Genomic DNA, 144,179 nt, shown 5'->3' on the forward strand with positions numbered 1-144,179 from the left:
AGACTATGCATGTGACAATGTGTGAAGAAGCATTCAAAATCTCTAACTTTCATCTAGGATAGTTTAAAAAAAAATATTAGGTGTTTTAATAAGTACTGATTATTAAGAGGTTTGTATTCAAAGAAAATGAGTGGTAGCGAATGAGCTTTTATTGCCTGCGACATGCAGTTACTAGCATTGTAACCCTCTACTGCAAAAAAACATCACGGAGGATCCCCTGCCCCTCCTCACATAGCAACAAATTGATTATACATACTAACATAAGGATTGTTGTGGTATCAAAGTGGCACTACTGATGTAGAACCATTTTGATTTTTTTTTCAAACCAAGAATAAATTCTTATTTTCACATTATTTATTTACAGGTCCACTCTCCATGGTTTGAAAACTGCTCAGCCTGATCTACACTGTGGACCCCATTGTAATAAACTGGTGTACAGCTCAGTGTAAGTGGTGTTGAATGTTCACACACTACAGTCCCTGTCACTTTGGTGCTGGTCAACCACATCTGTTTCCCAGGTGGATGGTAGCAGAGCTCATGCATATGCTGGCACTTATTGACTCATTTCTGATTTGCATTCCTGCTCTCTTTCTGACTTGCACTAACAGCAGCACTGTCAGGAAACGATAGGTTGAGCAGAGATTGTAAGGTTGGCACAGTGGAATGAAGCAGGTGCCCCATAAAGAATTGACCTGGGCTGAAGCCATTCTGAAGAGTATCCCAACAAGGCAATAGATCTGTGGCCTTTTTGTGGAGGTTTTTTCTGTACCTGCTCATTTAAGAGAAGAGAAGAGAAGAGAAGAGAAGAGAAGAGAAGAGAAGAGAAGAGAAGAGAAGAGAACCTTTATTAGTCCCACACGTGGGAGATTTGTTTTGTCACAGCAGAAAGTGGACAGTGCAAAGTTATATAGCAAAAACTGGAGAACACTGGAATACAATAAGAATAATATACTGTACACAGCTGTACAGAATAGAATAGAAAAAATAAAATAAAATACTATATACAATAGAATAAAATAAAATATACAATAGGATAAAAATAGAATACAAATGCTATATACAACTGAGTAAAAATACAACTTTGTCAGAAAAAGAGTATTGCACTTAGTCTTATTCCACATGTGTGGATGTGTGTGTTTGATCAGCTGCAAAAGTCTTTGTTGTGGAGTCTGACAGCAGTGGGGAGGAAAGACCTGCTCCGTCCCACACCGTGGGTGCTGCAGCCTGCCACTGAAGGAACTGCTCAGTGCTGTCAGAGTCTCCTGCATGGGCTGGGAGATGTTGTCCAACAGAGATGACAGCTTAGCCACCATTCTCCTGTCACTCACCACCTCCACTGGGTCCAGAGGGCATCCTAGAACACAGCTGGCCCTGCGGATCAGCCTGCTCAGTCTCCTCTGCCGCCCCAGCAGACCACACTTTAAAAGATGGCTGAGGCCACCACAGAGTCATAGAAGGTCTTCAGGATTGGGCCCTTCACTCCAAAAGACCTGAGTATCCACAGCAGGTACAGCCTGCTCTGCCCTTTCCTGTAGAGGGCATCTGAATTATGAGTCCAGTCCAGTTTATTGTTCAGATGAACACCAAGGTACTTGTAGCTTGTGTTTAGCCTCTTAATTGCCTTGTGTGTCCAGTGGACTGCCTGCTGTATATTTGTTGACAGTGTACCAGAATCGATCCGTTATGACAACAGTGGAAATAAAAGGAAGTTAGCTTGGACAAAAGTGTCTGACAAAGATCTCAGGCAGTACAACTTACTGACGGATAGAAGTCTGAACAGTATTAATGTACAAAGGGATGTTCTTTTGTGTCATAAGGTTAATTGTTATGATATATGGTATGAGTTGTGTAACATGTATCGGAAAATTATGTGCTGGAACGAGCCATACCAAGAGTTGGCATTGAATTTGAACGTAAAAAAACTGCTAATGCTAAATTTAAGAACAGTGTCTGTTTCATTAAAAGGAATGTTTGCATGATGAGGGCAAATTCTATGGCAAAAAAGAGCTTCAGCACAAAAAGGTGTATGCTTTTTGGAAAGAAATAGATTTTACTAACAGTAGTACAGTTGGTTTCAATAATGGCAAAATTATTCGACCTGAAGAAGTACAGCTTGTTATTGAGAGGATGCCTCTAAAAAAAAGCATGTGGTTTAGACCACTGGGAAGATATCTAGTAGTGTCTGAACAAGATGGAATATTGTCTCCTGCTCTATTCAGTCTGTATCTTAATGATCTTTCTGTCAAGTTAAATGCATGTAAGACTGGGTGTATTGTGGGTAACGTTATTGTTATTAATGTATGCTGATGATTTGGTCATTTTGCACGATGTGTGCTTCAGTCGAAGAGAACTGTCCTCTCTGAGATGTTCTCTCTGACTGTCCAGACAGGAAGTCCATTCTTTGCTCCACCTTTGCAGTAGAACTTCACTGAACTATGCAGTTCAGTCTTGTTAGTCGGTCAGGCATTTCTCTGGTTGCTGCTGTCTTGAATGGGTATGGCTTAACCCCAGTTTCTGGGAAAATGTTACAGAGAAATTTAACTTCCTTTGATGATATCTTACATTTTTCTATGCTTGGGAATACTGTATGCAAGTGAGAATCATGTTCTTTCTGTGAGAACCCCCAGATCAACACATTATCAATGTAATAATAATAATAATAATAATGGATTGCATTTATATAGCGCTTTTCAAGACCCTGAAAGTGCTTTACAATTCCACTATTCGTTCACTCTCACATTCACACACTGGTGGAGGCAAGCTACAGTTGTAGCCACAGCTGCCCTGGGGCAGACTGACCCAGAAGCAAGGCTGCCATATCATGCCATCGGCCCCTCTGGCTATCACCAGTAGGTGGTAGGTGAAATGTCTTGTCCAAGGACATAACAACCTAGACTGTCCGAGCCAGGGCTTGAACCAGCAACTTTCCGATTACAAGACGAACTGCCAACACTTGAGCCACGATTGCCCCATCTAGACCTTCAACAACAACTCTCCTTTTATGGAAATGTGATGGAAAGTTGAAAGGTGATGAATTATCCTGAATGTCAGCCTATAAAAATGATGGTGGCAAAATAGTTGTTAGCTTAGCAGACTCTTCTGCTAAATGGACTGATTCTTATATATCGCTTAATACAACGTGCCACATTCACCCATTCACACAAGTACTTTCTTGTATGCTTTAAGTGCTTTCTAGCTAACATTCACACACATTCGTACTGCAATGCAGCTTTGTGGCATGTAGACTGGCATTGGGCAAGATACTAACTTGGGTTAGTATCTTGCCCAATGCCATTTGGCATGTAGACTGGGGGAGCCAGGGATCAGTAGATCTATAGATGACATGTTCTACCTCTCGAGCCACCCTTGTGTCATAACCTTAGTTTAAGTTGGACTCAAGCACAGCGCTCTGAAGAAAAGTTCAAAGTTTTATTTACAATGCAGATTAATACAGAGGCTTAAGGCAAAAAACTTCTGTTTAATAAAAGGACTGATTCTTGTGTCACACTTCTCTACTCAATCTACCCATTCATATAAGCTCTTTTTTCTATGCCTAAGTGCTTTCATATAACATTCATACTCAAACAGATGTCTTATTATGATGCCAAGGAATGTGCAGTCATGTTCTTCTTGCACCTCATGCACAGCGTTTAAGTAATGATGCTACTCCTCACATGAAAAGGAGCCAGTTGAGGTGTTTTGTCTAACCAGAAGGAGACTTGAGGTAGAGTAAGGATACAATTGAGAGGCTGGATTCCTCAACTAGGCATTTGCTGGGAAAAAATAGGTCTGAGGATCTCTGCTTTGCCTCTCCCTCTTCAGTGTGTACTATAGAAGTGAGATTAATCATTGAAGCAGCATTTAGTCATGATAAAGAGCAGATTAATCAAAAATAGGGCTGTTTAGTAATTGACTCAATGAAAGAGTTGCTTCTTCAAAACAATTACTCAAGAGACAAGTCCAGTGTCTTAGGGCGAGCTAAAATATACCAGCATTTCATAGTGGATAATGGGCAAATAATCCCCTTTACTAATGATTGAAACTGTAGTATATAAACTTAAGATTTTGCTGTTTATGCTTTTGAAATAATAATAATTAAGTGACATTGCTGTACAGTTATGAACACTTGAACCTCTGTGTGTTGTAAAGCATAACTAATGCTTTACAACACACAGCATAATTAATAATCATAATATAGCTAAAATCCATCACTGGTGGTGAAGTTGTGTCAGCAGGCCTATAGATGACTTGTGAATGAACAATTAATAGCTTATTGGCTATTAATAGGGTGCGGATTTTGAGCAGTGACGTACAGCAGAAGATAGTGAAGTGCACTGATCAGCATCCACAGGATTAGACACAGAGAGGGAGAGATTAAAGTGGTCAGTGTCACTTTCTCTTTGTGATGGACTGTAGCCGTCATGAGCAGATACGATTTGTAATTTCCACCTGTACAGGCACTTTTTTGTCCATCTGTGCTTTAATAGCTTCAGACTCAACAATTCAGAGCAACTCACAAAATAAATGATTGAATAAACAGCCGATCATGTGGTAGAAACTCAGTGCATTTAGGCACGTAGACATGACTGATACAACCTGCTGAAAGGGGAGGTATTCCTCCTCTGTCCCTTCCTGGCCACCGATGCCTCAGTTTTATTCCTTAACAGGCACTACTACATTATATGGGATCAGAACGATGCCACCTTGAAATGAAACCGAAAAAAATATTGAAACTGAAAAAAAATATTGTAACTGAAATAAATGTACTGAAAAATCTTGTATTGAAACTGAAAAAAATTGATAGTGAAAAGCAATTAATTGAAACTGTAATTTTTTTTGTTTTCGCTTACAACTTTTTTTTTCCAGTTTCAATCTCTTTTTTTCAGCTTCAATCCATTTTTTCAGTTTCAATCCATTTTTCAGTTTAATTAACTTGTAACATCCATTACAAAGTTGCTCAGTTAAGGTGGTTAGCTAATTGTCTGCTGGATGCAAATTATATGCAAATTACCGTAAAGACTCAGCAGAAACCCGCCTTTCGTCCCCTCCCCCACTGGCCAAAACAGCGACACATGATTAAAACAGTCATTGATTAAACTGAAAAACAGATAGAAAAAGGCAAAAAAACAATTGTGAAAGTAAAAAGGAAAAATAACTGCAAATGTAAAACAGCAGAAGTAAAACACAAATTTGTGTTCATTAAATGTCAGCCTTTCCTTTTTCAGTTTAATTTTTCTTCAATCTCAATATTTTTCTATACCAATGTTTTCTTTTTCAGTTTCCTTGCTCTTAATTAATTGGTTACCGTTGCAGTTCCCACCTCCCACCAGTAGTTGGAGATCCAACCCAGTCCGGCTTGGCTGCTGAACTGTCCGCCAGACATTTATGTCTTCATGCTACAATCCCACCCCCCACCCCCTCAAAGACACCAATTCTTAAGTGAGACAAACATAAGATGCCTTTGCCCGTGCAAGTGTTTAACTTTCAGGTGAGTTTAAAATGCTGTTTAAAATGTTTTTTGTTTTTTTATGTAGCAAAGACTGCTGGAAACTCTGCCACCTTAGCTAGCGTTTAGCAGGCTAGGCTAGCTTTGAATTTGTAGTTACGGTTGTCATGGTTAAAAATCACAATTACAGACCACTTACGCAGTAGTTGTTTATTGTGTTTAATAGGCATGTACTAGGCACCATAAGTGTGTGAAACACAATCCATTTATCTCTTTTACATGTTAAAGGACTTACAGCGAAGGAACAGCTAATGTGTAAGACATCTAGAGGTAATTTCTGATTAGTGCAATGCCATATGCCGAAATGAGGAGTGGCCCTTAAAATGTCACGAAGCATCTTAAAATGCACATTCCCTGAAGCCCTTCTACGTAAAACTGATATGAAGCTTTGTGAAGTGGAGCAGAACTCAAGGATTACAATTGACTGAAGGCCTCGGTTAGCTAACAACATTTACAGCGCTGGTGTTAACGCACCTAAATGATAAAACGACGCTCGCGGTTGGCTTTTAAAGTGAGCCACAGACACGGCAAGTTTCAGTCTTTGTATAACACAGCACACTAAAGAACCAGTTGTGTTTATGGTCGTAGCCTTAAGCTAACGGAAGTATACCTAATATCCTGTTGTTGGCAGCTTGTCATGCTCGTTCGCTCCGGATAGCAGTTACTAGCACCATAAGTAGACAACACAATTATTACATATGTAAGAAGTATCCGTTGTCAAGAATAGCTTAATTTCAACGTCAATAAACTCTAGTATATACCATCTTTCAGTGTATCACTTTGCTAGCGCCAAGCTAATGTTAAATGCCTATTGTTTACATCAGGAACCCGTCCATCCTAAGCATGATATTTGTGTCTCGTTCTCTGCCAGGCCCATGTAAGCTTGTTTATGGCAATGGAAAAAACCACAAAACAAATCATTTGCTATTCATAACTCATAATGTTGAACTGGGTATTTCAAAATCTTCCGTTAATAAGTCAGGATTTCTAGAAAATGGCACAATTGTAAGAAAATAGCTTAAAATTTCAATTTGGGTATCTCAAATTTTTCAGTTACTAAGTTGAGGTTTAGAGTTAGCTCTGTCAATCAGGAAGCTATATGAAGGTACATTATTTCTTTGCTTACTGGAAAGAGAATGCATCAGCTGTCCAACAGCTGGACATGAATACATTGTTTCAATAGCTTTTATGCAGTTATCTTTGTGAGAAGGCATTCACAGCTGAAGCTCAATAATAAAAACCTTTTATTGAGCCATAGCCAAACCACTGATGTGCAATGACGTGCTGTAATGTTGTAATGCTCAAAGCTTGTAAAATCAAGTTAAGCTCAGCAAGGGTTTGAGCTGTCACTTGAGAAAGCGTCATGCCAAAAACAAAAGAAAACAGTTTACATTTGAGAAAAATAGTTGTTGGTGCTCACGAAGCAGGAGATGGATATACAACATCATCAGTGTTTTCGAGTGTCAAAAAGTGAGAAATACCATCAAGTAATTCAAAGTTGGCTACAAAGTTCAGAACAAGAATAGTGAGGTAGGAAGCGAAAGATTTAAAAGACTCTGGAAAGAAAATGATTGTCTAACAATACCAGTGAATGATTTAGCCAAGTCCGGAATTGTAGTCTCAAAGAAGACAATCACTAGAACACTCCAAAGAAATGAACTTTAAGGTTGCAGACCAAGAAAAATGTCACTTCTACAGACGAAACATCTTCAAGCCAGATTGAATTTTGCTCAACAAAAACTACGCATACTGGAAGCTAGGGGTTGTTGGGATACTAGGATTTTATACTTGATGTTGATACGCAGGAAAATACTTGATCCTCAGTACCATTTTGACCCCACCCTGCAACAACAAAATGAATCGCGAACAAGTCAAAATCTTGACTTGTTAAATCTCAACTAATTTTCTCTGACTGGCCTGCACAAAATTTTGACTTTAATATCACTGAAAATCTGCTGGAGGCACTTAAGAGAATTGCCATTGAACAATGGTCTGGGATTGCTTGGGAGGTGTGTTGAAAACAAATCACTGCAGGCTGTTATCCAGCAAAAAGGATTCACATTTAGCTGTTAAGATCAGGGAGTTATAAAGTTTGGCCCTACTGTTTTCATATTTCATCATATTTCTGTGTGCAAAGTCAAATACTCTAAGCAGCCAAAGTAAAACTAAGATGTTTGGAAATGTTGCCAACAGCACTTAAGGTTATTTTAAAAAAAAAGAAGAAAGAAACTCATAGGGAGACTAATAATTGTCCTGTTCTGTAATATAATTTGACAAGCATAAAATTGTAGTTTTGCAAAAACAGTGTGTTTCCCAAAGAGTTACTAGCCAAAATTTGGCTTATTTTGGAATGCTGCTTGGACAACAGATGTGGGTGGCATAAAAACTACCTACAGGAGATGAACATTGTGTGAAAGTCATGTCCTCAAGAAATGGGAAAGTCAGATTTTCAACCATGCAAGACCTTTTTAGAAAACATAAGATTGGCGAAAAATGTAGCTGTAACTGAAAAATGTACACTTACAAACTGGACTGGTCATACAACATGCAACACCTGTATAAAAAAGGCCAAAGCAGACTGTATTTCCACAGGAGGCTTTCCTCGGTGGTTGCCGGTGTACTCTTCTATATTGTGGTGTGCTGGGGGAGCAGCACAGCAAAGACGGACTCATCCAGGCTAGACAAACTAATAAGGAAGGCTGGCTCTGTGGTCGGCATGAAGCTGAACACTCTGGTGACAGTGGCAGAGAAGAGGACACTAAAAACACTGCTAGACATTATGGACAGTGTTGGGCATCCTCTGCATGGTCATAAATAACCAAAGGAGTCTGCTCAGCGTCAGCTTGCTTCTCCCCATGTCTAGGACTTAAAAACTCCTTTTTCCCACACGCCATCAAACTGTTTAACTCCTCGTTGGGGGCGGGAAAACAGGAGGACAAAGGAGGGCGGGGACAAATAAGCAGTAGTGTTTGCACAAATAAACACTAAATAACAATAGTCGAAATACTGTGCAATAGACGTTTTGGCTGCTACATTGCTTATGTTCATATATATTTTATTTATGCTTATGTTTATATTCTTTTTTTTTTTCCCTTTAATTTTTATTCTAATTTTTTTTACTATTCAAATTTCTTTCAGTTTAATAATCCGAGTGATTAATGAAGTTCTATTTATCTATCTTACTGCCAATGCAGTAAAATCATACCTTAGTCCAGTGTAGGGCTGGGCGATATATCGAGTTTTTCAAAAATATCGATATATTTTTATACGAGATATAAGATGTGACAATATCCTTTATATCGATATATACGTTATAATTATAGTTGTGGAGCCATAAGTTTGCCTCTCTTTCGTCCACTTTTGTCTCTACGCAACGTTACTCCGCCTCGCCTCTCCTTCACTGAACACAACTCCCCTTCCTCCCCCATAGCTTCACCTGCAGGCAGCGACAAGATGAACACGGCAAATCTCCGTTAACGAGTTACTGCGCATCGCTCCGTGCGTGGGGCTGGACGGCGTCAACGTGCTAACGAGCTAACCACGCTAACGAGCTAACCACGCTAACGCCATGCAGCCCACAGGGGCTGCACAGCCTAAAATCCTTTCATTTTCTCAAAAGTTGACAGCGCGCCTTATGTATGAATTCTGGTTGTGCTTGATGACCGCGAACCGATTTTATGTGGAACACAGCACTCAGCAATCTCTCAAAAAATGTTTTAGTACAACTTTGGTAAGCTACGGAGCTGCACCGCTTGATGGATTGTCGGAGCATTACGGCTACCGAGGAGCCTCGAGGAGTGATACGCACTGTGCTTCAACGTAATATTACCGTATTGTGTGTGTATAAGGACCATAAATGGCACCTGAAGAGGATTTCAAACTCCAGGCTGTCAGTCACGCAGCAGAAGTTGGGAACAGAGCAGCTGTGAAATCTTTGTTATTATGCTCAGTGTCTGTTACTTTACATTTTGACTGCACAATTGTGAGCTTTTTGTTATGGACAAAAACAACATAGTTTTCTTTTATTTATGGAGCATTATTATTTAATAAATGCTCATAATTTATTTTTGAGTAGTTTTTTTCATGTACATCTATGCTGTATGTTAATAAAAGTGCCTGCGTGACATCTGGGACACAGCTTTGACTAAGAACTCTTTTTTGTTCTTACTTTATGGCTTTAAAAAATATCGAGATATATATCTTATATCGCCATCCAGCTAAAAAATATCGAGATATGAATTTTGGGTCATATCGCCCAGCCCTAGTCCAGTGGTTCCCAAACTGTTTTTGCTAGGCCCCCCTTTGTTTTACAAGAACAATGTTGTATGTTATATTATTTGTATCCCACTGTAACTTTACTGTGTAAAGAGCTAACATCTTCAAAATGTCAGGAGTAGTTAGTCATTACAACAAGTGTTTGTGAACTAAAAATCAAGAATGTGGGATACTGTTTGTCCGTGATTTGGAGAGCCCAGCGTGCTCCCCACGAAGGGAAAACCAATTATGCAGGGGAGACATACCTTGGCACTTGTGCAGGTGAAGCCAAAGGGAAGATATGCTTCATCATATTTTCTAATCTTTGGCTTAGAATGAAGTTGGTTTGGAAACATATTCAGCGATGCTTCATCTCCTGCTTTGCGTTTGTGTGGGCGCCCCGTGCTAGCAGTGTCCAAGCGGTTTTTGTTTTTTTTCCCCCTTTCATACTGTGCCCCCCCCCCCCCCCCCCCCCCTGCAATGCCCCACACTTTGGGAAGCTCTGCCTTAGTCACTCCACTGTGTTTTCCTGTCATGTAGGGGTTGTCCTCTCCAAAGCTCAACATTATTAAAGTGTGGTATCATCTTGACAGAGAATGGAACAAAAGATGGCTGCCATCCAAGAAAAGCTTATGTTTGCATATGTTTCAAAAAATCACTGCGCCTGTTTTGCATTTTCAACATAAAGGCATAAAAGCATTAAGGAATGGGGGGGGGGGGCTGTGCCCACTTATTCTACTGAACATATTGCGTATCCATTATAGGACAGTACGAGTTTAAGCACCAGTGAACTACTGATGAAAAGCCCTTTGAAATTACGCATTATCTAGTCCCAAGATCAGGTCTGTTGTTGAACTTAACAAAACTATGTATGTGATCTATTTCTAAGGGGTCTGTGGAGCCCATGCAGATTGATGCAGATCCCCAGGAGGACCAGCAGAATGCTCCAGACACCAACTATATTGTGGAGAACCCCACACTGGTATTGTCTCACAAACTGTTACATATATCCCAATATCTCTTATTTTATTTGTAATGTTTCATGTGACGCAGATTCCTGCTGCTAATTGATTCTTGTTTCTGTTAACTGTTCTGGGTGTGAATGAACGAAAAGTTAGCTAAAATCCTTGTACATGCGGAGCTATATCATCCACTGATGAAAGTGTTACCTGACTGTTTAATCGGAGCAGTTCTGACATGTTTTTGAACAGATGTTTCACTCCTTGTCTGTGCAGGATCTGGAGCAGTATGCGACCAGTTATAGCGGATTAATGCGCATTGAGAGACTGCAGTTCATTGCTGAGCACTGCCCTCAGCTCCGAGTGGAGGCCCTGAAGATGGCGCTCACCTTTGTTCAGAGGACCTTCAATGTTGACACTTACGAAGAGATTCACCGCAAACTCACAGAGGCCACACGGTATTCTTTCTAGTCCTCTCCCAGCAATTGGGTGCTTCCTTTTGGACAGAGCTGCTTTTTTTTAACAAGACATTCCCAAATCCTTAAATCCTGTGTTGTAGCACAGGTTGGTGTAGCAAAGAACAGCATGATTCAAACAGTACAAACAAAAACTTAGGTGTTGTGCTTCATTATGGATAAGCAAAACAGCATTGCTGCATTTAAAATTAGGCTTGGAAAGTCTTAACTCCCAGCCTGCAAATTGTTCAATTTCTAGATTTGTAAATATTTCTGTGTGATTTTTTTTTTTCTTTCTTTCTCCTGGGCTCCACCTATAGGGAAGTGCAGGGTGTGCCAGACACAGTTCCTGAAGGAGGGGTTGTTCCCCCTCCCCTGGACTCAGCTTGGGCTGAATCGACCAGAAAAAAGGCTCTGCTTAAACTGGAGAAACTAGATACGGATCTTAAGAACTACAAGGGCAACTCCATCAAAGAGAGCATCAGGTGTGGTTGCAAAAGCATTACTGTTAATCTAAAGTTTAAGCTTAAGACCAACTGAACATTGAATAAGATCAGTAATCCAGCTAAGAAGCAGAAGGAGAGGTGCTGTCTCAGTCTTTTTTGCTGGAACAATAATAAATATATACAAAACTAGTGAGGGTCAAAGTTTTTTGATGAGCAGATTGGTCATTTTCAGATAACATTGTTTTTGTGGATGTCTGCCGTCTCCTCACCTTCCATCCCTTCTCCCCAGGAGAGGCCATGATGACTTGGGGGACCATTATCTGGACTGTGGTGACCTCAGTAATGCTCTGAAGTGCTACTCTCGAGCCAGAGACTACTGCACCAGTGCTAAGCACGTCATTAACATGTGTCTGAATGTCATCAAGGTACAGCAGGAAGGAAGCACAGTGCTCTGCTGCTGCAGTCACTGTTTCCATTGACACAATTGTCCAGGGATTATTAGCCTTATCACAATTCTTATTACAATTGAGAGATGAAGTTTATATTGAACATAGAAACCTGGTTCTGGCAAAACTCTGCACATCAGAAAAGTATATGAGTATTTGCCCAAGATGTTTCACTTTACTGAAATCTGTGTGCACGTCAGCACTTCCAGACTTTCTCCCAGCTATAGTACCCAGTACACAGACCTATATGTACTGGGAACTATATAACTTAGACTGAATTGTGCCAAGACACTTTCAGTGTCACTGTAGTTTTCTACAGATAGCACTTCAGCCAATTAACAGAATTCGAAAACCTGGAAAAGTTGTTACACACAACAGAATCTTTTGGGTTATTTTTGCTTGTTTGTTTGTTTTTTACAGACATTGAGTTGTCTGATTAAGCACGTGAGTAAACAAAGTCTTTTTGACTTAAATTGTGCGTTCACAGGTTAGTGTTTACCTCCAGAACTGGTCGCACGTGCTGAGCTACGTCAATAAGGCAGAGTCCACACCAGAAATTGCAGAGGTGAGCACAGTTTACATACTTCAGCATCTCTTTTATTTTATATATTGTGTCCAGTCTTTTATGAAGAGTAATAAAATATTTATAGTAAATTTCTTCTTTTTGCTCTCCTCCCCCCTAAAAGCAAAGAGGAGAGCGAGATAGTCAAAATCAAGCTGTCCTCACCAAATTAAAGTGTGCTGCAGGTGAGTGTGTGTGTGTGTGTGTGAGTGATTTTTGAAGAGGTTGCTTTCTGTTAACCAAGATTGGTCTTGTATTTATGAAGTTTGGAAAAATGTGACCTGATTTCCAGTATATTGTTCATCTTGCTTGTTGGTGCATCAGGATTGGCCGAGTTGGCCTCTCGAAAATACAAGCCAGCTGCCAAGTGCTTCCTGCAGGCTTCCTTTGACCACTGTGACTGTCCAGAGGTGAGCTCGTACATGAAAACTGAAGATGTAACATGCAACATTGCATTGGGTGTTGCACTAAAGCATTAGCATCTCAGATTTTAAAAAAAGGAATATCACCCACATGTCTTCTATCCTCTTTCATTTGTAACCATGTATTAGTAACTTACATGGTTACATGTACACCTCAACCAGTGTGTTTGGATCCTAAAAATGTAGGACATAGTATGAGCATCTATGCATGAGTCTAATTGCTGGGAGAAATATCATTATGTGTATTCCCTGCAGCTCCTGTCGCCCAGTAATGTAGCTGTGTATGGGGGCTTGTGTGCTTTGGCCACGTTTGACAGACAGGAGCTTCAGCGCAACGTCATCTCCAGCAGGTAGGCTGGTGTACAAATATTTCTTGGATAGAAATCAGTTCTAGTGATGGACAGCAATCCATGCTAATACTTTGTATCTATGTTTTTTTTTTTTTCTTCCTAGCTCCTTTAAGTTATTTCTAGAGTTGGAACCTCAAATTCGTGACATTATCTTCAAGTTCTACGAGTCTAAATATGCATCCTGTCTCAAGCTACTGGATGAAATGAAGGTTAGCGCATGAAAGGTTTTTAAACTAACAAAAAACTGGCCATTGTTTGGGTCCTGGGCCACATCTGGTCGTTTAGTTGTCCCTTACTGGCCCTTAAGAGGTCAGTGGGTTAGAATTCAAATGTATAAAGGTATACATCATGCAAGTTCTGGTGCACAAATTACTGTGCTTAAGGATTGAATTTTGAGTCTCCATTGCAAGACTAAACATTCAGAGAAATACAAGAACTTCACTCACTAGGAATGGAAAGCTGAACCTTTGCTAGCAGGTAGTGTTGTTATGTCTGACACTGAAGCCCTGAGGCCTGTGTAGAGCCGAGGAAGCCTGTGTCATGACCCGTATCTTTCCTCAGAATATCACTTGACCAAAGATAAACGAGGCCCTGTTTGAGCTGATGAAAAGACATGGGAAGTACATTTTTGTATGAACTGGATCTGAGGTGATTCTGAGGATCATAATGAGCTTGGAAGGAGATTGTAAGGACATTATGGAGCCACCAAAAAGGTGAAAAATATCAGCAGTTTGGGAGCATTTTGATATGCTATCGCTCAATAATAACAGATCTTCTCACAGATGGTTAGAGGTGTATGTGTGTATATTATACAGCACTTCATATAGCTATTCTACAACTGACACATCATTACGTTTGCATATCCACTGGTATGTGGTCCACATCTATTATCACAGCAGGGCTGCTGTACATCGAATGACCAGCAGATGTCAGTACTTCCAAATAAGCAGTTGAATGGTGTGATCTCCCTGTAGGCAAATAACTGTCCAGAAAGGTTCAACAGACTGAAAGGGCTTCATCACACTATCACTACAAACACACAACACTAACTCATTCTCTGAATTTATCAAAGTGTGTTTGGAAGAATATGAGAATGGGCCCCTCTCCAAGATAGACTGAGGACAGTGCAGGAAATCTGGAGCTGCGGTTGAAAAACAAAGCAGACCCTAGTTCTGGACGAGAGCTATGATATTTATGCAACTCAGTTACTCAGTTTTGTTAATTAACTTTAAAATGAACTTGGAGCTGAAAATAATTTGAGTTTTGCACTGTATAAAACAACAGGATGTGTTGTGTATATCAGTGCTAAAAATTAACCATGTTGTTGATGAGGAACTGTAGCTCATGAGGTGAAGCAGGTCATCTAAACGTGCTACTAATCCTGTAATCACTGGTTGCTTCTGTCTGCATACCAGATATCTTTGAACAGGATAGGGCTGTGCGATATGACCAAAATCTTATATCCCGATATAAAACATCTATCGTCCCGATAACAATATAAATCACAAAAAATTTAATATTTTCTGTAAATTCTGTGAATCTGGGGTAGGTGAAGTGTTTCCAGCTGGGCGTCGTGTACCTGGAGTCGAGTGTTTTAACCGATGCATGAAACTACACATTTTTAGACATAGGTTGTAACGGCCGCCGTTTTCTTTGTGAGTATTTATTACACGGCGTGCTGCGGGGAAAAGCCTGTTCTAATGTTTGAGTCTAAGGTTTATTTTTTAGCACCTGACGACTCTTTTTATTTATTTTTTTTGCTTCTCATCCGTCAATACTCTGCATACTTTTTCACATGATTCCGTTTATTTTGAAAATTCTCAACAGGATCTTGAGGTTTATTGTGAAAGGTTTATGTGGCAAATAAACAAGCGGACATGTGGTGGTGTTACCGTCGTTGTTGCTAACGACAACCCATAAAAACAGGCGCTTGTCCGTCCGTAGTGTGGTTATATTAAATATAAGAGAAAGAGAGAACTTTAAGAAATTAATATAGTAACTACTACAGTGACCATCAAAACGATGAAAAAAAATATTGCCGTAAACAGTTTATTTTGCGACACCACGAAACAAACGATAGCGTAAAATGAAACGATAGACGTTTTTATATCGTCATCCAATATATATCATTATATCGAACAGCCCTAGAACAGGATATTAACCCCCAGGTCGCTCTCCGATGCATCTATTGCATGGTGAATGTTAGAAAGCACTTGAGTGGGTGAATGAGGCATGTGTCATAAAGCGCTTTGAGTACTCAGGTAGGGTAGAAAACTGCTAAGAACCAGTCCATTTCAAATAGTTAACTTTATCAGGGTAAGAGCACTGAGTCACAGACATGTAACACATGGTGATGTAGGCTACTACACAGCTATCAGCTGGCTTTGCCTGTTCAAAGTACTAAAGGGTAGGAACCTAAGAACCAAAATTGAGAGTCTTCTGAAGAGAGAGGCGAGTATATTTCAGAGCTCTCAGATGCAGAATGGAAGGCTCAGACATTGTACCTGACTTTAATACATTTGTTCAAGACCAAAAAGAAAAGAGAAACATAAATTAATAGTGACCAGAACTGAGTTCAGCTTGTTGATGTGGCCTCCTCACTTTCTAATGTGGCCAGTAGAGAAAATGAACTGCCCACCCCTGAAGTAACACTACACATGCGTCAAAGGAGAGTGTATGCTCCCGCTGTTGCATAATATGAGCGCGCGCACACACACACACAGAAAGTGCAGTATATGATTGTGCTGTTTCTTGCAGGATAACCTCCTGTTGGACATGTACCTGGCACCACATGTCAAGACACTGTACAGCCAGATCAGGAACAGAGCCCTGATTCAGGTGAGACATACTGCATACACACTGACCGTGCATAGGATAATCAAGTTGCTGCTGATTCTTTGGGGGGGGAACAAAACAGGGTGTATAAATAGTAGCCGTGGCAGGATGAAGCCCCTCCATAAGATAGATCTGCCCCCTGCATTGGTGTAGTGCTGCCACCTTTATCCAATAGTAACACATTACATCCTACCATCACTGGCTTCAAAAAAACAAAGCAAAAACAAGGGAATGTGTATATTTGAGAGAACAAATAGTCACATAAAATATTAGGTATTTGAAAGTTTTACTAGTTTCACTTGTCTGTCATAATGACTGTCACTGTTAATGGATTTACGCAGTTTTTGAATATCTGAGTACTGGATGAATATTAGGGGGAATCTGTTTCATCTGCAGTTATTGTGACTTGATGGTGGCAGTGTTGTCTCACAGTTTGATTGCCTAAATCCAGTCAGCAGTACTGTGCTGTGTGTGTTTGGCTTGTGGTAACACGATGGCACTGCAGCTGCTGACAGGTTTAGTGAAGTGTTGTGATCTGTAAATGAAGATGATAGTGTTGGTTACAAGGAAGCATCTCATATACATGTAATACTGTTTAACATGCACAGGCATTTCTGAGAAAGATGATTGACCAAACTAATGTAATCACTATAAATCTTTGTACTTTGTACTAACTTTTTCAAGTGTCATGTTTTTGAGCACTGATATTTTTCTTGTGTGTGGGTTTTCTGTTTTTTTTCCTCCTCCCAGTATTTCAGCCCCTACGTGTCAGCAGACATGACCAAGATGGCTCAGGCGTTCAACACAACAGTAACAGCTCTGGAGGACGAGCTCACCCAGCTCATACTGGAGGGTCTCATTAATGCACGTATCGACTCCCACAGCAAGGTGAAAATGCTGCACACGTCAAACCGTTGCCACAGGTACTTTGTTGTTTGAACCCTGACAAACTGGGACTCTGACCTGCTCGTAGATTCTGTATGCGAGGGACGTCGACCAAAGGAGCACCACATTTGAGAAGTCTCTTCATATGGGCAAAGAGTTCCAGAGACGAGCCAAAGCCATGATTCTCCGTGCTGCTGTGCTGCGCAACCAGATTCACGTCAAGGTAGAGACATTTTCTTCTCTTCACATTGTAGTGAATAACTTTTTTTTTTTCTTTTTCAGTTGTTCATAATGTTCTTTGTGTTGAGATAGAGGTTATTATCAAGTCTGACTACAGTAAATTTCGTGTGATTTGGTGATGAGCTTCTTTTTAATGGCATATCTAAAATGTATTTGATTGTAAATTAATGAATGGTACAGATTACAGTATTAATATTAACAGAGGGGGGTTTCTAAAATTGGATTGGGTGACTCAGGAGGAGAAACCAGTTATCTACTGGCATGATACATAGTGCGGGTGGAGTGCTACTGACTTTAACTAAGGATAGAGGTGGTTGGTGAATGAATACTTAATCCCACTGACACGCCTTCCACAATGGAATCACTGAGGTAGTTAAACAACTCCTTAATGGCAGGGAACCTGGGGCGGATGGGACTTGCTCTGAGTTCGTCAAGGCCCTTGGAGTATCCTTGTAGTGGGTGCTTCAGGAGTACGGGGTATCTGGCTCATTGCCACCAGCCATTCGGTTCCTCGACCACATTTGGAAGAACTTGGTCAACATTGCTGGCAGTAACTAAGACTAGCTCCTGATGGTTGTTGGACTCGGGGTTTTAATATTCTGTTAAGATTTTTAAAGTCTTCTTTCTTTTTTGAACCTCATCTGTTATTCAATGTTACAGAGTTTATAGCTATGCTGTTGAACAAGAGTAGTACCTTACTTGTTTCCTCCTGTTCTCAGTCTCCACCCAGAGAAGGCAGCCAGGGTGAACTCACACCAGCCAACAGTCAGACCAGGATGAGCACCAACATGTGAGGAAGAAGTGAACAGCTGTAGCGCAAAGGGGAAGGTTCACTGTTCTGCAACACACACCACCCCACCCACCGTCTGTGAGCTGAACGCAGAAACGAGATGCAACATAAAGACAGATAAAAACCACTTCTCTTCTTCTGTCAGGTGACAGGGAGCAAACTTTTTGTTTGTCTGACATGGAGATTCAGACAGAATGAAAATGTGTTTTGAATGAAAGCTCAGCACTTAGGCTGTAAGTTACTGGTAGGAGATGCACTTTGCTCTGCTTACACTTTGAGACCTCATTAATAGAAAGTTTTAAAATAAAAAAAAACACCTATCCAAACCCATCTAATCTCTGTTTATTTGTGCCCCTTTCTGTTTTTATCAAAGAATTATCCAACCAACAGCTGGAGCTAGTATTTGTTTTCCACCAGTACTGTGCTGGTGAGGACACAGTTGTCCCTTGTCTTTTGGGCTTTTTTTTGGGGGGGGGGGTAAACCTGGTACGTGGGAATATATTTATGTTGGTTTTTACTGCTATTTCAATGACAGTATATGAGCTCTGAAATTCAGCTTGAATTAGCTTGAGACAGTCTGCTGAAACGAAGTGAAAAAATAAAACAAAAATACAACTTTGGTTCCTGTTTTTTCTAATATGCACACCAGTTTTATCTGAATTTTGTCAGAATTTTGTCTCTTAAGAACTAATTGCCATATGTCCTTGGGCTTCATTGACAGATGGAGCTGGCGATCGTCTACATAGCAATGAAAATATATGCTATGTTTTCTAATAGTACTGCCTAAGTGAAACCAAATTGGTCCTAGCATAGAACCCTGTGAAGCTCCACAATTAGTTTTGTGTGTGAAGAGGACTCTGTTTACATGAACAAATTATATTCTGTTAGGTATGGTTCAAATGACTGCAGTTCTGTACCTTTAACTCCCATGGCATGCTCTGATCTCTGTAATAAAATAATACTGTCAACAGTATTCAGTGTTGTACTGAGGTCTACAGGACGAGCACTGTCAGAGGCCACATGAAGATCTTTTGTAACTTTCACTAATGACGTTTCTGTTCTGTGATGAGTTCTGAAACCTGACTGAAACTCTTTGAATAAACCATTCCTCTGCAGATGATCAGTTAGCTGTTTTACCACTTCTCTTTCAAGAATTAGAGATAGAAGGAAGGTTGGAGATTGGCCTACAGTTAGCTAAGACTAAGGTTATAGCCATGGTCTTTTAAGCAATGGTCTAAATAATGCCACCTTAAATACCTGTAGCATGCAGCCCATTAATAAGAAATAGACTCTGCAGTGAAGCCACACCAACCCTGACTTCACAATCCAAGTTAATGTAAACATTAGTGAAAGTTGTAACACAGGTCTGCAAAAAACATTTTTCAGCTGCATGGGATAGTTTTTGTAAATTCTGGGGTTTTTTGTGGAGTACTGAATTCAAAAAAGATCTCCATTTCCCTCCATCACGTACACTTTTTTTTTTTTTTTTGCAAAACATGAGTTTACATTAAAAAAAGCACAACAGCAATGAAGCAAGTCAATATTTGATTACAATTAACTATGCATAATTTTTCTGACATTCCTTACCTTTCACTATGAGCAAAATAAGCCTGTTGGCACATGATCATCTGAGCTCCTCACAGCACCAAACCCACTGTGTGCAAATGTACTGTTTATAGGTTGGGGAAACCTGCAGTCAGCTGAGACTGTAGAAGTCACTTGGATGAGTGACGAAAACGCTACGTCCAGATGAACCAACCTTTTGGGATTTACTAACCTGCATGATTGAGCATGCATCCACACATAGAGCACAGGGCACGCATCAGGAATACCTGTTCAGTCAATCAAATTAATTAATCAACTTGATGCTTCGTTCAGTGCGTGGCTCTGTAGCCCGCAGATGTGTTAAATGATGTAAATGCAAGCGTTTCACCCACATTTGCGACAACACTCCTAATACAGCATCAACAGTGATGACTCTGGCACAATTAAACGCACTCGGAGTCTGTTTACACACTGCGAAGAACAAAGAGGCAGCCAATAAAAATGTACATGGGCCATTAAGCTCCTAGCCACAGACCTGAGGGTTGTTAGGTTGGACACCGGATTATTAATATTAATTAATGTCTGCTCCATCATAACATTTGTTTTCAGTAGCACTAAAACTCGGCCCCTATTAACACCAGAAAGCCTTCGAGGGAGACAGAGGAAAGATCATTTTATTATACCATAGATTTCATATATATATCTTATTTTATTTAACTTTGACTGTACTTGAGATTATTTATATATTTTTTGCATTTCAGAAATTATTCAAAAAAGAAATTTCAATATGACATGTAGGGTTTAGTTGGGATTTTTTGACTGCATGTTTAACTGAATGTTGTATGCAGTTAAACAGTTTTTTTTCCCTCTTTTGAATATTTATTATTTCTCATTAATAAGACAAAATTATTTATATTATTTCTTATTCAATGAATTGTTTGATTACTCAGTTACTAAAATAATCGATAGCTGCAGCTCTACTGTTAAACATTGAATCAGTAAATTTACATTTCAAAATGTAACACTTTGATTCGCAGGCACTGATTTTTATAATAAAAGCACAGCTGCTTAAGACTGAATTTCTTTTGTGTTTGAACTTTAATCAATGAGTTCTGTGAATCATTTGTGATTCACTGAACCCGTTTGTAGTTTTTGGGTGCCATAACTGCAACTGACCTCTGGTATGATCTGTCTTTGAGGCTTTGAATCAGGAAGAAGCCTCAAATGCTTCATATGACTTCATCCACTCATCTCTACATGCATGGGTCACCAGGCAAGTTTTAGCAGGTATGCTTGAATCTTTAATTTAGATTTTATTTTATTATTATTTTTATCTATGAATTGAAATGTTTTCATTTTCAATAATTGGGTCCTTTCATTTGAAATCATCAATTTCTTTGATTATTTTCTATTAAACCTGCCCCAATTTGTAAAATAAATAAATAAATAATGTTTCATTGGTTTAAACATGTATAATGATTACCATGAAATTTCAGCTTTGGTTAGCAAATATTTTCTAGATCTATATTTACAAAAGACCACAGTTGACCCACTTTCAGGCCATTTTCTTTCTGCACACATCGTGCCCCACGCATCTATTCTAGTTAGAATAATTTTGTTGAATAGATTTGCTCCTTAATTTAGTTTAACCTGAATTATCAGACTCTTCCAGGGCACTAGGTCTCAGAATGGTAGGCAGAACAGGCCTTAAAGGGGAAAACTAGCACATACAGCAGGTAAAATAAATATAGAAAACATCAGTAACTTTCTAAGTAAATATATTTATATAAGTACTACTGACATGAAATTCTCACCAGACGTCATCCAATCCACACATGCAAAGAAATCCAACCATAGATGTCCATGTGTGTGTAATAATCAGAAATGATACAGGGAAAAAGTATTGAACACACTTACTGAAATATATTTACTACTTTGTACAAATACTTTACTTTGTACTTTGTATAAAAGCCTTTGTTGGTGATGACAGCTTCGAGATGCCTCCTGTATGGATAAACTAGTTGCATGCATTACATGTGATTTTGTCCCATTTTTCCACACAAACAATATTCAAATCCTGAAGATTCCCTTCTATAAATTCAAAGCTTTAGTTCTTTCCACAACAGTTCACTTGCATTTAGGTCACGTGATTGGCTGGGCCAGTTTGAACATTGTCTTCTTCATCAGAATACTTTTTTAATCCCTGAGAAAATTATGTTCTCAATGTTGCTCTAAGGTAGTAAGAACAGTAACTAACTAAAACAAATGAAAAATTGGAATACATTACAAAGTTACAAAATATAATGAAATAGCTCTAATAGCTACAAATAGCTCCAGTTATAAATATCCCAGCAGTACACAACATTGAGGTGGCCCTCTGTATGTGCTCTCCTCGCCCTGAGTTTTCTAGTTTTCACCAGCTAGACAACGAGATAACGATGCTCCAATAAACAGACTTATTTTCCTTTTTCGTGCTGATTTATTGAAGAATGTCCTCGACTGTTGCCTTCTCTTTGACGTCGTAAAACTGAAAACATACAAAATATTGTATTACCTAACTAACATTGCAAACAAGCTTGTTACACAATTACTGGTAGCTGAAAAGATCAAACGTTCATAACTCCCTTAAATGTACAAATCATCATACCATTTTTAAAGAAAACAAAGAGACAATTATTATTTTATCGCCCCAGACTCTGGAACAGTCTTCCTCTTAATCTTAGATCTGCAAAAACACGTGAACTTTTTAAATCGTTACTAAAGACACATTTTGATGGTCTTGCTTTTAACATACATTGACCTAAACCTTAGTTGTTGTTTTAGTTGTTTTATTGATTTATTTTTGTTTTTCTATATTTTACTGCATCATTGTTTTGCATTTTATTTATTTTAGTGGGATTTTACATTGTTAAGCACTTTGTGCAGCATGGACTGTTTGGAAATGTGCTCTGTAAATAAACTTGACCTTGACCTTATTGTCACTCATACTTATGGACAAATCTCGACCAAAGCAACAATATTTTAAGGTCCATATCGGCTTAAAACAGTAATACTTTGGCATTATGTTCAGCCATCTTGGATTTTCCACTTCCTTTATTTGTCTTTTTCCAAAGTAATCAAAACAATATTACAAAGCAGCCACCAGAGGGAACTCTGGCAGTTTATAAAACTGTATAGTCCAGTCTAATTTATAAAAGGCAGAACACTGTACTTTGTTATTTTCTCGGTAGAAGATGTGCAGATAGTAAGGGAGTGACAGTGGAGTACGCGACTCTCAACCTGCTGCCCATGCTTGCACCATCATAGCCACCATCAGCCTCAAATACACACTCATAGTTCTTCATAGTCTACTTTCATAGTGTTTCATTGTTTATGTTCATGTGCCTTTTGTAAATAAACTTTGTTCATGTCACTCAGTGCCTCTGTCTTGAATCTGCTTTTGGGTCCAGATCACGCTTGGCTTCGGCCGTGACACTTCCTGTAGAGTGCAGTGGAGTTTTTAACCCTATAATCTCTATAATCAATTCCTTGGTCTTTGTTATGTTGAGCTGCAGACACCACTTGACAAAGGAGACCATCACAGCCCGAAACTCCATCTCATCACCCATACCGATGCATCTCCTGCCCCTGCCCATGAACGACAGAGAAAATTGGACCAATACCAAAAATGAAATTGGATGGTTGTTACATTTACAAGAATCTAACTTGTAATTTGAACAAAATAATTTTATGTTCTGGTGGTGAACATAATTAAATCATTCATGATGAGCATGAAATTCAACAACTTAAAACATGTTAAATATATTTTTGTTGAGATGACATGATGTAATCTAGCAAGAGTGGTTAGTTGAAACACTCATGATATCAAAAGATCACGTGAGATTTCAAACCACAGGAATATCACTGGGGTTGTAAGACGCAGAAAAGCATACACACACCATGGGTATGCTATTGCTATTTATTGTGGTTTAACCTGTCAAGGGCAAAAATATAAGGAAAATTCTCTAACAAGGCTTGTAGTCGCAGCTTTCCTGCTTTGTGGAGTGACACTGTTGCCTCACAACATAACATTCCTCAGTTCAAATCCACCATAAGGCCCCATGTTTGCATGGGTTCTCTCCAGTTTCTCTGGCCTCCTCCCATGTTCCAAAGACATGCAGTTAGTGGAATTAATTGGTGATTTTAAATTACCCATAAGTGTGACTGTGAGTGCAAATGGTTGTCTGTCTCTCTGTGTTAGCCCTGCGATACACTGGCGACCTGTCCAGATTGTTGGATCAATTCAGTTAAATTCAGTTTGACTTAACTGCAGTAAATAAGTTGATCCATCATTAACTAATTAAGTTTGTCCAATTTTACATTAAGTTCAAATAACAGAACTGCATAATGCTAAAATAAAGCAATTTATTTTTAACCAATAAAAATCCTTTTCATTATTTTTTTTATGTTCATTTAAATTTTTGAGCGTAGTACTTTATATAACCTTATATAATAATAATATACCAATGTTAAATCTGACACTGCACGTGATTTCATTTTGCGCGCTTTGGATCATGGTTTGAGGGAGGCATCCATCTCAGTCAAGTTGAGCAGCCGCCTCTAGTTTTGTTACCGAAAAAAGGAAATTGAATGGTTGTTACGTTTACAAAAGTCTAACTTGTAATTTGTAAAGTGTAACAAAATAATTTCATGTTTCTATGGTGAACATAATTAAATCATGTCTGTGAAGGTTCTCAGTCATCCAGGTCATTGTAGTCAAAGGAGCTTGCAAATTAAAGTGTCTGGACTTCTTTAAGTTACTAGAAGACATTTCACCTCATCCGAGAAGCTTCTTCAGTTCTAAGGTCAAATGGTGGGGAGTCCCAGATTTAAACCTAGTGGGAGTATCCCCCCACAGAGGGACAAAAGGACCCCCTGATGATCCTCTAATCGCCTGAGCCAAGGTGTGAAACTGGGTGTGGGTCCCAATCAGCCAGAGTTTCGGGTGAGCTCATTGTGAAACCTGGCCCCACCTTATCATGCGAATTCCTGAGGTCAGATGGCCCAGGATGTGAGTGGGCGTTAAGGCGTCTGGGGAGGGAACTCAAAACTGGATTATAGATGGCAGACAGTTGGTGTCGTAAACCACCGCCTCACCGATGGTCGCTCACAGTGGACATAGATGGCTTCTTTCACTCCCCTTTCAAACCATCTGTCCTCTCTGTCCAAAATGTGAACATTGGCATCCTCGAAAGAGTGTCCTTTTTCCTTAAGATGCAGATGGACTGCTGAGTCTTGTCCTGTGGAGGTGGCTCTTCTATGTTGTGCCATGCGCTTGTGAAGTGGCTGTTTGGTCTCTCCGATGTAGAGGTCTGGGCATTCCTCGCTGCACTGTACAGCATACACCACATTGTTAAGTCTGTGTTTTGGAGTTTTGTCTTTTGGGTGAACCAGTTTTTGTCTGAGTGTGTTGCTGGGTCTGAAATGCACCGGGATGTCATGCTTGGAGAAAACTCTCCTGAGTTTTTCTGATACACCGGCTACATAGGGGATGACAATGTTGTTGCGTCTGTCCTTCTTATCCTCCCTCGTTGGTGTCTGGTCTTCTTTTCTGTGCCTCTTTGCTGACTTTAAGAACGCCCATTTAGGATAGCCACACGTTTTGAGTGTTTCCTTTACATGTGTGTGTTCCTTCTTTTTTCCTTCAGGCTTAGAGGGAACATGTTCTGCCCAGTGGTGTAGGGTCCTAATTACTCCAAGTTTGTGTTCCAGAGGGTGATGGGAGTCAAAGAGGAGGTACTGGTCCGTGTGTGTGGGCTTCCGGTAAACTTCGATGTTGAGGTTGCCATTCTCTTCAATGTGCACGGCGCAGTCCAGGAAAGGCAAACAGTTATCCTTTGTGTCTTCCCTGGTGAACTTGATGTTTTTATCCACAGCGTTAATGTGCGCAGTGAAGTATTCCACTTCTTGTGCCTTGATTTTGACCCAGGTGTCGTCTACATATCTGTACCAGTGGCTGGGTACTCTTCCTTTGAAAGAGCCAAGCGCCTTCCTTTCCACTTCCTCCATGTAAAGGTTGGCTACAATAAGTGACACGGGGGAGCCCATGGCACAGCCATGTTTTTGTCTGTAGAAGCCTTCGTTGTATTTGAAATATGTAGTGGTGAGGCAGAGGTCTAACAGTGTGCAAATCTGATTGGGTGTGAAGTTGGTCCTGTCTTCCAAGGAGCTGTCTTCTTGTAGTCGTTTTCTGACCGTCTCCACGGCCTCCGTGGTGGGTATGCAAGTGAAGAGAGAGACTACGTCAAAGGACACCATCGTTTCATCTGGATCCAGGGTAAGTTTCTGGACCTTGTCAGTGAAGTCGGTGGAGTTCTTGATGTGGTGTGGGGTGTTCCCCACGAGAGGAGCAAGGATGGTAGCAAGGTGTTTTGCAATGTTATAAGTGGCTGAGTTTATGCTACTGACTATGGGTCTGAGTGGGACAGCTTCCTTGTGGATTTTAGGAAGTCCGTAAATGCAGGGTATGGCATCCCCTGGGTAAAGGCGGTGATATGTAAGGCGGTCAATGATTTTGTCCTTTTCAAAGTCTTGAAGGCAAGTTATAACTTTCTTTTTGTAGCTGCTTGTGGGGTCTCGCTTTAAGGCTTCGTAGGTATTGTTGTCACTGAGGAGAGTTGTGATCTTTGTATGGTAATCTGTAGTGTTTAGGACCACGGTGCATCTTCCCTTATCAGCTGGTAAAACAGTGATGTTGTGGTCTTTGCTCAGGGAAGCGACGGCCTTCTTTTCTTGTATTGTGAGGTTGGACGGAGGGACTTTGGCACTGGAGAGGGTGGCTGAGACTTTCATCCTGATTTGCTCTGCTTCTGTCTGTGATAATTTATTAATCCGTATGGCGGTTTCTGTGGCTGTGATGAGGTCCACTATGGGCAACTGTTGTGGAGAAATGGCAAAATTGAGTCCTTTGGCTAATACTCTCTTTTCAGGTTCAGTGAGATTCCGGTCTGAAAAGTTCTTTACCCATTTCTCCTGACTGTCTTCAGGTGTGTTTTCTTCTCTGGGTTGTGTAGGTTCAGAATGAGGAGTGTGTGTTTTTGACAGCAAGGTGTGAAATTTCCTGCGTTGTCTTTCTTTTCCTTTAGAGTGTTGGGCCCGCTGAGCCTTGTCCACAAACTTGTAAACCTCTTCTAAGATTGGAGAGGGTAGAAGGATTTCCAGTTCCTGCAGAGTCTGGCTGATCTTGATCTGGAGGGCATCTATAGTGAAATGGACCTGTCTTATCCTTTCACTTAAAAGGTGATTTTGTGCTCTCTGCAGAATCAAGTCTGCTCTGTATCCCCTGACAGTGGATCCAAGGCGCAGGGCCTTGAGGCGACTTTTGTTGTGATTTGGCGCTATATAAATAAAATTGAATTGAATTGAATTGAGGAACAACTCTGCTTTGTCTACATCTTAGGTTGAAACGGAGATGGTTCCTATAATCCGCTAGTTTCCTTGATTCCCTTTCATACTCCCGCACCAGTTGAAGGGTGTTCCTCCCAAAATGTACGGCAATATGTCTGTGAAGGTTCTTAGTCATCCAGGTCATCGTAGTCAAAGGAGCTTGCAAATAAAAGCGTCTGGACTTCTTTAAGTTACTAGAAGACGTTTCACCTCTCATCCGAGAAGCTTCTTCAGTTCTTTTTTTTTTTTTCATATTTTTATTGAGAGACAAGTGTACATTAGTTTACAATGACAATACAATCTGTTCCCCTCACATATTTTTTAGTTTTTCTTACACGAACAGATACAATAATACACACACACACACACACACACACAGGCACACCCACACACACGCTTAAATAAAATTGACAAAACAAACAAACAAACAAAACAAAACAAAACCTAAGAAGAAACCCAAAACAAACACAAACAACAAACCCCAAAACACACACACACAAAAAAAAAAAGGGGGGGGGGGGGGGGATATGATATTAATCAGCTGGTAGAGCGTTTAATGACTTGCAATAGTTTACGAAGGGGCCCCAGATATGATAAAATTCTCTGTATTTGCCCTTCGCCACAAGGCCTATCTTTTGCAATTCAAGAAATGACATCACATCTCTAAACCAAAAAGAAACTGAAGGTGGCTTTGAAGATTTCCAAAGGAGTAAGATGCAACGTCTAGCCAAAAGTGATGTAAAGGCTAATATTTTGAAGTGTGTAGGGTCGGTTAGACCAGTGTTGACTGGAAGCCCAAAAACAGCCAGAAAAGGGTCCATGCAGATTTGGGTCCCAAGAGCCTTGGAAAGAATAACTGAATACTGACTCCAGAAGCCATGGAGTCTTGGGCACAGAAAGAACATATGACCTAGGTCACATGGGGTGGCATGACATCTCTCACACTGATCCATCACTTGTGGGTAAATCTCAGACAGACGAGACTTTGAATAGTAAACCCTGTACAACACCTTGAACTGGATAAGTTGTAACCTGGCACAGGACGTACTATAACGGACATTGGATACTGCTTTCTCCCATTGCTGATCCGAAAAAATTACTCCTAACTCCCGCTCCCAAGCCCCCCTAATTTTAACAACTGAGTGGACATTTAAATCCATAAGTTGTTTATATATTAAAGATATAATTGACTTCTTATTGGGTTTAAGGGATAAGAATTCCTCCCACGGTTGGACATTTGGAAGAAGAGGGTAGGAGTGTCACGGTCTGCGGAGACAGGCCGTGCGGTGGTGTGTGTGATGGACCCAGGTGCGTACACAAGTGAGTAGACGGGAGTGAACTTAACAGAAAGCGAGCCTTTATTATGGCTGAAGACAAAGTGTACAAACAAAGCAGGGATAGCGTGACTAAACTAGACTATAACTAAACTGGGAAAACTAATACTGTGACAAACTAAGAAGACTCAGAGACTATGATGATCACTGCAACGACTGACCGTGAAAACATGGAGGTGAGAACACAGACGACGCGACACTGCACACAGCAAGACTGAGGACTAAATACACACATGAGGTGATCAGGGGAAGTGGAGACACATGAGGACACAGCTGACTAGAATGAAACATAATTACAGCACAGGGGAGAGTAAACCTAAATGCAGTGAACAGAGAACACCAGACTCTTTCAAAATAAAACAGGAAACCCAGAGACATGAAGATAAATCATGACATGAACTTAACATAACCACACAGACATGAAACATGACAGGTAGACGCACGAATCAGAGAGACTGAGTACAGGGGGAGATGACAGAAACAACTAAGAAATAAAGGACTAAATAGCCACCTAGAAATTAACTAGATCAAAAATGGACACAAAAATACACAAAACTCAAACACTGGGTCACACGACCCAGCCCATGACAAGGAGGGGAAGAGAGCAGAAGTGCAATGCCGTGCCTGAAAATAACGGAATAGATTGGTAGCCGGAAGATTTGTTTCTGAACACAGGTCTAAAAAAGTTAAGAAAGTGCCATCTTTATAGAGATCCTTAAACGTATTAATACCATGATGCTTCCACTGTACATAGGTACCATCAATGAGGCCAGGAGTAAACAGATGGTTCTGTGTGATGGGCATGTGTACTGATGCAGAGATGTACTTAGACTAGACTGTACCACGGGATTTTGGGTGAAATGAGAAGGCTTAAGTGGTAGTGGAGAGAACAATAAAGCTTCTAAGGATGAGGAAGTGCACGACAGGCGCTCCAGTTTGCACCACAGCAGTTCTTGAGATTCAAGCCAATGGGTCAATTTGTGAATATGAGAGGACCAATAGTAAAATAAAAAGTTAGGCAAGGCAAGACCACCATCAAATGTCAGTCTCTGTAATAATGATTTCCTCACCCTGGGATGTTTCCCTCCCCACAAAAAACGATGTAACTAGCTGGTCTAACTTTTTGAAAAAAGCTTTAGGTAAAAATATAGGAATACTCTGAAACAGAAATAACAATCGAGGCAAAATGTTCATCTTTACAGCATTGACCCGACCAATTAGGGACAAAGGTAGCGATTTCCATCTCTGAAAATCTGATTGAATTTGAGTCATTAAAGGGGAGAAATTGGAAGAGTGTAGAGAAGACAAAGTACGAGTCACATTAACTCCCAAATATTTAAAGCCGGCAGGGCTAAGTCTAAAAGGAATGTCAGATTGTTTAAGTGTAAGACTTAAAGAATTTATGGGGAAACACTCACTTTTAAGAAGATTTATTTTGTAACCTGACAGAGAGCCGAACTTTTTAATAGAGACACAATCGATGGTATACTAGATAAGGGATCAGAAACATATAGAAGCAGGTCATCTGCATATAAAGACAATTTTACATCAAGGCCTCACCGGGAAATACCATGAAAATGAGGAAGGGCCTTCAAAGCTATAGATAGGGGTTCAATTACAATAGCAAAAAGTAGGGGGGACAGGGGGCAACCCTGTCTCGTGCTGCGTGACAATGAGAAGTAGCCAGAGGAAACACCATTTGTATAGACACTGGCTTGGGGTGCCTTGTACAACAGTCGAATCCATGAAATGAATCTGTCCTTGAAACCAAATCTTTGTAAGACCGCAAAGAGAAAGCTCCACTCTACACGATCGAAAGCTTTCTCAGCGTCAAGTGAGATAACTACTTCTGGATTAGTGGTGCTTCTTCAGTTCTAAGGTCAAATGGTGGGGAGTCCCAGATACAATAATTAAATCATGTAGTATCTGTATGAAATTCAGTAACTTAATTTGTTCTTGTTGAGATGACATGAAATATTCTAGTAAGAGTGGTTAGTTTCTGGACATGAAATTCACAAGATCACATGAGATTTCAAACTGCAGGTAAATCACTGGAGTTATAAGAGGCAGACAACTACACACACACCACGTGTATGCTATTTATTATGGTCCTGGGTTCAAATGTTAACTAGACTCTGGACTTTGTTGAACATTATGTAATATGAAGACAACATGTAGTATTTAAGTGACCAAGTAGTATTGGGGTAAAAGTTAATGAATAGTGTTGGAATAAAATGACAAAATTGTGAAGGATTAAAATATTCCAAGAGCTCAACTTACTTCATCTAAACATTTTTCAATCACGTTTCATCAACACAAAATGCACAGGTTATTGAATATGAATAAGTTGTGTTGGTTTAACTAAGTTGTTTAAGTTTCCACCAAAGCAAAGCAATTGTGTGCAACCAATGTCCACTATTGAATTAGGTAAATCCAACATGTTCTTTTTTTCAGTGCAGGGGCCCTCTCTAGTTTTAAGATTAGGCTTAAAACGTTGCTTTTTGATAAAGCATATATAGTAAGAACTGGATCAGGTGACCCTGAATCCTCCCTTAATTACACTGCAATTGGCCTAGGTTGTGGCTTCCCTTTGATGCACTTAATATTTCTTCTTTACTCATCTTTTTTCACTATGTGTTTATACACCTCTCTGAATTTAATCTTTAGTTATTATTAATCTCTGGCTCTCTTTCACAGTGTGTCTTTTATCTAGTCTTCCTCCCATCACCTCCACCTGGTCGCAGCAGATAGCTGTCCCTCCCTGAAAATGGTGATGGCGGAGATTTCTTCCTGTTAAAAGTTTTCCTTCCCACTGTTGTCAAATGCTTGCTCAAAGGGCTCCTTTGACTGTTAGGGTTGTATCCTTATTATTGAAGGGTCTTTACCTTACAATATTAGGCACCTTGAGATGACTGTTGTTTTGATTTGGCGTTTTATAAATAAAATTGAAAATTAAATGTCATCAGGGGAGGAATGAAAGGGGGAAGGGTAGATTGTTTTTGTCTGAATACAATGGGATGGTTAGCACTGTTGCCCCCAGGTCCTGAATTCAATTCCAGCGTCAGGGAAAGGATGGATTTGCATGCGCTCCTCGTGTCTCTGTGGGGTCTTTCTGGGTACTCGGCTTCCTCCCACAGTCACCATATGTGCAGTTAGTGGGGTTAGATAAATGGTGATTCTAAAGTGGCCGCACCATAGGTGTGAGTGAATGGTTGTCTGTCTCTCTGTGTTTGCCCTGCAACAGACTGGCGATCTGTCTGGGGTGTACCCTGCCTCTCGTCCTCTGCCATCTGGGACAGGCTTGCTAAGTTGTGTAGGAGGAAGAAGGTGGATGAATGGATATTGTGTTGTGTGTAGATGAAGATCAGATCACACAGATTGTTGCATGTCCAAAATGATTTTGTTAACCCGTGTATATGCAATCCATCCATCCATCCTTCTCCTTCCCCATACCCAATTCAGGGTTTTCGTGAGGCTGGTCATAGAATGTGAGAAAGCCTACACCTTGTTCAAAAGTGTTTCTTTATGAATAACTCCCCTTTAGACAGTTTAGTAAAAAAGTTTTGCGAGCTGGTTTTCCTCAGTATTCATCTTTTCGCTTACCCTCCCCATGTTGTTAAAAGGGGGAGGGGGAAGTACACTCAACCCCGCCACACACACTGCTGATGTCAGACTCCAGTCATGTCGACCCTCCTCAGGATCAACGATACCATCATGTTCATGGCGTTTCTTCGGAGCCGTGAGTAAAAGTAGCTTTAGTGCCTCATGTGTCCTCTCTTCTCTCTAATTTCCGATATTGTGCGTGTTGCTGCAATCTACTGTATCTGCTGTCCTGTTATGTTACCGGCTAAAACATGTCTGCATTTCGAAACGGGTCAGGATGACATGCTTTAGTGGCGCAACGGAGGATGCTCTCGGGGAAAAGCATCAGCAACACCGTTGTAGCGATTTTTTTTAAAACACACATTAATTTATTGTTACATCACAGAAAGATTATTTTCTTTTTTACCCGGCTCGACAATAGCGCTTTGTATAGATTGCAATATCCCCCTGCAATATAAGCATGGATAGAGAAATATAATGACATACACTTGACACAGTGAGACTGTGTGTTTTTGCGTGTGTGACTATTTGCAGTTATGACTAAAGGAGCAATGGAGATGCGAGGCTTTATCAATCGCATTAGACGTGTTACCTTCAAGTGCTGTCGGGTTTTGGACACTTTGTCAATACCTTAGCTAATTTCCTCTTAGAGTGTAAGGGGGGGGGCTTTTCGGAAATGTGCAAATCACAAAACGTGCTATTCACACAATAAGGTTAGTACAGACATGACCCTACTTTTGAAATCGCTTTTGAAATGAGCTGAGATGGCCTATTTATAACTCAGACAAACTGATCATATAAATGGACTGGTTATTATATAGCACTTTTCTGCATCATTTATACAACACGACTCATTCATCCATTCACACATATTCTACAGGTGCTAGTAAGTGCTTTCTATCTAACATTTACACGCATTCATTCTCCAGTGAATACATCAGAGAGCAACTTGGTGTTCAGTGTGTGAGGATACTTAGGCATGCAGACTGGAGCAGTGAGGATGGACCACTAACCTTCTTATTAGTAGATCACCTGCGCTACAGCCAAAATAGTATAATACTGTTCTTCCCCAAAACTAATGATCCACTGCATATGAGCACTGTAATAGCTTACCGAATAGAATACACTGAAGCTTAAATTAATATAAAATTTCGGAAAAAGATTAAATGTGCTCTCACTGACGGCCAGCATTGAGTGTTCATCTATTACTGAATGTATAAAATTGCTGGACTAAAATCATCAATCACATTATAGCTAATAATCAAACAGTTTTGTTGTGACACTTGCATGATCAGTTTTCTTGAATTTTCTGCATAATGATGCATAGCAAAGCATGACTTAAATGTGCCTTTTCTGTGCACACTTGGATGGTCATGCTTTAAAAAAGAGAATGGTCTAAAATAGAGACCTAGTTATATGAGCAGTGCTTACATAACCTAGAGATCGTTATGTGAGAAAATCCCAGTAGATCAACAGTTTCTGAAATACTCACTGATGCCAGACTAGCCCGTTTGGCACCAATGACCATGCCACATGTAATTTCACTTAAATCACCTTTTTTCCCCCTGTTCTGATACTAAGGCTGGACTTTAATCATTGTGATCACATCTACATGCCTAATTGCACTGAGTTGCTGACATGTGATTGGCTAAAATTTGCAATAAGCAGTTCAACAGGTAACCTAATACATTGTCTGGTGAGTGCATACAGTGGGTAAAATAAGTATTGAACACGTCACCAATTTTTTAAGAAAATATATGCTACTGACATATATATGCTACTGACATGAAATTCTCATCAAATGTCTCAACCCATCAAATCCACACATGCAAATAAATCAAACCATAGAAGTACATAATTAAATTATGTGTACTAATGATGCAGAAATGACACAGGGAAAAGTTTTCAGGATTCAGGTCAGGTCATTGGCTGGGCTAGTCTAGGAGGTTTACTTTCTTTCTCTATAAGCAAATGAGCGTTTCCTTGGCTGTGTGTTTGGGATTGTTGTTTTGCTGACACGTCCCTCGTTTCACCTTCATCATCCTGGTAGGTGGCAGTGGATTTTTTTTATCAAAAATGTCTCAGAACGTCTTTCCATTCATCTTTCCTTCAATTATATGAAGCCTCCCAATGCTGAATGCCAAAAAACAGCCACATACCATGCTGTTCCTACCTCCAAACTTCACTGTTGATATGGTGTTTTTGGGGCGATATGCAGTCTGTTTTTACCTCCAAACATAGTGTGTATTATGGCATCCAAATGCTTTAGTTTTGGTCTTAATTAATCAGGCTATATCCTGGCAGTATTTCACAGGCTTGTCTAAATGTTGGTCAGCAAACTGTAAACGCGGTGTGGTGAGTGTCCATACATGGTTGAGCGCATTACTTATTGCTTTCTTTCAACCAATTCTACCTGCTGATTTCAGGTCTTTCTGTAGCTCTCCACAACTGGTCCTTGGCTCTTGGAAAACTCTTCTGATAATTCTTTTCACTGCCTTCCTGAAATCTTGCGGGGATCACCTGGTTGTGGCCTGCTTATGGTAAAATGATGTTCTTACCAATTCTAGATTATGGCTCCAACAGTGCTCACTGGCACATTCAGTAGTTTAGGAATTCTTCTGTGACAAATCCCATCAAGATGTTTTGCAACAATAAGGTTGCAATGGTCTTGAGAGAGCTCATTGGTTTTTACCCATCATGAGATGTTTCTTGGTAATGAGACACATTTTTTAAAATAGGTCAGTTGGGACTGAATCAGCTGACGTTAATTCCTGCTTTATTTTGACAGTCTCTGTGTACTGTGTGTTCAATTTTGCTTTCCCTGTCCTGTTAGTTCATCGTTTAATTATCCTGTGTGTATTTTAGTCTCCCCCTGCTTGTTGTTGCGTCATCCCTGTTTGCTGTGTGGTTCCCTGTACCCTATACTTTCCATGTTTTCTAGTTCCCAGTTCCTAATTTCTCCCTCGTTAGAGTTTTTTTTAGTGATGTTCCGTTTGAAGCGGAGGCTCCGGTGCAAAAAACCAAAAACAACACACTGCTTCTGAAGCAGTGTCGAGGCTTGGTTCGGCTAACCCGAGTCACATGATCAGTGATGTGTGAAGCTTCATTTGGTACGTCTCTGCTTCAATACCTGTTTCCATGGTTTATAATGAAGGGAATCATTGGCAGGATTTGTGCTGTGTTGTTGTGATTTTGTGTGAGAGAGCGAAGTATGTGACATATTGAGAGACATGGAGCCAGCGAGGAAGAGAGGACATTATGCCTATTCCTAAAGAAAAAATAAATAGAACAGTCTTATGTGTTGTTTTTATTTTACTAGTTTTTAAAAAAATTCTACCCCAAGGTAAAAAAGTACCTAAAATACATTATACATATAAGTTATAATATATTATATACAAGTGTAGCTGCGCATTGGTTAATTACATAACCATGTGGAAATGGGGACTTTAGCATACTCCCAACCTATTATAAGAGCGTGTTGTATATTATTATAAAGAATGTTTTGCTTTCAAATATTAAGAAGTCAAACAAAAGGAGACCATAACACAGCACGTTTAAGCAAAAGTTTATTTATCAAAAGTATTTATTAATCAAATAATCATTCTTTTTCACCCCCCCCCCCCCCCGCCCCCCCATAAATACATACATAAATTCATACATACATACATACATAAAAACATGTTCAAAGCACCTCAGTCACATGATATTAAACAGAAACTGTCAACTCAGCTCTGTAGGAAGCAGTTCATTTCAAGCTGTTGATTCAAGCTGCTCTTCATACTTTTGGCCACAAGATGGCACAAAAGAGGACTGTTGAACAGCTTCGAGTAATGAAACCTTTTTGAATACAAGCTTCAATGTTTCAGAAAGCTTAATTTGGCCATCATAGCTGCCACCTTAAAACTAATTCCCTTGTGTTCGAGTCCTGTGTTTGGGTTCTGCCTTGCCTGTCACACAGCCACATATGACATTCAATCTGTATAGGGATTACAAATACAGAGTACAATACAGACAGTTTTACTAGTTCTCCTACTTTAAATGCTACTGAAACCTGTACAAGCCAACCAATAACAGAGGAATATAACGACACAGACGGCATAACATTATGACCACTTGCCTTATATTCTGTTGGTCCCCCTTTTACTGCCAAAAGAAACATGGGGAGTCATGGTCATATGCTAGACGCTTGAAGATGTACTGTAGTATCTGACAACAAGATGTTAGCAAAGATTCTTTGAGTTCTGTAAGTTGTGAGATAGGACCTCCTGGATTGGAATTGCTTATCCAGCTGTGTGTGTGATATTCTCCGTTTGACTTGGTTTGTTGAAGTGTTCAGTTTTGAGTTGTATGGAGGGGATTTTTACTTAGGTTGTGTTTTTGTTCATATTTGGTATTTATAGTTATCATTTTTAGATTTTCTTCAAGGTTGTTTTTTCTGTCCTCCTGTGTTCCCTTTGTCAAGTCTGCCTTTCTCTTAGATCTTCCGTGCTTAGTCAGTCTTGTCTTCATGTTTATTTATCTTTTGTCTATGTCACGTTCTTTTGTCTTCGTCCCTGTCTGTGTTTATGCATCTTGTTTTATTCTTTATATGTCTTTACATGTGCTCTGAAGCTTCGGCACAGTACCTCCCATCACTGTGTTCCCTGTGTGTTTCGCATTTCCCCATTAGTATCCTGAGTTTCTTGTAATTTTGCCCCGTCTACTTTTTTGTAAAGTTGTTTTGAGCTTAGTTCTGTCCCTGAGTTGTGCATATTGGGTCTCAACCTGCCTACTACACAGCAACGCATGACACCAGCACATCAGAAAACAGAGACAGACTCTTTAGTAGAGATATCATCTGAATTTCAGGAGCGGGACCACTCCTCCTTCACGCCCCCTCCGGCCTCAGCCTATAACCCCCCCCCTTCTCCAATACCTGCTGTTCTCATTTTCATGCTCCCCCTGCCCCCCCTTTTCTTTCCTCTCTTCTCTTCTCCTCTTCTCCTCTCCTCTCTTCCTTTCCTCCATTTATTTCTCGTTAGTACATGGGGATCTGCCCGGCCTGAGAGCCGTTGCCAGTCCCCTTCAAGGCCTTCCCTAAACCACAGCACTATACACACTTCCTCATCCCTCATCGCCCATCGTTACCAAGGAAGTGGTCCCTGCTAGTGAATTGTCATTGTAGCAATGAAACATTAAACAACGAAACTGAGTTGCAATTCTCTCAGTGCAAAAAGAAGAAAAAATAAAGTAAACAAAAGAGATTACACATTCAAATCCACTTCCAAATCCAGTCCCAGCTGAAGTTGATCAGACCCCAGCTTGCATCCCAGCAGCAACCGTCCATGGATCATGGATATGGATGTTTTAGCAATGTGCTGGGGGAACTTCAATTGCTTCCCCAGATGGGGTTGCAGCTTCCAGGCTGTGTAGAGAAGACCTGACCTTGTCCTTTGCTGTTGGCAGGGCTTCTCTCCAGCTTTGACAAAGGCAATTCTCTTCGTGGCAAGATGTTATTTTCCAGAGATGATTGCATTGCCTATGCTTTCTGCCACTGCTTTCAGCATTTGGTTGTTACGCCAGTGGTAGCAACCTTCTGCAGAGCCTTTGGACATCTACTCTGTAGATGTTCTAAGTATCCCCTTTTTGAGCATAGCTGACAGATTGGTGTCTCATGCTTGCCCTACATAATAGAGATTGGCTGGGCTTGGTAGGGCATGGATGAGGAATCAGACACAATGGACATCCGCTTGCATGATGTTCCTCAGGTGATTTTCCACTGTAGCTTACGCTCCCGTTTTGTCCAGGCCACCTGCTGCCTGAGCCCCACTGTCCTACACATTTGCTCTTCCTTCACATCTGCTCAGTCCTCTTCTTGGATTATGTGGTCTCTCTCATTTTCTCTAGCCTTGTCCATGTGAGGCTTTTGGGGGGGAAAAACAAGCAAGCTCTCCTGGATTCCAGTGTACCCACCAAATCCTTCTGCCTGAAGAATGACTTGGCCACCTCCACAGCTCTCTCTGCCTGTTCAGTGATACAACTTTTAAAACTTTTCACTAGCTGCCCTGATATGGAGGGGATGCCAATCCTATCTAAGAAAGATGGAATTTGTCAGCCACTTTCCCCCTTTTTAGCACCATAGAGTTTGATTTGGTGGGCTTAGTGCTCATCCTTGCCCAGGTAAAGGTGAAGTTTCTCAAGGCCTTGCAAGATGTCCTTACCTCCTGGATATTACAACAACATCAGTTAACTCCTGGAACTGATGTTGTTGTAACAGTCAGGTCATCCATAAATGCTCTTATCGGATGACTGAGATGGTACATCTGGTTATAATCCCTTTTTCCTGCCGATGACAATCTGATGTTTCTGTCCTAGAAGTGACGGTCAACATGAAGATCCTTGCTACTCTGCTCTCCGAAGGGTCCCCAACCTTCTACCTCCTTAGGATGTCTTGAAGGTCAGCTAGTGCTTGTTTCTTCTTTCTTCTCACTACACCTTATATCTTTTTTGAAGGTATGGAGCTCTTGCCTCAGCTGGATCTTGATGGCTCTGGTGTAAGTGGTTCTGGTGTAAGTGGGCTTGGTATCTACTTTCTTGACAACACTGTATCTTTCTGCTGCGTAGCCGCAAATTATGCTAGTCATTGTATGGAGTCGGCGGTGTGAAGGTACTCCTTCGGTTCTTGGTGGCGCTGTCACTTGGTGTTCGCTCGCTCTGCGGTAGAGTATCACTTCCTGTTCCTGCTCAAACACAGTGGTGTTTCTGAGTAGCTTATTTGCTTAGCAATTTAATTAACAACTTTTAAATACATTCTTCTTTCATAGTATAATCTTCACGTGCTTCATCCGAAGCACACTTTCTGTGTACTCACTACCTAATTTATAGCCAAAGTATTCACTCACTGTCTCTGTACTGTTTCGCTAGCTTAGCTTAGCTCGTAGCCGACTCGTTAGCAACATTGCTACTTCACCTGTCCCTCCTGCACTTTCTTGCTCATTGTGTCAGATGTTTAGTTACTCCTCGGCCTCCTTTAGCAGTAATGATATCTGTAACAAATGTAGCATATTTGCAGCTCTGGAGGCCAGGATTACTGAATTGGAGACTCGGCTTCGCACCCTTCATTCACCCGTAGCTAGCCAGGCCCCTGTAGCTGGTGCAGCCGAAGATAGCGTAGGCCCCGCTAGCTGTTCCCCGGCAGACCCCAAGCAGCTGGGGAAAGAGGGCGGCTGGGTCACGGTGAGGAGGAAGCATAGTCCTAAACAGAAGCCCCAGGTACACCACCAACCCGTTCATGTGTCTAACCGTTTTTCCCCACACACCCGCCGGGGGTCAAACTCTGGTAATTGGTGATTCTGTTCTCAGACATGTGAAGCTAGAGACACCGGCAACCATAGTCAATTGTCTTCCAGGGGCCAGAGCAGGCGACATTGAAGGAAATTTAAAACTGCTGGCTAAGGGTAAACGTAAATTCAGTAAAATCATAATTCACGTCGGCAGTAATGACACCCGGTTACGCCAATCGGAGGTCACTAAAATCAATATTGAATCGATGTGCAACTTTGCTAAAACAATGTCAGACTCTGTAGTTTTCTCTGGTCCCCTCCCCAATCAGACCAGGAGTGACATGTTTAGCCGCATGTTCTCCTTAAATTGCTGGCTGTCTGAGTGGTGTCCCAGAAACGATGTGGGCTTCATAGATAATTGGCAAACCTTCTGGAGGAAACCTGGTCTTGTTAGGAGAGACGGCATCCATCCCACTTTGGATGGAGCAGCTCTCATTTCTAGAAATATGGACAAATTTATTAAACCCCCCAAAATATGACTATCCAGAGTTGGGACCAGGAAGCAGAGTTGCAGTCTTACACGCCTCTCTGCAGCTTCTCTCCTCCTGCTACCCCCCCAAAAACCCATCTCCATAGAGACTGTGTCAGCTTCCAAAAAGACAAAAAACAAACTAAAAACCAGCAACAAACAACTTAAACATAAACAATTACAAAGAAAGAACAGTACAGTATCCACATCTGAACCAAAGAGTAAAACAGTGAAATGTGGATTATTAAATATTAGGTCTCTCTCCTCCAAGTCTCTGTTAGTACATGACTTAATAATTGATCAACAAATTGATTTACTCTGCCTTACAGAAACCTGGTTGCAGCAGGATGATTATGTTAGTTTAAATGAATCAACACCCCCGAGTCATTCTAACTACCAGAAACCTCGAAGCACAGGCCGAGGGGGCGGTGTGGCAGCAATTTTTCACACCAGCCTATTAATTAATGAAAGACCAAGACAGACTTTTAATTCACTTGAAAGCCTGATGCTTAACATTGTCCACCCCAGCTGTGAAACTCAGAAACCAGTCTTACTTGTTATCATCTATCGTCCACCTGGGCCTTACACAGAGTTTCTGTCTGATTTCTCAGACTTTATATCTAATTTAGTTCTGAGCTCAAATAAAATAATTATTGTGGGTGATTTTAACATCCATGTAGATGCTAAAAATGACAGCCTCAACATGGCATTTAGTCTGTTATTAGACTCAATTGGCTTCTCTCAAAATGTAAAAGAACCCACCCACCACTTTAATCACACTCTAGATCTTCTTTTAACATATGGCATAGAAACTGAACATTTAACAGTGTTTCCTGAAAACCCTCTCCTGTCTGATCATTTCCTGATAACATTTACATTTACAATAATTGATTACACAGCGGTGGAGAGTAGATTTTATCAAAGTAGATGTCTTTCTGAAAGCGCTGTAACTAAGTTTAAGAATATAATCCACCCACTGTTATCATCTTCAATGCCCTGTACCAACACAGAGCAGAGCAGCTATCTGAACGCTACCCCAACAGAGGTCGATTATCTTGTTAATAATTTCACCTCCTCACTACGTACGACTCTGGATACTGTAGCTCCAGTGAAAACTAAGGTCTCTAATCAGAAGTACCTGACTCCGTGGTATAATTCTCAAACACGTACCCTAAAGCAGATGACTCGTAATCTGGAGAGGAAATGGCGTGTCACAAATTTAGAGGATTATCATTTAGCCTGGAGAAATAGTTTGCTGCTTTATAAGAAAGCCCTCCGCAAAGCCAGAACATCTTACTATTCATCACTGATTGAAGAAAATAAGAACAACCCCAGGTTTCTCTTCAGCACTGTAGCCAGGCTGACAAACAGTCAGAGCTCTGTTGAGCCAACCATCCCTTTAACGTTAACTAGTAATGACTTCATGAACTTCTTCACAAATAAAATTTTTATCATTAGAGAAAAAATTACCAGTAATCATCCCACAGATGTAATATTATCTACAGCTACTCTTAGTACCATTGATGTTAAGTTAGACTCTTTTTCTCCAATTGATCTTTCTGAGTTAACTTCAATAATTACTTCCTCCAAACCATCAACGTGTCTTTTAGACCCCATTCCTACAAAACTGCTCAAAGAAGTCCTGCCATTAATTAATTCTTCGATCTTAAATATGATCAACCTATCTCTAATAATCGGCTATGTACCACAGGCCTTCAAGCTGGCTGTAGTTAAACCTTTACTCAAAAAGCCATCTCTAGACCCAGCAGTCTTAGCTAATTATAGGCCAATCTCCAACCTTCCTTTCATATCAAAAATCCTTGAAAGAGTAGTTGTCAAACAGCTAACAGATCATCTGCAGAGGAATGGTTTATTTGAAGAGTTTCAGTCAGGTTTCAGAGCTCATCACAGCACAGAAACAGCTTTAGTGAAGGTTACAAATGATCTTCTTATGGCCTCTGACAGTGGACTCATCTCTGTGCTTGTCCTGCTAGACCTCAGTGCAGCGTTCGATACTGTTGACCATAATATCCTATTAGAGCGATTAGAACATGCTGTAGGTATTACAGGTACTGCACTGCAGTGGTTTGTATCATATCTATCTAATAGACTCCAATTTGTGCATGTAAATGGAGAGTCCTCTTCACACACTGAGGTTAATTATGGAGTTCCACAGGGTTCAGTGCTAGGACCAATTCTGTTTACATTATACATGCTTCCCTTAGGCAGCATCATTAGAAGACATAGCATACATTTTCACTGCTATGCAGATGACACCCAGCTCTATCTGTCCATGAAGCCAGATAACACACACCAATTAGTTAAACTGCAGGAATGTCTTAAAGACATAAAGACCTGGATGGCCGCTAACTTTCTGCTTCTTAATTCAGATAAAACTGAGGTTATTGTACTCGGCCCTGAAAATCTTAGAAATATGGTATCTAACCAGATTCATACTCTGGATGGCATTACCTTGGCCTCCAGTAACGCTGTGAGGAACCTTGGAGTCATTTTTGACCAGGACATGTCCTTCAACGCACATATTAAACAAATATGTAAGACTGCTTTCTTCCATTTGCGCAACATCTCTAAAATTAGAAATATCCTGTCTCAGAGTGACGCTGAAAAACTAGTTCATGCATTTATGGACTACTGTAATTCATTATTATCAGGATGTCCAAAAAACTCACTGAAAAGCCTTCAGCTAATCCAAAATGCTGCAGCAAGAGTACTGACAGGGACTAGAAGGAGAGAGCATATTTCTCCTGTTTTGGCTTCCCTTCATTGGCTTCCTGTTAAGTCCAGAATTGAATTCAAAATCCTGCTCCTCACATACAAGGTCTTAAATAATCAGGCCCCATCTTATCTTAATGACCTTGTAGTACCATATCACCCTATTAGAGCACTTCGCTCTCGCTCTGCAGGCCTACTTGTTGTTCCTAGAGTATTTAAAAGTAGAATGGGAGGCAGAGCCTTCAGTTTTCAGGCCCCTCTTCTGTGGAACCAGCTTCCAGTTTGGATTCGGGAGACAGAAACTATCTCTACTTTTAAGATTAGGCATAAAACTTTCCTTTTTGCTAAAGCATATAGTTAGGGCTGGACCAGGTGACCCTGAATCCTCCCTTAGTTATGCTGCAATAGACGTAGGCTGCCGGGGGATTCCCATGATGCATTGAGTTTTTCCTTTCCAGTCACCTTTCTCACTCACTATGTATTAATAGACCTCTCTGCATTGAATCATATCTGTTATTAACCTCTGTCTCTCTTCCACAGCATGTCTTTTATCCTGTCTTCCTTCTCTCACCCCAACCGGTCGCAGCAGATGGCCGCCCCTCCCTGAGCCTGGTTCTACCGGAGGTTTCTTCCTGTTAAAAGGGAGTTTTTCCTTCCCACTGTCGCCAAAGTGCTTGCTCATAGGGGGTCATATGATTGTTGGGTTTTTCTCTGTATCTATGAAGCGCCTTGAGGCGACTTTTGTTGTGACTTGGCGCTATATAAATAAAATTGAATTGAATTGAATTGAAAGGCACCTGAAGGCCAGTACTTATGAGTGGATTCAAGCGCAGACACAATACAGAGCAGTGTTAAGGCTTTTACAAGTTTTATTGTAAACACAATGATGGATAAACATGCCGAGATGTGAGAACTTGGCAGGGAATATGTTTAAGAATCTAAGTGTAGCTAGAATGGTAACTGGTGAGATGCCGGTTTCTGATTTTGTGGCTAAAGACACAAAGAAATCAAGGTAAGTACACAGCATGAAACAAGAAGTTATGAGGCCTGGTTACCACCATGAGGTAGCTGATGAACTGGCGGAGAACAGATGGCAATGCTGGCCTTAGGTACCATCCTGCTGATTGCCACTGATTGACGACAGGTGGAGAGATACAGGTAAAAACTGTACAATATAAAGCGCCTTGAGGCGACTGTTGTTGTGATTTGGTGCTATATAAATAAAATTGAATTGAACTGAATTAAAATTACTGGACATTCCCACGATCATGACAGGCAGTCTGGATCTCCTTTCGGTATAGCTTGGATGATGTTCATCACGTTGCTTTTGATGGACACTTTCTGCCCTGAATGCCGTCTTTCTGTGCTATCAGCTGCCTTTCCAAGGGAGGGTGAGAGAACATGAGACACAGGGCTGCATTCTCAGACCCAGGCCCAGCAGCGGCTGCACTTTCTCCATGTCCTGAGGAAGAACAACCTGGACCAGAAGCTGCTGCTGACTGTCTACCGCACCTCATTGGAGAGCATGGTTTCCTATTGCCTGGGTGTCTGGCCCACAGATGAGAACAGGAAGCATGCACATAGGGTAACGCTGCTGAAAAAAATCTTTATTTTTTATTTATTATAGCTGTCCTCCGCCACCCTGGAGGCCGTCAATTGCTCCTCCTGTCTCAGGAAAACAAGGGCCATCACAGGTGGCCTCTTGCATCTTGCCTGCCACCTGTTTGACCCGCTGCCCTCCAGACGGTACCTTAGGTTTATAAGGGTCTCACACCTCCAGACTCACAAACAGCTTTTCCCCCTGGGTTATCTGGATTGTAAAAAAGAGATCATTTATCCTTCAGATGCAGATGTACAGCTGAGTCTAAAGGTCTCTCTTTCAAGGATGCCAATGTTAAAATTTTGGATAGAGAAAACAGATGGCTTTTTTTTTGGTAATTTATTTCAACATGTGAACAATATACAAGTACATTTAGAAAAGAAAATAAGAAAGAAAAAAAAATACTATACAAATTACATACAAAAAAAACCCGTTCTGATTAATTTACATGTTGAAAGGGAGTGGGAAGAAGTAAACACTTATTTAATCCCACCCCTTTGCCATAAATTATCAGTTAATATTTAGTCAGCTTCCTTACTGATATAATTTGTAATAAAAATAGTGAACAGATTTCTGATATACTATATACTATAATATCACATCATGAGGTTTTTTTTTTTTTTTTTTTTGTTAAATAGAGACATTCACTTAATTTAAATATTTTCCTTTTCTTTATAGTTCGAGAAGATCATATTTTTATAACTCTTTTTGAACAGTTTTATGTTTGGACATTGCTTTAATTCCATATTCAGACTGTTCCATAGTTTCACTCCATGAACAGAAAACATGGCTTGAAAGAGGAGTGAAAGAGGAGGTGGCTATGACACCAACAGTCTGATGTCTATAATCCAGTTTTTGAGATCCCTTCCCAGATACCTTAACATATAGCACTCACATCCTGGGCCATTTGACCTCAATAAATAATATAAATCACATGATAGGGTGGGGCTAGGTTTCACTATGGGTTCACCTGAAACCTTGGCTGATTGTGTCCCACACCGTTTTCACACCTTGGCTCGTGTGATTAGGTAGAGGATCAATACAGGGTCCATGACCCTCTTGCGGACACTGGGGCTGGACCAGGCATGGATGAGGATGCTTGACGCTGCAGGCGTGGATGAGGATGCTAACACTGCAGGCATGGATGAGGATGCTGCGAAGCTGAAGCTGCAGGCGAGGCTGAGGATGCTGCGAAGCTGAAGCTGCAGGCGAGGCTGAAGCTGTCGATGCTGCAGACGAGGATGATGCTGATGCTGCAGATGACAGCGTGGGTGTCGCAGGCGACGGCGCTGCAGGCGACGGCGCTGCAGGCGACGGCGCTGCAGGCGACGGCGCTGCAGGCGACGGCGCTGCAGGCGACGGTGATGGCCGGACGGGCTTCTCGGAAGCAGCAAGCAGCAAGCTGAAGCGACTCCTCGGACCTCCCAGCGAAAGCAGGATGCTGGAGCAGTTTCTCGGACCCCCCAGCGGAAGCTGCCGATGATGGTTATGGCTGGACGGGCTCCTCGGACCCCCCAGCGAAAACAGTCACAGAACCAGCAGGCACGTTGGCGTCTGGCACACATGAGGCAAAACCAGCAGGCATGGGGGCCTCTGGCACACATGAGGCAAAATCAGCAGGCGTAGGAGCATACACACACTATAAATACACACAAGGTAATGAGGGAATGACACACAGGAGGGGAGCACAGCTGAACCTAATTCACAAGACGAGACACAGACCTACAAAGTAAAACAGGAAACACACAGACTGTTTTACAACACAAATTCGGGGACACGAACAGAGCACAGAGGACAGACACAGGTAGGGCTGATAAAACACGGAAGCACCAAACCCTAAGAACTAATACAAAATTAGAATTAACACAAAACACAAGATGAAACCAAAAGGAAACACAAAACGCTGGGTCAACGACCCAGGACCATGACAATCTCTAATAATCGGCTATGTACCACAGGACTTCAAGCTGGCTGTAGTTAAACCTTTACTTAAAAAAACATCTCTAGACCCAGCTGTCTTAGCTAATTATAGGCCAATCTCCAACCTTCCTTTCATATCAAAAATCCTTGAAAGAGTAGATGTCAAACAGCTAACAGATCATCTGCAGAGGAATGGCTTATTTGAAGTTTCAGTCAAGTTTCAGAGCTCATCACAGCACAGAAACAGCTTTAGTGAAGGTTACAAATGATCTTCTTATGGCCTCTGACAGTGGACTCATCTCTGTGCCCTTACTGCTAGACCTCAGTGCAGCGTTCGATACTGTTGACCATAATATCCTATTAGAGCGATTACAGCACGCTGTAGGTATTACAGGTACTGCGCTGCAGTGGTTTGTATCATATCTATCTAATAGACTCCAATTTGTGCATGTAAATGGAGAGTCCTCTTCACACACTGAGATCAACTATGGCGTTCCACAGGGTTCAGTGCTAGGACCAATTATGTTTACATTATACATGCTTCCCCTAGGCAGTATCATTAGAAGACATAGCATACATTTTCACTGCTATGCTGATGACACCCAGCTCTATCTATCTATGAAGACAGATAACACACACCAATTAGTTAAACTGCAATTAGTTAAAGACATAAAGACCTGTATGGCCGCTAACTTGCTGCTTCTTAATTTAGATAAAACTGAGGTTATTGTACTTGGCCCTGAAAATCATAGAAATATGGTATCTAACCAGATTCTTACTAACAGTATTACTAAAACCATTTAACTCAGTTACATCACTGCCACATTAATCCTAGAAGCACTTCGGTATAAGATGAAACTCCACAGATACAAAGAAAAAGAAGAATGGAAGCCAAAATCAGGAAGGATGTTAGTTAACTAATGATAAAGAGGTACAACAGGGTTTCCATAACAGAGGGTCTGGAATATGCCATACAGAGACTCACAGCTCTGGTCACTTAGCTGAAGAGATATACCAGAGAAGCAGAGGCCAAAAGAATAAATGGCCTGTTCTCCAAAGATCCATCCATGGTGTATTGTCAGCTTCAAGGGCAGACCTACCCAGAAATGAAAATAAGCAATATTAGAAGAACATCTGAGAGAAAAAGGTGTCCCACTACACCAATGCCAAGTGGCTGGTGGGCCTAAGAGTAGGAAAAAAGCAACCTCCAAGAGATCAACATCACAAAGGAAGGTATCCAACAACAGCATGAAGAGTTGGAGCGCACCAGGACAAGACATTGTCCCACAACTACTGAATGAAGAAGCTAATAGCAATCTATGGATTGCAGTATAAATAAAATGTCTGCTAACAGTATGTACTCATTCATACTGTCCAACACAGGGCAGAACAATAGCTATCAAAGAGGATCCCTAAAAGGGGTAAAACAACATCAAGCTATTGGCCAATTATCTGCCTCTCCACAACATGGAAGCTCCTCTCAGATATCATAGCACCCAAGTTGAATAAGCACATGAGTCAATATATGAGCACACTTCAGAGACATATTGCAAAAAAAACAAAAAACAACAACAACAACAATAGGGCGTAAAGCCCCAGCTATTGGTTCACAGAGCAGTTGACCAGACAGACCCGAGCATTGTCTGTATTGGCTACAAGGCACTCTGTGACTCAATGCACAGCACATGGATACTGGAGTCCTTAGCACTATACAAGGTTAATAATGCACTTATAACATTCATCAGGAACTCAGTGTTGAACGTGGAAGACAACACTGAAGGCCAACTCCAAGGCACTATCTACCTTCAAGTGCAGAATATACCAAGGTAATGCACGGTCCCTGCAGCTATTCCGCATAGGCCTCAACCCCCTAAGCCAGCTCATCACGAAGAGTGGAAGAGACTGGAATATACATTCAGGACTAGAATGACCATCAGATACCTTGTGTACATGAATAACATCAAGCTGTATACTACTTCAAGTAAGACATTAACTCACCTTCAATACATATGCCAGATACCCAGCTGGAATAATAAGTTGGCCAATAGAGGAGATAAATCCCACTGATGCCAGACCAAGAAAAAAAAACAAAAAACATGACATTTCTTTTCTTTGTATTTTCTACTTATTTGGGGCAAGAGTAACAATAATCTTTGTATTTTTATTCAAAGAACCCCATAGATTTTTATATTTAATCATACTTCAGAAGTAATTTTAGCATTAACTTCATGTAGTAGAATTAAAGGTGTCTATAACAGAACCTTTAAACCTAGTTCACACTTTAAACCTGGCGAGGCGTGATTACAGATGTCGCTCAAGTGCGTCTGTGGTCCATGCAGCGGCACCGCAGACCACGCGCCTCCACATATCATATAAACTCCAATAAATAATCAGAAGAGTTTTTGCGGCGGCATCCTTCCGTGTCAAGAAGTGATGTTGTAACATTCAGACAGGTGTTCTTTCAGGTATGCCAGCATCAGTGTGCATGACTGAGAAGTCCTGTCCATGAGTGGCAGTCTCAATCGCATGCGTCGCAGACACAAGGAGACGTCTGATGAGGCTGGTGTTTGTCTGCCTCCCTTCTGGCTCTCTTTTCAGAGATGTGTGCAGCCCTGTTTTCCTCTGCCTTTTCCACTCCCCTCCTGACAGTGAGGTGCCAGACTGAGCGATCAAGTGTGCCGGGTTTTCATGCCATGGTATTTATGCTGCACAGTTTCATGTCTTTTTTACAGACATCTTTAAAGTGCAGCCATGGGTGCTTGGTCTTGCTTGGTTGCAAGCCCTTCATCAACTCGCCAGGTCCTTCAAGGATGCAGCCAAGTTCCATTTGACTGATGTGGCCAAGACAATGAAGGTGCCACTCACAAAGAAGGGCAAACATGCTGTCCATGTTTGTGGATTTCAGGACCTCTGAATTGGGCACTTTGTTTAGTCTTTGAATCCACAGAATGCGCTGCAGGCACCTCAGGTGGAAGTTTTCTCTCATGCCTCATGTAGTTGGTCGAGGCTTCACTGCTATAAAGAATGATTGTAGGTTGTACCCATTATGGCGATGTTTTGGGGGGTGTTCTTTACCCTGTGCCATGACTTGCATCTTCTTTAAACTTACAGCAAGCCTGAATTCCTTGTAAGCATAGAAGAGACAAGTAACAAGCTGTTTCAGGTGTCTTCCTTGTGGGATGTTAAGCCTGTGTCATCAGCAAAGAGCAACTCAAGTATAGAGTAGAAACAGTGTGTGGATAACATGGATGTAGAATCCACTGTGTTTGTGTTTTAGTGAAGGGGTAACCATGTGATGAATACATATGGGCTTGCTCTGGTCTGTCCTTGGCTGATGCTGATTGTGCTTCTGTAAAAATCCCTTAATAATACAGCTAAGTGAATTGATTTGAAAATTTAGAGCCAAAATGGGGAAAACGACGACAAACACAGGCAGTATGTGGGCTGAATGTGTGTGAGAGAGGCAGAGACTTTGATGTGAGGGGTGGGATGGTAGGGGGTGCATTGGAATTATGTTTTTTGTTACATTCAGCATGAACAAAATGTGTGGTTTTAACCATGGTCACATGTTTGAGTGACTCTCTGCTGCCAGCCATTCCTTTTTCTTTCCTTTTTTTATTTGAAAATATTAATTTCAAGTAAACCAATATGAATCAGTATGCATGAGAACAGTATCCAGAATCACAAGCAATAGATTACATGTTGTTTCTGTTCCACAAACTGTCCTGAGCTGTTGTTGGTCTGTTAAAGATCCATATGCAAACTTTATACCACTAAAGGATATTTGGAATGGATATTTGCAGTTAATCAATCAATCAATAAAATATACAGTACTGTGAAAACAGTGGGGAGCCACCCCTCATTACATTTTGCTTCCAAGGAGATGTTCTGGTGGAGTTGCTCTCCGGGGTTTTTGAAGACCTTTCAAACCATAACAAAGTCTCTTGTTTGTTAGGCAACTGTTCGGCCACCGTCATATATAAATCAGTTAAGCATAAAAAGGCACACACCACAAGAGACAAAACAGTACTGTATCTACATATAAAAAATAATAGAACAGACAGACAGAATCGGAGACAATGACACACTAGATGAGAGATGGATCTGGCTGATCACTTGATCTACTACTACTTGCTGAAGAAATAGTCTCAGTGGAATGGTGGCATTCAAGAAGCCATTCCTAATAAAGGGAAATAGGGACAAAAGGATAAGTAACCAAAATTACACACAAACTGGACTGGACGTTAGTTGGAGCAGGTGGAGTGATGAATCCAAATTCAATTTCTTTTGACTCAAATATTTATTATCTGTTTGTTAACAGGTACTCTACAGAGAGTACCAAAAGGCATTGTCATGGCTGCATTTCTGACAATAGTGTTGGATGTTTTAACTCAAAGTTTTGGATGTCAAAACTGATGTTAATGATGGATCACGATGGAATAAGCAGCAGCAGTATTTTTGGTTAGCTCCCATCAATTAGTCTTAGGCCCCACTTCTATGTATCAAATTACAGGTAGTGACCTTTTTCTACTCTCCAACCTCATTGAAACATATAAACTCCTGGCTGCACACACACTGGCTTTAACTTCTGTCAGGATGTAGGCTTTTATACATTTATTGCTGCTAGTGCTCCTGTTGTGTGAAATGGGTGTGGAGGAGCATGGTGAGGTCACATGGCTACTAGTTTTTCTGTCTGTTCACCCATTCCAGTTTGTTGCAGTAATCAGAATCAGAATGCTTTATTGATCCCTAGGGGAAATTATTTTGGTTACAGCACTCACACCTATGGGCAATTTAGATTAATCAATTAACCTATCCCCAATAACTGCATGTCTTTGTACGGTGGGAGGAAGCCGGAGTACCCGGAGAGAACCCACGCAAGCATGGGGAGAACATGCAAACTCCACACAGAAAGCCCCTGGCCTGATGGTGGAATTGAACTCAGGACCTTCTTGCTTTGCTGCAACAATGCTAACCTAACATTACTGGCCTTACGGATCAGTTTATTGTAACTTAACAGAGCGAAGAATTTCTACAATTCTCCCCCATTTTGTCTCTTTCCCTTGTAGCTAACTGATGATGGATCTGTTCAGCAGAGGAGAGCTGGGGCTGCTGGGAGGAGGAGAGGGCCTCAGAGATGATGTGGCTGCGCATGGCATCCGCTGGCCACCCAATCGTCTGCCAGAAGACATGTATCCGCCGTCTGGATTGGCCCTGGCTGCTGCCTACCATGACATCAAGCTCAGACTAGCCAGTCTGGAGAGGGAGAACAGTAGCATTAAAAGGAAACTTGAACACTACGAAGTCAAGGTGGAGAGCAGCAGGCACACACACATATCCACACATCCTAGACCCCATACACAAAACAGCATACAGTAACATTTCTGTGTTGGGAATGCTTTGTTTGTGCCCTGTCCCCCAGTTCCCTATGATTACTGAGTTTGGAGAGGAGACAATACTGTGTTGTTCCTGTGAGCCCATCATCAAAGATACCAGCACTATCCAGTCACAGACCACCAACCTACAACAGAGGATCAACTCCCTCACTCAGGAGGTAAAATTTGACATGCAGTACTCTTCAACTTATATGAGTGGGTTGTCTTAGTCATTTTATATGACACCAGTTAGAAGTGTCTGGTCAAGTCTCTTATGTGAATCATGTTGAGGTTTTTTCTCTGTCAGCCTTGTTTGGATTTTTTGTAATCTGACAAATAGTGAACACACAGCTGAACATCAGGCAAAACAGTGATGAGACATATACAAGACTGTTATGATGTTGCACAGCAGTCAGGACCACAAGCACTGTACTTGCACAGTGAAGCTCTAATTCAAGGAGTTTAAGAGAAATATTACATTAACTGTTCAGGAAGTCTCTCATTTTCAGATTTGATTAACTATCATGCCCTCATCGACATACTTCAGATCCTCAGACTGAAAAAAAAAATGCTAAAAAAAAGTCCTAGGGGTTACCTCTTGGAACCGCAAAGCAATAACACACATTTGAGCCATGGCAAATGTCTCAGTAACTAGGAGGCCTTCATAATGGGAGAAACTTTTCTCCTTTTAAAATGTAAAATTATATCACAACATATCTTCCTGAAATTTAGATACCTGCAGTATACTGTATTTCATTTGGAATTAATTGAAATTGTTAGAAATAATTTTTCTCAGCTCCAAAAGAGCAAAGAGAGAGAAGAGAGACTGGAAGAAGTCATCCAAGCTTACGAGAAGATTCACCTGGAGAAAAGCAATGTCCAGAGAGACCTAGACAAAATGGTAAATACATACAAATATAATAATGTGTTTTGTACTGTTAAATGCATTTTGTGCTGAGGTATTTCCTAGCAGATTGGGTTTCAGTTGCAATTTGCTGTGTTTCCATTTGTGTGAGACAGACAACTCTAGTGGAGCAGCACGTGGACAGGATCCGCATCCTCGAATCAGCTCTCAGGCAGAGAGATAGTTCCCTGCAGAAACTCAGCACTGAGCTGCACAGCAAAGACTTACATAAGTCTCAACTCCATGCCAGTCTAGACATACCGAGAGGTGGGTTCTTTATATATCAGGGGCACATCTGCTTAAATAAATGTCTATGGTAGCAGTAGGAGAAATATCCTAATCCATAAAGTGCAAGTAGAAACTATACTGTTTGTAACTGTCATAGTTATAGTTCAGGATTTCCATTTATTTAAAATCTGTCACATTCACAAATTCATTGCTTTACATATTCTATTCCCGCTATTCTTCTGTACCAACAGCAGGGCGGGGCATTCCTGATGAATGCTATAGAGCACTATTAGCCTTGTACAGTGTGTGTGTGGCATTGGGTCATAGTCTGTCTTGTAGTCAATCCAAGCAATGCTGTCTGGTCTTCTCCACTATCGGAGGGCGATGGCCCTCTAGTATGCACTCCGCGCTCATGTGTTTACTCATGTGCCTATTCAGCTTGGTTGCTATGCCTTAGTGGAGCTTCTATGTTGTGAAGATGCAGGCAATTAGCAGGTTTGATGGTACTGGACCGTTTTGAGGATCCTTCATGATTACGATTGTTCTTCCATTCGTTAGTCAAACACCTTAGTAGTGCTGCCGAGCATCCTTGGTCTGCCTGTCATAGTGTGGATGTTCGGGCAGTTTGAGACCTGTTTTTTCCAACCTTGGAAGACACGTTTTACTTTTCTCCTCCATTCGGGGCGGAGCTGGTCTCTGCTGTGGTCTAGGTACACCTGCTCATCATAGGGCTGCAATAAAGTGAGGGTATTTAAGGACCAACTTGAACCTTCATTCTCGGAATTAACTCTGCTCTCTGCTCGGATTCCTGTTTGGTCCTTTCCTAGTTTGATTTTCAAAGACATAATTCAACAAAGGAATCCTTTCTTGCAATGGAACAATTGCTAGGGCATGATCCGGACAGAGGTTGAATAAGCAGGAGGTAACAGCGAACGGAGTTGACCACCCACAAAGTTCTGGGACACACTTTCGGGTGAGGTCAGAAGCTGGTCAGCTAAGCAAAGTTTAAAAGAGCCTGCAGTAATAACAAGCCAGCCCCAAGTACCGCTTCATCTCCTTTTTGGTTTTGGGACACAGTGTCACGGCGGGGTGTGCTGGTGTGTTTGTTGGAGGGGACCCAAAAGCAGACACTAGAGGCAAGGAGCTGGTTTGCAAACTGAAGGCGAGCCTTTATTTCGGCTGAAAACATGAAACTATGAAACACCAAGCATAACTATGATAAATTATGTCGAACCTATGACTGACCATGATAACAAAAGGTAAAACTATGACTGTGCCAGGAACTATGACTGTGACTAGATGACATGAGGAAAATTGGCAGACGTCCTGACAATGAACAGTAATAGACAAAGGACTTAAATACACACATGAGGTGATCAGGGGAAGTGGAGACACATGAGGAAACAGCTGACTAGGATGAACATAATGATGCACAGGAAATGTAAACTAAAACACAACGACATGAAAACTGGATTTTCAAAATAAACAGGAAAACATGACACCTCACAGGCATGACAGCATTAACCAGGCAGACCAGAAACATGACACATAAGACACAATAAACAACAACGGGAACTTTAATCTCTGTGGCTCCACTCCGCTCCAACAGCACCAATTCATAGTCAATGTGTTGGTAACACTTGTCGTGTGACCAAGAATGGCCCTTGCCACTTGGTGAGCTGGATGAAGGGAGCAATACAAGCAATTTATCTCCCAGCAAAAATTATCTTAGGTGCTGCTGATGTTCCTCGGCCTAGAGCAAATTTTCCCATGATAACCTCCCCAGTGTGTGTAGCTTTGCTTTTAGGTCCAGAACATATTGAATTTCATTCTTACCTGAGCTTGGACCTTGCTCCCAGCTTTCTTTAATGACGTCCAGCACCCCCTGTGGCTTCCTGCCAAACAGCATTTCCTTGCTAACGCTGCTCAAACTGGGTTACACTGCGAAATCCAGAGCAGGGAGATATATGTGAAGCTGTCATTTCTTTTTTTCATTTTTGTTTTTGTTTTTTTTATCCAGATGGTCCAGGGCCGACACTGCAGAACTCCTGCAGTCTGGATGCCCTTTTGGACCTGAAGGTGCAGCAACTGGAGGCTGAGCTGGAGGGTGCGCAGAACCAGGCTGAGGGGGCTTTTCAGAGAGAGAAGGCAATGAGGGCTGAGGTCCAGAGGCTGCAGCACGAGGTAGCAAAGCTGCGGGAAGCACAAAGACAGGTACCTCTCAATTGCTTTAAATGTTTAACTGGCCATGATCGAGTACAGATGGACTGCAGGACATTGTGATCTCACAACTGCTGTGGGTCAACAAAGCACACTTAGGCAGCCATGACTAAGGTGCTGCCATGCAGCCACGCTTTAACGTTAAAGCTTATAAGCTGCAGCTATTGTCCATTATATGTCAGGTTATTTTAAAACAAATTCAACAAACAAATTACAGTCCTGGACTGCCACTTGCTGTAGGCTTTCAGAGTTATTGTGGTAAAAAAAAACCAAAACCCTTAAATTAAAATAAATGAATAAATCTTCAGAAATTGTTAGGACTGTGGATAAAAGGAGGATACTGAGGAAAGTCCGGTTTTCAATCATTTAGCCCATGCATAGACTTTAAGATTTATTTTACATACTCCCAAATATTAATTTATAATAATATTAATTTATAAACATTTATCATTTTCAGTCACATCTCGTGTTTTCCTTCAGTGATTGGTAGTTCTAACCACAGATCCTTGTGTGTCTGTGTCAGTCACAGGACCTGTCTTCTCACTGTGAACACTGTGACGTAGAATGGATAAAGAAAGCCGGCGATGAACAGTAAGTCTAATTACAAAGAATATTTAAATAGAAGTCTATAGTTCATTGTCTTATGCGTGTATATGAATGTGTCTGTGTGTGTGTGCTCCAGGGTTAACCTGGCATTAGCTTACACGGAGCTCACAGAGGAGCTGGGTCATGTTCGCTGTCTGGCTGCAAAGCAGAGTGACCTTCTGCAGCATGTCTCACAGGAGCCTGGTAAGCAACCTGAAAGAGTGACTAATTTGTGGATTTTGTGGTAGAATATTTGTCAGAGAGACTTGTCCTGTAGATATGCTAAAAGTCTCTACCAGCTTGAAAGTTTTTCATTTTAATTGCATGTACTGTACCCACTTACTGGAACAGTTTTTGTACAGAGGCTCAAGTGTTACTGTGAAACACTTAGCTGATAGTTTATAGCAACTCATGTTAGCTGTGGAGTTGTTGGATCATGATGAAAGAGTTCAAACATCCTCTGAGTCACATCAGACTGCAGGAGGTATAATCAGCCATCTGTATAGATGACCATACCGTGACCACTGCAACTTCTACTTGGATTCTACTTGATTGGAAGCTATGCAGTAACTTGTTGGACACATGTCAGCACCCACAGTAAACTTAAGTGAACTATCTATGGGACAAACCCTATAGCCACTAATTTAGCTATTGATTTTGCCTGCTGATAGTCTTCGCAATTCTTACACATTTAAAAAATACAGTAATGAAATTGAAAAGGTAATAAGGGTAAATGAAGGTAATCAAGAACCAAGCAAAACTATGATTTTAGTTCATATCTATCTGCACATATCAAGGAAGGCTAAAACAGTGTACGTCAGCAACATAATACGATTTGGTACTTTTCCATTGGTATATGTATATGCTCTCTTGTTGCTAGAAGTGCAATGTAAATGGACTCTGTAAAAATGAAAAATTCTCTCTTGTGTGTCCTATGTACAAGAATTTCTACATGTAACATTTTTCTATCTGCGCCAGCCTACTTTACACTAACTTATAGCAACATGAAATTACACTGAATCTCCACCTCCAGCCTTACTTCCTCACTTAGCCGCTCTCTAGTCATCTAGTCTTTAAACTCAGAACTATGTAGTAATGTGTAATTTTTTGAAATGACTGGTGTTATATTTAGACAAAGTAGAAGTTGTTTTCAGGTCTGTTATTTCCTTTCTTCATTCATCTTTCTCTTGCTCTTGCACAGCTCCTCAGCATCTCTCTCCAACCTCTTCCCAGCGTACCTCACTCTCCCCTGACAGACTCCTCCCCACTCCCCCATCTCCTATGTCCTCAACTGAAGGGTCCATCTCCTATTCCCATCAGCAGACTAGCAGCCGCCTACGAGCTAAGTTCCAGGGTCGCCGAAGTTACTCAGAGGTTAGGCTACACATTTTAGTAGAACATGAAAATGATAACTACATTGTGAAATATTTTTATGTATTTTATTTTGTACTGATCCTTGCCTCCTGTTTCCAAGGTATCTGACACATCAGTCAACCAAAAGCCCCCAGTTCATCTGTTAAGGGACCCAGTATCTACGCTTCCCAAACCCAGGCACGTCCATGGGGATATGCAGGCTTACAGCCAAACCAAAAGTCAGCTCTGTACCTCACTGGTGGGTTTGGTCAGACCAGCATCAGCTCATGGAGCTGGAGTGGAGAGAGGAGGAGGAAGGGGCGTAGAAAGGTGTGGTGACAACAGCCTGAGCAGCAGTCCTTGTCACTGTGTTCTCGACCTGGACTTTCCTGTGGCTGCTGAGGTGAGAAGTAGAACTTGTATTCACTTAGTTCTTGTTTTTCAGATGTTATGATGAAACAACGGTTTGTAACACATTTTAGCAGTGAGTGCTGGGTGCTCTGGCCATTGCCAGTCCATAGTCCATAGTTTATTTGAAGATTTTATGAAGCTTGAGCATGCTGAGTTAGACAAATCAAGATGAGGTATTTTAGTGTCAAATTTTCTCTTTTTGGTTACCCTTGATATTTTAGATGTAGTGGGCTTCAAAGTAGTCTTCCACTGATGGCCATATTCCTATTTGGCTTCACTAGATAAAACTTGCTGACCTATTGCTAGTGTTTGCTAGCACTAACATTCTTGGTAATGCGGACAAATGGCTTGATGCACAATGTAGCAGCTAGCTAATGGAGTCTGTGTCTGCTAGGAGCTGGTTGTTTGTTCAACTTAGTAAATAGTGGATTAGTTTCTAAGCTGCCTTTGGCTAGTGGATTATCAGAGAAAAGTAATCACTCTGATAATCATTTAGTCATTTTTGATGTAACATGATAGTTACATCAAAAATGACTACTATTCTGCCAAACTACAGTATCTACTTAACCCTACTTTTCTTCTCATGAAGGTTCACCACTTCTGTCACACTGACGAGCCAACTGAACCCACACCACTGGTAACACCACCTCAGTCTTCAGATGATGAAGAGGTGATGATAATGATTCTGATGTTTACTGATTTTCATCTAGAGTTAGAGGTCATATTGAAGATGTGTGGGGTTGTGTGCTATGTAAATTTACAGGACGTATGTACATATCCATCGCCCGTTGCCAGCCCACCTCATACTCTTGGTGCTGTTGGGACTGGTTCATCGTCACCTAGGGAACAGCCCCTTCACTCCTCTTTCCAGTCTCCAAGGAAACAGCCCCACCATCCCTCTTTCTCAGCCCTTGAGGGCCCTACCATGCTCTCATGCCATCTGCCTCCCTACGTGAACACTGAGCATGCTCAGTCATGGCCATCTATTAATGTGAGTAGAAAACAATATTGGGGATTACATGAAGCTATTAAGAGATTTCCTGCAGACCCAACAGGCTCACTGCTGCAGCTCAAAAGAAGTCCCACTGAAGCACAAAACCCCTCTGTTACCTCTGTTAATTTAATTTGTTTAACATGCTGAAGATTATGTTTGTATAATTTGTGTATGGGAAAAAATGTAAGTTGCTTTAAAAAGACATTCCTGTATTCCTTTTAGCTGATGCCACAGAGAAATAAATCTACCTGTTTAGTTTGTGCAGTAAAGATGAGACACGGAAATATTCTTTTAAACTTGGTAAAAAAAAAAGAAAAACACTCTCACAGACACTTGCACAAACTCTTAAGACTCTTAAGACTCTGTAATACAGCAGAAAGTAATATTTAAACCCTGAAATAAGTTAGCAACTTGTATTTCCAGTTCTCCTGCTTGGGCATAGATGGGCTTTCTTCATGAGGTTTTGTTAGATGCTAGAATAGAGTCTCTGGTTAACACAAACTTTACCAAGCTCTGGTTCTGATGCAGCCAATGGAGCAGATTGTGCCCATTCAAGACAATGATCCATCCATCATCTTCTTGCTCTTATTCATTTCAGGGTTGCAGGAAGCTGGGGTCCTACCCCAGCTGTCTAGTGCAAGAGTCAGGATAGACCCTGGACAGGCAGCCTACAGTGATTCAAACTTCACCAACTGTGTCATTTTAGAAGCATCCCAAAAGCAGCTTTCCACTCTGCAACACTGCACAGAGCTGACAAGGAAGGCAGAAAAATCAAACTTTGCATGTGAAAAAATCCCAATGTAATTTGAAGCTCTGCAAAAAATTACTAATTAGTAGCATCTTCTCAGAAATTTAATGTCACAGATACACACCATTTCTGATAAATATCTGTGACATTGACTCTTTGGCAATGTTGAATATTTTCATTATATTGTTCTAAATGTTGAAGTAAGTAAATAGCCACCCCATTCATGAATTACATTTTGGTTTGCTCACAAGCGGCTAAATAAGACACTGAATGTCATCACATTAAACAAAGACACACACTTTGTTAGTGTCCAAATATTATCGTTTTACTTCTTTTCATTATGTTTGCTCTTCTAAAATCATATAACTGTTATCAGCTTGTTGAGATTAGCTTGCCGAAAGCTTCAGTTCAATTAAATCAAGTTTTTTAATTAATGGGATGACTGTGGCTCAGGAAATAGCACATATCATCTGCCATTCGGAAGGCTGGTGGTTTGATCCTCTGCTGCTCCACTTGGCATGCCAAAGTATCCTTGGGCAAGATACTGAAGCTTGAGTTGCTTCCGATGTGCTTATTGGAGTGTGAATACGTGTGTGGAAAAGACAAAATAGATAGAGAGGGGGAAAAAAGAGTGAGATATAGGCCTATTTAACAACATATACTGTTTACACGAGATAATTTTATTTCTTATATGAATGCTAAATATTTAACTGCCATAAACAGCCATAACTGTACTTGACTGAAAAACCCGTCAAGTGAATAACAAATGTACTGCACTGAAACACTCAGTGAGGCTCTTAACTGCTCTGTATCAACTCATTGGTTATTTGCAACTTAGCCTACATACCTAATGAGAGGAATGTGCATGGCTCTGTAAACACAGTTCTGTGATGTCTTGGTCATTTGAGGTCAGCTTCAGCCTCAGGTTTGATTCAGATCCAATCTGCTTCTGTATTTTGTGTAGATACGTGATCGTAAATGGAAGGAGAAAGCACATCGCCTTGTCTGAAAGTGCAGGGTATTCCCTGACCAGCTGTATTCAAAAGTCCAAAGTTTCTGCTGCCTGCTATTCAGTACAGTTCTCCTTCTGATACTTCCTGTTTGGAGCCAGGATTGCAATGCTTTTGAACCATTATTTTTCATTCCTCCACTTGCCATGACGACTTAGTTTGTCAACCCTTTTAGCTACTTGTTAGGCTGGCCTAGTAAGCTTGCCTACTGGCTGATTTAAAAAGGAATATGCCTTTTTCAAAAAAGACAAAACTTAATTTAAACTCAATTTTTGTGATCTTGAAATGTTTTTAACATTTTAAATAATCATTTAATCTAACGTGTACCACAGTTTGAGAATGGCTGTTTTAGAACTTCCTGATAATAATAAATTACAGTAGTCAGCCTACAAGTAAATGCATGAACTAGTTTTTCAGCTTCACTCTGAGATAGATGTTTCTAATTTTAGAGATGTTGCACAAATGGAAGAAAGCAGTCCTTAAACATTTGGTTTAATATGAACACTGAAGGATATGTCTTAGTCAGCTCACAGTATTACTGGAGGCCAAGGTAATGCCATCCAGAGTAAGCATGTGGTTAGATAACATATTTCTAAGATTGTCACAGTAAACTCACAGAGTCAAGCACAGGACACTGTGAGTTTGGAATTGAAATTTCATGGCTTATTTACAACAACCGCCAAGTGCTATGGAGAGAAGGAGGACACCACTCTCCGCTGCAGTCAGACACTGCCAGAAACACACTCGAACTTCCAAACTCACTCTCAGGGATCCAGGGCAGAAACAGGGACAGTGAAATCTATATACAAAGAAACAGGCGAAGAATCAGTAGAATCTATTATCAGTAGAATCAGTATTGATGAAGGCGAAGAGAACATGAGTAGAAAGAGCCGGGGCTACACTGATGTGAGCAGTACAGCAACAAGAACCACTGAGCCGCCGTAGTGGCCGGACGAGTCAGGTCTGGTTGGGTATCATTTCATAATTAAGTGTGTAAAGAGGACTCCCCATTTACATGAACAACATTTACTGTCTATTAGACAGATATTATTCAAACCACTGCAGTGCAGCCCCTTTAATTCCTAATAAAATATTGTGGTCAACAATATAAAACGCAAATCTAGCAGGACAAGTGCAGAGACTCAAGATTCAAAGAGTTTATTCTCATGTGTACAGAAGAAATAGCATTTCTCTGTGCAATGAAATTCTTCCTTTGCTGTCCATACACAAATGAGATGAGTGCACTTTCGATGGCCATAAGATCATCTGTAAACTGTAAGGCTGTCTCTGTACTGAATTCTGAAATCTGACCGAAACTCTTCAAATAAACCATTTCTCTGCAGGTGATCAGTTAAATCCTTTACAACTAATGTTTCAAGTATTTTTAAGATAAAAAGAGCTTGGACATTGGGCTATAATTAGTTGAGATAGCTGGGTCAGGTGATAGCTTTTTAAGTAATAGTTTAATTATTGCTACCATACAGATTTGTGGTAGGTAACTGATTATTAGAGATGAGCTGATCACATCTGAGGAAGCATTAACTAACAGTGGGACTTCTTAGAGAAGTCTTGTAAGAATGGGTCTGCTAGCAATTCCTGAAGTTATCTCAGAAAGATCATTCCGAGAAAACAGGTCTAAAAAAATATCAATGATATTTAAAAAGGCTGGACATTATGATGGGTTTGAATCATTTTTATCCAATGAATCTAATTTTATTTGTGGAGAAAATCATGAAGTCATTGCTAGATAAGATTAAAGGAATGCTTGGCTCAACAGACTTTTTGTCAGCTTGGCTACCGTGTCGAAGAGAAACTTAGACTTTTTTATTTTTATTTTCTTGAATCAGTGATGAATAGTAAGATGTTCTAGCTTTGAGGAGGGGGTTCTATTTTTAGAGCAACAAACTATTTTTTAGGCTGATTGAAGATCTTCTAAATTTGTGATGTGTCATTTTCTTCTCAAGCTAAAGCTTTGGGTTTGCCATGTGACACCCAAGAAACCTAAAGGATTTAAAGACTATGTAAAAAGGAGTGTGCCATAATCTCTCTTAAGATGTGTGTGTAGCACTGGTGGTGCAATTCTAGTAGTGGGCATTGATAGGTCTGTGTAGCACAGGCCTACTGCTGGAACACCAAGACAATTCTACTACAACAGCAAAAGCAAGACGCAAGTCACCAGAGCACTTTGTGTTGCTCGTGCACGACGGAGAGAACTATGACGAGCGCCGTTCCTTCCACTTGAACCCCAGTCACTCTCAGTTAGCTCCCCCGTAGCACTTCTCTTTATTGTGGTTACATGAATATGTATAGGTTCATTAACATATGACATCTTACACAGGCATACATATGAACAAAGAGTACCAGTCTGTGTATACGTGTAGGTGTGTGTGTGTGTGTGTGTATGTATGTGTGTGCAGGTGTGTGTGTGTGTGTGTGTGCAGGCGTGTGTGTGTGTGGTCAAGATGTAACCCTGTGAACGACTCCCCAAAGCTGGTGCTAGGAGCCCAGCGGTCCACCTAAACAAAGGGCTCTTATACTAAAACAGATACAGAGCAGGTGTCCTCCTATACCATAAATCAGTAAGAGAAGGTACGACTTCTCTCATGACCTTAGGATGTGTGTGCATATGCCAGAGTGCTCTGGGGGCACAAAGAGTCTTTGCAGACTGCTATATCATTATACAATTGATTATATACCTCTAAGCATATATGAGCAATTGTTTCCAAGCATAAATGACAAATCAACAATATAAACCTAACAGGCATATAAGACCTGTTAGTGCTACTTCTAGCCTTCTTTGCATGTAGTATAGGCAGTATAGTTACCTTTAACCGCAGTATGAAGACAGAAGGGAAATATGGGCCAGATCAGACAACTTCTAGATTCGTAGGTGCTAAGGCCCCCTACGAGCAAGCACTTTGGCACCAGTGGGAAGGAAAAACTCCCTTTTAAATGGTATGTATTTGTATAGCGCTTTACTAGTCCCTAAGGACTCCAAAGCGCTTTACACATCCAGTCATCCACCCATTCACGCACACATTCACACACTGGTGATGGCAAGCTACCCTGGGGCACACTGCCGGACACTGGCACTACCCCCTGACCACCACCAGTAGGCAACGGGTGAAGTGTCTTGCCCAAGGACACAACGACCAAGACTGTCCAAGCCGGGGCTTGAACCGGCAATCTTCCGATTACAAGGTGAACTCCCAACTCTTGAGCCATAATCACCCAGGAAGAAACCACCAGCAGAACAAGGCTCAGATCAGATCATGCCCTGCAAGGATTACCAGCATGGTGACGGTGGCTGCAAAATTGTTGGAAACGAGAAGGGAGAGCAAGGAAGGGCAAGAAAAGGAAAACTTTCCCAAATATGACACATATTTTATTCATGATCCATATTTATTTCATTTTATGTCACATAAGTTTCATCAAACTAAATTTTGCTTGGTGTATGCAAAAGGATTTTATGCTGCACATTATTTTGACAAAAAAGTTCAACTATATGAAAGAGAAGACAACGGCTGATGTGCAGTAGCGGCATATAAAACAAATGGGAGTGCAAAGAGGTCAGCGCAGAAGAAATCCACAGTGCATTATGGGAAGTCCCCCAGTAGCCTGAGCCAATAGCAGTGGAAGGGATGGTTCAGGGTCACCTGACCCAACCCTAACTATAAGCTTTATCAAAAAGGAAAGTTTTAAAAGCAATTTTAAATAGGTTGTGTATCTTTTGAACCCAAACTAGGAGTTGGCTCTACAGGAAAGGAGCTTGATTGCTGAGACTCTTCCACCCACTTATACTTTTAGAGATTAAGCCTACAGTCTGAGAGTGAGCTGCTCTTTTGGGATAAATCATCTATTCCAAAGCTATTCTAAAAAGTCTCATTGGCATTTTGTTGAGTGAGCCAGGGCGAGGCTAACTTAAAATATTTAAAAGTATTCTCTGTGACACTTGATCTAAACAATTAATAATCCAAGCTATAAGAAGCTTTTCTACTTCATCATATCACAGTTTTCCATCATCGAGAAACTGTGCTGAAGGACTTGTGTTCTCTTTGATTGAAGCTTTATGAAGACTTTATGAAGGATTTACCATTACTGATGGTTAAGCAATTTGACACCTATTCTTTTTTTTCTTCCTAATCTCCACAGTTATGGATGGAATCGGAAGAGAATGCTGCTCGGAGCTGCCCTCTGTGCCAGCTGACCTTCCCAACCAGTTACCCTGATGATGCCCTCATCAAACACATTGACTCTCACTTGGAGAACAGCAAGATCTGACCTTTCATTTTTATTTAAAAAATAATTGTAAGCTCACTTTTCACCAGAGATGGACATAAAGGTTATTTTTGATTGGTTCTTGGTTTGATCCAGGAACGGTTTGAGTAGTCTGCATGAGTCTTTTGCATCGCTCCAACCTTTGTATGGCCATTACCCATCTCATGGAAGTGGATAGTCCAATCTAATTGTGAAATGAAAGCATTCACAGGCCACAATTTCCTTTTCAGTAAACACACATGGATTGCATATTATTTTTCATCAAGCACTATAGGTTTTCTTTCATTCAGAACCAAACTAACATTTGTACATTTAAGAAATTATATATGTTATAGTTGGAACCACTGCAGCTGGCACTCTTTTTGCAGTGCCGCATGTGCTGGCCTGAAAGCAGTCCTGGAAACAGAAGACAATTCAATGTTGTAGAGGATCAAGTTGGCAGTTTGAAAATATACAAACCTTCCTGAGGTCTGATCTGGGTATGAAGAGCATACTTGGTGTGCAAATTTAGACCCGTAGAACCATGGTAGCCACATTAACCCTTTAACATTCTCTGTAAGAAAATAATAATAGAACTATTATTTCTTAGTACTTTTTATTTACCATAGGCAATAATAATATTAATCAGTAATTTGTTTTTAAATAAATCTTGCATGTTTTAATATTGGCTTAAAACACACTTAAAAATACAAATAAATACAGATTTTTTTATTAAATGATTCAGGCTTGTCATTTTAGCTCTATTTTATTTATTTATTTTTAACTTTTTAAACTAAAAATGTGATTACAAACCATGTAATGATGTATTGCTAGAAACATGTTTACCAGCGTATGTGAGCTTGTTAACATGGGACAAACCATCCTCTCCCTGGCCACCTCCTCCAGCTTGTCCGGTTCAACACCAAGGCATTCCCAAGTCAGCCGAGAGATATCTCTCCAGCGTGTCCTGGGCCTCTTCCCGGTGGGACATGCCTGGAACACCTCACCCAGGAGGGGCCCAGGAGGCATCCTTGTCAGATGCCTGAACCACCTCAACTGGCTCCTTTCAATGTGGAGGAGCAGCGGCTCAACTCTGAGCCCCTCCCGGATGGCCGAACTTCTCACCCTATCTCTAAGGGAGAGGCCAGCCACCCTTTGGAGGAAGCTCATTTCTGCCGCTTGTATCCACGATCTCATTCTTTCGGTCACTATCCACAGCTCGTGACAATTGGTGAAGGTAGGGACGTAGATCAACTGTTAAATTGAGAGCTTTGCGTTCACACTCAGCTCTCTTCACCACAACAGACCGGTACAGCGTCCGCATCGCTGTAGCCGCAACACCAATCCATCTGACCATGGGATTACTATTACCTAAACTGTCATGATTTTTACTTATTTGTTTGTTTATTTATTTTTTTTTTTTTACCAAACTTAGGATACTTAATTACTTAAAAATAATGTTGATGACATTATTATTATTATTACTGTTATTATTATTATATCCTTGAAAAAAGGAGCCTCATATACCATGTATTTATTTGTCCTAAGATAATAATTTTGTTTTAAACTTTCATGAAGGAAGTTTAAGTTTTTAAACTTCCACTAAAAAAAAAAAAACAAGCTCTACCAGCTGCTTGGTAGAACTTGAAAAAGTTATTTTTCTTTTTTTCTATCAAGTTAGATAATTAAGTAGGACCTAAAATAAAAAAGTCTACTTGAGTGACATGCCTGGACTGAGCAACAACGTCCGTGTCGGAAAAGAAAGGCCCAAAACTGTAGCCTGTCAGCTGAAGCTTCAAATTGAGGTGTCCAAAAAGCAATGGGTGGCTACATTCGTGTTTTATATGAAGTTTTATATGAAGAGGATGCCCCTGGATATTCAGATAACACAGATGTCCCTTAAGTGGGAACTGGAGGCTGTCTCCAAAGGCGAGTCAATGTGCATGTTTAAATGTCCATATCAAGCAAATAAATGTATATGACATTGTACAAACGTTTTGGTCTCTGTGGCTTATTTCCCCTTCATAACAACTATCATTGGCCATTTATTTATTTATTTACAATGTAACCAATGATGTGAATTTTAACATATGCTGAAGTCTATCTTTTATATAGAGTCTGGACTGAGTTCATGGTAGATACCTTCCTGGTTTAAGCTAAAACGAAAACTTCAACTAAATCAAGACATTTAGTGTTATGTCAACAATTTTAAAATAATGTATGGTAATTTAAAATGTCCTTTAGTTTTATTTACAAATTTTCACAAATCTGCTGGAATATTCATAAATTTATGTAAATGATATAAATCTCCACATTAAACTAAACTAAGAAAATATAGAACTCTTATTATGCTCTCTGCAAGTTGGCTCCTGTGCAGAAGATGTGGACATGCATCCAGAACTATAAACAAATATTTTGACTCTTGGCTGCTATTGTTTTATGGATTACAGACAAACTTAGTTAGCATTAGAGCTGTTACAATGATGAGCAGCAAGGGTTCACTGTCTTGCTCAAGGTCACCAGTACCAGTGCCTGTGAATGAACATACGCTGGCTGCTGGAAGTGGAATGGAAGTTAAATTTAAGCTGATTACTGAGTGCTGCTGTCACAAAGCTGACAGGAAGGCGCAGGAGAGGTGTGAAGACTCCTGGTTAGCCTCTGTTTGGGTACACCTTCCTTTTATTTCATCGCTGTTTTTTTTTGTTTGTTTTTTTTACTTTATTTATATAGCACATTTAATAACAACAAAATGTTGACCTAAGTGCTTTACAAAGATAAAAAAAACAAACAAAAAAAAAAATTACACAGTAACAAATAACATTAATAACAAATACCTGGTAACAGATGACTAGGTGGATAGATAGGTAACTCTCATGCGGTGTTGAAAGCCAATGAGTAAAAATGTGTTTTAAGATGGGATTTGACGCCATTAGACGCCATTAAAGAGCTGAAGGCTGGCAAAGTAGCGGGACCAGACGGACTATGTGCCGAGTTTTATAAAGAATTCAGAGAAATTTTAGCTGGCCCGCTGCTGAACATGTACAATGACTCCTTTAAAAAGGGTCTCTTGCCCAATTCTTTAAGGGAAGCCAATATATCCCTTATACTTAAAAGGGGCAAGCTACCTGAAGATTGTGCCTCCTATAGGCCAATCTCTTTGTTGAATGTGGATCTGAAAATCCTCTCCAAGATATTAGCAAAACGTCTGGAACTTTTACTCCCCTCGCTTATTAATGAGGACCAAACGGGTTTTATTAAAGGGCGCAATTCATATAATAACATGCGTAGGTTGTTGAATATGATCCAGTTCTTCCAACAAAAATCTCTGCCTGGTGTGGTAATTTCCCTTGATGCCGAGAAGGCATTTGACCATGTTGAATGGTCTTACCTGTTTTTTACACTACATCAATTCGGTTTCAGTGGAAACTTTATAAACTGGATTAAGTTACTTTATAACAATCCCTGCTCTGCAGTTCTTACAAACGGGGTGCGGTCCTCCAACTTCCGGATACAGAAGGGAACCAGACAAGGTTGCCCCCTCTCCCCTTTGCTCTGTGCCCTAGCCATAGAACCATTGGCAGAGGCAGTACGAGTTCAGGTGGACATACATGGTCTATCTGTAGGACAAAGACAGCATAAGATTATTCTGTATGCTGATGATGTACTTGTTGTGTTGACTCGGCCGGAAAGATCAATCCCCTCTCTGGTTGAAACTATTAATAAGTTTAGTGAAATCTCAGGCTATAAAATTAATTTCAATAAATCAGAAGCGATGCCATTGGGCAGTCTGAAACAAAAACCACGGGCCCCTTCTCCATTTCCCTTCACTTGGTCCCCACAGGGCTTTACGTATCTGGGGATTAGGGTTACTCCCGCCTTTGAACAGATGCATAAAAGTAACTTTACCCCCCTATTTGAGCAGGTCAAATTAGATCTAGAGAGATGGAAGTCCTTACCGTTATCCTTGCTCGGTCGTATCGCTCTTCTGAAAATGAATATTCTACCCAAGCTACTTTACCCAATACAGATGGTTCCGACCCTTTTTCCACATAAAGCTATCCAAACTCTAAATGGCTGGTTCAGCTCCTTTGTTTGGGCAGGGAGGAAACCTCATCTTAAAATATCCACGTTATGTCTTCCATCCTTAAAAGGGGGCCTTGATTTCCCAGATATAAGGAAGTATCAGCTGAGCACCCATATGCGTATAGCTGCCAATTGGGTACAACAGCCTTCTCCTGTCTGGTTGGATATTGAGAGCTCTATGTCTAAATTCCCTTTGAAAAGTTTCCTTTTCTGGGAAAACTTAAGACCTTAACGATGTTCTGTAGCAACCCACTCATATTATCTACTGTTAAAGCTTGGCGAATGGTTCAAAAACTAGAAGGAAGGTCTCACTTAACATCTCTTTTCACTCCCTTATCCGATTATCCTCTTTTTCTGCCCGGGACCACTGACCCTGGCTTTCGGAACTGGGCTGCGAATGGTATTTCTACCTTTTCTGACTTAATGGATGGGTCTAACCTCATGTCCTTTGACCAGCTAATCTATAAATACAACATTCATAGGTGTTGCTGGGTCTGACATCCTGGTGCATTTCAGACCCAGCAACACGCTCAGACAAAAACTGGTTCACCCGAAAGACAAAACGCCAAAACACAGACTTAACAATGTGGTGTATGCTGTACAGTGTAGCGAGGAATGCCCAGACCTCTACATTGGAGAGACCAAACAGCCACTTCACAAGCGCATGGCACAACACAGAAGAGCCACCTCCACAGGACAAGACTCAGCAGTCCATCTACATCTTAAGGATAAAGGACACTCTTTCGAGGATGCCAATGTTCACATTTTGGACAGAGAGGACAGATGGTTTGAAAGAGGAGTGAAAGAAGCCATCTATGTCCACTGTGAGCGACCATCTTTGAACAGAGGCGGGGGTTTACGACACCAACTGTCTGCCATCTATAATCCAGTTTTGAGATCCCTTCCCAGACGCCTTAACGCCCACTCACATCCTGGGCCATCTGACCTCAGGAATTCGCATGATAAGGTGGGGCCAGGTTTCACAATGAACACACCCGAAACTCTGGCTGATTGGGACCCACACCCAGTTTCACACCTTGGCTCAGGCGATTAGAGGATCATCAGGGGGTCCTTTTGTCCCTCTGTGGGGGGATACTCCCACTAGGTTTATATCTGGGACTCTCCACCATTTGACCTTAGAACTGAAGAAGCTTCTCGGATGAGAGGTGAAACGTCTTCAAGTAAACTTAAAGAAGTCCAGACGCTTTTCTTTGCAAGCTCCTTTGACCATTCACTAATTGTACTCTCTAAATGTAGGGTTATAAAATGTCCGTAATATAGTTTGTGTACCTCCACTTGTGTAGAGTTAATGTTATGCTGTGTAGCTTAACATTAACTGTGACACATACATGGTTTCACATGTCTTGATGCATGCTCAATCATCCAGGTAAGTAAATCCCAAAAAGTTGATTCTGTTCATCTGGACGTTTTCAGTGGGAGAAACATTTCATCATCATCCAGGTGACTTCTTCAGTCTCAGCAGACTGCAGGTTTGCCCAACCTTATAAACGGTACAATGACTTAAACTAGCTCACTGAATGATCAGGGGGCTGTGAGGTGAAGCTCAGGATTTATCCAAAGGAGAGCTGCATCATTACAATCTCTTCCACTCTATAAACCTGAAATCTGTGTGGAACAGCTAACCAATCACATATGCAGAACAGCGCAAACATTATTTACTGTCGTGTAAAACAACAGGCATAAAGCTTGATTTTTTTCCCCCCGTGGCGTCAGATTTTGCACAAATTATATGTGACTCAGTTACAGTGGTAATTATTGCACACTTTCTGTAAATCCGAAAAACTTGATTTCACTTGTCAAATATCATTGTGGTCATCTGCTGATATATTTAAATGAAATTGCTGATGTAAAGAACCAATGATTTCTAAAGGAAAATCGTGAAGATTATCAGGGGTGCCCAGTGCTTTGCATACAACTGTATAAAGTCTCCTCCTGGAAGTGAAAAGCTTACAAATCCATATCCCATTAAGCAAGCTGCAAAGATAGCCCTGTTCACAACTGTCAGTCACAAATTGACTCTGAGCCTCTTTAGTAATTCCAGCAGCTTTTTAAGATCAGACGATGGTTTCATGCAACTGCAGACACTAGTAAACATCAGCCTTTGTAATGAAGATATTTTTCACAGGCTTTTCATGACCTCCATAACACACCGGGTTTAGAACACATCATAGCAAAGTAAGGTAGTCCATCTTCTGTAGTTTCAATACGGTGGACATCTGGCATCACATTGTTAAGGAGAGACAAGTGTAGGGCTGTTCCAATTCTCAGCAAATAGCTCTTCTCATTTCGTAAGTCCTTAGCAATTCTTTTACCGAGGAATAGGAGAGAGGTACTGCATGTGCGTGGAACACACCCCGTGTTTCCATCATTTCAGGGTTAACAAACATGGAGTTGTTATCTAAACCTGCTTCCTGGAATACCCCAGTGGGCTCTACACTACGAGTTCAATAAATCCAGGATATCTTTGTTCACTGACCCTAACATTGTCTATTAGTGGTGACACAAACCTTAACTCTTTAAGTTGACCCAGGGTTTCCCTTGGATGTTTACATGAAAGGGGTAGTGTTGGTAGCATCTGACTATTAAATTCAATTTTATATGACTTTCATATGACTGTTTATATGACTTTTCCTCTAAATATTATTATCCCTATGAGTGCCACCTACTCCAGAGACATTATCTAATGGTGGTAAAAATAGTTAAAAATCATAAACCTATACCAGTAAAACAACACGCAAAGGGATGAGCAGTGATGGGAATAACAGTGTTACAAGTAACGGTGTTACTTTTTTCAGTAACGAGCAATCTAACTAATTACTATTTCTATCGTTACAACACCGTTACCGTTACTAAGAAGAAAGTAACGCGACCGCACCACATTATTTTTTTTAGTAAACAGACGGTTGAAGCTGTCTTCCTACCGCATCTTATATCAGTTGCACGGAAGTAGCTGTAAGTAATCTGGACGCTACAGCTTTAAGCAGCTGCGTGCGCTCCCGCGGACGGCAATCACTGTCTGCCCAACGATCACTTTCTGGCACAACACCTGGAGCTAGAGGGCAAAACATTGGCAGGAGTGCTGCTGTTTGTCTGAGGAAGAATAAAGTAGTCGTGGTAAGCCAATCACATGACCACTTCAAGATGACAAAGCAATAAGGTGATATATACCAGTTTTTAAATTGTGTCGATAGGCCACGTAAAACCAGAGTCATGATAAACAATATACATGGCGTTTTTTCCTCAATAGTTTCGGCATGTTTAACGTCTAAGGACAGAGCTAGCAAGCACTCTCTGCTTATGACAACAACAAAAAAAAACCCAAAACAAACCTGCCCTTTTGTCTTGGTGGAAAAATGCACCATGTCAACCAATCAAAAATGATATGGCAACATGACATTTGGTTGTTTAGGAAGAGGGGGAAGTTTTAGGAGTGACAGCGAGAGAGAGAGAGAGAGAGCAGAAAAAGAGAGAGAGGGCGTTTTGAGATGTGAGAGATTTGTGACATTTAGCGTGTTTGGAGTGTGTAGTTAATGTGTCTTTTGTAGTTAGTGTGTAGTGTTGTGGATAGTTTTGTGTTGTGTGTCAGAACAATGAGGCGACTGCTTTCTCCAGGTAGAGAACAGGAGTGATACACCTGCTGCTGTCAGACCTGCAGGTATCAGGCTGTGATGTTCTCCTTTATAGTGGACAGAAATATTTGGAGTGGCACAAATAATTTGTGTGGCATCTTATTTAATGCAGAACACCTGATTGTTCTGTAAATAGTTTGAAATGGTTATTTAAAAAAGGGGTAAAAGGTAAATGGATGCAAATAGCTTTGTTGTTTGCAAAACTTGTGCATATGATTTTAAAATTGACGATTTATATTTGCATTTAAAGTTGTGAAATATGATTCATTAAACATGTTTATGGTTGTTACAGTAAAAAATATAACTTTCTATTCGGATTTTATGTTTTTTTTTCTGATTTTAGATCAATTGTGTTAATATAGTATGTCAAAATGAAATCATAACTGTAAATTCAGACACTTGAGGTTGTGCTGAAAAGAACGATACCAAACAAGGCAAAGTAAATAGTTTTTAAAGGTGAAATGTACAGGGAAAATCAAAAGTAGTTAAAAATGGGCAATTATACCCTGGACCCCAGAGGGTTTTTTTTTTTTTTTTTTTTTTTTAAGTAACGCAATAATTACTTTTCAAGTAATTAATTACTTTTAGAATATTGTAACTCAGTTACTAATTCAGTAACTTTTTTGAAGTAGTAACTAGTACTGTAATTAATTACTTTTTCAAAGTAACTTGCCCAACACTGGGGATGAGACAATATTATTTAATTGCATTTAATAGTTTCAATACCTGGTTGCGCACTCAGTGCCGTTTATCTCTGTAGCTGCACATTACAGCTCTGAAACTTTGAACTGGATCAGTTTAAACAGAGCTTACTGTTTCACAGCCCAATAGTCTGTTTGTCGCAGATCAAAGTGAAATTAATTTTATTGGCTGAACAGGTATTCTTGGTGTGTGTTTGTCTTTCCAGCTGTGTAAAAACAGACAAATAGGCAGATTTTGGCCTTTTGGTCACTGCTATTGGGTCAATACTGTTTATTTTTCCACCAGGCTAATAATCACAACAACATTTATAACAAACACATGGATATTCCATTAACAATGCAAGGCTTCATTCAGCAGTTTTAGTAAGGTGTGCCTTAACAAGCTGCACATATAAAGCATTCCACCAGCAGAGAATCCATGTTGCACTCAAAACATGCTTTACATAAAATAATCTATGAAAATGGAGTGCTTGATTTTAAACCCAAACTCTGAACATACCTGCTGCCTTTAGTTTTTAATTCTCTCAGCAGCTTGAATAAAACAGTCATTGAATTGTTCACTGTCAAAAGGAAAAACAAAAAGACAAAACCCACAAAATTTTACACCCACACACAGAGGTCTGAGGAATCTTCCAGAAAATGGTGCCACATTTTCTGGAGATCTGAAGGTCAGGTCAGCAGGTGGTGACGGCATGTCTCTTGATTTCTAATCTGGAACCAAACCTGCTCTGGAGCAGATTACGTTCACAGTTTAAGTTACCATGGTGATTTACCCCGATAAGAAGTGAACCGCATTAGTACAAAAAAAATTACCTGAATAAGCCAGAAGCCAGTTTTGTTGTAAAGACCTCTGGACAGGAGCAGGTCATGTGTTCAGCATAAGTTGTGATTTAGCCAGGTAAAAAGAAGTAGTTCACTTTCATGACAAAACTGACAAGGCCACATATCTTGCCAACTGTGTATAGTAAACCGCTTCAGTGGATGATAAGAGCATGCTTCAGTTGCTTTAGCATGTGCAACATAATGACAGCCTTGAAAGATAGAACAGCTATAGATTCTTCCTAAACCAAACAGGAGCATGAGTCAGCACTGGAGGATTTCACAACAACCACAGTTGCAAATATTCACTTCTTTATAAATACAAGTCCAGATTCTAGGCAGCAATTTTGCAGAAGTTTAGTAATGAACAGAAGTTTAATGTTGATCTAGAACCTTTTATTTGAAACTAAACCACTGAAAGAAAACATTCACAATGATTTAACAGCCATCTCTTTTCCTTATTAAAAATCCACTATTGAAACATAAAAACCCTTCACTGATTCAACTCACAGTCTAAATGTCTAAGAGGTGTTTCAGCTCATCAAGGACAGAGAGAAATGAAGAATGCTGGGTTGAAATGGCGCTTGATTCATTCTGGTATATGGACTCACCAATGTGACCCAACACAACATGCATACAGACTTTGTTTAAACAGTAAGACCCACTGAGAACAGCACCAGTTCACCTGCAAAATACCACATAAGCCCCTCTACAAGAAAGCATTTAACACTTTGAGCCTGATATTAAAATTTACAAACACATGACATAAAATGTTATAAATCACCTACTATTTACATCAAGAAAACATTTTACCCAATTTTTTCCTAAATGGCAGCAATTTAAAATAGAATTCAAGTTAAGCTTTGCTTCTTAAACATAAATGATAATATTTCAGATTTTCTTTATGGCAGAGAAAGGCAAAAAGGCAGGAAAGACATCCGGCTTCATCTAAATCAGTCTTCATTTGTACGTTAGTAGCATCTCATCTCTACACTGGAACCAAAATGAAACTAATGAGAGGTTCATTTATGCTTCTTAAAGCCCTTTCCCTCTATACCCTTGCACCACTGGTAGCAGTATTTTGGCCCTTTGGTCACTGCTGTTGGGTCAATACTGTTTATTCTTCACCGGGCAAATAATCACAAATAGTTATAGCTGATTACTTTTATTGACGACGTGTTCATTCTGCCATTATGTGTTCACATGGATCCGCTTTCATTCAGCCTCATATTCAGGTGGGTGTAGAGTTCTACCACAGATCCAGATTTTCAGTATTGGCAAAGCCAGGGTCTTTGCGGAGCATCCAGTATGTCCCATTGTACAGCCACACCTCTCTGCCAGCTTCATCCGCCGATTTTCTGGGAAAACAGACCAATTAGTGACATGCAACACTGGAACGTCATTCAACCTGGAAACATTAATAAGCCCAAATAAATAAAAATACATAGATTTCTGTGGGAAAATACAGACTCTTAGAACACTCTAAAGAATGTGACGTTTATAATCACATCCAAGAACCTCTTCTGTTGACAGTATCAGTGAGGCAGCCGATCACCACAAAACAAAAAACAGAACAAGCTGCTGATACCCAACTATGTTAGGCATCAAACATTTTATTTAAGCTCTTATTAGTTTCAGTTTTATTTGTCATATGCAAGTTAGCACAGGGTCAACATTGCAATGAAATGTGTTTGACGAGCAGCAGTCACTCAGCAGCATGATACAGTAGAAGAAAATATAATAAAATAAAATAAAATAATAAACAAATAGCCATTAGCCACTGACCTAACAGTTTAGTTAGGTCTTTAAAACCACCTTAAAATTAAGGCCATCCTATACCCTGTCTGAGAAACAATCCTGGATGTTGTTTTTTTTTGTTTTTAAATAAATGGGTCCCCCTCCACCTCCTTTTAACCTGCCATCATGTTTATTATTTAGTGCTTTAAATACCAGCTTTTACCACCATTATTGGTTGGACAGAGTAATCTCTTTCCATCTTGTGGTCTTTGTTACATTCAAAATAATATCCAAATACTCCCATATTAAAAGGCATGCGCTTGAGCAAATCTAAACAGATTAGAAAATGACATTTATATACATTTCCTACAGAAAAAGGCTGATACTGAAGAAAAGGACACCAGATGTGTTGCTGCTTGAATTATTAACTAGACTTTTGACAGTCCACCACAAAACCAGAGCGAGGCAACGAGGAAAGCTTCTCACCTGAAGAACCTGGGGATGTGTTCCTCCCCTTTCTTGGCCATTTCTTTCCTCCTTTCCCTTTGGTTCTCCTCCACCTCATCCTTCCTTTTATCTGCTTCTGCTATTTTTCCCTCCTCCAGGAGCCTGATAGAGCAGACAAGAGTAAGGAATTGGAGCGCACAGAAGATGGTGCAGAAATGTCTGTCAGTCTACCATAGTTTAAATTAAACAAGATCTTGTGGATACCTCTGGTCCGGTCTGAAACGTGTGTCCGTAGGTGGAAGGACAGCCTTCAATTCTGAAGTCAGTTCATTAAGTTCCCTGGCATAACTTGAGAAGCCATAGAACTTGACATAGTCATCAGGCTGTACATCTGTATAGAAAAGGATATCGTGGATTTTTAAAGATCTTTCATCTAAAACTTGAACATAGTTGACAAAACTCAGCGTTTGTATATAAAGTAGATTAGCTTAATCATTTGTGGAAGAGATCAATGAGTCAGTCTTGGCTCAGGTTGAAGGTGGTCTTTACATGAATCATAGGATTGGAGTAATTTGTGAGGGATTTGAGCGCTGAACAGTGGTACTCACTGGGTTTCCAGATACATTTTGGTGTAGGTAGAGTATCACAGAAAATGCCTTCATGCCAGAGACCTCCGAAACGATGAATCACTGACCCAGCCTGGTCCAGAACCACACCCTGCACCTCATTCTTACTGCTGTCCGAGCTCCAGTAGCGGGACTGGGATGAAAAGATGAAGGCACTTAGCACAATTTCAATGCATTACATGGACCTCTGGCTAAATTAGAAAAAAAATATGCATATGTGCATGTCCTTACCTTGACAAAGGTAATCTTGCAGGTGCACACATCACTCTTTGTGTTTCTGATGATCACCTCACCATAGTGCTCCAAAGAGCGTTGCTGACTCAGGACATTGTGGATACATGTAACGGCCTTATTCCATTCATAGTGATCACCATACCTAAACAAAAAACAAACAAATTATACTGTGATCATTGCATAATGAAATTGAAACAGTTTTTAAATGTAGATGATTCGTACAGGCTCAAATTGTATATGGATTTCTAGAAATGCTGGTGCCTTGTGACAGCAAACTGCAAACCAGCCATCCTTTGCTTTAGTCTATCTTGTTTACTTTTTACTAACATTTATAATATTGTCACTTCTGTGTCAGCATTTGTATCCAAAAAGCCTCAAGATAGTCTTCAAGGTCTCCCACTCATCCAATCAATCTTCTAGCCTGTTTGCATTTCTCCTTTTTATCTGGACAAATCACGCCTTTGAAAAATTAAGCCAACATGCAAGTGCCAGAAACTGCACTTCCTTCAGTGGACAGTTTGGTGAAATTGTCCAGCTTTGGAGCAACATTAGGCCAGTTATTTATTTAAAAACAAAAAAACTAAACAAACAAACAAACAAACAAACAAACAAACAAACATACACGCTTTTGATCAGTCCCTTTTTTTATAAAAACATTATTGTATGTAAAGGTTTCAATTATTCACCAATCTTGATATAGAGCAATGATTCTTTGTCATCTCTTGTACTAGTGTATGGTGTTGTATACTACTACTACTGAAATATTAAAACACTGTCCCTTTGTTTGACATCTTTTATGGTTAAAAGTGGCATAAAATCATCACCTGGGTAGGTTAACATTAACCAGTCCAGAAGAGATGATCTCCACAGACTTGCCCCAAAACTTGTACTTCCATCTCTGATCTGAGAGCAGAGTTAAAGAAAGAAAAGCTGCAGTGTTAGGTCTGATTGCTGTATATCTGAGACTTGCTTAAGAAACCAAAAAACCAAAACAACACACCTTGCCAGAAAGTGAAGTTTTCTGACTCTGCATGGCAAGCAGAGATGGGTGGATGGTGGCTGACCTGAGAACATAAGACAATACAGCATTAAAGTATGTTCTAAAACACCAATAAGCCGAATCATTGTGTCTTCAGGTTACCTGTTCACTAATGTATTGGAATCCTTTGTCTTCTCTGTAATTCTCATACGTTTCACCCAGGACAGGGTTGAAGGGTTTGTAACGATTCCTCCAGGATGCCCAGGCATAACCAGAGATGGAGAATGCTGCTACATAAACCTAAAAACAAACAAGACAAAATTTTCCTAAATCCTCAACAAGCCTTACACCAAATTCAACTTGATTTGACCCCCAGCGGGTCAGAAATCATAAGCAATCCCAACACACCATCCTCTCATATGGATCATCAATGTTGCTGGCAATGTCCAGCAGCTCAGAGTACTCCAGTTCTTCACTGAGCCTCTGCAGCAATGAGAGTGGCTCATTGAGAGCAACTGGCATAGACACTCTGGACAGATCCTTGCCAATGTTGTTGTAGAGGATGGTCATAATGCCAATGTGGCTGTTGTCTGCGCAGGGGGCAGGCAGGGTAGTGCGACGACCTGCATGGTAACACCACAAAACAGCGTAACATATTAAACAAAATGGATGATTAAAAATACAAAAAACACAAAATGAGATAAACCTGGTCCACTCTAACCAAGAATAATCACAATATCCACATGTTCCAGGCCTCACTGGTGGTGCTTCCAAAACCTTTTATGGCAGCGGTCCTCAATGCCAGGGCTACGGACCGGTACCGGTCCGTGAGTTGAGGCTTGGGTATGAAATTTATGGTTTTCAGGGTTTTAATCGTTATTTTTAAACTCTGTTTCCCTGGGTCTTTCCCTGTGTGTTATGAATAAATCTTTTTTTGGTACCGGTACTGGTTTTATTTTGTTGTATTTATCCACGACATCTTAAAGGCCGGTCTGTGAAAATGTTGTCAGACATAAACTGGTCCGTGGCGCAAAAAAGGTTGGGGACTGCTGTTTTATGGCATGTTTCGAGATTCTTAAGATCCTTATTAAATTACAGGCCATACATGGTTAGAAATGTTGAAGGTCTCCCAAATGACAATTAAATAGTCTAGTATGGAAACTGCCACGCATCAACATGCAGAGCCCTCTGGAGGATTATTGGCAGCTCTTTACCCAGTCTACAGAACATTTACACCTCATGCTGCATTCGTAAAGCCACTAGCATCATGGCTGACCCGCATCACCCCTCCCACCAACTGTTTACTCCTCCTCCATCCAGAAGATGACTCTGCAGCATCAGGAACAGGTCAGCAAGATTTTTTTATTTTTATTTTTTTTAAAAACAGTTTGCACCTTTGATCCAGGAGGACATCATTTTGTCCCACTGTATACTTGAGTGTATATTGTAGAGTTTTATTGTCAACCCAACAAAGCTCTACTGGACTAAACATAATTGAGGTAGGTTTTGGAGTCATGTTTAGCACCAGTTATGGCAGAAACTCATATTAGCCCAGATTCATATTAGCGGTTACCATGTTGAAATATAAATTTCCAGGTTTGCTTAACAGAAGATGACTTTACCAGTATCAGGAGGCACTGGCCGTGGCTTGTGACTTGCGCTGTTCAAACTTTCTCTGTAGTTAAGAGTAGCAGCAGCTGTGGAGGACAGAGGAAACAATGACTTGATGTTTTTGTTTCATGTTAACCTTTGTTGTGACACAGAAAATCGTGCAGTGGTGATTTATTTGAAAGTAAATACTCACAATGTCCTTCTTCAGGCTCTGATGTGCTAGTGGTGGTAATGTCACTCAGGCCCGATTCATCAGAAGCCTCGGCCTCTGACGAAGTCTCGCACACTATTACCTCGCTAGCATCAAAATACTCTGCCATAGAATCTGCCACTGAAGGTGGACGGTTACTGTGACGACTTAAGGAAGGCGTTCTCTGTAAGGATGAAACATGGTTCCAGCTATAGTTTGACCATTTAAGTCCAATAAACAAGTCTACCTGTAAGGTGTGCGAAGTGAATTCAGAACAGTGACGACTGACATGCACAGTTATTTCCAACAGGTGCTACCCACACAACTTGCTCTGTAAGAATTGTAGGTGCAGCTGTCCCAACTGTGAATAACAGCAGCACCACCACCCACATCACTAGACTGTAAATCATTCCATGTTTTCCTTCTTTTGACCAAAGTTTCCCACAATCTTATAGCTTCAGTCAGATAAAATTTCTTCATGATCCTGAGCTAGAATTCAATGTTAATCAGGATGATTATTAGTGACACCAGAAAAAAATAAATAATAATAATGCTACACACATACACTACACACCTGGTCTGGACGGACAGTGCAGAAGGATTCTTCAGAAGAGTCAGAGGACAGGGAAAGCGAATGGACTTTGGTCAGATGGGACTGTATATCAAGCTGCATGCGCGCAGGCACACATGCACACAAGCCATGCAGGAGAAGTGCAGAAGAAACACACAGGATCAAAAATGCATGCAGCGAATATCACGCACACTCCAAAGCACAAACACAGCAGAGGTGAGGCAAATATTACTTGTTGCCAAGTGCAGTTGCTCTCCAGTACAATCAAACTGAATTATGTATAATATCTTAGCAAGGACAGAGCTTTTTAGTGGGCCAGGTAGGACTTTAGTAAATGAACTTAGTACAGGTTAGGAAAGGTCCCTTCAGACATTTAGTATTTCTGAATTATCCATCACTGTGGATATCAGTTGATAGCCAGTTGCCAAGCAACTATTAACAAAACACCCTCTTGCAAAAAAAAAAAAAAAGGATCTTTATCAATCAACTCTTCGTAGAAAAACTATTTATTTACCCTTTAAACTCACTAAATTATGGTTAGTAAACAACTCTAAAGCGATTTTGAACAAGAGGGTGAAAGTCTCACCAGTTTCCAGTAGAGTGCTATAACAGTAAATAAACAGGGTAATAACATACATTTATTAACCATGGGATATGTTCATCACTGTGGATATCAGTTGATAGCCAGTTGCCAAGCAACTATTAACAAAATAAAGCCCAAAGTCACAGCCGCTGATGTTCAAACATGCAGTCACATGCACCATGGTAAGAAGCCAAGAGGAAAGCAAGAAGTGTTGCATAAGCACAGTCAGTCTGACAGCAGGAGCCAACAAGTCCCTGACCTGACTGCTTTGTTTCAGTATGCGACAATCTTTTTATATGCATATTTGTGTGTGAAAAGAAAGGAATACTTGAGGTGTGTTCCTTTAAGTTCCACCTGTATTAACTTGTGCCCGTCTTACCTAAAAACAGCCCAAACCTGCTCAACAGTATCACTAAGGGCTGGGCCCATTGTTGCCGTTTGCAGGGCTACACTAAGATTTAGAGTGTTGGAAAGACACTAACTGGGGTATGGTGAAGGATCTAGTCTGTGTTTTTATCTGGTTCATGACATCAAGAATTAGAAGTCAGGTTAAGTTTGCTTCCACATAGGCCAGAAGTGTCCATGTTTGTATACATATGTGTATGTTACCTCAGACAATGTGCTACAGATGGTAGCAAGCTGCTGTGAGGTGTTCTGCCGCATGTCTGGGCCGGTCCAGGCTTGCCTCAGTCTCTCACGCTCCAAGGTCAAAACCTCATGAATGGACTTCAGAGAACTGTGAACTGCAACACAGCAAAAGCGTAAGTGATAGATGAGGATTTTCACACTCTCAGCAATATGTCAAGATGTGTCAGGGAATATGTAAAGGGAAAAAAAAGTCAATGCTAATGCTGAGAGCTTCAGACTAGCCAAGTGGCAGCAAGGCCATACCTCTCTGAGAAGCAGTGCAGATCTCCTGGTGGAGCTTCTTAGCTTCAGGTGAGGTGACTTGAGGATTGGACAGCTGAGAGTAGACGTAGTTTGGAATGGACTGAACAGAAGTGGAATTTGTGCTCAGATGACTGGAAGTGAACTGCTGGAGATGAAGAGAAAAGGAAAAGAGTCACAGAGTTGTATGAGGCTAAACAGTGGTGAGCTGTCTGATGGTACTGTAACAAGACATTAAGTAACAAATTCCTACCATTCCCCCCATGGCCTCAGCACGAGACAGAGTCCTGGAGTGACCCGGCATTCGCCCATTCTTTTTCTTGGGTTTTTCCAGGGAGAGATTCTAAACACAGAAGTACAAAATTATAGCCTCTTTTTCCAGACCATTTTCTTTTGCAGGTTAGGGTGGAGCAATTCTGAAGCTGAGAATGAAATCCCAACAGCATCATATCACAGTTCCATCCTATAGTTTATATATGGTGCTGTTAAGGCTAATCTGGTATATAGTTGGTTAAGATAGTGAATGACCTGGAAAAATATTTCAGAATGAGCGATTATGGGTGTATTTTGTTTAATTTCTTTTTGCATTTCCTAAAGAAAAACTATGGTGAAGTGTTACAGCCTTTTTACTGGATGCCTATTGTGCTTGATACCATAAATTTTAAAGCCCATTTAAAACATTCATTTCAGATTTTTGCTTCGATTAAACATCAAACTTTCTGTGAAATTACTTCTCCCCCCCCGGTTGTTAAATATTCTTTGACAAGTGACACACATTCACATTTGGGACCAGCATACTTGCCTGCATGCTGATTCGCATCTCCAGGTCTGTGTTAGTGATAGGGTAGCCTCCTTCCAGCCAATTCAGTCTCTGGATAAGTTGAGCCAGTTCTGTCAGATCTGCCTGACAACGAGCCAGTTCTGATAGGCAGTGGGTTAAAGGTCACAGTTTAGAAATGGAACGAAGAGACAAGCACACCTACTGATCAAATCTGTATTCATTGTTAAATATGGAGGACATATGATCAAGAATCAGGCCTCTCTTTCTGGCGCCATCTCTAACGCAGCTCTCACCATTGGAGGTTGCATCTATGTCGTGGGTCTGCTGCAGCCAAGCTGATACCTTGCTGGTCACACCTGGTTGACTGGCAACAGCTGGGGCAGGACTTGCCATCTCTGGATGGTACACCGATGCAGAGCTGGCATAGTGAGGAATCTGCAGGATCATATATCAAGGTTAAAAGAAAGCACTTTCACAATGACAGTATCTGTAGGCAACTGCTGTTTTTCAGACTACAGTGATCATGGATTACATAAATACCATTTTCTGTATTATTTGATAGTCAGCTGTCTAAAGTATTATCATCCAAATTATTAATACTCAAACATTTTTTGGTCGCAAAAATGTTCAGTCTATCTGCGATTCTCCATTTGATTGGATTCCTATAGCACAAAGTAAATTTCCTTTCAGCTGTGGACAGTTTACTGGAGCAGGAAGTTATACTGACTGTTGCTCTGCTTTGCTGAGAGAAAGCCGGGAGAGTGCTCTGGCCCAAAGAAAGCGCATGAAGCACACCACGGTGGACACTCATGGCCTCATTTTTTCTGAACACACGATGGGCACACAGCTTGGTCAACCAGATGTAGAAAATGTCGTGACTTTTTGCCTAATACCAGAGAGAAGAGAACTTATTTAATTTGGATACATCTGATTCTAGCCACAGTAAACACTTGACTCATCCTGGAACCAATAAGTTACCTTGAGGTGATACAGGTTGTCTCCAGCATCCAGGTCTATGCGTTTGGTCTTCTTATTCACAGACATGACAGCCATGCTGATGTCCAGAGAGCCATGCAGCTTCCCTCTTTGAATCTAAACACAATGGCAGAGGACATTTAACACTTTATTCTTCATCAGAGCGTATCATTATTGTTTGATGTTTTTGTGTTGGACTTACATCTTGCTGGGTCTTTGAGTACTTGAGAATGCCTTTCTCCAACAGAAAGTACCTCTAAAAAGAGAGTTTGGCAAATTAGTTGTTGATAAAAATCTTCACTGTTCAACCCTGCAGGATTTTCTATAGTTTCACTGAGAAACTGGAAGAGCAAAATAGTTTAAATTCTCTCACTTTGTGCCAGCCTTTGAGCGGATATTTTCTCCTTTTCATCAAGTAGCCCTCACAGATCCCAGGAATACTGAGATCTCCAGATGACCCTGGAACCAAGCCCCTGTCAACATGCTGCAAGCCATCCACTACCTCCCAGTGACGAGACTGATAGAGACAGAAAGCACTTTAAAATTACATTTATGAAAACACAGCTTTTAGTTTCAGGTGTCAGTCAACATGTGGAGGAATTCTGTGATATGGATTGCAAGAGGGGGCAGAAATGGAGAAAATCTCTGGAAGCCCATTTGTACCAAGTGGGTTACAGTTTTATCTTTTACTTTACAATATAATTAGTGTCTTTTTTTCTTTTTACCTGTTTTGAGTGCTTGCCAGAACCTGTGCTGCTGCTCCGTGAGTGGCCAGGTCTGAAAGTGCTTGCTGGGGATTTGTCAAGGCCACTAATCACTGACTGGCTGCTACTGAGAGGTGGTGGACAAACCTGAGGGTCCATTGGTGCAATGTAATGAGAGTAGCGTTGCATGGAGAGAAATGACCTTCAACCCAAGTTGTTTCTCATGGCAATGTACACAGTGCTGGGGGGACAAGAAAAAGCTTCATGACAAGTCAAAAAGATAACATACAAATGTACAACATCACAGTCACAGTCAAAGCAAAATTAAAGCCGAGTTGGAAAGGTGGATAACAGGAATTACACAAGCAGAGTTTTAAAAACCTTCTTCTAAAAGAAACAAATGTATCCACAGACATGCAACTTTCGACTTTTAAAGTAATATGTTTAAGAACAAAAGAAGCCTGGGTGGAACCATGATTCTAGTTTGTCCAAGAGTTACAAGTGGTCCTTTTACAGTACAAACAGAAACAAATCTACAGTCTCATTGTTTGTCTAAACTGCAGGCATAAGGCAATATTTTATCTGTGTCTGTAATGATGTCACCATTAAGTTCCTGACTTTAACAACATTAAAGTCAGGAACTGAGAAGATATAATTGTCTCACCAAACGTAAAAAAGAAAAAACAAAAAAAACCAAACATTTTAAAACCATTTTAGAACTTTAATCTTAGATTGGCTCGTAAAATTTAATGTGGATTAAGGATTAAGACAAATTATTTGTTATGAACATAGAGGTGACAAATTAAAGGTATTATGAACCCTTCAACCATATACTCAGACCATCTGGTAGCCCTTACGCTATGGGGAGCATTTTCCTCCAATGGTCCGTGTCCATGTTTTCCCTCAAAGGGAAGGGCACCTGCAATCAAAAGCAGGATTTTCCTGTAGAGGAAAGGAATGACCGCTAAAGGGACTTCGGGAGTTTTATTTGACTGCCATGTTTGTGTGTGTGTGATATCATACTTCCTGCCACTGAAATCACGAGGTAATGAAAGAAGTCTAGATCTTACTAGTCTGTTAAGTCAAGCAGGTGGACAATTAAATGCATAATTAAAAAAAAAAAAACAAAAAAAACAAAAAACAGTCTTATGGTCCACTGAGCCAACAGTGGTTCTTCCTACTCGATTTGGAAGGGAAGTCGGAAGACCCTTACACCCAATTCCAACACTTACATTTGTTTTTTCATTCAGACAGATCAGCTTACATGAGGAAGAATCACTGACAAAATTCCAGTCTGAAATACCAAGAAGTCTTAACCAGAGACTGGTGTCCGTTTGTTGCTTAAGGCATGCAGCTTTGAGCACATAATCTGTACTTAAAGGAAATTTGGATTTGCATGTGACTGCATGTTTTCTCTTCAGGTTTGGAACAGTTGCACCTTTACCCTTCTCTCTTTGTGGAATATTAATCACATGTTAATCTTAATGTCCTACTTGGGGACAACTACAACTATAGAGAATGTGATCAATGCCTGACACAATCTACTTAGTTTACAGATGATTCAGGTCTGACTTTCAGTATATGGATAGAAAAACCTCCATCAAAACTAAAACTAACTACTAACTAATCATGGCTTACATTTGGGTGATATGACAGCAAATACAGGATTGCATATAGTAAACAAAGATATAAAAGTTTATCCATACAATCAACAACAAACAGTAAAAAAGTAGACAACTACATCAACAGTGATATTTGTGACTATGTATCTATGTAGAATGCACATAAAAGTCATATAAAATAGTGGGAAGGCACAGAGACAAAATAGTAAATGAAACACACCTGTGTTGGACTGACAAGCTGCAGCAGCAGGACTCCACAGACAGTTCCTTATACCTTCTCCCAGAAACAATTGTAGAGCTGTAAAATGTCTTCTGTGGAGAAAAATCACAGCACAGAGACTTTCCTAGGGTGTTCCTTCACTGTGTGATCTCCCTGCTCTTGTCCTCTGAGTTAAACAAAAAGCAATACCACACCTGACTGATGATGTGCTTGTTAGACTGGTGTAAATCAAAGCCAGTGGGTATCTGGGCGGGGCTGAAAGCTAAGGAACATGACCTGACCAAACAGGCCTTCCAACTTTGTCATCTCAAAGATGGCATGCGTTAGAACAGATTTGCAATCAACAGATATGCCAAAGTCTTGAGTTACTTTCAGTAATTAGTTCTGACCTACAAAGGTCTTAAAGAGAGTAATGAGCTGACAATTCTGTCTGATATCAGAGTGGTTTTCTGAAAGCAACCTGCTGAAAATGTGAATGTCAATGTTTACATCAGTGAGAAAGTCATTTTCCTTTAATGTCTGTATGGGTTCTCAGTCTACCAGGTACCATGGTAGCCCTTTTTCACACCTTGGATGGGAGGTGGCTCTTCAAGAAACTTAAAGAAGTCCAGTTGCTTTCTTTTAAGCTCCTTCGCATGCATACACACACAGGCAGACACACATGCACACATATTTTGCTGCCCCAAACTACTCAGTAAATCTGAAACAAAAAGGAACCCCCTGCAGGCTTGGCTTCAGGATTAAAGCTAGAGTTACATTTAGGTTTGGTACTCTGTTGTGATGGTCAAATGTAGAGTTAAGGGGGGCATAAGATTATGAGTATTGATTAATATTTATCACTGAATGTCCTCACAAAGATAAGTAAACATACATGCCTGAGTGTTTTGTGTGCTTGTAGGTGTGTGTGCCCCCACTGTACACAGAGTGAGGAAGACAGCAATAACTCCACTGGAAACAGAAAATTATTTCTATCTTACAACTGTGGTCTACATACACTCATCATGGACTTGGATGTCGTGGTATTTGGACGTTATAAATGATTTCTTTGAACTGTTCTTTTTATCAAGATTTGAGTGCAGAGGTTTGACTTTATTTTTGATTTTCTATAAGATACATACAAGGTCAAAAATGTAGAAATAAGCTTAAAGACACTGGTACAGAAATAAAGGAACACATAGAAAACACAGATCTTAAAGGAAAAAAATCTTGCTGGGTATATATTGTTGAAATGGACTGAGTAATATGTTAGGAATGAAAGGATGCCATATTTTTTTTTTGATGGAAATGAACATTATTGTCTTACAGAGGACTAGAAATACGCCTCAAAAATGAAAGTGAAAAAATGTGGCAGATTAGTCCATATTGCTGAAATTTCATTGGTGCAGCTCAAAATGGTACTTTGTATGGCCACCGTGTGCTTTTAAGCATGCCTGACAATATTGTGGCATGCTCCTAATGAGATAACAGATGATATCCTGCTAGATCTTCTCCCAAATCTGGACCAAGACTGTCTGAGGTGGAAAGTTACAGACAAAATAACATTCTCCATAGTTTCTCCACGCTCTATCCAAGAACACTGCACCAGTGCTGGGCCTGCCATTTCTGGTATTCTCTGGCAAATGCCAGTTTGGCTCCATAGTGTTGGGCAGTAAGCACAGGGCCCACTAGATTTGTGTAAATTTGACAAGCTGAACGCATTCTGTACTGTACAGGAGAAAAGGCACGAGATTGATTGACAATGGGCTACAGCCATTGTTGGGGGCTTGGATCTCTCCTATGGAGTCTGTTTCTGACTCTTTGGTCAAAGACATTCCCACCATTGGCCTGCTGGATGTCATTTTTCAGTGGTCAGGGAGTACTCATCCTGTTCCTCCTTGCTCAAACTTCTACAGCCCTGTCCAGCTCTCCTAGAGTAGCTGCTTGTCTCCTGTAATCCCCTGCATGCTCTTGAGACTGTGTTGGGAGACACTGTAATGGTAATGGAATACAGTGGTCCCTCGCTATAACGCGGTTCACCTTTCGCGGCCTCGCTGTTTCGCAGATTTTTTTTCGTGCAATTTTGCATGCATTTTTTTTTTAACAGCGCATTGTGTTCTGCATCCTGACTGGCTGTAGCCCATTGTCAATCAATCTCGTGCCATGTCGCCTATACAGTACAGAATGCGTTCAGCTTGTCAAATTTACACAAATCTTTGATTGCTAGCGGTGTGACTCTGAAGTGCTGTACTTTATGTTTTTAAGTTTTCTCCCCAACAAACACAACAATGTTGACGAAATGTTTTGCACCCTCAAAGGCAACAGTGGGTGCCTTTGGTTTGATCCTATAATACTGGACTTATTTTTCTACGAAGGTTTGAACTTTGAGAGTTTAAACAAGAGAGAAAAGTGTGAAAATGTTCATGCCTGTCTGAGAAAAGTGTGTAAAGTGTGTAGTGAGGGGTTTTACAGCCTTAAAACATCTATAATAATTGTAAAAAAAAAATTAAGTTGTCTACTTTGCGGATTTCACTTATTGCGGGCTCTGGATAGTAGAAAAGAGTTACCAGATGACTGGGAAAGTAAAACTGAAGTGGTGAGAAAAACTGCCAAGAGGTCTTTGGTGTATCCTCTGGACAGGGAAAAGAGGATAAGGAGACTAGTGTAATGAGGAAGTACAGGAAAGTGTTTGAAGAAAGAGGTTAACAAAGAAAGGTGGGTGAGGAAAGGTGTAAGGCAAAGAGAGGTAGGGAAAGGCTTACATTATGGATCAGCTCTGAGCCTTCTTGTTTGCGATGGTGATTCACAGATGAGGTCAGGCAGTAGTCTCTGTGAGGTATGATGTTTGCAGAAAGCACTGCACAGTCAGAGGGCCTCGAGAGGTGGAGGTATGCTCTGGAGAAAAGGAGAACGAAAGTCAATATAAACAAGACAGAATACATCTATATGAATAAGTTAATAACTCAAAATTTTGAGTTATGTTTCTCGAAATTTTGAGTTAATAAGTCAAAATTTTGAGTTAATAAGTCGAAATTTCGAGTTATGGATACTTGTTTTTTGGTTTTTTTTAGTGGCGGAAACGGTCTTCCACAGTTTAGAGACGCTGGCATTTGGCAAAAATATAGGAGACAGAGCTGGAGGTAGCAGAATTGAAGATGTTAAAGGTCTCCATGAGAGTAGGAGAAATGAGTATATCAAAGGGACGGGTCAGGTTAATAAGGAAAGGCATGGACATGTGCAAAGGAGGGATAGTGGATGTTGAATGCGGAGTTGCTGGAGGAAAAGAGTAAAGTCACATAGAAGATTCGTGGATTAGGTGTGGAGAATCTCACTGTTGTTTTCAGTGATATATATATCTATATATATGTGTGTGTGTGTGTGTGTGTGTGTGTGTGTATACATATACAGTGTTGGGAAGTAATGGAATACATGTACCGGCATTACGTATTTAAAATACAAAATATAATAATAATAATAATAATAATAATAATAATAATAATAAAAATTTGAAAGCGCCTTTCAAAACACTCAAGGTCACTGTACACAGTAGAATAAAAGCAAGCAGTTTACAGAATCATAAAAGCATAAGACATAAACAAATAAAATATGAGTAACTGTATTCTGTTACAGTTACCGTTTAAAAAGGTGGTATTCAGAATACAGTTACTTTGTTGAAATAAATGGATAGCACAGCGGTATTTTCCTGTTTCATTAGGCTATTCCTTCTCTATCAAACAAAACACGCGTTAAGAGGCTCTAATGCCTGCGTGTCAATCTCGCGGCCCATGTCACCCCTACTTGCGGCCCGCATAATGATGTGAAGAAATATTTTAAAAAATTATTTACAAAAATTATTTAATATGAAGGCAATAGGCAGAGTGTTACAGGCATCGCCCTAAAGAATGTAGCCTCATGGGCAGTGTAGTCCGTGCTGCAGGGAGAATGGACTGCCATACCCGTTATGTGTCTGTGAGCGAGGGAGGGAGAAAAAGAGAAAAGTACAAGTTGTCACCGACCAGAAATGGCAGATGGAAGCATGTAAATATAATAATAACCACTGCAGCCAAAAAGAGTGCCTGACGAGCCCAGTTGTAAGTAAGCTATTAAGACTTGACTGTACACTGTGTTCGTGTTTTCCTCCGAAACAATAAGTTCCGTTGGAGCAGCCTTTCAAGCCTCTCTCTGTCTCTCGCTAGCAAAGTTGACCCAGACAACAAAGTAAAGCTAGTTTTCGCCTACGAGCCCGACATGAACCCGACATACTAGCCAGAGGTCCCTTTACTACGGTTCGGAGCCGCGGACCTGTTTTATATACGTGCGGAATAGTTTTCTATACGAGATCGCTGCAAAAAGTGCAGCCTTACCTAATGTCCACCCTGCTGTTACTCATTTTATATTAAGATTTAAACATCTAGTTGGTATTGGTTAGAGATGGCACGATACCACTTTTTTAAGTCCAATACCGATACCGATATCATAAATTTGGATATCTGCCGATACCGATATGAATCCGATATAGTGTGTTTTTTAATCAATAAAACTGTTTTTTTTAATATCTTGCTGCATTTTGTATAAGTTCATACTCAAGTTTAAATAAACAACAACACTAAAGCTATTCTGTTATACCTGTATGTAAAAAATACACTGCACCCAAAATATTTCATAGTTCAGCAATACTGATCAATCTAATAAACTTAAACCTACTCCATCCTTCCTATTCTGGTATTTTAAAGAGTACTTAGCAGAAATATTAAGTAACCTAACTAACAGGGTTGCAAACTCCCAGCAAAAAAAAATAGGGAACCACCCCCCACCCTCCACCTCACTGCATCAACTTTAATTTGATGCAGTGTGAAAAAAAATGCACAGAAATAAATTATTTTTCAAGAATAATTAAATAGATTCAACATCTTTCTTCTACAGAACTGCAGACTGCACAGATGGTACCTTCCCAAAGGAAAAAGTAGTATAGCTTAGGGTATATTAGACTTAACAGTTACTATATACAGTAATGGACTTCTATACATTTTACATCAGATTAAAACTTTGGGTGTAAGATTCCGATAATTATTTATTAAAAGCTACACATTTTAAATGAGAATAAGAAAGAAAAGTATGTCTTTGTGCCCCCATTTTCCCTGTTAATGCCTTATTGGCCCCCCTGGCTAAACTTTGCTAGATCCGCCCCTGCACAGTTACCAGCCGTCAGCTACGTAGAAAAGGATCCTGGTCTAGAAAGTAATATTAAATAAATTCTAACAACAGCTTATCAAGGTTAAACGTGCTGCTGTTGTTTAGCCGCTGGTTTCCTCTTTCTGGTGCAAAGTGGGCCAAAAACAAAGAAGAGAGACGGACTCACAACAGAAAAGCCAATCAGCTGATCATTAATCAGTTTCACGATTGAAGTAGCAACAGGAGAGGGAGGGAGAGAGAAGAGGCACTTGCTCCATATATTGGTTGTTAAGCTTAAAGTGGGAATGCTTTACAAACATTCAGAGATGAACTTACACACTTGCTTTACTTCTCTCTGGGATAACTTCCTCAGAGATGAAATGCAGGTTTGGTAGCGAGGCTACAAAGTTTTAGGAGTGACAGCAAGAGTGAGAGAGATAGAGAGAGAGAGAGAGCAGAAAAAGAGAGAGAGGGAGTTTTGAGATGTGAGAGATTTATGACATTTAGCATGTTTGGAGTGTGTAGTTAATGTGTTGCCTTTTGTAGTTAGTGTGTAGGTGTAGTGTTGTGGATAGTTTGTGTTGTGTGTCAGAACAATGAGGCGACTGCTTTCTCCAGGTAGAGAACAGGAGTGATACACCTGCTGCTGTCAGACCTGCAGGTATCAGGCTGTGATGTTCTCCTTTATAGTGGACAGAAATATTTGGAGTGGCACAAATAATTTGTGTGGCATCTTATTGAATGTAAAAGGTAAATGGCTGCAAATAGCTTTGTTGTTTGCAAAACTTGTACATATGATTTTAAAATTGACAATTTATATTTGCATTTAAAGTTGTGAAATATGATTCATTAAACATGTTTGTGGTTGTTACAGTAAAAAATATAACTTTTTCTACTCTGATTTTATGTTTTTTTGTCAGATTTTAGATCAATTGTGTTAATACAGTATGTCAAAATGAAAACATAACTGTAAATTCAGACACGTGAGGTTGTGCTGAAAAAAATGATACCAAACAAGGCAAAGTAAATAGTTTTTAAAGGTGAAATGTACAGGGAAAATCAAAAGCAGTTAAAAATGGGCAATTATACCCTGGACCACAGAGGTTTTTTTTTTTTTAAAGTAACGCAATAGTTACTTTTCAAGTAATTAATTACTTTTAGAAAACTGTAACTCCGTTACTTTTTTGAAGAAGTAACTAGTAACTGTAATTAATTACTTTTTCAAAGTAACTTGCCCAACACTGGTTGTGACGCATGAATGTTACTTACCACCAATGTTACTTGCCTTCCAGCTGAAGGTAAAAGCAGTATAGGACACTATTACAGAGCACGTACCCTATATTAAACATTTTTGTCATTCAGGAAAAGCTCATGGTTGTTGAAGAAGTAACTCATGTACCTGTTCCCCATCTTTGTTTGCTAGATATCCACACTGTCATGTCCTCACAAAAAAACAAAACAAAACACAACAAAAACAACCTTAGAGCTGATGTCATAACCCAGGGATAATGCTTATATTTTGAGTCATGACAAGGTCAGAGGAAGATTTCAGATCAACTATGTCAAGTATGTGGTCTGACCATTAAACCAGAGTTTGTTTAGTTTCTGTGCTAAAGCCCCAAAAACATGTTAAAAAAAAAACCCTATGAATTTCACCTTGACTGGAGAAGAAGAAATTGCATGGTATAAATGATAAAACTTACTGTTTGAATTCTGCAGAGTGTTACTGCAGAAAGGAATGTAGAAAAATGATTTGAGTGATAACATTATCCCTATGGCACTTTTATGAATTTTGATGCTTTGTGCTAAAGTGTCCTCAGGCAAGATACTGAACCCCAAGTTGTTCTCTGATGCATTTATCAGAGAGTGAATATTGTGTGAGTCCATCATGACGTAACCATAATGTGTATGGGAAACATTACACAGCCCAAGCAAGCCAAATATGGAAGTCATATTTGGATTTAATTGAAAGATGCAGACTGTTTTGTTGTCTGTGATTAAAGCAAAGTTGTCCAGAACAATCTGGCGTCCTGTCTCTGTGACAACACTTTAGACAGGTTTGAGACGTAATATGACTGGTTTTCTCACTCGTCACTCCTCCATTTTTCTTTTCCCACCTCCCTTCAGGAATGTGCCAGAACAACATGCACAGGCTGTTGGGCAACATTCGAATAAAGGGATACTTTAAGGCCAACTGAGCACTGTTTAAACACCAGAGCCTACTAGAGTATATAGAGTTATATACAGAAACAAAACAATTAACTCATGTAGGACGTAAACAATAAGATATGCATTTTTGTGTGTTGGGTGTAATCCTTTTAATGGTTACTGGGGATTTATCTTTCAGCGCAAACTCTACTTTATAGCTACGTCAAAACTGCAAACCTCTCGAAAACCCTGAAATATAACCTACAGCATAACCATTACCTATGGCATAACCTGGTGTGTAACTGCCTAGAAATGTAACTACATGTCTGATAGCTGCAGTTTGAAACTCTTGATTTATCTGTTGAGTACTGTTGATGCATTTCTGGCTACTTTTTTCCCTCAGTTATTGAAAATGTAATTGAGAGACAATCAAGAACAATCAAGACAATTGAGAACAATCATCATCAGGAATCATAGTCTAAGATTTAATTTAAGGACACACAAATCTCAACAAATTAAAATTGAGGCCAACATGGAAGTGTCAAAAATGTCCTCTGATGACCACTTGGAGTTGGCTCCACACTCCCAAGCTAACAGTAGCACAAAGAACGTGCAAAAAGCATTTTATGACTCTGTGGATAGTTTCCCCTTTCATTTTCATGGTGGGTAATTTTTTTCTGTGAATTCAAACAGGACTTGGTTAATTTGATTGATTTAGTGTAATTATCATATTTTAGACCATCTAAGTTTGTGCTTTAGTTTTGCTGAGCAAAATTCCAATATTTTATTATTTTTATTATTTATTTTATTAGTCTGTTGCTTAGCACTACTTCCCTGGACAGGGAGGAACACTGGTTTGAGCAGGGAGTCAATTTACATGAAAAAGGAAAGACCATCTCTGAATCAAGGATTGGGCATTGGTCAATGACCAGTGGACATGACAATTTGCATATTAATGACAATGAAACTGACGTCACGGCCCATTGTTAGGCTACGTCCACACTAGCCAGGATAGATTTCAAAAAACGGCGTTTTCGTCTGAAAACGCTCCGCGTCCACACTAGCGTTTTCAGTCGTTTTCACAGTGTTGTGCGTCCACATTGAAACGACAGAAAAGGCTTACGTTCCAGTATTGCGCATGTGTGAAACGCAAGAAGATTCGACCTGCCTCATTTAGTCTGCCGCTTATTTACTTTCCGGCTCTTTGAAACGTCGCGGCAGAATGTTGAGGAAAAGCACAGAGTTTTTTAAATGGACTAACAATGAGGTGGAGTTGTTGCTGCGAGTAACACAAAAGTACAAAGTTGCAAAAGTGAGTGAGAGTTAAAGAATTAGAAGAAAAGCTATCTGGAGCATGTACAAACTGATATTAATCTTTAATAGGGCTGTCAAACAAACCAACTGCTGTATAATGCCCTCTGCTATCTTAGTTTAATTGGTCACATGACTGCATCATATGACTAACATGCGTCATCGTTTTAGAAAGTCTGGGTTTTTGCTGTCCATACTGCGACGCGAAAGCACCGTCTCCAACTGTATGCGTTTTTGAGAGCGTTTTCAAAACGCTGCGTTTTCCATCAGCAAAAACGCCGTCTCAGTGTGGACGGGAGGCCAAAGCGGAGAGAAAACGATGCGTTTTAAAATGAAAATGCATTAGTGTGGACGTAGCCTTAGTCAGTGGTGGTAGAGTTAGTCATGCAAATGTTCTGTTTGTAAGACTGGGGAAACCTGCATTCAGTTGAGACTGAAGAAGTCACTTGGATGAGTGATGAAACATTTCTCCCACTGCCCATATGGAAAAGATCTTATAAGATCTTATAAAGTTTGTATCTGTCTTGTGTGAAACTTGTATGAAAAGCATACAAGAGTGAAAACAGATATAAGATCCATTGAAAAATTATATAAATGAAACTTGTATGTTTTGGATACTTGCATAAGAAAGTGGCCACTTTCATGAGTAAATTATATATGCCTTATATGATTCACTATATGAAGTAGGCCACATCTTATGCAAGTCTTTTATAAGTTTTAACTATTTCTTTTCCATATGGGTGAAAACATTACGTCCAGATGACAAGAATTTACTTTGTGGGACACACATAAGTTATGGTAACCGGTACATATTTACATTTAATATGTTGGGTTGTATTATGATCATTGTTGCATCTGTGCACAAACATCAGCAAAACCCCATATAAATCATGGTTCTGTGTTTAAAAATGATAATAGAATAGAATTAGAATAGAATTGAATTCAACTTTATTGTCATTGCACATGTCACAGGTACAGGGCAACAAAATGCAGTTTGCATCCATCCAGAAGTGCTTTAGCCTAATGCAATATTTCTGATTCAGGATTATGTGTATGAGGAGTTGGCAACACAGTTCTTATCTTCATGCATTCCATCAGACACTCAAAACTGTCAAGGTTATGGAAAAAAAATAATGTTGAAGTGCAAGTGCCAAAAAATTGGCTTCAAGCTATGCAAGGAAAGAGAAGAAATAGCAAATTCATGCCAAGTTGTTTTAATGCAGAAAACCTGCAGTTCCAAACACAAAGTGCAATACTTATGCACGCTGTTAGTGTGCAAACTGACTGACTCATATGTGCATTCCTTTTTTTAGGGGAAAAGCATTTACAACAGTTCAAACATCTTCACATCACATACCTACAGCTGTGCACACACATTTCTTGTTTTGTTTTGTTTGTTTGTTTGTTTGTTTGTTTGTTTGTTTGTTTGTTTGAACTCACTCCAGTACTTTAACCACTGTGTATAACATCTGCAAACGTTTAAAGAAACATTAACCTGTAGATGTTATTTAACATTTAGCAAGCTAAATGCCACACATGAACAAAATATTATTATAATAATAAAATTGTGAGAAACAGGAGGGTGGTGTGCACACTCATTCACTCCATATATACAGGGAGTGCAGAATTATTAGGCAAGTTGTATTTTTGAGGAATAATTTTATTATTGAACAACAACCATGTTCTCAATGAACCCAAAAAACTCATTAATATCAAAGCTGAATGTTTTTGGAAGTAGTTTTTAGTTTGTTTTTAGTTTGAGCTATTTTAGGGGGATATCTGTGTGTGCAGGTGACTATTACTGTGCATAATTATTAGGCAACTTAACAAAAAACAAATATATACCCATTTCAATTATTTATTTTTACCAGTAAAACCAATATAACATCTCCACATTCACAAATATACATTTCTGACATTCAAAAACAAAACAAAAACAAATCAGCGACCAATATAGCCACCTTTCTTTGCAAGGACACTCAAAAGCCTGCCATCCATGGATTCTGTCAGTGTTTTGATCTGTTCACCATCAACATTGCGTGCAGCAGCAACCACAGCCTCCCAGACACTGTTCAGAGAGGTGTACTGTTTTCCCTCCTTGTAAATCTCACATTTGATGATGGACCACAGGTTCTCAATGGGGTTCAGATCAGGTGAACAAGGTGGCCATGTCATTAGTTTTTCTTCTTTTATACCCTTTCTTGCCAGCCACGCTGTGGAGTACTTGGACGCGTGTGATGGAGCATTGTCCTGCATGAAAATCATGTTTTTCTTGAAGGATGCAGACTTCTTCCTGTACCACTGCTTGAAGAAGGTGTCTTCCAGAAACTGGCAGTAGGACTGGGAGTTGAGCTTGACTCCATCCTCAACCCGAAAAGGCCCCACAAGCTCATCTTTGATGATACCAGCCCAAACCAGTACTCCACCTCCACCTTGCTGGCGTCTGAGTCGGACTGGAGCTCTCTGCCCTTTACCAATCCAGCCACGGGCCCATCCATCTGGCCCATCAAGACTCACTCTCATGTCATCAGTCCATAAAACCTTAGAAAAATCAGTCTTGAGATATTTCTTGGCCCAGTCTTGACGTTTCAGCTTGTGTGTCTTGTTCAGTGGTGGTCGTCTTTCAGCCTTTCTTACCTTGGCCATGTCTCTGAGTATTGCACACCTTGTGCTTTTGGGCACCCCAGTGATGTTGCAGCTCTGAAATATGGCCAAACTGGTGGCAAGTGGCATCTTGGCAGCTGCACGCTTGACTTTTCTCAGTTCATGGGCAGTTATTTTGCGCCTTGGTTTTTCCACACGCTTCTTGCGACCCTGTTGACTATTTTGAATGAAACGCTTGATTGTTCGATGATCACGCTTCAGAAGCTTTGCAATTTTGAGACTGCTGCATCCCTCTGCAAGATATCTCACTATTTTTGACTTTTCTGAGCCTGTCAAGTCCTTCTTTTGACCCATTTTGCCAAAGGAAAGGACGTTGCCTAATAATTATGCACACCTGATATAGGGTGTTGATGTCATTAGACCACACCCCTTCTCATTACAGAGATGCACATCACCTAATATGCTTAATTGGTAGTAGGCTTTCGAGCCTATACAGCTTGGAGTAAGACAACATGCATGAAGAGGATGATGTGGACAAAATACTCATTTGCCTAATAATTCTGCACTCCCTGTATTATGTAATCTTATGATCGCTACTTCTTGCCACATCTTTACCACTGTCATCCATAATTCAAACTCAGCTCAGACGTAGCTGAGAAACATAGTGCAGATAAATACAACTGAACCAAACTGGTTGTAGGCCTTGCCTAGTAGTCCTAATTCAAGACAGCCAAATTTCTTAACCAAAATTGCAATGGGCTTTGATACATGTCAGCCAACCAGATTATGTGGGTCTACACAGGGTGAATGAAGCTCTCCATCTACTGGAGAAAATCTAAAACTAAACATAAGTGTCTGAATGCATGAGTGATTTCAATCCCGTAGGCAATACTTACTTTTAGCTATGTGCTGTTGCCAGAAATATTCTGTTGGGGGAGCTGAAGTGGTAGCAGAAAGTAACACTTCCTTCCGTCCTTCCTTCCTTCCTTCCTTCCTCTCAATCAGATAGATCACTGGAGCTCCACAACCTATCCCAGCTGCCGTGGGACGAACAAGATTGGGCAAGATACTGAACCCGGAGTTAACTCCAATGCATCCACCAGAATTTGAACTTGAGTGTTAGGTTATAAGTGCATACGCATAGAAAAACAGTTTCTTTTTTTCTTTTTTACCTAATGTGAACAGTAAGATATTATTTTACTTTGCATTACTGCCTTGTGTCTTGCACTATAACATAATCATCAATAATTTCACATCTCTCTATTGCCAGCCATTTTATGTTGTACAAATCGGGCCAACTCTTCAAGTTTGTGTGGGGTTTTTTTTTTGTTCTTTAAGTAATGATGTATTAATTCTCCAGTTCCTACTTGGTAATGTGACTCTTTTCTGTGTCAGAGAGATGGACACTAGTTTATGTTCTGGATAGTGTGTCATCCTCATTGCACTAAAAATGTATGCATGCCTTCTAATGATGCTGCCTTGGGGAAGCATATATAATGTAAACAGAATTGGTCCTAACACTGAACCCTGTGGTTCAATTAACCTTATGTGTTTAAAGAGGACTCTTCATTTACATCAACCAATTGGAGTCTATTAGATAGACTGAACTAAAAACCTTTGCTAATTCTGTGTTATTTGCCATAAGGTTTTCAGAGTCATTCATACCAGAGTAACTTGATAGGGTAATATATATCTTCAATATATACTTTGCTTAACGTTCTACAGGAATGACTATACCATGATTATGTAAAGGTCCAGAGCCTCTCTACATTATCTGAAAAGGATACAGTGCTTCTAACATCACACAAAACAAAGGTCACTGTTACTGAGGGAGCCGCTGGTGAAGACTGTGAATCCTGTTTGATCCCTGTCCTGATGTTTCTGAGCTGATGTCAACAAAACATCTGGCACAAGACAGCTGTGATGGTCTGAAATAACAGTGTCTGAAATATTCACACCAGCCTGTCTGACATCATCAACCATGCTATGTGTCATTCTTGAGCTTTCATTCTTTGTGCCTTGAGGGGACTATTGTTGTGATGTGGCGCTATATAAATAAAATAAAATTGAACTGAATTGAAATTCTTACTCTGATACTCCGTTTGAACTTAAGCAAGCTGTCTTGACTATGTCTATATGGATGTCTATGCATATAGACTTGCAATTTCTATATGCCTAAATTGCTGATGTGAAAGGTTAATTCGATATTTGGGTTACTGTAACAAGTTATGGAATAGGTGAGCCTAATAAAGTGGTTGCTAGAAGTATATAGCGTGACTTAACTGGACTATACAGTATTTGATGCTCTCAGATTGTATATAGCGTCTTTGTCTGTTTTCTGATGCTGAGTTTAAAAGTATAATTTTAGCTTTTCTCAATTTCAGCTGTTTGATAAATTTTCCATAAAATCCACCACTTTTCATTTTTGTTTCTGAACATTTTTACTCTAACTTAGACCTACCTTGTTGCAGAACTCTCCAAAGTCAGTTAGGTTTTGAGGAAAAAAACTAAACATTTTGATGACTTCGTCTTTAAAAGGGGGGTGAAAAATATTTAGTCGTTCAGTGAATTAAAGTCTGAATGTATAGAATGAGAAGTGAATATACTGAGTAAAGTCTGAATATATTCAATAAATCTTGAATATACTGAACCAAAGGCTAAATATTTTACATGAAACTTGAATATATTGAATGTATTACATATTGAATACACATTGATGTCACTAAGGCTCTTGCACCATCTAGTGTTTTTACTGTTTAAGTCATATAATGTAGTTGCAAGAAGTTGCACTATGAGCCATTCCCCGTAGGATCACTTCCTGAAATCCACAGTAATGAGGAACTAATCAACACCCTGGCAAATGTATGTTCTGGCCAGTAACAATGTCCCATATCACACTAACGATGAAGAAATCTTTTCACTGTTTTGTTGTGGAAGACTAAAAAAACCTCTCAGGTTCATGCAACTCCTGCTTTTCAATCTAACATGCCTTCGACATCACAGGCATCCCCCACAATAGTTCCTATTTATAATCTCTGAACTTTTACTCAATAGGGCAAAAGAGATACGAACAGAAATGCATTGAAATTATTGGTGGAAAATTTTCAACTGCTGGAATAAGCGAAGTAAACAAAATATCATGGAGAGGGTTAGTGTGTGCTAGACTGAAAGCATGTGTTTGTGGAGACTAAACTGTAAACAACAATTACTTATTTTTAATTGTGGAAATGGGCTATTTATTAATACTTGAAACTCCGTAAGCTTCATCCGCTAACATTGCATAAAAGCAAAGCACATCATTCAACTGTTACAATACATCTTTCTTCCATCCATCCATCCATTTTCTTCAACGTATCCAGTTCAGGGTTGTGGGGGGCTAGAGCACACCCCAGCTAGGGAGAGAGGCTGCTAGGTTTGTGTTTATACAAACTGGAGCTCTGTATTTTTTTTTTAATTACATTTAAATAAATGAATTATTATCTCAATATACTTGGCTTAATTCTCACATCATAAAAACCATTCTCACCACTTTTAATGCAGGTCTCAAAGCAGTTAAGGCATTTTTCAATGTGATGTCATGTGTACTACAGACATTACAAAAATCAAAATGTTTTTTCACATGTCTCAAAAGATGAATAATCAGTCAATCAAACTCTGTGATGAATGAATAAAAACTTCCCACCATCTTTAAAAACTTAGTCATTAAAAACATTTAGATTTTTTCCTCAAATATCTAATCAACCTTTCACATTAGCATCAACTCAAAGCATTTAGGCATGTAGACATGTAGTGACATGTGGTGTCCTGTAGCTCAGGAGGTAAAGTGGGCCATCTATTAATCAGAAGGTTGGTGGTTTCCAGTCTTCATGCCAAATATCTTTGGGCAAGATACCAATCCCAGGGACTAGAAAGAGAGAGCAGATTTCTCCTGTATTGGCTTCCCTTCATTGGCTCCCTGTTAAATCCAGAATAGAATTCAAAATCCTGCTCCTCACATACAAGATCTTAAATAATCAGGCCCCATCTTATCTTAATGACCTTGTAGTACCATATCACCCTATTAGAGCACTTCGCTCTCACACTGCAGGCTTACTTGTTGTTCCTAGAGTATTTAAAAGTAGAATGGGAGGGAGAGCCTTCAGTTTTCAGGCCCCTCTTCTGTGTTTGGATTCAGGAGACAGACACTATCTCTACTTTTAAGATTAGGCTTCAAACTTTCCTTTTTGCTAAAGCATATAGTTAGGGCTGGACCAGGTGACCCTGAATCCTCCCTTAGTCATGCTGCAATAGACGGAGTCTGCCCGGGGATTCCCATGATGCATTGAGTTTTTTCTTTCCAGTCACCTTTCTCACTCACTATGTGTTAATAGACCTCTCTGCATTGAATCATACCTGTTATTAATCCCTGTCTCTCTTCCACAGCATGTCTTTATCCTGTCTTCTTTCTTTCACCCCAACCGGTAGCAGCAGATGGCCCCATCCCTCCCTGAGCCTGGTTCTGCCGGAGGTTCCTTCCTGTTAAAAGGGAGTTTTTCCTTCCCACTGTCGCCAAAGTGCTTGCTCATAGGGGGTCTGTAACTGCTCCTGAAGGTTTTTCATGCTCGAAGTAGAATAAAGGGCCATGCTCGCACTGATGTTCAGCCAGTATTTTAATCTTCTTTTCACCAGCAAACACCGTGAAAAACTATGGTGAAATGATCAATGAAAAACACAGATATTACGTCAGCAGAACAAAAATTACAATTCAAATAAAACGTACACACAAAGTAAATGCACCGACATACCGTGTGCGCCTTTCTACTGAACATTCATGAGCAATTGTAGTCCATATCGTCCATATTTCCACCTTTACACAAGCCAGCCTTCTCGTTCTGACTCGAGCCTTCAGTCTCTGGTGACATGTGCGCTTAATTGAGCATCACCCCAAAGCATGCGCACCACAAAGCGCCACACTCAGGTCCACCAGTAGACGGCGACAACACAACATGAATCCAGATTAAACACCAAATTTTGAACATTGCAATCACATAATAATTACATTTCAATGCGACGGCTACAGGGTCTAATGATTGTTGGGTTTTTCTCTGTATCTATTATTGTAGGATCTACCTTACAATATAAAGCGTGTTGAGGCGACTGTTGTTGTGATTTGGCGCTATATAAATAAATTTAATTGAATTGAAGTTGCTATGCAATACATCCATCATAGTATGAATGTGTGTGAATGTTAGATCGAAAGCACTTAAGCATAGAAAATAGTACTTGTATGAATGGGTGAATGAGTTATGTTGTATAAAGTGCTTTAAGTGCTCCAGGAGAGTAGAAAAACGCAATATAAGAATCAGGCAATCCATCAGACATGGTCAAGACAGCCTGCTGAAGTTTAAACAGGCATCAGAATTAGGAACAAAATAATTGAAAATTATATTATAGTGTCTAAAATATTCACACCAGTCCAACACTGTGACATCACACATCGCACACACACCACATTGTTGATGTCAGGTGGACTGGAATATTTTACACACTTGGGTTTACGGGGAATGATCTGAAATGAGAAAATATAAAATATAGCACAGATCCCCGTGGAACTCGATAATTAACCTATGATTCAAACCAATGTAAGCACAGTACCTTTAATACCTATGATATGCTATAATCTCTCTAATAAAGCATTATGGTCAACATTATGGAACGCTGCACTGAGGTCTACTGGAACAAGCACAGAGATGACACAAGACTAAAAGTATGTATTTCTATTTGTTGAAAGAAAACCTCTGGCAGGGTGTTACTGTATTTGATTAATATTTAATTGTAAGATGTTACTAAAAAGTTAAACTACTGTTAGTTTTGTTCTTACAGTTGTAATTTCTAAAGAAGTTATCTCAACCATTCCCACTGATAAGACGCAGTCCATGAATGTTGGTGATGAGGTTATCTGGTGTGTTGTTACCCAAGATGTTTACAAAGTTGAATGTTCCATCTCTGGGGACACCCTCACAATGTTGTTGTCACTATTGATTAAAATGAGTCTTTCTCGAGTGGAACATCTGCCAGTGCCAGTGGCAACATACATGGCTTGTCAATTAGTTCCTCTGCCAGTGTGACACACATGCCTTCTCTGCTAATAACACCTCCATTTTGTTTAATGGTCCTAGCCAACCCAGTGTATCCATCAGGTCCTACAGATCTCTCTTTTGTGCATTTTTGTATTTATTTTTTTTTGAGCTACCCTTCCACTCTTCATATTTTGCTGTGCCCCTAATGCCTTCCTTAAATAGGGTAAAAAACAAAAAAACGTGTGCCCCCTGGAGCCCAAGTGATGGTAAGGTGTAAGGTGCAGATGAACATCTACACCTTACAGAACAATACAGGGTGGGCCATTTATATGGATACACCGTAATAACATGGGAATGGTTAGTGATATTAAAGTCCTGTTTGTGGCACATTAGTATATGTGAGGGGGCAAACTCCTCAAGATGGGTGGTGACCATGGTGGCCATTTAGAAGTCGGCCATCTTGGATACAACTTTTGTTTTTTCAATAGGAAGAGGGCCATGTGTCACATCAAACTTATTGGTAATGTCACAAGAAAAACAATGGTGTGCTTGGTTTCAACGTAACTTTATTAGAGTTACGTTGAAACTCTACAAGTTTCTGACCACTTATAAAATGTGTTCAATGTGCTGCCCATTGTGTTGGATTATCAATGCAATCCTCCTCTCCCACTATTCACACACTGATAGCAACACAGGCATCCAGTATCCGTAGTTTCAGGTGCTGCACATCTCGTATCTTCACACCATAGACAATTGCCTTCAGATGACCCCAAAGATAAAAGTCTAAGGGGGTCAGATCGGGAGACCTTGGGGGCCATTCAACTGGCCCACGACGACCAATCCACTTTCCAGGAAACTGTTCATCTAGGAATGCTTGGACCTGGCACCCATAATGTGGTGGTGCACCATCTTGCTGGAAAAACTCAGGGAACGTGCCAGCTTCAGTGCATAAATAGGGAAACACATCATCATGTAGCAATTTCAAATATCCAGTGGCCTTGAGGTTTCCATTGATGAAGAATCGACCCACTATCGTTGTACCCCATATACCACACCAAACCATCACTTTTGTTGTTCCAACAGTCTTGGAGGGATCCATCCAATGTGGGTTAGTGTCAGACCAATAGCGGTGGTTTTGTTTGTTAACTTCACCATTCACATAAAAATTTGCCTCATCACTGAACAAAATCTTCTGCGTGAACTGAGGGTCCTGTTCCAATTTTTGTTTTGCCCATTCTGCAAATTCTGTGCGCCGATCTGGGTCATCCTCATTGAGATGCTGCAGTAGCTGGAGTTTGTAAGGGTGCCATTTGTGAGTAGCTAATATCTGCCGAAGGGATGTTAGACTAATGCCACTCTCCAGTGACATGCGGCGAGTGCTACGCTGTGGGCTCTTGCTGAATGAAGCTAGGACAGCCACTGATGTTTCTTCATTAGTGACAGTTTTCTTGCGTCCACATTTTGGCAAATCCAACACTGAACCAGTTTCACGAAACTTAGCAAGCAGTTTGCTAACTGTAGCATGGGAGATGGGTGGTCTCGTAGGGTGTCTTGCATTGAAATCTGCTGCAATGACCCGGTTACTGCGTTCACCAGATATCAACACAATTTCGATCCACTCCTCACGTGTTAACCTCTTCGACATGTCAATGGCTGTGAACAAAGAGAAACTTGTAAATAATTTATGGAAGATGAAAGTTACGTTGAAACCAAGCACACCATTGTTTTTCTTGTGACATTACCAATAAGTTTGATGTGTCACATGGCCCTCTTCCTATTGAAAAAACAAAAGTTGTATCCAAGATGGACGACTTCTAAATGGCCACCATGGTCACCACCCATCTTGAGGAGTCTGCCCCCACACATATACTAATGTGCCACAAACAGGACTTTAATATCACCAACCATTCCCATGTTATTACGGTGTATCCATATAAATGGCCCACCCTGTACAATACACATCTAAATTGGCGACAATAGCCTACAGGCTATTCCAGCCTTTTAAAGTAACACACCCTTGGAGCTTACTTTCTTAAGCCACTACATTAAGCACCGTCATATTCCAAGAGCACTGATGTAGAGGGGAGCTGCTGGTGTGGCTGGTGGACCGGGCCAACAAGGCTACTCAGGGCTCAGGTTTTGTTATCGGAGTAAGCACAGTAGACATCCAAAAGATTTCAAGGCGAGTCCACTCCCTCATTGGCTCCATCCAAGCTCTGCACTGCCTGCAGGGTAATATTCACAGGATAACTGGATTTTAAACTGATCCAGACTTCCTGTATTAGGGTTTTGGTTCAAGAGATTGACATAACTAATAACATGCGTTGATTCCATTACTAAACTGTGTCTAATGAATATATCTAAATGGACTAGTTCTTATATAGAGCTTTTCTACTCAAAGCACTTTATACAACATGTCTCATTCACATTCCTGCAGTCAACTCTGTGCAGCAGACAGGCTCACAGTGGGGCTTGTGGGATCGAGAAACACTTCTCTACTAGACCGAGTCTGTGAGAAGCTCAATGGAGTCCCTCATTGATGTACAAATACAGATGTATTTTTTAGTAGTTAATTATTTCACAAATCACTATGATTTTGAGGACAGAGATTTGCTGCTTCATGTTGCTCTGCTCTGAATACTGAGAAACCTGACACTGTGTCATTTGCATACTAACAGTGATTAGATGTTTAGCTGGGTGGAGGGGGAGTGGGGGTTCTCTGCCGAGTGTTGTGTGAGCCTGGGCACAAACAGAGCACGGAGGAAAAGATCGAACAAGAGGGGAAACCATCTTCTTTGTGCCTTTTCCAAAGGATTTTTCAGCTACTGTAGTAAACCTTGCCAATATTTAGTTTGTGGGTAATCTATTTTTTTTTCTCAGCTTCTAAAAGTTTGACTTAAGGGGGCAGGGCGTTTGCTTAAGCGGGCGTTGCTCCCTCTTGCCCTAGCGTAGAGCCGGCCCTGTCTAGCAGTGACCTTTCTTTTATGTGATGGTAGAAGTACTGCACAGCATCCTCAGATAACACATAGAGGCTCAGGACTTTTACATAGTGATGTTATATTCAGTCCAGTAGAAAGTTAAATATTTAAAATAAATACTCTCAAGTTATTCTGGTATGAATGACTGAACATTTTATGGTAAACAACACACTATTAGCAAAACACAGTCTGAAAGAATTCCAGATTAAAGTTTTTAGTTCAGTCTATCAAATAGAATTTATTCATGTAAATGATCCAAAAGGCTTCAGCAACAGTAGTAAGAGAAACTGGAAAGAGAGAGCATCACATACAAGGTCTTGAATATTCAGGCTCCATCTTATCTTATCTTTATGACTCTGTGGTTCCTAGAGCATTTAAAAGTGGAATGGGAGGCAGAGCCTTAGGCTTTTCAGGCCCCTCTTCCATGGAACCAGCTTCCAGTTTGGAATCAGGAGAAAGACATCCTCTCTGTTTTTAAGATTAGATTTAAAATGTTTGGGGTTTTTTTTGGATTAAGTATACATTTCAGGCTTGATCAGGTAACTCTGAATCCTCCTTTAGTTACGCTGCAATAGAGCAATAGTTTCAAATCAAATCAATTTATTTATATAGCACTTTTCACAGGATAAAAACCACAAAGTGCTTCACAGTAATATAAAACAGAGATACATAAAATACATTAATAATCAAACATACAGCACAAATCTAATTAAAAGCCAATCTAAATAAATGAGTCTTAAGCTGCTTTTTAAAAGAATAAATACAATCAAGGCAACGTAATGATGGAGGGAGAGCATTCCACAGCCTGGGAGCCACCGCTCTAAAAGATCTATCACCTCTGGTTTTAAAATATGTTCGTGGGACTGCCAACAGCCTTTGATTAGATGATCTCAGGCTGCGACAGGGAACGTGGGGTTCTAAAAGATCAGAAATGTAGGCAGGGGCATCACAATTCAAAGCTTTAAAAGTCAGTACCAAAATTTTAAAATGAATTCTGAAATGTACTGGAAGCCAATGTAATGAACGTAACACTGGTGTAATGTGCTCTCTTTTTCGTGTCTTAGTTAAAAGCCTTGCAGCAGCATTCTGGACTAACTGGAGACGGTCAAGATTCCTTTTGCTCAAACAAAGAAAAAGACTGTTACAATAATCTAAGCGAGATGAAATAAAAGCATGAATAACCATTTCTAACTCAGATTTAGACAGCAAAGTTCACAGTTTGGAGATGTTTCTTAGCTGAAAAAGGCAGTTCCTAATTAACTGGCGAGAGTGTTGTTCTAGGGACATGGCAGAATCAAAGATCACACCAAGGTACCTGAGGCTCAGGTGAACAGATGAGCCAAGAGAACCAAGATGCTGTTTGATTAGAGATATCTGGTTGTCGGGGGCAATAATTAATGTTTCTGACTTCTCAGAGTTCAACTGTAAGTAGTTGTCACCAAGACACTGTTCAATGGAAGCTAAACATTTAATTAAAGAGGACAGTTTATGGACTTCCATCGGCTTAAAAGAGCAATAGAGCTGAATATCATCAGCATAGAAGTGATAAGACACCTCAGGGAACTGCCTAATTATAAGTCCTAGAGGTAACATGTACAAAAGAAAAAGAATAGGACCCAGAACTGAACCCTGCGGTACCCCACATGTCAGATCTTTAGAATGTGACATAAACTGATTCGCAAAAACACTAAAAGATCTGTTGGAGAGGTATGACTGAAACCACTTCAAAGCCAGACCGGACACACCGACTATGTCCCGGAGCCTGTTAATCAGGATGGTATGATCAATGGTGTCAAAGGCAGATGTCAAGTCCAACAAAACCATGACTGAGGATGCTCCGGAGTCAGCTGACATCATAATGTCACTAGAGACTTTAAGTAATGCGGTTTCTGTTGAGTGACTTTTACGGAAACCTGATTGAAATTTGTCATAAATTTCATGTTTTTCTAAAAAAAAGTGGTAAGTTGATCTGCAACTACTTTTTCCAGAATTTTCGATAATAATGGAAGCTTAGAGATAGGCCTATAATTCTTAAGCTGAGTTGGATCCAAACTGCTCTTTTTTAATATCGGCTCAACAACAGCATGCCTACAGAACGTAGGGACCACACCTGTTAAAAGAGAGGCATTGCATATGTCTACAATAGAGGGGCCAATGACAGAGAGAGCATTTTTAAACAGCCCAGCAGGTAGAATGTCATTTGCATTTTCTTCTTCAGTCAACTTCTTTCACTCACTATGTATTTATACATCTCTTGTCATGTAATCATTAGTTATTATTAATCTCTGCCTCTCTTCATCTTCTCAGCCTAATCGGTTGCACCAGATAATTACCAGTCACTGATCCTGGTTCTGCCGGAGGTTTCTTCCTGTTAAAAGAGATTTTTTTCCTTCCCACAATCGCCAAAGTAGTTGTTCATAGGGGTCATATGATTGCTAGGGTTTTCTCTGTTTTCTTATTTCAGGGTTACAATATATCTTACAATATAAAGCCCCTTTAGGCAACTGCTGCTGTGATTTGGTGCTATATAAATAAAACTTACATTACATGGCGAGTCCCCTTCACACACTATGTCAATGGGTGTGATGGGGAAGTGGGGGAAGGAGGACCCAAATGCTGGACTCTGTGTGCTTAGCAGTGCGTTTATTTACAGTGCAGTAAATATTCACATAAACAATCCCCGTGAGTTTCACTGACTCCCGTGCTGTGTCTTCCTTCCCAATAAGTCCGTGTCTTGTTCTCTACTTCCTTGTGTCTGCACTCCTCGTGCTTGCAGCTCTTGGGTTTTCCACGCTACTCCTGCAGGAAATGATAGAAGCAGCCGTCAGGACACTAAACTACTGCGGGCATACACACACTAGACTTGACACTAAACAACACTGACGTGGAGTCAATAATCCTGCGTCGGTGGAGGCTTCACCACACCATTAAGTAGTTTCCTCCGCCGACGCTGATCCGCTGCAGGTGTGTGGCATCCTCCTCGGACGTGGCCAGCCATCCTCAGGCCTGACAGTGCCTGTAGCCCGGCCTCCTGGCTACAGCCACAACCACAACACACCTTCCTATACATATACACATGGACAAACCCCCAGACAGCAGAACAGTGCACACACATCTTCACAAAATATAAAAAAGGCCCACAACTGCTCATGGACCCTGGGTTGCTCAGACCCAGGTCCCTGACACACTAAGGTTAATTATGGAGTTCCACATGGTTCAGTGCTAGGACCATTTCTGTTTACATCATACATGCTGTATCATCAGTATCATCAGAAGACAAGGCATAAATTGTCCAAGCTATACAGATGATAACCAACTTTATCTATCCACGAAGCCAGATAACACACACTAATTAGTTACAGTGCAGGAAGACTTGGAAGATCTGTAATTTTTTTTTGCTTTTAAATTCAGATCAAACTGAGGTTATTGTGCTCTGCCCAGAAAATCTTAGAAATATGGTATCTAACCAGATTCTTACTCTGGATGGCATTACCTTGGCCTCCAGTAACACTGTGAGGAACCTTGGAGTCATTTTTGACCAAGAGATGTTGTTCAGTGCATATCTTACATATTACTTACTATTGACTGCAGTGCAATATACATCCATTTATTGCACAAGGGAGTAACTATTAATATCCTTGCATCTGTCCACTACCAGCAATTTCATTTTGCACAAATCAGGCCAACTTTTACAAGTCATGTGTTGTTGTTTTTTTCTTTCTGCACCACTGTTTTAGCGTCCTTATACTTATCATCGCTATATGCTAAAAGAGAAATAATTTCCTTGTAACTAAAAACGGTTTTGAATATGATTTCACAAAATCATTTATTTAAGGCATTTTGTAGAGGGTATAGCAGTCATGCCAGTTTGTCTTGAAATAACAACTGTAATATCTACATTTCAACTTTTTTCTGAAAATAGTATTTTGACTTTGATTTGAATCTCAAAATGCTGTGATCAATAAAATTTGTTTTTCTTAATGTGGTCCTAATACTACCACTACAAAAGACCAAGGATACACGAGGATTTGATCTACTAACTTTCAGCACTACTTCTTAGCCAACAGGCTTCAGTTTATCTCAGGATGGCTAAAACATACCTTCTTAGATGAACCTTGGCTAGATGTAGAACAGGCACTTTACAATAATCTAGAGATTTCAGTCCTACTATTTATCAGCTCAAACATCAAACGACATGAATGCTTTAATAGCGTCAACATCAGCTCTTCTCTTACAGCATGGTGGGAGTTTCTAAAATTGACGGAGTCTTCATTAATCCAATGCAAACGTACACCTATCTGGAACAACCCTGACATATTACAAAACAATAATATGATAAACTTTCCAGATTTTCAAATACTTAGAACATATATTAGAAGGAACAGAATTTATTCCATTTGACAGACTAGTTACCAGTGTAGGGACTAACGCGTTATTAAGTAACGCATTACAGTAACTACGTTATTATTGTGGTAACGAGCACGGTAACTAGTTATTATGCCAAAATCAGGAACGCGTTAATCGTTACTGGGATTTAGATAGGGTCGTTATTCGTTACTTCTTGTGGTGGCTATCGCGGAGCCAGGGGCGGATCTAGAGAAATTTTCTTAGGGTGGCATGAGGGTAGCAAAGAAATCAAATGGGGTGGCAAAATCAAAGCCTTTTTTTTTTTCAAACACATATGCAGGTGGTTACATATGGTTATAATGATTCAAATGCAGTAAGTATACATGTTTTTCATATAAATATAGTCTATAACTTAATTATTGTCTGTAGCCCACATAATTAAACACTTTAGTTACATAAAACATGTGAGTTTTCATTTTATGCACTGTATAACCTGTATAATAAATAAATATGTAGCCCAATAAGTATAAAATCCAGAAAGTTACACAACAATGGGCGGTTCATTTACAAACACAAGTCTAACTTAAGTTTCACACTGTTTTTTGTTAGAAAACAATCACATTGTTACATGCTTAAATTACACAAAATGTCAGAAATCTGCACTGTCATGAACAAAAATTTAAACCTAATTTTTCATGATTTGGATTAACCCAGTGGATTAACCCACTGAGGTCTGAAATACAATACCGGCCATTTTTGACTCCTTTTGAGTTTACGCTTGTATTTCACCCTCAAATTGTTTCATTTAATTTTTTCCCCTTGCCTTATTTGCTATCATTCTTTTCAGCTCAACTGAATTTAGTTTTTTTTTCACTGACATACTGCATTAGTATTACTGATCTTAAATAAAAAAAGAACTTAAAATCATAGTAGCATTTTTTACTGTAAAAAAAACCCACAGACATGTTGAGTAAATTTTTATAACTTGAAATGCAAATATAAATTGTACATTTTGTAAACATATACAACTATTTATCTAAAAATGCAGCCAATACACCTGCCATTTTTTTTTTCATTTAGTACAACCATTTCAAAAGATTACTAAAACTAAACTGAGAGAACAATCAGGTGTCGCAATAAAATGCCCCACAAATTATGTGTGCCAGTAAAAGAAAAAAGTTTTTCCACCAAAAGACAGAGGAGAACACCACAGGGATAAACCTGCAGGCCTGACAGCAGGAGGTGTATCACTCCGCTGGTTTTCTACTTAGTGACAGTGTTTACAAATGTGCCTTTGTGACATTCATTAGTGCCCTCACTGACACACAAAACAAAACAACGACTACACAACAGAACAACTACACGAGACAACACAACACACTAACTATACACTCCACACTAAACGTCACAAATCTCCTATATCTAAAAACTCTCTCTGTCTCTTTCACACTCCCTCGCTCTGTCTCGCTGGTTACCGTCATGCCCAAAACTTTCCCTTCTTCCTAAACAACCAAATCCCACGTGTTGACTTTTTCTAAATTGGTCGACATGGTACATTTTTTCACCGATAGGAAAGCGGTGGCTTTTTTTCTTTCTTTACTGTTTTCGCGCTTTCCTTAGAAAACGCTTAAAACACATACACACACAGACAAAAACGTGACAACAGTATTTAGAAAAAAGCATGGCTTATATACAGTGTTGGGGAGTAACGGAATACATGTACCGCCGTTACGTATTTAAAATACTAAATATGAGTAACTGTATTCCGTTACAGGTACCGTTTAAAAAGGTGGTATTTAGAATACAGTTACTTTGTTGAAATAAATGGATTACACAGCGGTACATTCCTGTTTCATATTGTGGCGGGTCAGGACTGTTTCGGTTTTGTTTGACAGCTACGTTCTGTAGTTCCAGGCGGCAGCGTTGCGGTTGCCCTGGTTACAGGGTGACGCTCTCGCTCTGCGTGTTTCCTGGGGGAGAGAGCGCCTTTTTGTTGTTGTTGTTGTGCTAAGCTAATAGGCAGAATGCAGAATGTAGCATCATGGGCAGTGTAGTCCGTGCTGCAGGGAGAATGGACTGCCATACTCGTTATGTGTCTGTGAGCGCGAGGTGGGAGAAAAAGGAGAGTCGAAAAGTACGAGTTGTCATCGAGCAAAAACGGGAGCTGGAAGCATGTAAATATAATAATAACCACTGCAGCCAAGAAGAGTGCCTGACGAGCCCAGTTGTAAGTAAGCTATTAAAACTCGACTGTACACTTTGTTCGTGTTTTCCTTCGAAACAATAAGTTCCGTTGGAGCAGCCTTTCAACGCCTCTCTCTGTCTCTCGCAAGCAGAGTTGACCCACACAACAAAGTAAAGCTATTTTTCGGCTACGAGCCCGACACGGAACCCGTATTAGTCAGAGGTCCCTTTACTATGGTTCGGAGCCGCGGACCTTCAGTAATAGTAATAAATCACACAGCAATAGTACATTCATGTAGTTGTAAAATGCATGATAATATGTTAAGTAATCCAAAGTATTCAGAATACGTTACTCTCATTGAGTAACGTAACGGAATACGTTACAGAATACATTTTAGGGCATGTATTCTGTATTCTGTAATGGAATACATTTTAAAAGTAACCTTCCCAACACTGCTTATATATATTATCATAACTCTGTATTTACTGGCCTGTAATTAAAATTTTAAAACTTTGAAGTCTGAACTTTCAATATGGGCTGAAATAGAGACTCAGTGTGGTTGCAGCGTGTTGCTCTGTCAGCTTAAATCAGTCATGTGATTTGGAGTTGCAGCATGTCTGTGGACCACAGAGGGTTAATAACACTCACCTTCCTTCCATTTCCAGAGTGTAACATCCAACCACCTGTGTAAAATCCGAAATTCCCATGGTGTTTTTCAAAATGTGCTCTGGCACAATCATAAGCATCACTTGCTACTGAAAACAAGAAAAAAAGACAGTGCTATGGGCTGAACCATTTGTTAATGGTGGAGGGGGGGTAACACTGTGCAATATTTTCAGTTTTAGCATTTATATTCACTGTTGACTGTAACTGCTCTCAAAGTGTTAATGCTATCTTATTTTAATAAACAACACTGTCATATGCAAAACTAGGGTGGCACTTGGGGTGGCAAAGGATCATTTTAGGGTGGCACTTGCCACCCCATGCCACCCTTCTAGATCCACCCCTGCACGGAGCTTCCACAGATTCAGTAACATTAGCAAGTGGTGGAGGCCAGCAGGTGGATGAGGGAAAGGGGAGGCAGGAGGAGGAGAGACCCGAGGCGGCTGCCGGTCCGAGTGTCAGGTGAACTGAACTTCAGGTAAGAAGTTATGACCTGCAGTCTATCTGGGTCAGATAACAACCAAGTTTAGGTGTAGTTTATTTTCGTTATGCTGACTTTTTCGTACTGGGTACTAGCTAGCATGATGGAGTTTCTGTACAGCTGGGTGAGTGCTATGATGTTACTGATGTTGAACTTTATTTTGTTCATAAGGTTAATTATTAGAGTTGCCGTAAAAAACGGAATTGTCCCCATATTCAGAGAAAATATTACGCGTTTCGTATTGAGGTGAAAAGGAACGCAGTTTGTCCCGTACTTCAGCTAGAATGAAAAAGGAAAAAGACACAAAGCTGGATTTATTCTGTGTCTTTGCTGCACAGCTGCCTCTTCTTCTCTCATCCTCTCCCCTCTCTCTCCTGTTTCTACTTCAATCATGAAACTGATCAATGATCAGCTGATCGGGTTTTCTGTGCAAGTCCCGTCTCTCTTGTTTGTTTATCGCCCACTTTACGCCAGAAAGAAGAAACCAGCGGAGGTCGCGTTAAACAACAGCAGCACATTTAAGCTGAAAGCACCACGACTGCAGTTTTCGTTTTGGATGTTTTTCTTTCCCTGCCTCCCTTTTTTTCTCCCTTTTCTTTCCCCAAGCCTTGTCTGTCCCGTGTGTAGCAAGTGAAAATAAAATAAAAAGAAGAAGAAGAAGAAGAAACAATGCCCATGTTTCGAAAAAAAAAAGTGGTCCTAACGGTGCGTTCACACTGAATGCGATAGACGTGACCAGAGCGTCAGGTTTACATGTAAAGTCAATGGAGAAGCGTGATGACACGCAACTGGGGGTCCCGCGAAAATTCAGAAGCAGATTTGCGTCACGAAAACGTGCGAATAAAAATATGCGCGTCAGTTTGTGTGTTGCATTTTGTGCATTCGCACGTATCGCATCTACCGCTTGAGTTGGAAACATTTGAACTCCAGCGTCAATTCGCGCAACGACAACCAATCAGGAGCCTGGTGACGTGGCTCTGACCTAGTTCAAAGGGGCAGGTCCAGCCAAAGCCCTTCATTCTTCATTCAATATGGAGGAAAGGCTAATAAACGCGGTTGCAAACCACCCGGAGCTGTACGACACTGTTACGGCCCGGCTCTGCTAGGCGACAGAGGATATAACATAAATGAGCCCAGAGGCAGGAGGGTTAGATAAAAAGAAAAACAGAAGGTTTATTACCACAACTGAAAACCGTTAGTGAAACAACTCACTAGGCAATGGGGTGTTTTAAACAAACAAAAAAACCTCATATATTCAAATAACACTAGTGGAACACAAATCCTCTAAAAATCTCACAAGCAGCTACTCAAAACAAAGGTTCAAAAGGAAAAGGAAAAGGCAAAGGCAGGAGGAACAGTCTCCACAGTCTGTTCACATCAACAAGTCCCCCACGAATGAAGAATCCTCAGCTCTTTATACTCCCAGGTAAATGCAGGCAGCCGCGCCATTGGTCCGCTGTGTTCAAGGATCCTGCAGCAGCCAGTGGTGTGTGTGGACTGCCACATTCCGATCTGCATGTAGTTGGGCGGGCATAGGTCCCTGGCCAGCCAATCACCTGTGAGGCCTGGAACGCTTGGATTTCCATAGAGGAAGGCGGGGCCTCATGAGGCCAGAGGCCGTAACAGACACCAGTTCCTTTCTGTACCGAGCAGTGTTGCCAACTTAGCGACTTTGTCGCTATATTTAGCGAGTTTTCAGACCCCCTTAGCGACTTTTTTTTAAAAAAGCGACTAGTGACAAATCTGGCGACTTTTTCTGGTGTTATTGGAGATCGGGCAACCTGGTAAGTTCATTAATTTCTCTTTGGAATTTTTTGACTGACCCGGGAAAGCCGTGCTAAAGCTAGAAAGCCTGCCTACTGCTATGTATATTGTCATATAGGAATATATGTTATTGTTAATTAATAAACAGTATAGAGTGGTCCCGCTGTTCATCCGTCACTGCCTCGCTTTTTCGCAGAGTTTTTTATTACACAGTTCAACTTTCAACAATGCGCATTGCATTCTGCAGCCTGATTGACAAATCTCCGTGTGTGTCTCCTGCGCTTGCCAAATTTATCATGTTTGGTTTTGATAACCATCACGTCCAATAGAAAAAACAGCACGAAAACACCCATAATTATGACCCTCATTCGGAAATAGACACCGCACAAAAGTGGCGCGCAGACGAAGACAAAACGCGGCATAATAATACTTTTGCGTTTTAAAATCTACAAAGGTTTGCACTTTGAGAATCAACAATCAACAAAAAGTGTATAAAGTGCATGGCGAGGGGCTAGTTATTCTGAGAACCCCTGCTGCAATAAATGAGGGACCACTGTATATACTTTCTCTATGACTATTGTTTTCAACCTGTTAACATTTAATATTGTCTTGACAGAGCCAACTGATTCTGCAGCAGAGCCATCCCCTGTTGCTTCTCCTGGCTCCCCAGTCCCTGGTCCCTCAGCTCCTGCTGCTGCACCCACAGGTATGTAATTGTAGCAACAAATGTAAAGCAAGCACTGATAGCTTTTTACTCGCTTGAATTCCCTTGCGATTACCCTTACTAAATGTCTACAACCAATCTGATTATATCCTGGTTTTTTTTTCAATGTTGAAAATGAAAATCTAGTAGCAGCCTTCTCATTTCTTTGTGTTGTTTTGTGCTGTGTTTTACGGGCCCACAGAGGAGGACAGCTCCGAGGTGGACGAGGGACGCGTCCCAGGACAGTCCATCGGCGGTGGAGCTGGCCATCCTGGAGTCCCTGAAGAGGCCACGCCAGTCTCCAACGGAGCATTTCCTCCTCAGCCTTGTTCCTGCTCTGGAGAGCATGCCGCCTCAGACGAGAGAATTTGTCAAATTTCAAATTTATAAATTAGTTTTTGAAAACAGCACAGCTGTGTTAAATTTGGAAACATTGGACCCTAGCAATCAGTAGTTTTCTGATGAGGCAGCAGGCTCTCCAGGGCAGAAACAATGTTCTTATTTTTCTCCTCCTTCTCCCTGAGGCTCTTCCACTTTAAGCTGGGTCGTTTTTATTCCTGTCTCTCTGTAAATAGTTATATTTTATATATTTATGTTTAATGTTATTCTGTTTGAGAATTTTAATATTATTTTAAATAAATTTTTGTAATGACTAATGTCTCAGTTCTACTACACAGCAAATATTGGCACACAACTTGACACATGTAGAATTTATTTCATATTATACTAATGACAAAATATACTAATATATAGGAACATAGTGAAGACCAATTATTTAAGAGAATAAAGAGAGGTTAGTTTATTTTGGAGGCAAGCTCCATTTATTAAGAAAATTTTTAAAAAGGCAGGAACGCTCTTTATAGGTTTGTGGGTTGCTCAGAGCCGTTGTGGGGAAGTCGCTGGGATTTCAAATGGGCTTTTCTTTTGGCTGCCAAGACACTGCTCCCTCCACCGAGAAGTGGGCCGTGAACTTCTCCCTCACCAGGACAGCCTCTCTGGAGGAGTTGTTGGCTGCTACACGACCCAGGCCTTTTTTGAAAAATTAACCTGTGATAAGACATAGCATATATAGAATTGTTATTATCATATAACTAAAGATGAACCAAACTGTTCACAATTTTATGTAGCTCTCAGTTTTAAGAAAGGCTGGTGACCCCTGTTATAGAGTCTGACAGCTGCAGGGATTATATACAAATATTCAACTGATTCTATACCAGAATTAAACCAGGTCTAAATAAAAAAAATTAATGTCTTTATAAGATAGACCTTCTCAGTATCACTACAAAGATTACCAACAGTGGTCCTCACACCACAGTTTGATATCAGCAAACACCGAGAAAATACATTGATATGACACCACAGCCATGCAAACACTGATAACATAGCATAAATCGAATTAAATCAGGACTTGATGAGACCTTTCGAGTATCACTAGAAATATTATAAACAGTCGTCTCCATACCACAGTTTGCTATCAGTAAACACCGACAGCATTTACTGATAGCATACCACAGCCATGTTTTCAGTGTATAAACGGATAGTTTCACATATATTAGCACAGGCATCAATAAAGGACTACTGTATTAAACACTTTTACTAACCTCAGGCAGACGGACAGGTGCTCTGCAGGTGGGATTGAGCGCCTGTAGTTGGTGTCTAGGCAGGCGATGCTTGGACCGACGCGGGACAGCAGTTCCTTAAATTGGGCGAGGGAAAGCGGCCGTCATCCAGACGCAGCTCCAGGAGCAAGTGGTGAAACTCACCAAACTGCTCACGCTTCTGGAGGACCTGATGGACCCAGGTACGGCGAGGACGTCCTTTACGCCGCTGCTCTGCTCTCCACAGTAAATAGAGAAGGGAGACTCTCTCTTCCAACGCTAGATCGACAGCTGCCATCTTGCAAACATACCGTCTGGCACTACTTCCTCCCACATTTCCGCTTGTAATAATTCGCGTTGGACGCGCATCGAGGTGCGAATGTGCACGCGTCAAGCTAGGGGCATCTGGCGCGTTTTGGTCGCGTCTATCGCGTTCGGTGTGAACACACCGTTATAGTTCTTGTTACATGTGCTAACATGGAGGAGGCAAAGTTTGTGACCTGTACAGCCAGAAACCAATGGGTGATAAAAAATGTTGGGCACCCATGTTTTCTACAGTCATTGCAAAAGACTTTAATCCTGGACCCTCAGATTCAACCTAATGTTCTAACATCTGAGCTACCCAAGACCTGCAAATCAGTTCATAGGTGTACTTTGCTAAGAACATTCCTTAAAAAAGGCAGTTTCTGTGAGATTGCAAGCCTTGATGCTCTGGCAGTTTCATTTGTATGAATTCATCACATCAATATTTATGTTGTAAATGTTTTTTACCTTTTACAGGTTAGGAAATATTGCAAAGTGACTGGTAACATTATTTTATTCACACGAAACATCATCGTACCTGAATATTCTTTCCTGCACAGGACATCTATGGCTATATGCAAAGAATAAGTTAAAAAATCGAGTAAACACAGGTGTTTTCAGTGGATAGTTCTACCTTTGAATGAACTAAGACATTATGGAGATCCTTTACTTTTACGAACTTCTGTGATTTGGTTTTTCCTTGACAAAAAAGATTGTGTTGGAGTCCAAACTCGAGTTATGTAAGAAAACAGGGAGTTCACATCTAACCACATTCATTAAAACAATAAAATAAAACCAAATTTAGGGAACAACAACAAAAAAGACCAGTCATATGCATCAGGAATGAACAGCACTTTATTCTATGCTTTTCCAACACTTCTGCACAATATCACCATGCTCAAGACCTGTTGTGAATCCAGGCATTTTTGAACCACAAAAAACACTTTAAGCACAGCACAAGCAAACAAGGATATAATCCCTGTTGTTCCTTTCAGGGCATGTTGAATTGAACATTTTGGCAATCACAAAACTTTGCTAGAAGCAGCTTCTCATAACCATTCGATAACAAAAAGGAATGCCCTATGTTAGAAATGCCATTATGGCAATCAAACAAGAGTCTGACACAAAGCTGAGGGCAGAAACTGACTCCATCAACACTGCAATTAAACACAAACTCTGTAGGACAGTGGAAGGCAGAAGAAAACACTATAATGTTTTAGTCTAGAGAGATGAATATGAGAGAATGGCCATATGATTTTTTTTCTCCTTGATGATGAGACTCGATCATGAATGTCTGTTAGCTTAGCACAAGCTAGGAAACGTGTAGCATAGCTCTGTCCCAATATCACATCCAGTATACTCAGAGCTATTAATGCCCAGATAAATCATGAATGGATTTTATGAAAGTTAGATATTCTCTTAATGGGTGAACTCATTTTTTCTTCCTTATGATTACAAGCTAAATATCCTACCTACCACCATTCCGTATGATGAAAATGTACAAATGCAGTCTGGTTTGGGGATTCCAATTACAACATTTTAGTTGCTCAGACAGTAAGATGCAGTTGGGAATACATTGCATATAAAAGGTGGACACAGGTGCCCTGATGGTACCCACTGGTTTTGGGCATAAGATTATTAAAGCTAGCAAGCTGCTTAGCAAGCTGCATCCATAACCTGTGCAAGTGCAATGCTTATTAGTACCAAATAAGAGCCCAAGAAAACAAAGTTTTAAAGAAAATACTAGAATTTCAAACACCCACTTCTTGGATGGCCTGTCCCACAAAGTAGGCGATATTATTTGTCAGATAAATTTCAAGCCCTAAAAGACAAATGCAGGGGAAAGGTCCAGTGACTAGCATTAGCAGAGGTGATGCCTCAGAGATGCCCTTAACTTCATGCTTCTACAGAATCCAGCACTTTGCCACAGCTCCAAGTTGTGTTCATTTTTTAAAACCTGAAGGCTGGCAGCTTGATTGTGACAAATAGTTCCACCTACATTTTATGTAGGTTTATGTAGCAATTAAATTAGAAAACACAGTGTTTTAGTTACAGAAGTGGTGATAACCTTTTAGTCATTACATCTCCACTCGAAAGTGTGACTTGCAACTTTTCTGTTAAGCTAAGCTGCAGGTGGCTTAAGTGTAAGTGATTTTTAATTCTTGTGGATGTGTTGTGTTTGACACATTAATGCATGTTCATGTATTGCATGTGAATTTCACCCTAACATTGGAATTTAACTATAATATTACATTTTAACCAATAGTTGCTGCCTCCACAGTGACAAAGATGGTCAGTATCGTTGGGGGAAAAAAAAAAAAAAAAAAAAAACTTGATTAAAGCAAATATTGCTTTATTGAACAATGGAAATGGCTGTCAAAGGAAAGGTTTTGGTAAGAATTTGAGCAATGAAAAGAAACAGCATCTTTGTAGCAATCGTGTTGATGTAAAAGTACACATTTACCACAGTCAGAAAAACAACTTCACAAGTTTACTCATGGGACAGCTTAAGAGCTTGTGAGCACAATGCACCTTCTCATTCAACTCAAAGAACTTTCAAAAATTGCATTTTATTTTTTTTAGTGCCATCAACTTATATGCAGCAGGCACAATGACAAAGGATATCAATATCCTCTTCTTCAAAGCAGATCTTAAAGAGTTAAACTGAAGCTATTACAAGCTGCAGTCATTGAAGTGAAAAACACCTGGGTATCGTTAATGTTACAATAGTTTGTTTTCTTGCTAAGTTGTAATGTGGGTCTAAGTCCTGATACAAACATGGCCTACAGAAAAACACCAATAAACTGTTTACCAGGATGAAGGTGCTCATCTGAAGCATCATTACATTGACCTAATGATGTCCTGAAATGAAGGCTTTTCCCCCCACCACACACACATTTCTTTCAGTGCAAATATGAGTATTGTATAAAGACAGAAGGAAAAATCTCAGCGTGTCAATCAAGCATTTTCCTCCTCTCTCTGTGCCCCTTTGTTTCCCCAAGAGAAAACCCTCTCGTTGAGTTCAGAGCATAAGCAGCAACACCTGTCACTTTAGTACCTTGTGATTGTGTAACTCCAATGGTGCCGTGACTGTCATTTATTGGTGAAAAGCAGAAACCTGAAATAACAAATGAATATTAGTTCACTGCGACGGCTACCTTCAAGGGTTGGATAATGGAGAAACAACTACCAAAGCATCGAAAAAGCCTGAGAAGAACAAACTGGTTGGGTTAATTCACTGTCCATACAAGAACAGAGTTTTGTATTCCTTCCATTAATTTCCCTGAATTAAAGTTAATCTAGTGAAAGTGTGAGACAATTTGGTTTGAAAAATTGACTGATTAAAAACAAAAAACCCCAAACCCCAGCTAGGATTACAAATAATGCATCGTACATATTTTAAGTTATTGTTAGTCTGATGTCTGATTACAGCAAAGAAAAATAACATAAAAAGGCATAATGATGTTAATGAAATTAAAATGTCTCCTTATCTAAGCACCAATTCAACAGGACAATTAGAGCTGAAAGCTAAACAGAACTTTTTGTAGAGGCTAATACACAAGAAATATTGTAGAAATCCAGAGCTGCTGAATTTTTTTTTTTTTTTTTTTTTTAATTTTTGTGGCCTGGCTGAAGAAACAATTGATGTCAAGTCTGGAAGAGGTCTGGCATGGCTTTACACTTAGAGGAGACAAGGCACTGACTCACAAATCCACTGCAGTCACTTTCTCCATCTTCCGCGTTACACAGAGTAACTTTGCCTTCCCTCTTGAAATCAAAGACGGGGAGCACCTTCTTTGATCTTACCCTGCTTCAACCAAATCAGGCCAATCATCCTGACATTCCCAGGATAAGGTCCAGCTCCAAGCTTCAGGCCTCCTCTTCACAGGTCCCTAACAGACAGTATTTCATTGGTGTGGAAAAGATAGAAAACATGTTTGTGCTTGGGGATCAAAGTGGAACATCATAGAAGGTTCAAGCCGTCACTATAACCTTTTCTTTTCACAAGTATCCAGAATGTCAAAGTCAAATTGAGCTTTTAGAGTCGCAGATCAAAATGGTAACCGGCTAGCTACAAGTAGCACAAATCCAAAGCTGCAGGTCAAGCTTTCCAGCACTTGGCTTGCAGATTGCTGTTATTTTTTTTTTTAAATTATTTTCAGCAAAAAGGAACCACCTCCTCTTTAGTTTTCTGTATTATTTATACAATAGATACTCTATTCCAATCGTATTCCCAAGAAAGACTCACATCGTCTTCCGTGATGTTGCTCCGATACAGCAAAACAAACAAAGAAACACAAAAAACAGTTCTCTTGTCTTTAGTTTTCGGCTATAAGTCTAGCACTGTCCAAGAAGTCAGGGCTGTGAGCTGCCCTGACTGTCGGGGTCTGTCCCTGAAGAGCTGGTGTCTGAGTCCGAGTCGTTGTCATTGTGGTTATCCTCTGCCAGGTTTTTCTCTCGCAGTCGTCTGTGGGTTGCGCCGAGACGAGCCAACAAGCCCTGGTAGTCGAAACGGCCACGCTTCTCCCCAAATGGGTCCTGGAAAAAGGCAACGTAATGTTTGGAAGAGGAAAAGATTGCCATTTATAATCTTTACTTTCCCGGCTCACACAGTGCTGTCATAAAGTCATGTGACATTGCATTATTGACATTAAGAATGATTTTATACTGAAAGCACTGTCTGAAAAGACAAAAATAATCCAACAGAAAAAAATAAATACTCACCTGCATGTTCTGCCCCTGTAGATGCAATCTCTCTTTGCAAACGCCCTCGTAGAAATCATAGTATTCAAGGAAGGACTTCTCCATCACACTCCTAAAAATAAACACATTCACACGCTTGATACATTTAGTTAACAGGTAGAAAACAAAGATGGAATGCAAGTGATAAAGGAAAATAGAAAGAAGAAAAATAAAAATAAGGATCTCACAACAAAGCTTCAGGACAAAGAACTTTTCCCTCCAGCATGTCACACACAGCCACTCTCATGGTTTCATGGCGGATGCACTCGTTGTAATTCTTACTGTCCCCTGGGTGACGCTCCTGTGAAACAGAATGACAAGGTGTGACGGATTGGTGGCGACATAAAACTCTCATATATCTATATCTCTTTGTTGACTGTACCTGTTCAAAGCCAGGTTCATTGTGATAGGGGTTCTCCGTCATCAGAGACTGGATTGAGATGAGCACAGATGAGATACTCTGAGCTGGACTCCATGCTGGCCCTGTCCATGTCCTACACACAAAGATCACAGTAACAGTTTGTTGCGTTCTTACAATGGGTTCTTGCATAATTAAAAAAAAAAAAAATCTAAATCATTGATGTAAAATGACTTATTTTAAGATCTAAAAATTATGAATCACAAATAAAGTTGTAAATTTTTGATAATATATATATTTACAAACAAACCGTGGACACCTGGCTAGTTTTAAATTAATAACATGTATTCCTCACTGTGAGGAAGTGATCGGCAATCTATTTCTTTTTATTATTAATGTGTAAAGGTCAGTGTTCTAATTATGTTCACCACGTCGAACATAATTAGAGTGAAATTGCATGACCAATAGTGGGAGAGAGAGAAAGCATTTCCTTTGTAGGATCTTTTCAGTTTTCAGTCACACTCTAAAAGAAAGAGAAAAAGTCCATCTAATGCAGGGGTGGGGCAACTCCAGGCCTCGAGGTTCCGGTGTCCTGCAGGTTTTAGCTGTGCCCTTGATCCAACACAACTGATTCAAATGGCTAAATTACATCCACAACATGTTTTGTAGTTCTTTAGAGGCCTGGTAATGAACTAATCATTTGATTCAGGTGTGTTGACCCAGAGTGAGATCTAAAACCTGCAGGACACCGGCCCTCGAGGCCTGGAGTTGCCCATCCATGATCTAATGGCTCAGACCAAGGATTTGTCCACTGTCACAAACAGACAATATCCAGGTTTTTGTCTCAAGTGTCTGACCAATAATATTGGACTAGCACATGCCTAATGTACGAGTATTCGACAGACAACAATCCCTACAAATAAGTATTTTAAGTGTTTTTCCTTTTCTTTTTAGATTTTGGGTTGCTAGTTAGACAAAACAAGGCATTCTGAGATATTACTTTGAACATCGAGTTTTAACTATTTCCACTAATTCGAGGTTTTGCTAGTTTACTCACTGATCACTAGCTGGTCTAAAAATAACCTCTGCATTGGGCAATGTTTTTGTTTGGGCATTTTTGCTTATTTTCCTCAATCTTTTAATAAAAAAAAAATAATAATTGTATCCCATGTAGAGTGCAAATTGAATACGTTGACCCAGACTTCTTTTTTTTTTCTTTTTTTTTTAAATAGCCTGCTTATGGCCCAGCTGATGAACAGAAAAGTATGCAGTGAACATGGTAATTCTTCATGAGTTCCCTTGGAGACTAAAGTTAGAAACCGTGACTCACCCCAGGATGCTGAGGCATACTTTGCCATTGCGGTAGAAGTTGGGATTGAAACGGACAGTGTTGTGCCCAGTGGTGATGAGCTTGACCCGTGGTGGATGAATTGGATAGTCAGGGGGACAGCGGAACAGGAAGAGGAAGAAGCCACCCTCATATGGCGTGTCAAATGGCCCTGTGATCAGGGCATGGATCTGAAGTCATGAGGCAGAGGAGTGGGATTAAAGGATGAGAGAAAGACAGGATGGGGATTGATAAGGTGGTCTAAAACGATGTCTATAGGCAGAGAGGAATGCTAGGGAAGAACAGACCAATTAGCAAAGAAATTTAATCTAGAAAACAAATGACTCGCGCTGAGTCATTATCATTTTTTTTGACTCTGATCTAAAGGTTTTTCTCCATTAGTAAATGGTTGCTGTCAGCACCGGTACAACTCCAGTTGAATGGAAAACACCACTGAGGTAGTCACAGTTTAAAGGACTCTTCACTTCGCTGTTTTGCACTTTTTACAGCTATACCACTTCTTTCATTTTTTTTTTTTATATACAGCACCAAATCACAACAACAGTCGCCTCAATGTGCTTTCAGTACTCCAGAGGAAGTCCAGTGCTGACCCTGATTTGCATCAAGCCCAGGAATAAGAAGCCTAGTGAAATCTGATTGTCTATCAAGTTAACATGTTAATGATGTCAAAGGTTGGTAAATCTTTCAGACTGTACTTTGCCTTTTACCTTGGTCATGTCCTGAGGATCAGGGACCACGAACATCCCTGGTGGAGGTTCCTTGTAGATGGACATGATATCCCTACAGACAAAATAAACAGATGAGGTTTGTGAAACACTGAAAACTGGAGAGAGAACCCACAAAGAAATATGCCCTAAACATTCCAGCAATCCACTAGTAAAATAGTATGTCCTGGAGGTGAAGGATCTTAATATTTTCAGAAATCTATTATTAAAAATACATTTAAGTACAGTACTGAACTCTAAAGTTGCTCTAATGTGAATTTTTCGAGCATACTAACGCAGTCATTAAAAAAAAACAAAAAACTACCATAGTCAAGTTGGCAATTACATGCAGTGTGTTTCTGATAATACAGGAATTAACAGCGATAAACTGCATCATACAACCAGCTGAGTCGAGTCCTCTCGACTTGTGACAAAGACTTATTCAGACTGATACCAAAATGTTGGCAATCTGTTTGCATTTATATATTAGACAGGAATTATTTACCAGAGTTGTCATGATACTAGAATTTCCAGGAAAAGACTCAAAGGCAACAAGAATGTTCAAGCTATCCAGCTGCTTAAACAGGTAAATTAAGTGAAATAGTACATTTCATTAATTTGGGTCAAGTGATTCCTCAATAACTTTATTTTTGTTTATTAAGCAACAAATTAATGACATGTTAAAAATCAAAGAAGTGTGTTCATGTATGTGTGGGTCAAACTAAAGCAACATCTTTAAACATAGGCTGAGTGCACTACTGTCTAAAATACTGCTCAAAGGGATTTCAACATACCCAGAGTATCTCTCAGTTTTCTGGATTTGTTTACCGTAAGATTGGTAATCGCAATAAGCCATCTCAAAAATCAGGTTATCAACTTGCAAAGTTAAGCCAAGGTTTTCCCTGCATGTTTGTGTAAACCAGGTGGTGTTGGCAACATCTTATCAATCTAAAACAGGAGTTTCAAAGGCCATATGACTCTTATTCCACAGAAAACGATCCCTATAAATGCCGCCAATTCAATCAGCAATATTATTAGATGATGATAAAATTGTGATAACAAAAATATATAAAAAGCATTGAAATTATACCAGTAACCAACAACTGCGAAGAAGACACATGGTTAATGCTCTCAGTGCTGGTGTATATTTCTGAGGTGATGGCTACACATTAGAGCTCTGAAACTTTGAACTAGTCCCACTTAAAAACCCAGGCTTAGTTAAACATATCACACTCAAAACATGTCACAAATAAAAGACTCAGTGAAAATGTGGTGGTTTCAGAAAGTTTTAGTTTTTATTCTTTCAGCTACAGACTCAGGGGTGTTGAAGGATTTGAAGCAGTGCAGTTTAAGTAGTGTTAAGATCATTAATCCTTCTAGAACAATAAAATTGCTGTAAAACTCTCTGCTTGTAACATAAAAAAATAAAAATAAAACCATGGAATAAAGCTGTATCTAAGGATCTATGTTTATTACTGATGCTCATCAGTGAAAGCCAAAGACTTTACACGCTATTAAAACAAAACAACAACAACTTCAGACCCTCTGTGTGACCTTCTAGGGAATGGTCAATTTTCTCGATAACTGATTCGTCAGAAGGCAACGATTTCACACCTGCTGGTCTCTAATCTCGAATTTGACCTGCTCTGGGGGAGGTTAAATTCACAGCATAAATTACCATGGCGACAAATTCTGGTACGAAGTTAACCCGAAAACAGATAGTGAACAGAAGAGCCAAGGTTAACCCTGTAGTTACCTGGGTCAGACGAAATCTCGCTTCTTATTACAGACCTCTAGTTTCCCAAATGTCTCCGTCAAATGTGACGTTTTAGATGCTGTTAAAAACTTTACGGAAAGATTTCACTTTCGATTGCAGGTCTAGATTACGTAAATATTCCCACCTCCGTCAGACTTCTGTGTTTCCTAGAATTACCTCTTTATCCTCAGGATGCACTGCTGGGAAGCTTTTTCGTTGTCCCAATCCGTGCTAAGAGTTGGGTCCCAGGAAGTGGCATTGATTTGAGATAGGAGGCCCGCTCCTGCCGCCCCTAGCCCAACACCGGGGAGAGGCGAGGAGGCATGCAATGTGGGAGACACGGCCACGACGGGTGGTGAAGAGCCGGGAGTCAATGTGTTCCCAAAACTGACCGGGGTAGCAGTGACAGCGGACATAGGGGCCACCACAGCTGTTAGGCCACTCTGCGCGGCGACAGCAAGAGGCGGAGAGGTCGGGTTGGAGCTGGAGTGCACACCGCCAGTTGCCGACATTCCCACCGGCAGAGAGTTAGACAAAATCGGAAGCTGTGAGGCTCCGCTCCCCTGTCCCGTAGTAACGTCTAAGCCTAGGGCACTGCTGCTGGACTCATCTCCAAAGCTGTCCGCCATGGCCCACAAGCTAGCAAGCTACAGTAAACCCGTTGGTGTTGAGTAATTTATATTTTTCTCCCGCGCAGCATTGACAGTAGAGTTTCAAGTTACCTGCTTCCTTTGTTGCCCAACGCGGATCAGACAGCAAAGAAACAGGGCAGAGGCGAGGCCAGAAAGCAAGGCAATTCTTCCCAAGACATAATAGATATTTATCGTTAGCTTGACTGTTAGCTTGACCCCCAGGCCTCCAAAAAACTGCTCGGTCTTCAGCAAAATTGCCACGTCACAGTGTTACGGTTACCACTGCCCTCTGGATACTGGTTTAAACCATTAAATCCTCAGAACATTTGGTTTATTACCAACCACATCCCTACTAGTCTTTTACCATCGCAACTTTAGGAGCTTGTATTTGTCACCAGTTAAGAACACGGAAATAATAAAGCCACGACACATCCGGGCAAAAGTTTTCAAAGTAAAATTCCTGAAAACAATACAACCCACCATCATTTCAGCTTTTGCAGCTAGCGTTTAAGCAAGGCCCAGCTCAAAACTTCCAAAACAATGGGAAGTTATTGTGCCCTCACAATCAACTGTCCTAGTCTCTGAGTTTTGTGATTCTTCATTTGCAGAAAATATCTCAGTTTGTCTCCTCCTTTCCCTCTGTAATCTAAAACAGAGATAATATGTCTTGGATAATTTGTAAGATATTTTTGTACTTTTTAAATATACGTTTTGTTTTTTGTTTCTTTAATTTGGAGTTGGAAAATGAGTTGAGCCGAATGCTTTGTGTCAAAGATGGTTGCCCTTCCAATGCATAGATTCAGCCCTGTAATAAAATCAAGACTTACAAGACTTAATGGTCAGCACCTGTGAAGTATTGTAGTTGCAAAAGCTAAGTCCTATTCTATAAAAGTCAGTTTGGAAAACAGCCCTCAGCTCCCTTGACCCATAATCAGAGTAAACACTTACTGATGAGTAAGTAAAAAAACACAGTAAAGAGCTTAGGCAATAAAATTAGATCAGAAAATGAGCTTTGTCCAAAAGGTGGCTAGGGTTTCCCTTAGCAATACGGTGAGGAGATTAGTATTTGGCAAAGGTTAGGAGTGGAGCCGCTGCTCCTTCACATCAAAAGGAGCCAGCTGAGGTGTGTGCCTCCTGGGTAAGGTGTTTCGACCGGGTCTATCCTAACGGCAGGAGGTCCCGGAGTAGACCCAGGACCCACTGGAAAGAATATATCAATTATATGGCCTGGGAATGCCTTAATATTTCCCCAGATAAGCTGGAAGAAGTATCTGGTGAGAAGGTCTGGCGTTCCCTGCTTAGGCTCCTGCCCCCACGATCCACTGTCAGATAAGGTATATTTTCGATGTTAACTTTTATTGAAGTGGTCGTCATGTGTTTTCAAACAATGTGCATCATTCACAATGCACGGCACATAGTGCCACACCTTTCAGTCGCATCTTATTTGCTTTTCGGATGTTAATTTTTCCCATTTTAATAATATATTAACATCTTTTGTAGTAACATGTTTTAATATCATTGGAGACGTTTATCATCAATGGGCGTCTCCCATTTTGACCTCAGGACTTCCAGACCATACTCGGCACAGATGTTTCTGTACACTATGCTAGCATCTTGCACCCTGCTGTTATGTGCTGGATTGTCTCAGGGGCATCTTTACATAGCCTGCACCTGGGATCTTGTCTTGTGTGAAAGACCCCAGCCTCTATGGATCTTGTGCTCAGAGCTTGTTCCTGTGCTGCCATGATTAGTGCCTCTGTGCTGTCTTTCAGTCCAGCTTTATCCAGTCACTGGTAGAGGAATTGGCTGACATCCAGAAATCCTATCTGGTACATATTGTGCAAGGGCTTGTCCTCTCATGATGGTTCCTCCTCTTGCTCCTTTTTCTTAGGTTTCACTGACAAGCTTCCTGATCCCAAATGGTTGAATCTGTTCATCTGGATGTAAAGTTTTCAGTGGGAGAAAAGTTTCATCACTCATCCAAGTGACTTCTTCAGTCTCAGCTGACTGCAGGTTTCCCCAACCTTAGAAACAGTACATTTGCAATGACTGAAACTAGCCCACTGAAGGAACAATGTGCTGTGACAGGAAGATGGCGCCTTTGCTCGGCTTGACGTCTACCTGCCTACACTGTATTGTATTTTATGCTTTTATATCAGCCCTGACGTTTAATATATGGAGCTATGCTGCTGTGATTTACGACCGTTCTTCCTTGCTCCACATCAAAGAGTCTATGGAACGTCTTTATGATGACTGTGACAGTTATACAAAAACTTTCCCCCCACCATTTGTGCACTCTTCCACCTCACCGTATTACTTCTTGCTACCGGTGAAACGTGCCCTAAGCAATTCCAAGAAGAAATCGAGGAAAAGAGGCTGTAGGGCCGGCATCCAGGTACACATCAGACGAGCCTACAGATCGGAGATCTCCCGACTCGTTTGGAGGCGTCCCTGGTTTCTGCTGCCAGTTACCCTTCCGGATTTGATTGGAAACACGTACTTGCAGCCACTACAGCGTGGATCCTGCCTATCTGATGCTCTGGATTTTGCCGATTATCCCCCCACCACTGTGCCCTCACAGCCCGCATCGCACAACCGGTGGTTGGCCCCGCCGGTTCCGTGGCGCTGCTGGAGACCTCGCGTGCGGACACGGTGTTTGCTGTCAATTCCACTCCGTTTAGGTCGCCGTGGTGGAGGTATTGCCGTTGTCTTTAAGGACAGTTTCACCTGCAGAGGTATGCAAACTGAAAACTATTCTTCCTTTGAGTCGCAAACAATTAAGGTGGGATCTACAAACATCTTTTATTCTGTTTTAGTCTATCGCCCTCCTGGCCCTGCTACTGAGTTCTTAAAGGATTTTATGGACTTCTTATCTTCTATTATCAAGTTGGAGAAAGTTTTAATTCTTGGGGATTTTAACATTCATATTGATGATGCCTCATCTAACTCTGCAGCTGAACTTCTATCTATATCTGAGTCTTTTAACTTTGTCCAACATGTCTCCGGTCCAACCCATTTAAAAGGCCATACCTTGGACCTTGTTTTTTACTTGGGCCTCAACATTGGCAATGTGTTTGCTGAGGATGTACATTTGAGTGATCATAACTGTATCTTTGTTGAACTTAATTTTAGCTCTAAACAGACGCCTGTGAAGTTAAAAACTCATAGACGCATAATAACTGAGACTACTGCTGAGAGGTTCTCCATTATGTTTGACAGGTCTCCACTTTTTACCGGAAACGATATAAATGTTCTTATTCAGTCTTTTAATAGGGAATGCACATCCATTTTGGATCAAGTGGCACCTATTAAAACAAGCTCGGCTTTACAAAAGAAGACATGCCCTTGGATAAATGAGTCTATCTTAAACTTAAGGAGAATATGCCGCAAAATAGAATGACTATGGAAGAAAACCAAACTTGACGTATACAGGCTCCATCTTCGAGATCTCATGCTCTCCTTAAATGACACAGTGAGAACTGTTAGATCTGAATATTTTTCTAGACTCATAACAAAAAACAAGAGAAATCCCAAGTTTCTTTTTGACAAAGTTAGTGCTATTGTCTCCCCAGATGTGGTACCTTTAGATGTACACTCTAAAGTAGATAGTAATAAACTCCTCCGATTTTTTGTTGATAAGATTAATGACATCAATGCTAAAATCTCCCCAAAGCTTTCTTGTTCTCCGAGTCAGGCACTCCCTTTGTACTTCTGGTCGACTTTTACAACTGTAACATATGATGAAATAGCAGCCCTGGTTGACAAAATGAAGCCATCCGAGAGCCCCTCAGACATTATCCCCACTAAGCTTTTTATTAATGCCTTTGACACCATTGGTCCTTGGGTTGTGAACCTTTTTAATGTTTCTTTTCAGACTGGGGTGTTCCCCAGCTTTTTTAAACATGCCATTGTGGAACCAAGGCTCAAAAAACCCAACCTGGACCCAACACTACTTCAAAATTTAAGATCTATCTCCAAACTCCCATTTATGTCAAAACTCCTTGAGAAGGCAGTAGCTGTCCACCTTACGGCATACTTGGAGAAATATAACATCCATGACCGTTTTCAATCTGGGTTCCGTAAATTGCATTCCACTGAGACAGCACTACTGAAAGTTATTAATGATATTATGATGTCAGCAGACTCCGGAGAATACACAGTCCTAGTCTTGTTAGACCTTACCTCAGCCTTTGATACAGTCAACCATACCATCCTGATAAACAGACTGAGAGACCTGGTTGGGATGTCTGGCTCTGTTCTAGACTGGTTTTCATCTTATATATCTGAAAGGAGTTTTAGTGTGTCTGCAAACCAGATCATGTCGGAATCTACAGAGTTGTTGTGTGGAGTTCCTCAGGGCTCTGTGCTGGGACCTATTCTGTTTTTAATATACATTCTTCCTTTAAGTCAGATAATACAGCAGTTTCCTGAAGTATCTTATCTTTTTGCTGACGATATTCAGCTATATTATTCGTTTAAGCCTGCTGAAGCTCATAAGCTCTCCAATCTGATTGACTGTTTAACCAACATTAAACAATGGTTGAACAATAACTGCTTACAGCTAAACCCGGCCAAAACAGAAACTTTGATTATTGCACCAGGCAGTGCAATACCTGATATTAAACGGCGACTGGGTGACTTAGGTTCCTCACAGAAACATAACCTTAGAAAATTGGGTGTCATTTTTGATGAAGCTTTTTCTTTGGAGGGACATTTAAATCAGACAGTAAGAACCTGCTTTTTTCACCTGGGGAACATTTCTAAACTTAGATCCATCGTGTCAACAAGTGAACTCGAGATGATAATACATGCTTTTATCTCTACAAGACTTGACTACTGTAACAGCCTGTTTACTTGTCTAAACATGAAAGGGCTAGCCCGCCTACAGGTTGTTCAAAACTGCAGCGAGGCTACTGACCCGCTCGAACAAGGGTGCTCATATGACCCCTGTTTTAAAGTCGCTGCACTGGCTACCAATCAGATTCAGGTTCCATTTTAAAATTCTAGTTTTAACTTTTAGAGCATTACAGAGACAGGCACCCCCCTACATTGCTGATCTGATTCATACACATACCTCCACTCGTAACCTGAGGTCAGCAAACCAAAACCTTTTAGTGGTCCCCCGAGGGGACCGATCTTTCCAAGCTGTTGCACCCAGATTGTGGAATGCACTTCCCCTATTTCTACGGGGTTTGGACTCAGTGGAGACCTTCAAAAAGCAGCTAAAGACATTTTTATTTCAAAACGCTTTTAATTAGACCAGGGTTTTCATGGTGTATTTTATGACTGTATTGTGTTTTTACCTTGTAAAGCACTTTGTGACATATGTCTGTGAAAGGTGCTATATAAATAAAGTTTACTTACTTACTTACTTACTGTGAGGTCAGTTTATGATCATTAATATGCAAATTGTCATGACCATTGATCAGCAACCAGTTTTCAAGCTTCGCCATGGTCAGTTTGTCTCACACTCAACAATCCTTCTTCCATTCTCACTTGAGGAGCTTGGTACCCAATCCCACCTGAGATTGGGTACCAAGCTCCTTCTTCCGAATTTTGGAAGGCTAAGCTACTAGTTGTTTCGCTGTCAGTCTGGATGCTGGATATCAAAGATTCCATAGGTCCCTTATCCTATTCATGTAACCCCTTCCTCTGGGGTTGGGAGGTCAGTTCCTTCATCATAATTACGCAAATTCTCATGATCATTGATCAACAACCAAATAATTGCATAATTATGAGGAAGAAACTGACCTCCCAGCCCATTGTTCCTTGAGTGGTGCTAGTTTCAGTCATTATGCAAATGTACTGCAGTTTCCTATCTGAGACTGAAGAAGTCACTTGGATGAGTGACAAATAATTTCTCCCACTGAAAACACATCAGATGAACAGAATCCATTTTCTGGGAGTCCTCTTTTTCTTCTTTGAGATTTATTTTCGGTTGGCAAACTATGAAGTGGTACGCTACCACTACCAAGTGGTAGGAGGTACACATTTAAATGTCCAGTAGCACATTCAGCTCTTTCAAAGAAGTAAAAGGAAAATAAATGTCAGTCAGCTGAGTTATTCTAGACGCATATATATTATTTCATAGAATTATTGCTTTTATTTGGATTTTTATTTGTTTAATCTGTTTCATTTTCTCAGGTTACATACTTAATATACCAAATGGTTTTAGTCAGCGCCCCGGATATAAATTAATATGAATAAGAGAGAAATGTTTATGATCAATGAAAAGGCTAGAGATCAGGATCTTGTAAATTCCCCTTTTAAAATAGTTACTGATCACTTTGATTATCTGGGAATATGTGTCACTAAACAATTTAATCCCTTGTTCAAGAAGAATCTCCTTCCTATTTTAGATGGTGCCTATTGTCTTTGTCTTTAATGGAATGTAATTGTTAAAATTATGCTACTTCCAAAATTTCTATTTCAATGCCTTCAAAAGGATTACGGGTGGCTGTGGCTGAGGTGGTAGAGCAGATCAGCTACTGATTGGAAAGTTGGTGGCTCGATCCTTGGCTTCCCCAGTCTGCATTTCAAATATCCTTGGGCAAGATACTAACCCAAAGTTGCCCACTGATGCGTTTATCGGAGTGTAAATGTATGTGAATGTAGATTAGTTTAGAAGTGCTTGTATGAATGGGTGAATGAGGCATGTTGTATACAGCGCTTTGAGTACTCCGGGAGAGTACAGGGTGGGCCATTTATATGGATACACCGTAATAACAAGGGAATGGTTGGTGATATTAAAGTCCTGTTTGTGGCACATTAGTATATGTGTGGGGGCAGACTCCTCAAGATGGGTGGTGACCATGGTGGCCATTTAGAAGTCGTCCATCTTGGATACAACTTTTGTTTTTTCAATAGGAGGAGGGCCATGTGACACATCAAACTTATTGGTGATGTCACAAGAAAAACAATGGTGTGCTTGGTTCCAATGTAACTTTATTCTTTCATGAGTTATTTACAAGTTTCTCTTTGTTCACAGCCATTGACATGTCGAAGAGGTTAACACGTGAGGAGCGGATGGAAATTGTGTTGATATCTGATGAACGCAGTAACCGGGTCATTGCAGCAGATTTCAATGCAAGACACCCTACAAGACCACCCATCTCCCATGCTACAGTTAGCAAACTGCTCTCTAAGTTTCGTGAAACTGGTTCAGTGTTGGATTTGCCAAAATGTGGACGCAAGAAAACTGTCACTAATGAAGAAACATCAGTGGCTGTCCTAGCTTCATTCAGCAAGAGCCCACAGCGTAGCACTCGCCGCATGTCACTGGAGAGTGGCATTAGTCTAACATCCCTTCGGCGGATATTAGCTACTCACAAATGGCACCAGCAGCACGGTGTTTAGCACTGTTGCCGCACAGCAAGAAGGTCCTGAGGTCAATTCCACCATCAGGCCGGGATCTTTCTGTGTGGAGTTTGCATGTTCTCCCCGCGTCTGCGTGGGTTCCCTCCGGGTACTCCGGCTTCCTCCCACCGTCCAAAGACATGCAGCTTGTGGGGATAGGTTAATTGGATAATCCAAATTGCCACTAGGTGTGAATGTGCGAGTGAATGTGAGTGTGAATGGTTGTCTGTCCTTGTGTGTTAGCGCTGCGACAGACTGGTGACCTGTCCAGGGTGTACCCCGCCTCTCGCCCTATGACAGCTGGGATTGGCTCCAGCACCCCCCGCGACCCTGAAAAGGATAAGCGGAAGCAGATGGATGGATGGATGGATGGATAGATAGACAAATGGCACCCTTACAAACTCCAGCTACAGCAGCATCTCAACGAGGATGACCCAGATCGGCGCACAGAATTTGCAGAATGGGCAAAACAAAAAGTGGAACAGGACCCTCAGTTCACGCAGACGATTTTGTTCAGTGATGAGCATGCTAGCATGCTTTACCAAAAATAGTGCTTTGTTGTGTATCTGACGGTCGAAAGCTATACCAGTTCCCAGAGGTGGGTCGAGTATCCAGAACTTGTACTCAAGTAAGAGTATCATTACTTTAAAATATTATTACTCAAGTAAAAGTGAAAAGTAGTCGTCAAAAAAGTTACTCGAGTAAGAGTAAAAAAGTACTTGGTGAAAAGGCTACTCAAGTACTGAGTAAGTAGCGAGTAACTGTTTGAAATGTCCGATTTATTTTATAAATAAATGCTATCAGACAAAGAAAAATAAATAAATATACAAATTTTAGTATTTTCAAAAGGAATATGTAAAAAGATCCACAAAATAAGGCACAACAATTCTAATTCCAAGATTTCAGTTTTTCACAACGTAAAGCTTTTTCAAGCAAAACCCACAGTAAATATATTCGCATTTACAGCAGCCTCAGAGAAAACATTAGAACGAGGCAACTTAACAGACTACAGCTGATGCACCAGAATGTCATACTAGGGGTGGTTCTTTTAAATACAAGGAGGGATTAAGTAAATCAGAAACAAATGACACAGAGATGCAACAGGTATAATCAGGAAAAGTTTATTCCCAAGGCGGACAGCAGGAATAAAAAAAAACAAAACAAAAAACCACACACAACACATCTGTGCTAAAATTCCACAGGAATAGACATTCTAACAAAACTATAAAATGTTCTTTGTATACTAAAATACCCTGAAGTATAGACAGTGGATTAACACAATGTAATATGAAAACACTAAAAACATGCGATACAAACATCAGAATGAAAATATTTCAAATAAAAATTACACTCACAAATAAGCACTGAAATCAGAATAAAACTAATTATAAAAGACAAATACAATATTTATGGTAAAGTGAGCCATACACATATGTACATCCACTATGTGGATGTACATATGTGTATGGCTCACTTTACCATAAATTGTTTCTTCAGTCAGTGAAATGGTGGTTCAGCTTCAGCAGCAGTTGGCTCTCAAGGTTCTTGCTGTGAAGCTGTGACCGTTTGGCAGTGAACAGGAGTCCTGCATGACTAAAAAGTCTCTCACAGGCTGCAGATGCAGGAAGAGCTGTATTGACTTTGACTGACAGCTTCTTGATCTGAGGAAAGCCATGCAATACATTGATACCTCCAGTGAATGGACATGAAAGGTACCTCTCCAGCTCCAGCTCCTGCTTCTGGATTTCCTGACCCCATGGACCCAAAGAAGTCATCTTCATCAGATAGGCTGCTGTTTGTGCTGGCCTCACCCAACTCTGTGTCTAGTTGATGTCTGATGAAGGTCAGACCTGTGGAAAGATGTATGGTTAGGTCTGTGCATTAGTGTGCTGTATAGACTGCCGAGCTGCTGATGTTTGGCATGAAAAATTTTATCACACCGGAGATGTTTTTTTTCCCTAACTTTTGTCAGCCTTTCCCCCCCCAACAACACTATAATCCCAAATCACAGTAACAAGAAAAGTCATTATAAGTCAAAATCTAGTGGCTCACAATTTAATGGATAACATGCATATTTACCAGCTTTTAAGATGCTCTCCTCTGTGGTCCATGATGTTCTGAATCTTGGTATTAGTATTGCAGCTGCAATCAGCTCAGGGTCTTTCATCATTTCTCCAAAACGTTTCTGGATTCCATCCCGCAGCGCATCAACAAGAGGTCTACACATTTTGCAAGATGACTCCAGCTTCCTCAGCTTCTCCAGCAACTGGTAAAGTGTTGGCAGCAAGAAGCCCATGTGCACAGATGATTCCTCTTGGAGGATATTAAGGGCCATGGCAACAGGCTTCATCGCAGCAGTGTACTCAACCAAAAATCCCATTTCAGCAGGATTGAACCTAAAAAAAAGTGTAAAAACAGAAATAGGTCATAGCCATTTCTACAGCAATGTAATAACTGTGAATTGTCTGTAAAATTTGCAAATGATTGCAAAATGAGACAGTAAAACTATAAGTAATTGATAATATTTACATTTTTCAGTGTCAGTCAAAGTCACTTAAAAAAGGGGGTGGATTCACAAATTAGTCACAATTTAATATTTAAAAACAAGTTCCATCAACTTACATCTTTATCTTTAATGCCGTGCAAACATTGCGGATTGCTTTCTCTCCTTGCTCTTTATGAATGCGCACAAGTCTTTCCACAGCAAGGAAGAGGGAGCTCCAATGAGTTTGATTGGGTCGAAGAAACTGCAACTTGCACTCACGTTCCACTCTTTCATAAGCCATGATTGACCTGCTGGTTTTATTCCACAGAGCATGACATTTTCCAAAAGCAGACCGAGACAGTCTCTTGTATGTATCATTGGTAGCTTCTGCAGCAGTGGCATCAACTGTTGATATAAGATTGAGTAGATGACATGCACACTTTTGGTGCCTTGGAAGCTGGTACTCCAGACCTGTGTTGTCATCCAAAACGGCAAACACATCTTGATACTCCACCTCTAACTCACTGTCTTCTGCATCATCAAGGATAGACCCACTATCCTCCTGCCAATTGGTTGTTCCTTCCTCTTTGTCCTCACCATATAATCGAAAGGCCTTCAAGAAGTTTGAACCACTGTCTGTTGTCGTCCGGGTCACCTTTTCTCTGATGTGATACTCTGAATGGATTTCCTCTAACGCAGCAGCAAGAACATCAAATGTGTGTGAACCTTTAAGAGGTCTACAAGCCAGTGCAGCAGAATGCCTTTCTAAAGAGATGTCATCTATCCAGTGACAAGTCACTCCTAAGTAACTATGCTGTCTGGCAGACCAGCAGTCTGTTGTGGTAGCAACATAGTTCACAGTGCTCAGTTTTTTGATGATTATGCTTTTCATGTTCTTCACAGCATCTTGTATTTTTGAGCACGTTTTCCTTGTCATTACTGTACACTGAGGTTGCAAGGTTTCCATCATAGTCTTGAAGGACGATGTCTCAACTATAGAAAATGGTTGGTTGGCCTCACATACAAACGTAAGCAGAAGCTTGTCAAATGTTGCTTGTGTTATTCGCCTAGAGCCAGTGAAAGAGTCTGTAAGTTTTGCGTCCTTCATAGGTAGCTCGGTAGAAGAGGATGACTTTCGTTTTCTGTGGCTGTCCATTAATTCCGTATACATCCTCAATTTGTTGGAGTGAACCCTCTGTTGGCAGAAAAAAATAGACCATGAAATGACATGTGACTAAGCAATTTCTATACAGTTCTTAGAAAAAAAGAGAAAAAAAAAGATGATCCCATATTTTTAACCCTCCTGTCATGTTCAACCCCCCCACCCATTGACTGAACGACCAAATGAAAGGCCCCCTGAACGACCCACTGGACGACCAAATGAAAGGCCCTCTGAACGACCCATTGACGCACCCACACAACTGAATTTGGTGGTGAAAACTGTTTGTTATGGTAATTTAAGAGCTGTTAAAACAAACCAGTCAATTTTGACTGGGAACACTAAAGTAAGGGGTGGGGGATGAACGCGACCGGAGGGATAAGTGGGCCATTCAGTGAGTGGATTCCAGTTCATTTCCTATGGCAGTTACTTTTGTCCGGGAACACCACAGGTGTAACAATGCTGATTAAAACACTCAAAATTCAATGAAAGAGGTGATCATTACTTTTATATGTTCAAGTGCATAGTGCAGAGGATATCATTATGCAATCAGATGTAAAACACAATATTTATGAGTGCTTTAAGTTGTGAATTGGATAGATTTGACCGGAAGACTACAGGAAGGAAAGAGAAACAAAGTCGTGCCTACATTGCATGGGTTTCCTCATAAACTTCGACACCTTATAACTGTACTTCTCTGAAGTAAGAGTCAGGACAAAAAGTCACTTGTGGAGAAAAGAAAAATATTAAAACGGCTTAATTACTAATGTAGTTTCTAGGAGAAAGGGAGTGATTCTGGATATGTGCATTTTTTTTTTTTTTAAATCATCTCATTTTTAATATGGGCAAGACCTAAGACTGTGGTTCTATAACCCACGGGTGTCAAGCTCCAGTCTTCGAGGACCAGTGTCCTGAAACTATTAAACATGTCCTCACCGCGACACGCCGAATTATTGCTTGTTAGGACATTAGCAAGACTCTATGGTACTTGACTGCATGCTGAGGTGGCAAAATTCAGCCATTTAATTCATGTGTGTTGGACTATGGACACATCAAAAAGTTGTAGTACACAGACTCTCAAGGAATCAAGCTCGACACAGCGGCTGTAAGACTGACATCCACTTAACCACAGCTAAAAAAGAAATTTAAAGCAAACTTACCGCAACATGTTTCCTCAGGTTAGATGTTGAGTTTTTGTACGCTGAAACGTCGGTTTGCTTTGGCTCACACAGAAGACATCGCATTATATAGCTGTCCTTTTGTACTCCTTTAAAGCAAAACATGCTTTGCATATGCGGCCAAGGGTGTTTGTCCTGTTCAGTGTTAGCGGAGACGGTTGCCATTTTTTGATGTATTTCTTCTGTCCGTCTTTGGAAGTTGAAAGGCTTGGGCTACTCGGCCTGCCATTTTATATCTGGTCATGTGACCGCATGGCTACGTCTGATTGGTGAAAGAGTTACCGGTAGCTCCAGTGGCGGCATGATCCATAATTTATATTAGTAGTATTATCCAATGTGTGAAATTAATTATTAACAAAAAGTAACGAGTCGAATTTTGCAAATGTAGCGGAGTAAAAGTACCGTTTCTTCTTCACAAATGTACTCAAGTAAAAGTAAAAGTATCGTGCAAAAAAGGTACTTTAAAAGTAAATTTTTTTCCAAAACTTACTCAAGTAAATGTAACGGAGTAAATGTAGCTCGTTACTACCCACCTCTGCCAGTTCCACACCACTGAAGCTGCAGCATTTTTGCAAACCACTTCTGGTTCATCCGTTTCATTCAACGATCTGCTTTCGCCCTCCTCATTCTCCGTCGCCGCCGGCACGCTTTTTCCGCCATGTGCGTATGAAAACAAAGGCACCGCACATGCGCGTTTTACCCAAATTCTATCGCGATATTTCATTTTCTTGTTGTTGCCCAACATTATACCGGTATTACCGTGAACGGTATGATATGGCCCGGCCCTAATGGGCAGCACATTGAACACATTTTGTAAGTGGTCAGAAACTTGTAAATAATTTATGAAAGAATAAAGTTACGTTGAAACCAAGCACACCATTGTTTTTCTTGTGACATTACCAATAAGTTTAATGTGTCACATGGCCCTCTTCCTATTGAAAAAACAAAAGTTGTATCCAAGATGGACGACTTCTAAATGGCCACCATGGTCACCACCCATCTTGAGGAGTTTGCCCCCTCACATATACTAATGTGCCACAAACAGGACTTTAATATCACCAACCATTCCCATGTTATTACGGTGTATCCATATAAATGGCCCACCCTGTAGAAAAAGCGCTGTATAAGAATCAGTCCATTTACCTTCCCATCCTGATTCCCAAATCCTTTTTTAAATCTCTGGCTTCCTTAATAACCTCATTTATTTGAAATGGTAAACATCAATTTTGAGAAGAGCTCTTCTTCAAAGACTTAAGCTGGTGGGAGGCTTAGCCCTTCCCAATCTCCAATCCACAAATATCAGGTGTATGTTGTAATGGAGACACTACCACCTTGAACCGTCATTGCCATTTAGTCTCATTCAAACAGGAAGATTTATTTACCTGCGACTTCAGGCTCATCACTTCCTCTTTCTTTGTCTTTACCTAGTAATAATAATAGTAATAGTAATAATATCCATCATACTCTTAAAATTTGGTCTCAGGTTAGGAAGAGCCTTGGTCTGCGGGCTTTCTCCCTTCTGGCACTCTAAGGGTCTCAAATCTTTTGTGCAATTATATGTAGATGGACAATTTGCAAGTTTTTCTCAACTATCTACCAAATTTGGCATTGCTACTGCTCAGTCATTATGTGCAGACTATGACAGTATAATTGTTCATTCTGCTGACTCATGACTGTGCAGCAATGCACAGTTCGAATCACATGATCAAGTCTGACGACTGTGGTGGGTCTCACCAGCAAGAGCGATGAATACAGAGAGGTGAACTGATGGAGGACCACGGACTGTTGTAGATTCAACAATTTGTCTCTGAACGTGGACAAAACAAAAGAGATGATTGTCGACTTCAGGAGAGCACAGAGAGATCACTGTCTACTTAACATCGATGGACGCTCTGTGGAGGTCGTCAAGAGCACCAAATTCCTTGGTGTCCACCTGGTGGAGAACCTCTCCTGGTCCCTCAACCCCAGCTCCATAACTAAGAAGGCCCAGAGGTGTCATTACTTCCGGCGGAAGCTGAGAAAAGCCCATCTCCCAACACCCATTCTCATCACCTTCTACAGAGACACTGAGCAGCTGCATCACTGTCTGGTATGGTAACGGCACCGTATCAGATCGCAATACCCTACAATGGATAGTGAGAACAGCTGAGTAAATCATTGGAGCCTCTCTTCCCTCCATCACAGACATCTGCAAAGCCACCAGCATTATGGAGGACCAAACACACCCCTCACACACACTCTTCACCCTGCTGCCTTCTGGAAAGAGGTACCGGAGCATTCAGGCCCTCACTGCCAGACTGCAAAACAGTTTCTTCCCCCGAGCCGTCAGACTCCTGAACACTCAGTGACTGACACAAACACACCCTCATACACATCACTGCCTCAAGCACTTATCTGCACAGTCTCACACACACACACACACACACCTTCAAACATCAAGTTACTTTTTGCACAATGTTCAGTCTTTTCGCACAACCCACTGTCATTGTTGCACTTTTCTTTTGCACTGTTGTGTCTGTATTGTTCTGTTCTGTCAGGTGTTGCACTATAATATGTTATATGTAGGGAGGAAACCATAACATGAAAATAATGTGAAAATTCTGAAGTACTCTGTTTTGTACATTGCACTAAAACTTTGTAAAGTTAAAAGTAAAAAGACTTTTGAAAGAAAGAATTTTCTCAGGTCATGTGAAGATACTTCAGAGAAAGTACTCTACAGTTAGGTCTCTAGAGGTTAGGTTATACACACCTAACCTCTAGAGACCTTTCTCAGAAGGTTAGTGTTGGCTAGAAAATGTGATGGGACACTGGGATTTAACCCCTGATGACACACCAAAATGAAAACCACCGCTTGACAGTATCCTTCTCACAAATCCAAGATCCCTCACCAACAAGGTGGATAAACTAAGGCTGTAAATATCAACAAACAAGATGAGCTGGGACAACTGCATTCTGCTGTTAATGGAGACACTGTGATTAGCTTAACAGGCTACACAACAGTTCAACATGATAGGAGTAAGGCATCTGGTAGGAGCAAAGGAGGTGGGATATGCATGTATATATAAACAGATGATGCACCAGTGTAATTGTGATAAGTAGGCACTGCTCAGATGATATGAGTGTGTTTATCAAATATAGACCCATAAATCTGCCACAGGAGTTTACTGTCATACTTCCTACTGCTGTAAATATACCACCAGATGCCAGTCCTAGTGCAGCCATTGGCCATCTTTATAACACCATCACCAAACAACAGAGTACATATCCTGAAGCTGTCCTCATCATATCTGGCACAAAACCAAGACAGCCTGCAGAATGCTCCTCATGGATGATAGCTCAGCTTTCAATACCATCCTCCCTCACAGACTTCATGAAGTTTGTGATTGACACCACAGTGGTTAGACTCATGTTTGGCCGGGGTGAATCACCTTATAGGGATGAGGTGGAGCAGTTGTCTATTTGACATCTTCAAGACTAAGGAGTTAGTATAGATTTCAGGAAGAATGGGACAACCATACAGCCACTTTTCATCAGCAGGTAACTTGTGAGGATTCCTCCAGTGGTGACTCTTCAATAGAGGGCACCACTTGTGAAAATCTTTTGCGCAATTGATTGAACAATTTAGTGCTATCGAGACATTGTCACAGCACAGGCACTCTTGTCTTGAAGAATAGTCTTCTAGTACTACTGTAATACTTTAAAAACACATATCTGCACTGTAGATACCACACAAATATTTGTGTGATCACAGTCCCCTTAGACTTGTATACCTGCAGTTTTTTAATTGCAAAACTTTAAGAAATTTGTGTTTGTGTTGATTTTAGATTTGCATTTATTTTTTAAAATCTGCATGTTTTACAGGCACCCGCCTTCCTGACTGATCTGATTACATTACAAAGGTGATAAAGGCACAGCCGTGTCCGTAACGTAATAAGATTTACCCTGGTGCTGCTACTGGCCTTCTACTGCTACTACATTGAAAGCATACTGTACCACACACATACTTTTGTATGTGTGTGGTACAGCAGTTGCACTACAGCACAGAAAAGAAGGCACTTCAAAAAGGTTACCACCATTGCCTAAGGAACTACCGGCCACCCCATCCCGACCTTGCAAGAACCTCTCAGTGTCTGACAAGGCAAAAAACATCATCAAGGACCCAACTCATCCAGGCTACTCCGTCGGAGCTCTTGCCCTCTGGCAGGAGCAAAACAGGAGGCAGGGACTAACAACTTTCCCCTCTAGGGCAGTATTGGCACTAAGGCTACGTTCACACTGCAGGCGAAAGCGCATCAAATCCGATTTTTTTGACCCTATGCGACCCATATCCGATCATGGTATGACAGTGTGAACAGCACAAATCCGATATTTTCAAATCCGATCTGGGTCACTTTCGTATGTGGTACTGAATCCGATACATATCCAATGTTTTAGAAAGCGACTGCTGTTTGAATGGTCAAGTCGCATTAAATCCGTCACTGACACAAGACAGACACCAATGATCAGCGCCGGAGAAGCGCCCGATAAGACATCGCGAACGCTTCCTGGCCATCCGGTGAAA

The 144,179-nt window shown here is 40.5% G+C and overlaps 5 protein-coding genes across 10 annotated transcripts in view; 2 read left to right on the forward strand and 3 right to left on the reverse strand.

The window, feature by feature from the left end:
* Nucleotides 1-5,349: 5,349 nt before the first annotated feature.
* On the forward strand, nucleotides 5,350-19,273 carry gps1 (G protein pathway suppressor 1). The gene is made up of 14 exons (XM_084926846.1): nucleotides 5,350-5,488; nucleotides 10,650-10,742; nucleotides 10,996-11,177; nucleotides 11,495-11,659; nucleotides 11,910-12,045; nucleotides 12,554-12,631; nucleotides 12,753-12,813; nucleotides 12,953-13,038; nucleotides 13,306-13,400; nucleotides 13,504-13,609; nucleotides 16,158-16,238; nucleotides 16,986-17,123; nucleotides 17,209-17,343; nucleotides 18,080-19,273. The coding sequence occupies exons 1-14, from the start codon at nucleotides 5,456-5,458 to the stop codon at nucleotides 18,152-18,154; spliced, it is 1,464 nt and encodes a 487-aa protein (XP_084782972.1). The 5' UTR covers nucleotides 5,350-5,455; the 3' UTR covers nucleotides 18,155-19,273.
* A 12,810-nt stretch (nucleotides 19,274-32,083) lies between these two features.
* Nucleotides 32,084-64,926, forward strand: LOC146389141 (TANK-binding kinase 1-binding protein 1-like). Of its 4 annotated transcripts, none has more exons than XM_084926847.1 (14): nucleotides 32,091-32,193; nucleotides 43,122-44,166; nucleotides 51,171-51,411; nucleotides 51,524-51,655; nucleotides 52,273-52,377; nucleotides 52,497-52,647; nucleotides 54,629-54,822; nucleotides 55,352-55,419; nucleotides 55,511-55,617; nucleotides 56,615-56,787; nucleotides 56,888-57,169; nucleotides 57,767-57,847; nucleotides 57,941-58,168; nucleotides 64,082-64,926. In XM_084926847.1, the coding sequence occupies exons 3-14, from the start codon at nucleotides 51,178-51,180 to the stop codon at nucleotides 64,208-64,210; spliced, it is 1,884 nt and encodes a 627-aa protein (XP_084782973.1). In that variant the 5' UTR covers nucleotides 32,091-32,193; nucleotides 43,122-44,166; nucleotides 51,171-51,177; the 3' UTR covers nucleotides 64,211-64,926. The 4 variants fall into 4 exon arrangements, with proteins under 4 accessions (XP_084782975.1, XP_084782973.1, XP_084782976.1 ...); XM_084926848.1 differs by having other exon boundaries at nucleotides 32,094-32,193; nucleotides 43,955-44,166; XM_084926849.1 differs by lacking the exon at nucleotides 43,122-44,166 and having other exon boundaries at nucleotides 32,084-32,193.
* Nucleotides 64,927-72,638: 7,712 nt separating this feature from the next.
* LOC146389142 (oxysterol-binding protein-related protein 7-like) lies at nucleotides 72,639-85,816 on the reverse strand. 3 transcript variants are annotated; one of them, XM_084926853.1, is made up of 23 exons: nucleotides 85,608-85,816; nucleotides 83,787-84,006; nucleotides 83,435-83,578; nucleotides 83,264-83,317; nucleotides 83,065-83,178; nucleotides 82,814-82,972; nucleotides 82,380-82,521; nucleotides 82,108-82,226; nucleotides 81,559-81,648; nucleotides 81,309-81,450; nucleotides 81,027-81,160; nucleotides 79,838-79,930; nucleotides 79,267-79,447; nucleotides 79,085-79,159; nucleotides 77,871-78,085; nucleotides 77,625-77,762; nucleotides 77,484-77,547; nucleotides 77,308-77,386; nucleotides 76,481-76,625; nucleotides 76,232-76,382; nucleotides 75,888-76,014; nucleotides 75,663-75,785; nucleotides 72,639-74,797 (listed from the first exon to the last, which is right to left on the reverse strand). In XM_084926853.1, the coding sequence occupies exons 2-23, from the start codon at nucleotides 83,952-83,954 to the stop codon at nucleotides 74,689-74,691; spliced, it is 2,766 nt and encodes a 921-aa protein (XP_084782979.1). In that variant the 5' UTR covers nucleotides 83,955-84,006; nucleotides 85,608-85,816; the 3' UTR covers nucleotides 72,639-74,688. The 3 variants fall into 3 exon arrangements, with proteins under 3 accessions (XP_084782979.1, XP_084782980.1, XP_084782977.1); XM_084926851.1 differs by having other exon boundaries at nucleotides 72,640-74,797; nucleotides 81,309-81,453; XM_084926854.1 differs by lacking the exon at nucleotides 79,838-79,930 and having other exon boundaries at nucleotides 81,309-81,453.
* A 32,920-nt stretch (nucleotides 85,817-118,736) lies between these two features.
* ube2z (ubiquitin-conjugating enzyme E2Z) lies at nucleotides 118,737-127,889 on the reverse strand. Its single transcript, XM_084926855.1, has 7 exons — nucleotides 126,986-127,889; nucleotides 125,056-125,128; nucleotides 124,331-124,518; nucleotides 123,025-123,136; nucleotides 122,831-122,943; nucleotides 122,625-122,715; nucleotides 118,737-122,438 (listed from the first exon to the last, which is right to left on the reverse strand). The coding sequence occupies exons 1-7, from the start codon at nucleotides 127,435-127,437 to the stop codon at nucleotides 122,256-122,258; spliced, it is 1,212 nt and encodes a 403-aa protein (XP_084782981.1). The 5' UTR covers nucleotides 127,438-127,889; the 3' UTR covers nucleotides 118,737-122,255.
* An 8,353-nt stretch (nucleotides 127,890-136,242) lies between these two features.
* Nucleotides 136,243-144,179, reverse strand: part of LOC146389144 (zinc finger BED domain-containing protein 4-like) — a 9,928-nt gene continuing 1,991 nt past the window's right edge. The window contains exons 1-4 of the mRNA XM_084926856.1: nucleotides 139,601-144,179; nucleotides 137,419-138,476; nucleotides 136,876-137,192; nucleotides 136,243-136,646 (exon numbers count right to left, since the gene is read on the reverse strand). The exon at nucleotides 139,601-144,179 is cut by the window's right edge and continues 1,991 nt beyond it. Coding sequence (XP_084782982.1) covers nucleotides 136,402-136,646; nucleotides 136,876-137,192; nucleotides 137,419-138,476; nucleotides 139,601-139,783 — 1,803 coding nt within the window. The 5' untranslated portion in view covers nucleotides 139,784-144,179 and the 3' untranslated portion in view covers nucleotides 136,243-136,401. The remainder of the gene's footprint in view (nucleotides 136,647-136,875; nucleotides 137,193-137,418; nucleotides 138,477-139,600) is intronic.

Source organism: Perissodus microlepis, chromosome 4 (assembly GCF_051167445.1).
Source record: "Perissodus microlepis isolate ML-2025 ecotype Zambia chromosome 4, ASM5116744v1, whole genome shotgun sequence".
Lineage (NCBI taxonomy): Eukaryota > Metazoa > Chordata > Actinopteri > Cichliformes > Cichlidae > Perissodus > Perissodus microlepis.

Excerpts from the sequence above, each read along its gene's own strand:
- gps1 (XM_084926846.1), top strand. The coding sequence starts at position 5,456 with ATGCCTTTGCCCGTGCAAGTGTTTAACTTTCAG. Across the intron at positions 11,178-11,494 it reads AAACTCACAGAGGCCACACG|GGAAGTGCAGGGTGTGCCAG; the intron begins GTATTCTTTCTA and ends CTCCACCTATAG. Across the intron at positions 13,610-16,157 it reads AGCTACTGGATGAAATGAAG|GATAACCTCCTGTTGGACAT; the intron begins GTTAGCGCATGA and ends TGTTTCTTGCAG.
- LOC146389141 (XM_084926849.1), top strand. The coding sequence starts at position 51,178 with ATGATGGATCTGTTCAGCAGAGGAGAGCTGGGGCTGCTGGGAGGAGGA. Across the intron at positions 51,656-52,272 it reads TCAACTCCCTCACTCAGGAG|CTCCAAAAGAGCAAAGAGAG; the intron begins GTAAAATTTGAC and ends AATTTTTCTCAG. Across the intron at positions 56,788-56,887 it reads GTCGCCGAAGTTACTCAGAG|GTATCTGACACATCAGTCAA; the intron begins GTTAGGCTACAC and ends CCTGTTTCCAAG.
- LOC146389142 (XM_084926851.1), bottom strand. The coding sequence starts at position 83,954 with ATGCAACGCTACTCTCATTACATTGCACCAATGGACCCTCAGGTTTGT. Across the intron at positions 79,160-79,266 it reads AGAGCCTGAAGAAGGACATT|CTGCTGCTACTCTTAACTAC; the intron begins GTGAGTATTTAC and ends TGTCCTCCACAG. Across the intron at positions 75,786-75,887 it reads CGTTTCAGACCGGACCAGAG|GCTCCTGGAGGAGGGAAAAA; the intron begins GTATCCACAAGA and ends CTGCTCTATCAG.
- ube2z (XM_084926855.1), bottom strand. The coding sequence starts at position 127,437 with ATGGCGGACAGCTTTGGAGATGAGTCCAGCAGCAGTGCCCTAGGCTTA. Across the intron at positions 125,129-126,985 it reads TGCATCCTGAGGATAAAGAG|GGATATCATGTCCATCTACA; the intron begins GTAATTCTAGGA and ends TTTTGTCTGTAG. Across the intron at positions 122,716-122,830 it reads CTTTGTCCTGAAGCTTTGTT|GAGTGTGATGGAGAAGTCCT; the intron begins GTGAGATCCTTA and ends GTTTATTTTTAG.